Source organism: Megachile rotundata, chromosome 1 (assembly GCF_050947335.1).
Source record: "Megachile rotundata isolate GNS110a chromosome 1, iyMegRotu1, whole genome shotgun sequence".
Lineage (NCBI taxonomy): Eukaryota > Metazoa > Arthropoda > Insecta > Hymenoptera > Megachilidae > Megachile > Megachile rotundata.
The window spans coordinates 9145679-9252982 of NC_134983.1; the positions used below are offsets into that span (position 1 = coordinate 9145679).

Here is a 107304-nt window from a genome sequence, read left to right on the forward strand (position 1 = left end):
ATCACTTAGCGTTCCGACAGTTGATTTCCATAATCGTGGGAACACGATCGTCACCACACTACACCGACGATATGAAAATGTAGTTAATAATCGTGAAAAGGTTCACCGACGAATGGATCATGTCAGTAATTTAACGTAAAGTTCAAGCTGCGGTTTTTAACGCGAGAAGAGTTCTCGGTTCGTTGCTGCTTGAAATACGGAAACCTAACCTTATTGTTACTTACTATTGTAATTGATACAAAATTTTGAAGTTTCGTTCGAAGTGAGAAGATTTGTATATCTGGAGATATGATAAATATAAGAGACATAAGAAATATGAGAATGTAAGCGTATATGGATTTAAGAATATATGGTATGTATGGATCTAAAAATTTAGGGATCTAGGAAGGTAGGTTGATCTATCTCAACATGGAGTTGAGAGACATGAGAATATCTATATTTCTAGAAATATGAGAAATATAAGAGACATAAGAAATATGAGAATGTAAGCGTATATGGATTTAAGAATATATGGAATGTATGGATCTAAGAATTTAGGAATCTAGGAAGATAGGTTGATCTATCTCAACATGGAGTTGAGAGACATGAGAATATCTATATTTCTAGAAATATGAGAAATATAAGAGACATAAGAAATATGAGAATGTAAGAATACATGCATTTAAGAATATATGGAATGTATGGATTTAAGAATGTAGGAATCGAGGAAGATAGAATGATCCACCTCAACATGGAGTTGAAAGACATGCTATCTAAAGGTGTAGGATCTATAGACATGGGAATCTAGGGATACAGTGATCAAGTGGCCTGGTAACCTAGGAATCTAGGAATTTAGAGATATATTGTAGAAGCCTAGGAATTTATGAATCTATGAACCTAGATATCTATAAGTTTAGAAATTACAGGGATGATAGAATTTTGGAATTTTGTTACCTAGGGAAACTCAGAATCTATGATTTTAAGTGTCTAGGTATAGGGGAACCTATGGTACTAGGGATCTAGGGATCTAGGTAATTATGGATCTAGATATCTAAGTATTTAGGAATGTAGGGATCTAGGGATCTAGGGATCTAGGAATCTAGGGATCTAGGTATTTAGGAATCTTGGAATCTGGAATTCTTGGAATCTGGGAATATAGGAATCTAGGAGTCTAGGAACCTAGGAATCTAGGGAACTAGGGATCTAGATATCTGAGTATTTAGGAATCTTGGAATCTGAAAATCTTGGGATCTAGGAATATAGGAATCTAGGAATCTAGGAGTCTAGAAACCTAGGAATCTAGGAAACTAGGGATCTAGCGATCTAGCGACCTAGGGATTTAGAGATCTAGGGATCTAGGGATCTAGGAATTTAGGAATCTAGGAATCTAGGAATCTAGGAATCTAGGAATCTAGGAATCTAGGAATCTAGGAATTTAGGAATTTAGGAATTTAGGAATTTAGGAATTTAGGAATTTAGGAATTTAGGAATTTAGGAATTTAGAAATATAGGAATCTAGGAATTTAAGAATCTAGAAAGCTAGTGATCTAGTGATCTAGTGATCTAGGGATCTAGGAATCTAAGAACTTCGGAATCCATGGACTTTAAAACACAGAAATTCCGAAATATTTTAGAAATACTATTTCGATTTAATCATTCGAAGCTACACGTACTTTCTACCACAATTGAATTCTCACACAATTCTACTACTTTTGTAAACATGTAACAGCGAGTTGTAGTATCATTGAATACAAGTGTAAAAAGGTCGAAATCATGTTTCGCACGACCTTCGACCCACACTCTTGTATTAGATCGATTATTCAAGTGCGATCTAAACGTCTCACTTCGCCTGTATTCGCAGATTCTCTCAAGGCTTTATCGAAAAGAGTCTTTCACGTACAGCGATCGAGCAATAAAGAGAGAAGAAAACGTTCAACGAGCGATTGCTCAAGAGAAACGAGGTGGTCAAATTCAAGTACCTCTTGCAATTAACAATAATAATTCGTTTCTCGCGTTACTTCTACGCTTTGCGTCACTCTTCATAAATGTTACGGACATTTCGAAAGTAGACAGTGCCAATGAAGCCGATTAACATTCGTTAATCAAACATGTGTACAGCGAAATAAAGCTAATAGATATACACTGCTCGACAAAAGAATCGAATCATTTATTTCAAATTTTATTTCACTTTGAATACTTTCGAAACAATTTTGATCAAATTTTGTGGATTAAGACTCTGATACTTGTAATTTGCTGCAAATCTCACTGTACGTACATATACCTATGATGTTCTTCAGGTTGATCAACGTTCTTATCTTTATGAAAATAAGATGGCCATCTTTTTAATACTGCTTGTATCTTTTTGTATTAGCTGAAGAATCCTATTATACTTGACATTGTTCCTCTTATTAAGGCACCCTAAAGTGCAAGCTGCATTTATGATAAAGTACCCCAAAATGTATGCTGTATTTCTAAAGCATCCTAAAATACGAGCTGTACTTTTAACAAGGTATAAAGTGTAAGCTGTATGGTTAATAAGGTACCCCAAAGTGTAAGCTGTATTCTTAATAAGATACCCTAAAAAGTAAACTGTAAGAAACTATAACAAAGTACCCTAAAAGTTATATTTTCAACAAGGTAGTCTGAAAGGTGTCTCACCAAAGAAACCAAAATGATGGAAGGTAGACATTTTTTAATTAATAAGTTCAAAATTAATTTTTTGCTAACTTTTCAGGTATAGTTAATAAATTATATTTGTAGTACTGAGTACTAATTTTTTACTAAATAATATATTATTTTCTGAAGTTATAAATATTTGAAGGATTTGCAGTATAAATAATTTTAAATTCTAAAATCACATCCCCCATTTTGAACATCCCGATTTAAACATGAAATCCACATTATTCAATTTACAGAATTCACCCTAAAACTCTGTGTACCCATGAATTGAATACACGTCGCCTACTAACAAAAACGAGATAAATTCTTGTTCAACTCAATGAAAAGCAAAAAGAAAATCACTTCCGGACATATGCTTCAGCGTACATAAGTGGTCCCGTACTTTTGAACAATGGTGTAGTTAAGCTCAATTAGTCACTGCTACTCGTTTAGTTATTTCACCAGCGAACGTCTTTGTTACGGTAACACGGAATGATGGCATCAATGAACGATGCAGGTGCAAATATGTGAGCACACAGATCGGTGGAGAACAGTGAACTCACGTTTGCGATGATTACGACCGATCATTGTATCGAAGGTTCTTCACCTCGAATGAGAATCTTCGCGAATCTCGATGACGCTGACGTCAGCGATACTTTGCGCAACATTTTACAATTATATTTTTTTTGTTTCAGTATTATTTTTATGTAATAACCTGTTGACCGGAACGAATTGCCTTCTTTTCTTTGGTTCTTAGAAAAAGGAGTGTTTTATTAAACCATTCAAACACTTGATATGAAATGTGATAACTTTTAAGATACATTATTGCATCATGGTCGTTTTGGTTCAATAGTCAATTTAGTTAGTCACTATAATACATTCTTATTATATTGGACAGGTTTGTAGCTGTGGACAATTTTTGAAACTGATAATATATTTGGGTACTTTTGATATTATAGTGGTTTTTATGGATTTAGGTGTTTTATGATGATGGAAAAGAGTTGATAGATGCTACGCGTGGCGATACAATGTGTGGTGATACAATGAGAGAGTACTAAACGCATGAGAATTCAATATGTGACGATACAACGCTTGATTACACAACGCATGGTTATATAATACGTAACGATGTAATACGTTGCAATATAATACGTGGCGAAACTACACGTGGTGAAATTATGCGTGACTATACAATGCGTGGAAATTCAGTACGTAGGCGCCCAACGCGTGCCGATACGATACATGACTATATAACGCGTGGCAATATAACGCGTGGTGATATAACGCGTAGCGATGTAACGCGTAGCAATGTAACGCGTGGAAATTTAACTTGTGACAATACAACGCGTAGAAATTCATCTCGCGACGATGCAACGCGTAGAAATTGAACTCGTGACGATGCAACGCGTGAAAATTCAACGTGTGACAATGCAACGCGTGAAAATTCAACGTGTGGCGATGCAACGCGTGAAAATTCAACGTGTGACAATACAACGCGTGAAAATTCAACGTGTGACGATACAACGCGTGAAAATTCAACGTGTGACGATGCAACGCGTGGAAATTCAACGTGTGACAATGCAACGTGTAGAAATTCAACGTGTGACAATGCAACGCGTGAAAATTCAACGTGTGGCGATGCAACGCGTGGAAATTCAACGTGTGACGATGCAACGCGTGGAAATTCAACATGTGACGATGCAACGCATGAAAATTCAACGTGTGACGATACAACGCGTGAAAATTCAACGTGTGGCGATGCAACGCGTGGAAATTCAACATGTGACGATGCAACGCGTGGAAATTCAACGTGTGACGATGCAACGCGTGAAAATTCAACGTGTGACGATGCAATGCGTGGAAATTCAACGTGTGACAATGCAACGCGTAGAAATTCAACGTGTGACAATACAACGCGTAGAAATTCAACATGTGACAATGCAACGCGTGGAAATTCAACGTGTGACGATGCAACGCGTGGAAATTCAACGTGTGACGATGCAACGCGTGGAAATTCAACGTGTGACGATGCAACGCGTGGAAATTCAACGTGTGACGATGCAACGTGTGGAAATTCAACGTGTGACGATGCAACGCGTGGAAATTCAACCTGTGACGATGCAACGCATGACCATACAACGCATTGCAATATAATGCGAGGAAAAACACTGACTCTGCAGCGTGTGGAAGTCACCGCATAGAGATTCAACATGCAATGATATAACGCGTGACTCCACATCGCCCTGTAATATAACATATGGCAATATATCGCGTGGCGATTACAATATACGGCGTTATAGTGCATGGTGATACAAAACGTATTGATTCAAAGCGTGATTAAAGAATATATTGAGATCCAGCATAGGAATGCAATACGCGACGATACAACGCATAATCATACTAGACGAGCAACTATGCAAATCACTGAGTTAATCTTCTTCCTTCAATTTTGAAATCTTTCCTGATTTCGTGAAACCTTGAACAATCATTGCATAAAATTTAGATAATTTGTCAATTCTAATCACCCCTCGTTCTGAAACCTCAAATAACTGTCATAAGAGTTCTCCGGACATTCATTATCCCAAGGATATTTACATTTTTCTCACGCTATATTACTCGCAATTACAATGCATGTGAAGCATTTAGCAACCTGGTAAAAAGCTTTCACGTTTTAGCCATCAAGCTAATACTACAGTTATTTATGGTCATTTGGACCCCACCATGAATTAAGCCTGTTGCAAGGGATGAAGCAAGGTACCATCGTCTTTGTCGATTTATGACCGGGTAATTACGTCGCTTCTCTTTGCGCAGAAGCAAAATCTTCCAACTTGTTAATAACTTAATTATAGAAAATTGTGGAAATTATTGCGTGATGTAGTATGGGGATCGGTGTCGGTAATTGGGTGACAAATTATTTGGCGAAATGAAGTGCCGATGTGGAGATATGGGGATTTGAGATTTAGGAATTTCGAGATACGATGATGTACGGACTTAGGGATCTGGGGATTTTGGAACTTCATAAATTTTGGGATTTGGGGAGTTTGAGAGTTTAGGAGTTCGGAATTTTGGGATTTTGAGATTTGAGGACTTGCGTATTTGAGCATTTAGAGATTTTGGATTTTGAGATTTTGGCATTTTTGAATTTGGAGTTTGGGATTTTTAGATTTTGTCATTTTTAAGTTTGGGGTTTGAGAATCTTGGGATTCTGAGATGTTCACATTTTTGAATTTGGGGTTTGAGGATTTGGTGATTTAGACATTTTAGAATGCGGAGTTTAGAGTTCTGAGAATTTGGTGACTTGTAGATTTTAACATTTTTGTAGCAAAGGATTTGGAAACTTGATAATATATGATTTTAATAATTTGAGGATTTAGAGATTTCAAGATAAAAACATGAGCTTACAAGGACTTGTGGATTTATACATTTATAAATTTGAGTATTCGAAAGCCTAAAATATTTTTAAATTTGATTATTATAAAACACCTACTGTATTACAATAAAGCTACCATACCGTAAGTAACATACACCAACAAGGTTGAGTTCTTCTATCTTTACCGATCAGTTCTCCAACAGACCCAGCAACCATAAAATCCGAATTTGAATTAATTAAAAAACGCAAGAATTGCTTAAGTTTTCGTATCCATCCATTAGATAATATCTATCGCATATTAGATGAGAGTTTCTTTTAACCATAAGATCTCTCCAATTTTAGCATCAACGTTTCAATCAGTAACCGTTACGTAAGTGATCAGCGAAAGGGTTAAGGACGATCATCCTTAAGTCCTTCGGTATCATTCACGGGTGTCGAAGTTGGACCTTTTCAGACCTCCTACATCGTCTCGTCCTTCTTGCGATCGATCCACTCTCACTTTCTCCTTCTCTGTCTCTTTTTCTCTCCTCCCTCTATCATTTCCCCGTCCATCCTCATCTCTCTCTTTCTCTCACTTTTTCCTCGTCCGTTCTCGAAGAGTTACAGCATCCTCTCGTGGTCGTCGGTTCGCAATAATCGCATGGACCGAACGTTGCTTTTGCCCCCACCAGCGAATCGGGTGAATCCTATAAATGCTCTCCACGTTACCTCGAGACGAAGAAGTCACCTCTCCCGGGACACCAAGCACCCGCGAGAACATGCGTCCGTCTTGATCGTGTCCTGTTATACGGTGACCAGTGTTCGGTTTGAAAACCGGCAAACTAGATCGCGATACGAAACATGGTAAGTAAAGTGCGACCGAGGATCAAGTGTAACGTGTGAACAGCCGTGGGGGTTGCTCGGGGGATCTCGTCAAATTTTGATCACCGTTTGTGCATCAACTGTTTGGAATATCTGTCGTGAAAGTGTCGATGTTGAGGACTGGTGGTGCGAAAGGGTGTCTTCGATATTCGTTGTGCTTCTGCGATTACTACTTTCTGAATCCTTTGCGGATCGTACTTTTCGTGTTCACGAATTATCGTAGAAAGTTCAGTTTCTCTTTCAACCGAGTTTTTGAGGTATATGTAAAATTAGAGGTTTGGAGATGAATATGAAAAGGGAGTATTGAAGATGAATGTAAAAATGGAGTTTTGAAGATGAATGTAGAGGTTGAATTTTTAAGACAAATGTAAATATAGCATTTTGAAGACGAGTGTATAGGTGGAGTTTTAAAAATGCACGTAAAGATAGAGTTTTTAAGACAAGTTTAAAAATAAAATTTTTATGATATTTGTGAGGATGGAATTTTGAAGACAAATTTAAAGATGAAGTTTCGGTGATGAATGTAAAGATACAGTTTTAAATATAAATATAAAAATACAATTTTGAAGATATTCGTACACATAGAGTTTTGAAGATAAATATGAAAATGAAGCTTGAAAATAAAAATAAATGTAGGACTAAAACTTGAAGCTAAATGTAAAACTAGAATATTGAAAATAAATGTAAAAACGAAACTTGAAGATAAAATTAAAGGTAGAGCTAAAATTTGAAGCTAACCGTAAAACTAGAATTTTTGAGATAAATATAAAAATGAAGCTTGAAAATAAAAATAAAGCTGGAACTAAAACTTGTAGCCAAATATGAAGCTAGAATTTTGAAGTTAAATATAGTCACATAGTTTTGAATATAAGTATAAAGACTTTGAAGATAAATATAAAAATGAAGCTTGAAAATAAAAATAAAGCTGAAACTAAAACTTGTAGCCAAACATGAAGCTAGAATTTTGAAGTTAAATATAGTCACATAGTTTTGAATATAAGTATAAAGACTTTGAAGATAAATATAAAAATGAAGCTTGAAAATAAAAATAAAGCTGAAACTAAAACTTGTAGCCAAATATGAAGCTAGAATTTTGAAGTTAAGTATAGTCACATAGTTTTGAATATAAATGTAAAGACTTTGAAGATAAATATAAAAATGAAGCTTGAAAATAAAAATAAAGCTGAAACTAAAACTTGTAGCCAAACATGAAGCTAGAATTTTGAAGCTAAATATAGTCATATAGTTTTGAATATAAATATAAAGACTTTGAAGCTAAATATAAAAATGAAGCTTGAAAATGAAAATAAAGGTAGAGTTAAATTTTGAAGCAAAATATGAAGCTAGAGTTTTGAAAATAAATATAAACATATAGTTTCGAATATTTTGAATCTAAATACGAAAATAGAGTTTCCAAAATAAATGTAAAGGTAGAGTCTGAAGGGTGAATGTGTTTCATAGATGAATGTAAAGGGGTAGTTCTAAAGATAGACATAAAAATCGAGTTTTAAGGTTGGTACATGTGATTTTCGAGTTCGTGTGCCGCAATCACTTTCGTCCCTGCAGAACAACGTTTCTACTGGCGAGCTCAACGCTTGGTATTTACACGTACGAGACGCTGTACTGCCTCGCAGAAATTAATAGCGAGATGCAAGCGTCAGCCAGCTGTTAGCGCGCGAAATATCAAAGGTTATCATTGTTCCTTAACCTGAAATCCGCCTTTCTGGAGCCTCCGTTTTCTGGCCTTTGCTTTCCACCGTTCGACGTTGACGATAACGTCAAGTAGAGAGGAAAATTACCCTCCGATGAAAGTAGCTCACATACAGAGAGAATTCGATCGCCTGTAGAAAAGGTTCGGAGTGAAGTTCTTGAAATAGACGTGTTGTAATCGCAGTATGGCGATGAAAGCATCTGACGATGGAGAGAGAATTGTTGTACTGTTACTTTTTCAATTTGTATTATTTTTGGGGTGTTAAGGAGTTACGAGTTAAGGGGTGGAAAGCTTCAATTTTTAAATCTTAAAGTTCGAGTTTAGAAGTATGAAAGTTTGAAGGTATTTTGAGATTCGGTTTACTGATTTAAGAAATTTAGAAATATGTAAATTTAATAATTTGGAAGGTAGACATTTTTGAATTAGTAAGTTCAAAATTAATTTTTTGCTAACTTTTCAAGTGTAGTTAATAAATTATATTTGTAGTACCGAGTAGTAATTTTTTACTAAGTAATATATAATTTTCTGAAATTATAAATATTTGAAGGACTTGCAGTATAAAAATTTTGAAATTCTAAAATCGCATCCCCCATTTTGAATATCCCGATTTAAACAAGAAATCCACACTATTCAATTTGTAGAATTCACCCTAAAACTCTGTGTACCTATTTTCATCACGTAAATTATGTTTATCATCGTAAAAAGTATTATATTCAACAGCGTCATTATCATAAAAATTTCTGGAATACCCAGAGTGTCACGCCAAACATTCACACCAAGCATAAATTCTAGAAACGCATAATTTGCGACATAGACCTATTCAGCCACATATTTAACAAGGTTCTATTCGATCGATAAACTTCGTCCCCGAGGGTACGATTATCTAAATTGATTTCGATCGTAATCTCTTGTTCGTCGTGCGTTTGGTGAAAAGTACCTTCACGATCACGTAACATAGAAATTTTCGTCCGAAAGGTCAATCTGTCGTAATTGTTTCGTAAAAATCACGAGCCATCGAAATATTCGATTCGTGTATCATTAGATGCCTCTCAACGATGATGTAACTCATCAACCGTGTCAGACAAGTCCACTAAAGAATCATTCTATCGAATAAAAATTCTCGACTAATTCATACACGTAATTAACTAATAACTATAGCAGTTAGTTTACTTTCCTTTTGCTTGCACGTGCGTACAATCTTCTCACGATTAATGTGACGCAATTCGATGTTACTACATTGTGGGAACTACAGATCGTAGCTGCGATACTTAATACGAAATAAAAAAGAAGAACAAAGATGTAGCACGGTTTTCCGATTTCATTGCTGTTGCATCTGTCGGATTCTCAGAGACTTGTACAATTGCCCAACGAATTTGCGTTCCATACAAAATGGTGCATCAATGAATATTGTTAATATCGATAATCCGTTTGGTGTCGAGATTTCGAAAGCGTGTGGTCATGGTGTAGGTAGTTAATTACACCGAGGTAATTGATGCTGTCAATTAATTGAAATTCGCTCGTCTACTGAAACGGTGATTACTACTTGTACTCCCTTGGTGTCATGGTACAACTTAAGAGGATCTTGATCGATTTAATCGGGTGAGAGATTAACGCACGCTTGTTCTTCACACCCGATTATATCGCGAGTTACCTAATTAGCCTATTTGTTGGAAGAAATTTTTCATGTTTTATAATTGGGCTTATTTTTGACTTTATATACTTTGCAAGATCTTGGGTTTTGGAAGTTGATAATTTTAAACTTTCCAAATTTATTAATTTTCATATTTGAAATTGGCAAATTTTAATATTACTAATTCTCACATTGATAAATTTCTACATTTCTAGATTTTATAGATTTTATAAATTTTGTAGATATTATAGATTTCATAGATTTTATAGATTTTATAAATTTTATAGATATTATAGATTTTATAGATTTTATAGATTTTACAGATTTCATAGATTTTATAGATTTCATAGATTTCATAGATTTCATAGATTTCATAGATTTTACAGATTTCATAGATTTCACAGATTTCATAGATTTCATAGATTTTATAGATTTCACAGATTTCATAGATTTTATAGATTCCATGGATTTGATAGATTTGATAGATTTCATAGATTTCATAGATTTCATAGATTTCATAGATTTCATAGATTTCATAGATTTTACAGATTTCATAGATTTCACAGATTTCATAGATTTCATAGATTTTATAGATTTTATAGATTTTATAGATTTTATAGATTTCATAGATTTCATAGATTTCATAGATTTCATAGATTTCACAGATTTCATAGATTTCATAGATTTTACAGATTTCATAGATTTCACAGATTTCATAAATTTCATAGATTTTATAGATTTCACAGATTTCATAGATTTTATAGATTTCATGGATTTGATAGATTTGATAGATTTGATAGATTTGATAGATTTCATAGATTTCATAGATTTCATAGATTTCATAGATTTTATAGCTTTTCAAGGTTTCTAGGGTTCTAGGGTTCTAGGTTTCTAGGTTTCTGAATTAAAAAATTTGTTAATTTCCGCATTCCTAAATTTCTAAATTTCTGAATTTCTGCATTTTCATTTTTTTTAACTTTTCCAAATTTCTTCAGTTTCCCTCATTTGTCAAATTTCCTAAATTTTTCATATCTTCCATATTTTCTAAATTTGTCCAATTTTTTAAATGTACATCCATCAATGCAATATAATACAATGTAAAAATAATATATTTAAAAAATATTTATTGGAATAACTGATAACAATAATATCTTAACAACATATATGTTTGTATATCATTTTATCTGACTCTTAATTTCTCCAAAAATGAATGCACCTTTTCTCTAAATTATTTTACTTAGTCTGAATTAAAAATATGATACAAATCGTCCTCAAAATTGTTCATAAAACGACAAAATTATTCACAAGACTCTAACGAACATATAGGATATAGTTATCCAAAACAAGCAACTTGCAAAAACTGGTATAGAAAGTATTTCCACGATAAACTCTGAAATTTGTATCTTCCCGCCGCGTAATGAGCACGGAAACGTTAATGAGCCATAAAAATAGTAAAATGCATGATGTATCGGAATGCAGTTTTAAACTCTGGATTCTGCTCACGCAACCGGCTCTTCGCAAATTCCTGTTAACGTTCACTTTCGACCGCGACTTTTACGGTTCATCGGTTGTTTCGAAAGAATCGTAGTAAAATCGGCGGAACGTGTTCGACAATCAGCGATTTTTCCGTTGTATATCCAGCCATCGATCCTTCGAAAATCTTTGCATCATTATAAAGACGCAAAAAGCTTCGCGACGTCCGATTACGAAATTTTGAGCCTCTCTCTCCGATCGGTTTCGTCAACGTTTCTTGTCGATCGATCGACGCTGCGATGATGAATTAATCGCGCTACATCGATGGACCGGTAGCGTGAATGATTCAGAAAGCCACTCGTTTATATCTTCGATTTTTCCGACTTTTTATCGCCGGACCAACACGATCGTGTTCTCAGCACGATTTATCGCCGGATAATCTGTCGAAGCTGACATTTATAAGCTATGACGAACAATGTTCGGCTAGCAATCAAGTGATCTTTCGTAGGACTGACATTCTCCCTTGCAGGAATACACTGATTTTAATAGGAGAGCGAATTTTTACTTTTTCTACCCCCTGCACTGTTTAACACTAATAGCCCTTGTTAACCTGGATTATATGAATGCAATACGCCATAAAAGAAACACGGTGCAGAAACCTTTCGGGATAGTCAACGGTGCACGCCCATACGAGCAACACCTTGACATCCAAATTTCGCGAAAATTTCATCAACGTTTTTGCCTGCGAAACGTTTTACGCCGTTGCCTAATTCACGCCTACCTTCTCGGATGAACAATGGATTATGATAAGTAACGTCGAAGTTGTCGCGAATTCCACGGAATTTATGGCGATTAACGTCGGAATAATCGTTAACCCCTTGCACTGTTTTGACGAGTCTGACGCGCTCGTACTTCGTGATCAATTTTACTCGAATTTTGGATACGCAATTTGGAGTTCAAGTCCAGTTATTTGCATAGTCAACGATCGATACCAAATTAACATAATATTTCCACTTTCTTTGTTTTAATATTGCAGCTGTGATTAGTTCCGACCTGACAAATAAATCATAGTGCAAGGGGTTAATAGACATTAACGAAAGGTGGACTCACACTTACCGTTCAGTTCAATACAATTTGTAATAAATATTTTTAACTGGATCTATAGTATTATACGTATGATGTATTCACTCGAAAGGTGACTCATATTCACCATTCAGTTTAATACAACAATTTTAAATAAATATTTTTAACTGAATTTATAGAAGTTTAAAAGAAGTTTAAGCAATTCTCGGTTCAGTCGTCTTCTCGTAACAGATGTCTTTTCAAGAGGGAAGCCAGTTGTACACGGAAATTCGGTTTGCATGTTAATTGTTTCGATTTCTTCTTCTCGACAATAAACATCTGAAGGTTTTGCAAGAGGCCGATCTCAGGACGAGTACTTTTCTTCATTGTTTCGAATCGTTCTTTTCTCAACCTCATTTCAACTGGCAAGAAGAATAATAACCCCAATCTAGTTTTCTTCTGAGATTCACGCTACTTTTCTACAATCAGCATCGATTGTCCAATCATTTCGTGTCGAAAGTATCGTGCAATCGGAATGAGAACTTCTTGCAATTCACTTTGGGGAGCAAAAGTGAACCAATGATATTTGGGCAATTAATAATTAATTAATTGTTATTCACCTTGTTACAAATGACGGATATAGGGATTTGGTGATGTGAGAAACTGCGGATGTAGGAATCTAATGAAAAGGAGCTGTGAGTAGGGATCTGGGGATGCAGCAAAGTAGGGACATAGGAAACTGGGGATATAAGAAAATAGGGGTATAGGAAAGTAGAGGTTGAACGGGTTAATGATGTGAGAACTTAGAGAACTAGGGACCTAGGGAACTAGGGGACATGTGCAATTAGGAATATAGATTAATATGGATGTAAGAATCTAAAGTTTTAGAAATCTAGAAACCGAAAAGTCGAGGAATCTGGAAAACGTAGCACTAAAAATCTAGAAATCTACAGATGTGGATACAGGGATATAAATTAGAAAAATTCCAATGTCCCAAAATTAACAAATTTCAAAGATTTCCCAACCTTCCAAATCTCATTCCCAAAGTTCTAAAACTCCACTATTCAAAAATTTGTTAAATCCAAAAATGCACGTATCCAAACTCCCAAAGTCCCAAAATCGCACTTTGCATTCAAAATCTCACTTCACACAACAATAATAATTTCGCAACGTAGTAATAATTGCGAATTTGCTTATAATGCAAGAGGGTTGCATTTGCCTCCGACTTATAATAATTGCGCAATAACATTCAGATAAATCAATTACTCTATGCTCTACACGAATATATGAATTGGTAATAATTTTCTGTTGGAATCATTTCATCGGTTCAATCTTGTTCATTATTATGGAAAGAAAGATTCAGTCACGTTGGAAGTAGGGAAAAGACAGGACGAAGGTCAATGATAGTTCATCATCGATGGGGCAATTGACATCGACAGCAAACAACTTTCAATATCTTCTAGCTGAAGTTGGCTACTGTCCTCTTCCCTCGTTTATGCTCGACAGCGTCTCTTTGAGGTTTAGTGCCATCGTACACACACCTGTACCACATCTAATGCTGTAACACAGCCTTGATCGGAAAGATGAGTATATGATGCTTGAATTCCGCGCGTACTTTTCATCGAGCATCATCTTAGAGATTTCAATTAGAGGCCTCGCTCGTTTCGCTCGATATAATCGGTGATGGAGAACATTAATTGGCTTATATCATAAATGTACATAGGATAGAGGGTACATAAGATGTATAGATACATAGGATGTAAAGGTAGATTGATGGATAGGATGTGTAGATATACAGGATGTAAAGTTAATCGAATTCATAAGGGGACGTCGGGTAGTTCCGTTCTGCTTCGGTGGGATTCGAATCACGTGACGCGCCTTTCAAAATAAACCTCTACCACCGAAATTTAAAAATGCATTTAAAGGGGATAATAGAGGTTATTATGAGACATACGTAAGTGAGAGGTTATCTCAGATTATAAATGATTGGATAAAAATAAAAAAGGTCTTGTAGAACTTGCATATTTTAAGGAATGTGTAAGCTTTTGATTTCATTCGACTTCATTCACTTCTCAAAAAAGTTCTAATATAGATTATTAGTTTATTTAGATTATTAGTTATTAAATATAGACTTGTCTATATAGTTTGCATATGAACCTATGGTACTTGTTGACTTCTGACGCCAACCTAACCTAACTGACCAATTCTCAGCTGGCACGAATATATCCGAAGTTAACCGATGTACCACTACTACGCTTCACCTCCAATCTGAAAAGTTTCTGTACCTAAAATGGAACCTTATGTCCCACCTCCATAAGTTTACGTACCTCATGACTTCGAAAATCGTATAAAAATGGCAATATAACAGCATTCACTCGTGAGTCAATAAAATGATTTGACAATTATCGATACCCGATGCGCCAGCAATTTTGTAACATACTTTCGATATCTGTGTCTCACTGTTGCACCGCTGGAAGTTAACATTAACCTCGGTTACATCTGAAACCGCCACGTAATCGTCGCATAACAGGGTTTTGCAACGCGAGCGCAAAAGAGGCAACAAAAGCATAAATCAAAATAACATCGCTTTATTACCGCACGTTAGCTCATACTCAATGCACTGATGTTTAATTCGTATTTAATGTTCACGTATCACATTTTAAGCAATTAACCTTTTCTTCGACGATAAATTTTTTCGCTCGTCCTCAAAATATCAGAAAAGCACCGGTGCGTTCAAGTACCCAGAAGTATTTACGTAACGGGTAGCAATAATTTCGTGTCGATGACACAGCAACGGATTCGAACGAAAAGGATCTTCAAGGATCGTCTTCGATCAATTGAACGCCTGACGCTTGTTACGGCGCTTCGATTGCGAAATTGACCATGGCTGAGAAAAATTGACCAATAAATTTCTGGACGATGCCCTTTGGAACATGATAAATACTCGATCCTCTTCTTCTTTCACCTGCCGTTGGAATTTTTCCTTATCGACGCCCGACATCCAGGCCCATCTTGTTACAACGATTACGTAATTGTTATGATACTCTTTCTTACGAGCTTCAACCTTTTCCCAAAAAGGATGCTCACTAATTTGTAACCGAGATGAGACATACATATTCAGATTCATGTTATTGCGTCACGGAATTTTAATTAGAATAATGATTTCGTGAGTTCGGTGATGTATAGCTGTCGAGTACGTAACTCGATGATTTATGTGCGGAGCTGGAGAAAATGAGGTTACTGGGGAAATTGTGACCGTCATGGGAAGAGCAGAATGCTTTAGGACATTAGTCCATAATATTCTTTAGTTTGTAAATGAATTGGTAAATAATTTTAATTTGTTCGAGGTTTAAAAATTCGATACTTTAAGTTATCGAACTTCTGAATTTCTACATTTTCAAATTTGTGAATGTCTGAGTTTTCAGATCTGAATTCTCAAACTTTCCAAATTATTAAATTTTCAAATTACCAAATTTTTCAGATTACTAAAATTGTGATATTTCTAAATCTTCCAAATTCTTAAATCTACAAATTGCCTGCATCTCATACTTCTTACAAGATCAGTCAAATTCTCAACTTTTTCAAATTATTAAAATTCTGATATTTCTAAATCTTCCAAATTCTTAAATCCACAAATTCACTACATCTGATACTTCTCACAAGATCAACAAAATACATTCTATCTAAAATCAGAGTATTCGTCAACTTCACTCTCGTTCGTGTAAATTCTTAACGCGTTTCGAAATATACAGAGACACTTTGATATTTCAAATGAAATTCCGTGAAGATTCTTATCGAATTCTAGAGGGATAAGTATCTCGACGTTTCCTTGATAGTTCAAGCCTCATCAGATCACTGTGATCAGAAACCTCAGAAACTTCTGTTTGTTTACTAATTAATCAAAGAACTTCGCGTCACAGATCGTGACTGATATTTTCTAACACATTCGATGCTTCAACGTTAACATCACAAAACAATGAACAGTCGATTATTCCATAAAAGTAATAAATTTTCATATTTACCATTTTCTGGTACGATAGTGATAATTTTAGGACAACCTTATTTTGCTGAAATAAAAGTTGCAACCTCATAATATTACAACCTTCATGTTAAATCTTAAAATCGTCCTAGAAATTATTCCAAATATCTTTCTACAAGATACTGTAATTTAAAATATTTACAAACGTGACACAATTTTTCGAACGAAGGTTTATAAACCTTCTTTTCAAATTAAATTACAAAACCTTAGATCAACTTTGAATCACATGAAAATATTACTGTCAGTCAAGTCAAAAAATGGATTAAATAAACAGTCCATAAGAGTTTCTCGTAAAACAGTCCAAAGCATTTCTCAATCCGTACAATGGAAGTGTTAAACACTCGATTGCTAACATTTCACAGAAGGTACGTTAGCTAACTGCAAAGTTGACAAAACCTGGCGACGTTTCATGTAGATACTTCATTTTCACAGATTTCCTCGGGTGCACGCTTTCGCTGCAGCACCTGTCGTGGAATGTCATTTGCATTCTCGTAAACGTTAGCCACGGCACAAAGGTTCGATAGTTTTAGCTGCGTTCCGATAGAACAGAATCGATCGTTGTTATGGTAATTAGTAAAGAGTCCTATTGTCGTTGCATTCCGTCTTGGTTTCGAGATGGTTACGCGTTGTTACGTGGGTGACGAGCTCGAGATAATCGCCGTGTACAGTCGGGAGCAAATCTAACTTCCCTGGAGAAAGTGTGGCTACGAAAGACCTTTTTATGAACATTTTTAGGGATTTGGAGAAACTTGAAAAGGGCTGGATTAGTAATTTGGGAATATTGGAATTTGGACCCACTGCAATTTGGATGTTTTGGGATTTGGGGATTTATTGGTATAAGAATTTTGGGATTTGGGAATCCAGGAATTTGAGACGCAGGTGTTTGTCAAACTTGCGATGGGAATTTTGGGATTTGGGAACCTAGCAATTTGGGGACGATGGGATTTGGGGACCTAGAAATTTGGGGAGGATGGGATTTGGAGATTTAGAAATTTGGGACGATGGGATTTGGAGACCTAGTGATTTGGGGACGATGAAATTTGAGGACCTAGCAATTTGAAGTTGATGGGATTTGGGTAGCTAGAAATTTGGGGACGATGGGAATTGGGGACCTAGCAATTTGGGGATGATGGGATTTGGGGACCTAGAAATTTGGGGACGATGGGATTTGGATACCTAGTAATTTGGGGACGATGGGATTTGAGGACCTAGAAATTTGGGGACGACGGAATTTGGGGACTTGGAAATATGAAGACAATGGGATTTCGGAATCTAGCAATTTGGGGACGATGGGATTTGGAGATCTAGAAATTTGGGGACGATGGGATTTGGATACCTAGAAATTTGGGGATGATGGGATTTGGGTAGCTAGAAATTTGGGGACGATGGGAATTGGGGACCTAGCAATTTGGGGACGATGGGATTTGGAGACCTATTGATTTAGGGATGATGGTATTTGAGGACCTTGCAATTTGGGATCGATGGGATTTGGGTAGCTAGAAATTTGGGGATGATGGGAATTGGGGACCTAGTAATTTGGGGACGATGGGATTTGAAGACCTAGAAATTTGGGAAAGATTGGATTTAGAGACTTAAAAATTTGTGGACGATGGGATTTGGGGATCTATGAGTACAGAAATAGAGATTTGGTCCAGGAATTTAGGATCATTTAGGACTTGTCGAACTTAGGATAGGAACTTTGGGATTCAAGAATTCACTAGTATGGGAATTTATGGATTTGGTGATCTAGAAATTTATGGACATAGAAAGTCGAACTAAGAACTTGAGAACCTAAGAATTTGAGAATCTAAGAATTTATTAAAGCTAGAATATGTCATAGATATATGAATCCCCTAGAATTTAAAGACCAGGGTATTTGAAATTCTAGGGATTTGGAGATCTAGCAAATTGTGTATCTAGGGATTTGCTAATTAGTGAATTCATAATCACAAAAATTTGTCGAGATAAAAATTTGTCATTAGTCAATTATTAAATATATTCGATTATAACAACGTAAGGCTACATTGCAGCAGAGTGTACGTTCACAACGCGAAAACTTTCTCCAGCGACGTGCTTCTTTTCCCGCGTCGCGATGTGTCACGGGAGCCTGTTTAATTCATCGACACGAAGCACGAGAAATTTACAATGGCTTCTAAGAGACTCGAGGAAACGGGCACGAGCTTGTTCTATAATATTTCAGTTTTGTTCCACTCGACAGAGGTTAAATATCGGATCGTAACAGATACCTAACAAGGAAACGATCATGGCAGCACGAAGCTGATTTCATAATTTTGTTTCGTCGTGAAACTTTATTTATTAATACTTGTTCTCATATATTTCTTTTCTTTGAAGTTGTTCATAAATTTTGTGAACGATTGCGTGGGTGATAAACGTTATAATGTGGTCTCGTTATATGGTACATTAAGCGAGGTTCTTTTTCGCATATATTACTTGAATATTATTTTAACGTTAAATTAATCAATTAACATACATTAACATACATATTTAAATCTTCAAAGTTCCACATTTTCAAATTCAGACACTTTTATATATTTTAATATTGCTATTCAGAAACTTTTTTAATTTTCAAAATATAGGTATTTAGATATTTTCATATTGATACATTTATTAACTATTGAATTTTTTAATTTACAGATTTTTGAAATGTGGAGGTTTATAAATTTTAAAGTTCCTGAATTGAGAAATTTATACAAAAATTAGCAAGTTAAATCCATGTATACATAGAGTTCATTCTATAAGTTCTTACTACGGCTCGAGGGCCATATAGCGAGACTTTACTGCTTTCTGAGTAATTTCCCGTTACCTTCTCACTTCAACACTTTTGCGTGTTTCTGATAATAAGTGAAGGTTTGAACATTTTGCAAGTAAAAATTGTCACGTTAACCTATATGATCGTAAATAAAAGTCATCGTAATAAATAACAACTTTTTGCTTTAATAACACAGTAGACTCTTATACTTTAAATTCTCCTATTTGTCATACACGACACGCAATTAACATTCTTTGGTACTTTATAATTGCTCGACAACTAGAAGTTGTGTAAAACTAGCTGTAGTAATGTAAATAACAACATTGCACGTTAATTGTGACATTCAGTAGCAGAAAACAGTATGTGTAAATTTCAACATATCTCACAAGTAAACCTACCCAAGTGTCACTCTCCGATTTTGATGAAATTTGGATATGTTATAGTACATTGAAAATTAGGGGACACGTATTTTTTTTTATCTGCGGTAAAACATATTTAGGGTATGAAACAACCCCCCAAAGTGTGAGGGTAAAATGGAAAAATTGTGATATTTTCGAGATCAGTGAAGCAATCTTGATGATTTTTGGTATGAAAGTATCTTTCGATAGAAGACAAAAATTGGCCTAGGTATGTTAGAAGGGGAGTGAAAATTAGGGGGTGAAATACCCTAAAGCGACCAATTTTTTGCAGCAAAAAAATCAGTTTTGATCTGATCGAAATAAAATCTATTAAAACTTGAAGAGGAAAGTTAATTAGGGAACACGTATTTTTTTTCTTTTTTATTACATAAATATTTGGGACGTAAATAACTCCTAAATTACCGCGCTCGTTTGGCACTACGCATGAAACGCCTTGCAAAACTGTATCTCCTAACTGTTCGATCTTTTTAATATATCGGTTTTTTACGTTACTGAATGGAAATCTGAAATCAAAATTCAATATAACGGATCCATTATGGCGGACGAAAACTCGAAAACCTACTTACATGGACTGTATTTGTGACATGCGATTTTCAAAATATAATACAATTTCTGACATTCATTGTTAGGTATGTAAGGTGCATCAAGCGTGTTAAGAACATATTGTAAATATATTGTTTATAACAAAATTGTTTGAACAATGTAGCTTAAAAATGAAATTTTTTAAAATCTGATGACAGCATTCATCGTATGCAAAAAATGTTTATGGAAACATTGATCACATATTTTATTAATTCCTTTGTTCAAACAATTTTGTTATAAACAATATATTTACAATATGTTCTTAACACGCTTGATGCACCTTACATACCTAACAATGAATGTCAGAAATTGTATTATATTTTGAAAATCGCATGTCACAAATACAGTCCATGTAAGTAGGTTTTCGAGTTTTCGTCCGCCATAATGGATCCGTTATATTGAATTTTGATTTCAGATTTCCATTCAGTAACGTAAAAAACCGATATATTAAAAAGATCGAACAGTTAGGAGATACAGTTTTGCAAGGCGTTTCATGCGTAGTGCCAAACGAGCGCGGTAATTTAGGAGTTATTTACGTCCCAAATATTTATGTAATAAAAAAGAAAAAAAATACGTGTTCCCTAATTAACTTTCCTCTTCAAGTTTTAATAGATTTTATTTCGATCAGATCAAAACTGATTTTTTTGCTGCAAAAAATTGGTCGCTTTAGGGTATTTCACCCCCTAATTTTCACTCCCCTTCTAACATACCTAGGCCAATTTTTGTCTTCTATCGAAAGATACTTTCATACCAAAAATCATCAAGATTGCTTCACTGATCTCGAAAATATCACAATTTTTCCATTTTACCCTCACACTTTGGGGGGTTGTTTCATACCCTAAATATGTTTTACCGCAGATAAAAAAAAATACGTGTCCCCTAATTTTCAATGTACTATAACATATCCAAATTTCATCAAAATCGGAGAGTGACACTTGGGTAGGTTTACTTGTCAGTTTTCAATTCGTATTAAGTTCAATATGATTCATTTGGTGTTGAGTTGAGTGAACTTCGAAACTTAGAGATTTTAGAAATTTGGAAGTTTACAAATTTTTGAATTTTGATATTTTAGAATTTTGGAGGTTTGGAATTTGAGAATTTTTGAGTTTTGGAATTTTGGAATTTTGAAATTTGGCATCTTGGAATTTGGTATTTTGGAATTTGGTATTTTGGAATTTGGTATTTTGGAATTTGGTATCTTGGAATTTGGAATATTGGAATTTTGAAATTTCAAGAATTAAAAATTTGGGAATTTGGAAATTTGGAATTTTGGATATCAGAATTTAGGAATTCGAAATTTTGGAATTTTGGAATTTTGGAATTCGGCACTTTGGAATTTGGCATTTTGGAATTTGGTATTTTGGAATTTGGTATTTTGGAATTTGGCATTTTGGAATTTGGAATATTGGAATTCGGAATATTGAAATTCGAAATTTTGAAAATTTGAAATTTCGAGAATTAAAAATTTGGGAATTTGGAATTTTGGATATCAGAATTTAGGAATTCGAAATTTTGGAATTTTGGAATTTTGGAATTTGGCACTTTGGAATTTGGTATTTTGGAATTTGGCATTTTGGAATTTGGAATATTGGAATTCGGAATATTGAAATTCGAAATTTTGAAATTTTGAAATTTCGAGAATTACAAATTTTGGAATTTGGAATATTGGAATTCGAAATTTTGGAATTCGGAATTTCAGAATTCGAAATTTTAAATTATTGCAATTCTGAAATTCCGACCGTCTACCATAATACCTCGACTCTTCGCAAAAAAGAGTAGCTAACCAGCAAAACCTAAATTACACGAAAATTAATCACGACAGAAGCTTCCAAATACGATTCCCGGTATAACCTGATCACCGATATAAATAGAATTATATGTACATACAATTATTAAGGTAAACTATGTACTCTGAGTCAGCGGTACCCCGTCGCGACAGTCAACGCGATAATTGCCAAGTAATATTAAAGAAAACAATGTTGCATCTATCCTTATCGTACAGTCTAGATGATAATCGCGTCTTAATTAAAATTAATTTATATTCTCGCGTTCCACTTGCAAATGTTTCTTTTTTCTCACCTGGGTGAAAATGATTTTCCTTTTACCAGTCTCCTGGTTTTCGTCTCTTTTAACACGCGAGTTGCGACAAACACCCTCTTCTTTCTTCGTTTAATAAGCATTCGCATTAGTGGCATCTCGAGGAGAGATAATTAGAAAGCCGAAGACGTTGCTCGCACTTTATTAGTACCAAACACGCAACCTGCGTCTCTCCATTATGCAAGATATTACTTTTGCGCCTGTCATTGCTGACCTAACCGACGAGCCATTAAACGAGACCCGTCAAAGCGTTTAAAACTGACCCGAGCCGATCGTGCGATGAAAGAAATGCTTCATCGAGAAAACTTCGGAATTCATTTTCTGTCCAACCGGGCAGATAACATCGATCGGTTACGGTGTTGAATGGACGAAAAAAATGTATTTTTACTCGATTCGTTCTGCAATGTTGTCGATGACGAATGCGACACTAGAACCGCTGTTGCGACACAATTTTGCACCTCGAAATCCGCGAATTACTGACCCATTCTAAATTCTCATTACACGGGTTTGCAACTTTCTCTAAGTGTAAATAAACCGTCGATGAGCCTACCAAGATATGCATAATTGTTCGCTCCATTCGCACGAATCCTTGCTAAAACTTCGTTCTAATAAATCCCGAGATTTCTTCTCGGTTGCGATTATTTATTCGTGATGACGAGCTAAATTGCTCAAGGTGCCTAACGAGACTCATCGGCTGAACACGATCTCATCTATTCAATTATGACTGCAACATTTTGAATTCTATTATCGTCGCGTTAAAGCGTGAAAACATTAATGAGATCATCCACGATTCGAACGTTGATACCGTTCGGACTCTTCGTTTCTTATGGTGGAACTGTCTGTCACGGGTGACATGGTAACCTTATGGTAACATAGACACGAGTCGTAACTAGACTCTTCCTATTTGCTGTCCTACTCTTTCGCAAGCTTTCTTCGGTCACGGATACCTGAAGGAGGGGACTGTTTCGTAACTTGAACCACGGCGGCTCTGATCAAACGGGTACTTTTTTGCAAGCTTTGATAAATAGATTTTGTTGAGCTTTGAGATTTAGGAATTTGGCTTCTGTATATAGAAATTTTTTGAAGTTTTGATGAGTTGGGAATTTCGGGATTTGAGATTTTGGGTTTTGGAGATTTGGGAGTTTAGGGATTTGGGAGTTTGAGGAATTTGGGATTTGAAGATTTGAGGATTTAAGGATATTGGGTTTGAAAGATTTGGAGATGTGAGGATTTGGGAATTTGGAAATTTGGGGATTCAGGGATTTCAGGATTTGAAAATTTGAGGATTCAGGGATTTGCAGATATGAAGATTTGGGTATTTGGAAATTTGGGAATTCAGGGATGCAGGAATTTGAGGATTTAAGGATTCAAGGATTTGAAGATTTGAAGATTTGAGGATTTGAGGATTTGAGGATTTGAGGATTTGAGGATTTAAGAATGTAAGGATTTGAGGATTTGAGGATTTGAGGATTTGAGGATTTGAGGATTTGAGCATTTAAGCATTTGAGAATTTGAGGATTTGAGGATTTGAGGATTTGGGGATTTGAGGATGTAAGGATTTGAGGATGTGAGGATTTGAGGACTTGAGAATTTGAGGATGTAAGGATTTTAGGATTTTAGGACGTGAAGATTTGGGAATGTAAGGATTTGAGGGTGTAAGGGTTTACAGACTTAAGGATGTAAGAATTTGAGTGTTTAAGTATTTAGGTATTTGAAGTTGTAAGGATGTGAGTATTTAAGGATTTGTGGTTTGAAAATTTTGGTATTCAGGGATTTGGAGATTTGAAGGTTTAAAGACTTTGAGCCTTGGCAACTTGATGATTTGAAGATTTATGGACTTCAGAGATGTTGAGGATTTGATAATTTGAGAAATACAGGAATTGAAAGAGGTTTGGAGATTTGTGTACTGTAGGCACCATCAAGATTTTAAAATGTTTAAGATTCAAAGAGCTGTCCATTTGGAAACTTGTAAGTCTAAAAGTTTAGTAAAGTAGGAACATGAAAAATTGTTAATATGTAGATGAACATCAGATCGACATTAGATCGACATCGGATCGACATCAGATCGATATGAGGACATTCCTCCCAAACCTATAATACATCTGAATACCTGTCTATTCTATTCATAGAACCAGAACAATTCCATATTACATCACTATTACATCGTCACTATATTTCATATCGCTTTATATTATTATAGCTCCACCCATTATACTCCGCTCTACGCGTCATATCGTCACCCTTTAGCGTTATCGCACATTTCAACGAAAGCGTGAGATCTGGAAAATTCTCAAGAAACTGTAACCTTGTGATCTGTATCGCGTGATCCACGGACTTAACCATCCTGACACCGTCTATATACATCAGTAGCCTTTCACATACTGGCGAAAGACACTGTAGGAGAATAACATCTCTCCCCCGCAGCCTTACGATCCTCCTATATAAATTATACACCTAAAGGTCACTGGACGTTTCTTCGGGCCAGAACCATCATTCGTGGCGCGTTCACGATGTCGCAAACGGATAAGACGGTTTTAATTTCTGGACAACGAGGCCTTCCCCTTCAGCTTCGCTGATTTATGAAGCTCGTCCAGCCTGCGAAAGATAATTGCGTTCGATCGTTGGATTATTACACTCCGTTTAGTGCGAAGTGCCGAGGCTCGATAGAGAAATAACTGCAGCACGCAGGTTGTCGCGATAAATATTCTGCGGTAAATATTCATTGAAGATGAATTTTCTTTGCGAGTTCGATGTCGATTTTCTTCAATGTACACGGTAAATACAGATGTTTTTGTACCATAATCAATTGACGGCAGGAAGAAAAATTATCACGCTCGGATAATTAATATACTTGCAAGATTCGAATCATCTGAGATTGTTTTTTGTTATGGAGTAGTTGAGAATCAATGAGAGTATCATAAGAATGAACTTGCACGATCAGTGATTCATCATACAAGGTGCTTCGTGGTCGGGACAAGTTATGTAAGGTTCTGTTGGAAGAGGCGTGAGATAATCCCACGAAGAGCATCTTTGATTTATTGTAATCGATTATACAACATTTCACGACCTGATATATGTATTTCGAATCAATCGCTCCCAATAAATGAGATCGTTATCTCCGCGTTATGAATAAAATTGACGTACGTGTTATGAACGTACCATGCACAGCATGATGATTTATTTATGATTCAGTATCCGTTAATTAGTGGTACTTTCTGTTACAGCGAATCTTGTGGATTGCCACAATAGTGGCAGTGCTCTCCACATATGCGACAGCATCTAGTGAGAAGAGCAAAAGGGCGATAGCGACAAGCGGAGGCTACAACTATGAACCGCCAAATGTTATATTCACGCTACCGCCGCGGTAAAAAATGAAATTATTTACAAGCATTACTGATGTCAGTAAGTAAATAATATTCTTAAAAATGATGGTTCCTGTAGAACACCGCCGCCGCCAACACCACCACCGATTACTCCAAGACCGGTGACACCAACGTACCCAACGCAAGGTCCACCAACCAGGCCCCCTGGGCCACCAACTAGGCCACCTGGGCCACCACAGCCGACTGGTTATACTTATCCAGCGCCAGTACAGCCTACATTACCACCATATAAGCCACCATCGCCGCAACCACCAGCGCCTCCAACATACAGGCCGCCATCGCCTCAACCACCGGCGCCACCAACCTACAGACCACCATCTCCACAACCACCAGCGCCGCCAACCTACAGACCTCCTCCTCAACCACATACTCCAACCTATAGACCTCCTCAACCGCCTGCGCCACCAACGTATAGGCCTCCTTCTCCTCAACCGCCTGCGCCACCAACGTATAGGCCTCCTTCTCCTCAACCACCTGCGCCACCAACGTATAGACCTCCCTCTCCTCAACCACCTGCGCCGCCAACATACAGACCTCCCCCACCTCAGCCTCCATCACCACCAGGTTATAATTATCCAGTGCCTCCAAAACCATTCCCACCTGTAACTAGACCGCCTCAACCACAACCACCAAGAACACCACCACCGTATACACCTCCTTCTCCTCCTCAACCCCCGCCAACACCAAGACCTCCACAACCTCGTCCTCCAACGCCACCACCATACGTACCACCGTCTCCACCACAACCACCAAGACCTCCAACCCCACCACCGTATGTACCACCTTCTCCACCACAGCCACCAAGACCGCCAACCCCACCACCTTATGTGCCACCTCCACCACAGCCACCAAGACCTCCAACTCCACCACCGTATGTGCCACCCTCTCCACCTCCACGAACTAATCCTCCACAAACACCAAGACCTTACCCCCCGCCATCGACGGGTTATAGTTATCCTGTACCCCCACAACCGACTAGGCCACCTCCACCACCACCACCACGTCCTCCAACACCGTCACCATACGGGCCTCCTCAACCACCACAAACACCACGACCTCCACCACCACGTCCTCCGACACCGCCACCGTACATACCACCTTCTCCACCACAACCGCCAAGACCACCAACCCCACCACCTTATGTGCCACCTCCACCACAGCCACCAAGACCTCCAACCCCACCACCATATGTGCCACCTTCTCCACCGCAACCTCCAAGACCTACTCCTCCTCCACAAACACCGAGACCTTACCCCCCGCCATCGACGGGTTATAGTTATCCTGTACCCCCACAACCGACTAGGCCACCTCCACCACCACCACCACGTCCTCCAACACCGTCACCATACGGGCCGCCTCAACCACCACAAACACCAAGACCTCCACAACCACGTCCTCCGACACCGCCACCGTATGTACCACCCTCTCCACCACAACCTCCAAGACCTCCAACTCCACCACCATATGTGCCACCTTCGCCACCACAACCTCCAAGACCTACTCCTCCTCCGCAAACGCCCAGACCTTATCCCCCGCCATCGCCGGGATACAGTTATCCAGTACCTCCACAGCCAACTAGACCGCCACCACCACCACCGCGACCACCAACACCTCCACCATACGGGCCTCCACAACCACCGCAAACACCCCGACCTCCAATACCATATGGACCTCCTCAACCACCCCAAACACCCAGACCTCCCACCCCACCACCGTATGGACCACCTCCTCAACCACCACAACCTCCACGACCACCCTCTCCACCACAAACTCCTCGTCCTCCTTCACCGCCACGACCGCCTACTCCTACAGCGTACCTACCTCCTTCTCCTCCAAGACCTACTCCGGGACCGTATCAACCCCCACCAGTACCACCGTATACACCTCCAGGTCCTACCAGACCACCATATGGACCTCCACCTCAACCACCTCAAACTCCACGACCACCTTCTCCGCCAAGACCACCTCAACCACCACAGACTCCAAGACCTCCTCCATCGCCAACACAACCTCCTTATGGACCACCAAGTAGACCATACTTACCACCCTCTCCACCCCAACCACCGCAAACTCCGCGACCACCTTCTCCACCAAGACCACCTCAACCACCGCAGACTCCGAGACCTCCAGCACCGCCAACACCTTATGGACCGCCAAGTAGACCATACTTACCGCCGTCTCCTCCACCACCACCTCCAACGCCGCGGCCATATGTTCCACCATCTCCTCCACAACCACCTCCAACGCCGCGGCCATATGTTCCACCATCACCACCGCCTCAACCGCCATCTCCACAAGGACCGTATATACCTCCAAGTCCTCCTACTAGGCCACCGTACGTTCCTCCTCCACCGCCCCCACAGCCAACTCGACCACCTCAACCACCGCAACCTCCTCGACCATACATCCCACCAAAACCAACTCCTCCCCGACCTCCAGTCACACCGCCAAGGCCAACACAGCCTAACACTTATCTACCACCCGATCGGTCAACACCAAGACCTACACCACCACCATTTTCTACACCAAGACCTACTCCTGGATATCCTACACCACCACCATTTTCTACACCAAGACCTACTCCTGGATATCCTACACCACCACCATTCTCTACACCGAGGCCTACTCCTGGATATCACACTCCACCATCAGTCTCCACTCCGAGACCTACTCCTGGATATCCTACACCACCACCATTCTCTACACCGAGACCTACTCCTGGATATCCTACACCACCACCATTCTCTACACCGAGACCTACTCCTGGATATCCTACACCACCACCATTCTCTACACCGAGACCTACTCCTGGATATCCCTCACCACCTCCCAAACCTCCAGTAACGCAGCCCAACACTTATTTGCCACCAGATCGTTCGAAGCCTACCCTCCCTACGTCTCCTACGTATTCCACCCCCGGATATCCGACAAGACCTCATGTAAGCACCCCTTCCGTTGCTACGCAGACTCCGTATCATCCAACAGGCACCGTACCAGGTACTCGACCTCCACCGTACCTACCTCCTTCTACACCCTCTTCGCCGCGTGTTACGGTGACACCACCTCCACCACCCACGCCTATTTACACCATTGTACCAACGTCGACTATTTACACCCCGCCACCAACCGGTCGGCCAGCTCCACCACCCACTTTGCCGCCGACCACGAACAGGCCTACTGGCTACTTCTACCCGGTGCCAGAGAACCCATTTGAACTACCGCCTTTCCTTCGATGAAAAGGAGAACGAGTGATCTTTTCTAGATGAACTGACAGTCGCAAACTGACTTCTCTTCTCCTTTTTTGTAATTTTTATATATATAGTTTAAGAGCTATTTATGTAGTGCTATTAAAGACGACGGTTCTGCTAAATCTTTTCACGAAGGAATTGGCGTAATGTAGGAGATAACGTAACTGGATTCTTGTCAGTTACTTATGCGTGTATATGCAAAGATTGTTGTAATAAATAAAAAAAAAATGTGTTCAGCGAGGCGAAGTATCGACATTTTTCGTGAGATATTAATGTAGGCCTGTTACGGGAATGGCACGTCAACTTGATGTGGAACCTTTGTTGTGAGATTATCACTGTGTTAAATGATGTACAGTTTATACGAGAGGAAACGAACACAGGAATGTACGAAATGTAAAAAGAGTTCTACTTCTTTTGTATATGTTACGCACGCATACATTAGAATAAAAATTTGTATAAAATACTTGTGGTGTTTTATTGAATTTCATTATTTTGAAACGTCGAAGTCTTCAGATTTATGGACCTTCAGTTTTCTGGGGTTTCGAGGTAAATTTCTTAATTTTCAAATTTCCAAATTTTCAAATTCCCACATTCCCGAATTCCCACATTCTCCAATTCCCACATTCTCCAATTTCCACATTTCCCAATTCTCACATTCTCCAATTTCCACATTCCTCAATTCTCACTTTCCCCAAATTCCCACAATCTCCAATTCCCACATTCTCCAATTTCCACATTTCCCAATTACCACATTTCCCAATTCCCACATTCCCCAATTCTCACATTCCCCAATTCTCACATTCCTCAATACCCACATTCCCCAATTCCCACATTCTTCAATTTCCAAATTCTCCAATTCCCACATTTCTCAAGTTCCACGTTCTCCAATTTCCACATTCCCCAATTCCCACATTCTCCAATTTCCACATTCCCCAATTCTCACATTCTCCAATTTCCACATTCCCCAATCCCCACATTTCTCAAATTCCACATTCCCCAATTGCCACATTCTCCAATTTCTACATTCCCCAATTCTCACATTTCCAAAATTCTACATTCCCCGATTTCCACATTCCCCAATTCCCACATCTCCCAATTTCCACATTCCCGAACTCCCACATTCTTCAATTCTCACATTTCCTAATTACCACATTCCCAAATTTTCTAAGTTGGACATCTGAAAATTCGAAATGTGTGTATGATACTTTAGCCCTTCACCTCAGCGTCCTTAATCTCTCTGACACTTGAGGAGCTCACCAACATTTTAGGTCACAATTAAACTGCTTTGTAATGAATAAGACAATTATAAATTACGAAATGAAATGAAATTATATTCATATTAAACTTCCATCTTTCCAAGCCGCTCTTCAAAGAAGTTCGAATGACCGTGAACGAAGACCGAGTAAACACCTGATTTGCCAGAGGGTCTTCGAGAGTCACCTTTCCGCCTACAACACCTCTGCTCATGAATATTAACCATTACGAAATACTCTTTTGTACAATGAATCCCAAATATCGTTGCTTCTGGTCAAACAAAACGCATGGCAAATGTTTCGCTTTCGCAATCGAGGCTCGCAATTATTATCGAATTAACGTTTCTTAGCTTCATCGATCTAACGACTGATTGTAATTACGGTGATGTTCTCGCGCAAAACAATGCAGGGATAATAGTTCATTTATCGAGTCAGATACCGTGACGTAATGACATTGACATTCTCCTGGGATATCGTGCAATAATATTCGACTTGAATGTTATGGCGTAAGTAGCCCATAACCGGCCTCCTACTACCATAACGAGCCTCCCCCACGTACAAAGAAATTTTCTGCGTTCATGTTAGAATCCGAACAGTGAAAACTCCGTAGCGAGAAACCAGTTCTCTTTAGTTGCATATAGAACTTCGAAAGAATATTGTCCCACGATCTTGCGACACGCCTGCTTTATTCATTCATTAAAGATCGAAGACAATTGATCAACGATTTCCTGAGAAACTAATTATCGTGATCGTGTTCAATACTAATCGATACTGTATGAACTATTCAATTTTCTTCTTTTCTCTTTTACCTATTTTTGAGCTATTTTTTTGTATTTTTATCGCGATCGTTTAATGATTACGAAGGAAGTCGTGTCTTACAAGTACTTGTTGCGAGTGATATAAGGGTAAGCTGATCGATAGCACAATGCTGCGCGTCGTTTGTGAATAATTGTAAAGAATACGAGTCGACAGATATCACAAAAGGACATGCTTGAGGCTGGACGAAGGAGTGCGATCAGTACGTCTCAGCTCGGACTTTATTTCGATCGTAGTGACCGATACAACAGAAATCGCAGTAGCTCTATCACCAGGAAATTTGCGATTGGAGTTATGGTAGTGGTCGTGGTGCTATTTGTGAGTATTCGAGTACTTATACAAGTAATTTCATGGTGAAAATCTCCTTATCAAATTTTTATTAAATATTCCATTCATTAAATATTCATGTAGGATTTATTCAATTTTATGCATTCAAAATTTATTTATATTAGAAGGTTTTTCTACGTCATTTGTTCAATATACAGTTCAAATGACGAATTGATGAATTGATGAATTGATGAATTGATGAACTGATGAATTGATGAATTGATGAATTGATGAATTGATGAATGGATGAATCGATGAATCGATGAATCGATGAATCGATGAATCGATGAATCGATGAATTGATGAATTGATGAATTGATGAGTCGATGAATCGATGAATCGATGAATCGCTGAATTGATGAATTGATGAATTGATGAGTCGATGAATCGATGAATCGATGAATTGATGAATTGATGAATTGATGAATTGATGAATTGATGAGTCGATGAGTCGATGAATCGATGAATTGATGAATCGCTGAATTGATGAATTGATGAATTGATGAGTCGATGAATCGATGAATTGATGAGTTGCTGAATTGATGAATTGATGCATTTTCGAAATACTGATGAATTGATGAATTTACGAAATACTGATATATTGATGAATTTTCAAAATATTGCTGAAATGATGAATTTATGAGATAATGATGAATTTATGAATTTGCGTGAAATGATGAATTGATGAGTCGCTGAATTGATGAATTGATGAATTGATGAGTCGATGAATCGATGAATTGATGAGTTGCTGAATTGATGAATTGATGAATTTACGAAATACTGATATATTGATGAATTTTCAAAATATTGCTGAAATGATGAATTTATGAGATATTGATGAATTTATGAATTTATGAGATAATGATGAATTTATGAATTTGCGTGAAATGATGAATTGATGAATCGATGAATTGATGAGTCGCTGAATTGATGAATTGATGGATTGATGAATTGATGAATCGATGAATTGATGAGTCGCTGAATTGATGAATTGATGCATTTTCAAAATACTGATGAATTGATGAATTTACGAAATACTGATATATTGATGAATTTTCAAAATATTGCTGAAATGATGAATTTATGAGATATTGATGAATTTATGAATTTATGTGATATTGATGAATTTATGAATTTGCGTGATATTGATGAATTAATGAAATTGCGAAATATTGACAAATTAATAACTTGATACTTTGAGATCTTATAGATTCCGAAAGATATATTTTCGACTGAAAGGTTCAACTTCATCTTCCCACAATAGAGTCCAAATTGAACATTGCAATAATATTCCGAATTTAATTTTTAACCTCATAAATGCGTAATATACAGCAACCTTATAGAATCCAGAATGCAATTCGTATCCATCACATGCAAATAAAAATTGGCCAAAAATAACTGAATAATTTCGACCAAAATTTCATAATTCATTTAAAATGTCAACGCAGTACGAGAATCTTGAAACGAATAATTTCGATAGCGTTTCGTCAAGAACGTCAGCACCGATGATTAGTGAAATCTTCGAGGGATTAACATTTTAACAAATCATCGGCAGCACGCTGGTTCGTTATGCTAATATTTGCACACCACTTACCTACATAACGCGGTGTCTACTTTAGCGAGGACTAGTTTCTGTTTTTACGCAACCTCGTTACAAATACCGCTCATCTGCCTTCCCGCAGTTTGTCAGGTTCAATGGCACAGCCTGCGTGATCGAGGTTCGTTACGTATCGATCATTAACAATCCGCCAGCCTGCGTTTTATTCGAACATTACGCCGCGGTAACTAATCGTTCGAGGTCGATAAACTTTCGACTCGTGCTATGCGGATGTTGTTACTGGCGCAATGAACAATCGTCTGAAATACGATTCTGCAAGTTCGATCAGATATCTAACTGCTGGAAAGTTGACTTTCATCTTGACGTGGAAATCTCGAAGTTTAATTACAAAGAAATCGAGAATTCAGTTTCATAGTCAACATTTTGTAGTAACATTGTAGTTTTTACTTAATACTCAGGTATTAAGTTTGAGAAAAAAATTCAATTCAAAGATTGATATCAGAGATAAAATATTTTACGACAATTTCGCTGCACTTTCGCCATTTTACTTCACTATTGTTATATCGTTTAATCGCTTAATTATATTATCCCTTATTACCCGTGAGCTTTATTATCCGTTCCACTAGTTATTTTACTACCACAGGAAAAGTTAATCGACGAATCGTTGCGTCATGTCGTCAGCAATGATCCGTTATAAAGTTTTCTCATCTCGACCGGAAGATTTATCAAGCAAAGGTAAACGGTTCGATTAAAACTAAAGCATTTATCGCGTTGTTCTCTAACGAAGGTCTACTGTTGAGAACAATAGGCGCAATTACATCTCGCGAATTTTCTCCCATGATTAATGTAACAAGTACGGTAGCCGCGTTAAAAGTCAGAATTTCACCGTGAATCTCGGTGTATCCCGTTCGCATGCATGGCGAGCCAAGCGTCAAAAGAGATTTCTGGCGTACTTCACATATAGGGCGTTAACTGTGTTTTGACACGAATTAACTCGCGTAGGAACGAGCTCGAATCCACGAAAATGGACAAGTGGCACATCGCGAAGGTTGCAGAGGATCTCGTTTGCATTTCACTCTTTACCATAAATAACACACTTTCTAATGTTTCCTCCAGCTAAAGATTATTCTGTAAAAAGCGAACGTTACTTGTTCAGCGTATTCATTATTTAGATAAACAATTTCGTTTTCGTTTGTCACTCGCATTTTGTGAGATTCATTTTTTATATGATTTGTAGCATTGCATCACTATGAATAGTATTTAATATACCAACTTTTATTAATTATTTCCATATTGTTTTATTATAAAATGTACTTTTATTCATTATTTCAATATTGCAGGAATTAGTCAGTCTTGCCTGACGCAGGTGCTAAAAAAGTTATAGGTTACGTTTCGATTTCTTGTGTTATGATATTGAATCACTGTCATCGTATTGAAATAACATAAATCATTAACTGAATGAGTCATTAATATAATACTGCTGCAAGTTTGTAAATTTATAAAATTGAAGCCTTTCAAATGCAGCATGACAGGAACTCTTTCTATATTTTCAATTATGGAAATTCATAAAATTGCAGCCTTTTAAATGCAACATAATAGGAACTCTTTCTATATTTTCAATTTTGGAAATTTATAAAATTGCAGCCTTTCAAATGCAGCATGACAGAAACACTTTCTATATTTTCAATTTTGTAAGTTTATAAAATTGCAGTCTCTTAAATGCAACATAATAGGAACTCTTTCTATATTCTCAATTTTGTAAGTTTATAAAATTGCAGCCTTTCAAATGCAACATAATAGGAACTCTTTCTATATTTTCAATTTTGGAAATTTATAAAATTGCAGCCTTTCAAATGCAGCATAATAGCAACTCTTTTGATATTTTCAATTTTAATAACATTTGAGTGCCACACAAATTTACTCTTGAGGTAATATGTCTGACAAAATCATTTTATGAAAAACATTTTACGTGTCCATTTGAATATTTACAAGTACACTATAATTAGCTATTTCTTAACTGATTACCATTTGAATCGCTTCGTATAGAATATCGCAATTCATTAGACGTTTCGAGAAAACGTGGGCGTAGAATATTACATCCGTCTGTCACTTCCAACAGAAAGAAGATATTTCGCAAAGAAGCGAAGGTGGAATAACTAGTCGTATTACTGACCTAAACGGTTTTATTCCGTTCCATTTCAGGTTGCGATATTCTTATACGACTTCACATCCGCCACGTCGGTGAACAGCAAGCTGAATCAGGAAACAAAGCACATCTACATCCTGCAGAATGCTCTGAAGAAACCTCCGAACGTGACAAAAAAGTTCTACAGTTCCACCGTTTCGCCCGAAGTGAATAGCACAAACATTCGCATCGAGAGCCGCTCGGACAATGAAAATCCTGGGAATCCTTTCTTGTACGATGAGACTGACGAGTATAAAGCGGCCGATGCTGAGATCAGATCGCAGAACTTGAATAATTTTAAATTGCGTAAAAGAGTGCTGAAATCGGTTGAAAACAACGAGGAAGCGGAGGGTAAACAGTTGTTCGACAATCATGCGCTTGTTTATCGTGTGAGACATAGGTAAGACACAATATGTCTACATGTCTGTCTTCACTTTTGTAACTTTTACATACATGTCTTCATATGTGACTTTTACATATGTATCTTCATATGTAACTTCACATGCCTATCTACAAATGTATTATCTACATATGTACCTTCAAATGTAACTTCTACATATGCATCTTCAAATGTAACTTCACATGTCTACCTACAAATGTATGATCTACATATGTACCTTCAAATGTAACTTCTACATATGCATCTTCAAATGTAACTTCACATGTCTACCTGCAAATGTATGATCTACATACGTATGTATCTTCAAATGTAACTTCACTTGTGTATCTACATATGTATCTTCAAATGTAATTTCTACATATGCACCTTCAAATGTAACTTCACATGTCTACCTACAAATGTATGACCTACATATGTATCTTCAAATGTAACTTCTACATATGCATCTTCAAATGTAACTTCACATGTCTACCTACAAATGTATGATCTACATATGTATCTTCAAATGTAATTTCTACATATGCACCTTCAAATGTAACTTCACATGTCTACCTGCAAATGTATGATCTACATACGTATGTATCTTCAAATGTAACTTCACTTGTGTATCTACATATGTATCTTCAAATGTAACTTCTACTTATGTATCTTCAAATGTAACTTCACATGTCTACCTGCAAATGTATGATCTACATACGTATGTATCTTCAAATGTAACTTCACTTGTGTATCTACATATGTATCTTCAAATGTAATTTCTACATATGCACCTTCAAATGTAACTTCACATGTCTACCTACAAATGTATCTTCTACATATTTATCTCCAAATGTAACTTCTACACATCTCCCTTCACATGTCACCTCTACATATATATCTCCAAATGTCATTACTATATATCTTCCACCACATGTCACCTCTGTCTAAGAGGTGGTCTACATCTGCCTTCATATGTAGCTTGTAACTCATGAACCATCATATCAAACTTGCTAAAGTATTAATAAATTAACCAGGCACAAGCATCCTGATTCGAGCGAAGAAGTCGAAAGTTCAGAAGAGAGTCGACCAGTGCCTTTCCATTGGGAATTGAAAACACCTCAACCAACAGCTTTCAAGAGACCAAGGTACCCTCAGTTGTCTCAGTACAGATATCCTCACGCCTCCAGAAACATTCAAGATATCATTAAATACTTGACGAACGATGCTGAAACACCGAATCGGGGTATCAAGTTCACTGGGGTTTACGTGAACCCGAAGAAATATGACATGATGTCGGATCTTGGGGGAATGATGTCTAACGATAGGTCAGAAGAGGACGATGATTCTTATCCCATGAATGATGATCCGTTTTATCAGTACAAACCGAAACATCCTGCTGACGTGAATCTGTTGGCTACGTCAAACTTCAGGTTTGCAATTTGTTTAGACATTATGATTGTGACTTGAAGTTAAATTAAAAATGACCAACATGAAGTGGTGCATCACATAACTTTTCCATCTTGTCAAACATAAGTGAATAAAGTAAATCACGCAATGAAGGAAACAATAATTTACAGAAAATTTGTTGTGAACAAATAGTAAAAAATTTGTAGTGTAGATTAGAAAAGAATCTCCTAACACTCGAAATGTGAATCATTTCAGAAACATGACAAAAATACGTAAGTGAAGAAATAAAAATAGAATGAATATAAAATCGATTAATTTCTAGGTTCTCGCCAACAGGACTCTATAGATACAACTACGATGCACATGGACGACCACTGAACTACAACAAACAACCAGCACTCGATGTTCAACTGGAAAATTCGGGTTCCTACACGAACAGTTATTCGAAACGAAGAAAACCGAAGCCGTTCAGCGTTATGTTAGATATTTACCCGATTTCAGACATCATGGAGCAAAATAAGAAAATAACGAGGCCGAGACAGGTTCCTATGGAGGACTATGATCTGAGAAGACCGATTCAGTTTAATAGAGGACCGAAATTTTATGCCTCTCCTCCTCAGTCCATGACAGGTTTGTCGAATCAAGCAATGACGGATGAAGAAGAGAGACAGCAAATGATATTTCACTTAAATTTGTATCCAAGGAAGAAGAACAAATTGAGCAGGTAAGATTTAATTAGGAGGTTAGTTATCAATTAGCACTTTCATGACACGTGGACTTGATTGTAATTTTTATACTTTAGAGTATAATGCACACTTCATTCAAAATTAAATATTTAATAGCCGAGTGAATAAATAAAAGGAAACTCGTAAATTAATGTACAAGTTAATTCTTTAAATAAATTGATTTAGTTTATTGATATTAGAATTGCAACTAGTTAATTAATGTTAATTTGCAAAAATTAAAGAATGAAATTAATAAAAATTAATAATTAAATTTGTAAAAATTAGGGAATGAAATTTACAAAAATTAAAGTTTATTAAAATCAAGCAACATTACTAAATTCCCTAGATCCCAAAGGTTCTAGTTACCAAATTCTCTAGTTCCCAAGGTTCCAAAATTCCGTGTTCTTAAATTCCGTAGTTACCAAATTACCAAGCTACCAAATTCCCTAGTTCCCAAGCTCGCAAATTTCCAAGTTCTGAAAATCCCTAGTTCGCATATTCCTAAGGACCCAAATTCCCTATTTTCTAAATTGCCAAACTCCAAGCTTCCAAGTTCCAAATTTCCAAGCGTAAGAATTCCCTAGTTTCCAAATTCCCAAGGACTAAAATTCCTTAGTTTCCAAATTCCCAAGTTTTCAAGTTCCCAAGCGCCAAAATTCCCTAGTTTCCAAATTACTAAACTCCAAATTTCCAAGCGCCAAAATTTCCTAGCTTCCAAATTCCCAAGCGCCAAAACTACCTAGTTTCCAAATTCCCAAGCGCCCAAATTCCCTAGTTTCCAAACTACCAGACTCCAAACTTCCAAGTTCCAAATTTCCAAGCGCAAGAATTCCCCAGTTTCCAAATTCCCAAGCGCTAAAATTCCCTAATTTCCAAATTCCCAAGCGCCAAAATTCCCTAGTTTCGATATTCCCAAGCGCCAAAATTCCCTAGTTTCCAAACTACCAGACTCCAATCTTCCAAGTTCCAAATTTCCAAGCGCAAGAATTCCCCAGTTTCCAAATTCCCAAGCGCTAAAATTCCCTAATTTCCAAATTCCCAAGCGCCAAAATTCCCTAGTTTCGATATTCCCAAGCGCCAAAATTCCCTAGTTTCCAAATTACCAGACTCCAAACTTCCAAGTTCCAAATTTCCAAGCGCAAGAATTCCCCAGTTTCCAAATTCCCAAGCGCTAAAATTCCCTAATTTCCAAATTCCCAAGCGCCAAAATTCCCTAGTTTCGATATTCCCAAGCGCCAAAATTCCCTAGTTTCCAAACTTCCAAGTTCCAAATTTCCAAGCGCAAGAATTCCCCAGTTTCCAAATTCCCAAGCGCTAAAATTCCCTAATTTCCAAATTCCCAAGCGCCAAAATTCCCTAGTTTCGATATTCCCAAGCGCCAAAATTCCCTAGTTTCCAAATTACCAGACTCCAAACTTCCAAGTTCCAAATTTCCAAGCGCAAGAATTCCCCAGTTTCCAAATTCCCAAGCGCTAAAATTCCCTAATTTCCAAATTCCCAAGCGCCAAAATTCCCTAGTTTCGATATTCCCAAGCGCCAAAATTCCCTAGTTTCCAAACTTCCAAGTTCCAAATTTCCAAGCGCAAGAATTCCCCAGTTTCCAAATTCCCAAGCGCTAAAATTCCCTAATTTCCAAATTCCCAAGCGCCAAAATTCCCTAGTTTCGATATTCCCAAGCGCCAAAATTCCCTAGTTTCCAAACTACCAGACTCCAAACTTCCAAGTTCCAAATTTTCAAGCGCAAGAATTCCCCAGTTTCCAAATTCCCAAGCGCTAAAATTCCCTAATTTCCAAATTCCCAAGCGCCAAAATTCCCTAGTTTCGATATTCCCAAGCGCCAAAATTCCCTAGTTTCCAAATTACCAAACTCCAAACTTCCAAGTTCCAAATTTCCAAACGCAAGAAGTTCGCAAATTAACACATTAGTTCTACATACACATAAATTATAAAAATCGGCTCGTGTCTCAAGAAAAGCACTGTAAAAAATTTCGCAATAAGAAAGACTTGTGAATTCTTCATTCCACTATTAAATTACAAATTACAATGTCTATACTTGGAAACAAAATTTCAGTTTCAAAAAATAAGCTTGCAAATCCTAAAAAAACAAAGATACTTCGCATTCGAGAAGTAATAGCATTTCAAGTAAAAAAATATTTCACCCACGCCATGTTTTCATTACGTAAGAAGAAAGATGGTTACATATCGATCGTGGATCGCGGAATCGTTACAATAGCGTTTGTGGCATCGTTCGATGGCTAGATTTATCCGCAAAATCGCCGAGAACGGTTTTAAACCGCCATATACGAGAACTTTCACCGAACGTGAGCGCAGGTGGCGTCGATTTCATAAAAAATCGAACGAGACCGCTCGATGGCTCGTTAAAGATGGCCCCGTGAAATGTCATCGAGCGAATTTGAAACAGAAACGCTTGATCCTCTCGAAAATAACCCGTCGTAAATTCGTTCAAACTTCGGTCATCCTCTGCGTGATAGCATCGGTGAACGTATAACGACTTGCTTTATGGCATGTAACCGTAAAAGTAACAACCACTCTCGTTCAATTTTTACGTGACGTATATGGAGATCGTAATAAACGTAATGTATATGGTGCGGTTAATTGGTCGATGATTGCATAATTTATTAATGAGATGATCGTCGGTGCGGAAATTGACGCTTGTGGTTGAACGTATTTTGTATCTGTCTACTTACTTCATGTGGAGTGATATATTGCAGAAATTTACTTAATGGCGAGATTTAGGGATTTCAAGATTTACAGATCTTAAGTTTACACATTTCTGTAGTTCTCAAATAAGAAATTCTCTGTTCCCGAATTCTTGCAATTTTTTGAACTCTCCAATTTTTAGATGCTTAAATGAAAAAATTGCAGATTTATCAAACTACAAAATTTCCAAATTGTTAAGTCCCCAAATGGTAAAATTACAAAATTCCTAAATTTCCAAGATCTCAAATTTCCAAGTTCTGAAATTCCTAAGCTCCCAAGTTCCCTAGTCCCAAAATTCCCTAGTTACCAAGTTTCCAAGTTCTCAAATTCCCTAGTTACCAAATTCTATAGATCCCAAATTCCCCACTTACCAAATTCCATAGTTCTCAAATTTCCTAATTATCAAATTCCCCAGTTCCCAATCTCCCTAGATTCTGAATTCCCTAGTTCCTATTTCCCTAGTTCCTAAATTCCTTAGATCCCAAATTCCCTAGTTACCAAATTCCCAAGTTCTCAAATTCCCTAGTTACCAAATTTCATAGATCCTAAATTCCCTAGTTACCAAATTTCCAAGTTCTCAAATTCCCTAGTTACCAAATTCTATAGATCCCAAATTCCCTACTTACCAAATTCCATAGTTCTCAAATTTCCTAATTATCAAATTCTCCAGTTCCCAATCTCCCTAGATTCCAAATTCCCTAGTTCCTATCTCCCTAGTTCCTAAATTCCTTAGATCCCAAATTCCCTAGTTACCAAATTCCCAAGTTCTCAAATTCCCTAGTTACCAAATTCCATAGATCCCAAATTCCCTAGTTACCAAATTCCATAGTTCCCAAATTTCTTAATTATCAAATTCCCTAGTTCCCAATCTCCCTAGTTCCCAATCTTCCTAGATTCCAAATTCTCTAGTTCCCAATTCCCTAGTTCCCAAATTCCTTATTTCCTAGATTCCCAAATTACCAAATTCCCTACTTACCAAACACCCTAGTTACCAAAATCTCTGGGTTCCAAATTCTCCATATTACATATTCTTCAATTCCCAAATTTCTCAATTTTGCAATTTCCTACTTTCAAACCTCTAAATTTCAAAATCTCAAATTTCCAATTTCCACATTTTTAAATTCTCAAATTTCTAAACTTTGAGTTCTTGAAATTCTAAAATCCCCAAATTTGCAAATTGTCTTGCATGGCAATATATCGAGAACCATACTACAGTTTCAATTGTAACTTCTCACAATTAAACTCAAAAAACACCAAATTAATCTATTTTAACAAAAAGTTTCAAACTATGTATACAGAATATTCCTTCCAGTATCAAAATTTATTTCTACATTCATCATATCTAATAAACAACAGAATAATAAAAAGGGAGGAATACTAAAGATATAACTTTCACTTTCAGACACGACATAATTCACAGATCCGAGTCCATGGAACCCGCAGAGCAACAACAGTTCGTTAACAAAGTTTGGTCACCGCTAGAAACAATCGCCAAACATATAGCCGTTGAACGATCAAAATTCGTGAACAACGAAATGGAGGACACTTTAGCGTCCAATCGATATCAGGAAACGATTCTCGACGCAGAAAACGAGACAAAAAAGTTTGAGCAGACAAACGACTCTTCTAGTCTAAACGATTCAGTTCCATTTAATCACAAACCCATTCTTGAAGAAGATTACGCTAACACGGACAAGTACGAGTTCGAGGCCCAAAAGATCGTGGCTACAACTACAGAAAACGAGTGCGTAGATTGCGATACTACGGTCGCTTTAGAAGAGACGACTACTAATGACTCGAAGAATGCTGAAGAAATTTCGAAAGATGTCGACACCATTGAGGGATTCAAACGATTTAGCGATAGCATCTCCGGAACGAATTGAGATGAATCTGTCGTTGTAGATAAGATGAATAATGCGTTGATAAGTACATGGATGTTTGTTAATAGATGTAAATAGCTGTCGAATGTTTCGATAAATTAATTTCAATTTTTAAGACCTTGCCCAGGTGGTTTGATGCAAGACTTAATTTTGAAGGTGATATTTTGGAAGCTCTGAAACGTTTAGATGTTATTCGAAACAAATAATTAAATGAGAAATAATAAAGTCTGTTAGTGTGTTTTTCATTTTCTCTTTTTGCTTTATGAAGTACATTCTTGAACAAGGACAGGAATTGTTGAAATTAATTTCAATTTCAACTTCAAAACAGTTGACCCATACATTTTAAGTAAAAAAATGTAAAATTTTTTTCTCGAAATTTATATGGACTTTTATGGAGATAAAAAATTAATATATTCAATTATGTTTTATCGTTTGCTTATCAAGTTTTTATTTTACGTGCGCTGGGCTTCGTGTTGAATGTTCCGCCAGATCGAATTATCTCACGAGCTCCACCTTGCCTTGACATTTTCACCGAGGACGTAGAAATATCTTCCAGCAGTTTCACTCGTACAATCGTAAGATATTCGTTGATCGGCGATTGCTTAATAGGCCACTAACTACTAAATTGATACACGTTAATGTGCACACAGACAGCAGAGAATGTTTGAATACAAAACACGTTTACGTTTCCAAATTGTTGCACCATTTTGCCATGAACGAACATTAGTAGATTCAAGTAAATTAAATTAGCGTGGTACTTAATTAAATTTGTATCGAGCAGGTGCAATGTAAATTTGTCTATGGAGTCAAAACGAGTGGCAGAAAAATAGCAGAAAAAGAAAAGGTTTATTAAATGTTTATGAAAGTTAAGAAATTCGCATTAAATATTCTTCTATAAATTTTCCATCAGCCACAGATTTTTGAAATTTTATTTCTCAGGTGTTAAAATATCAGTGCGTTGAAATCAACGCACGTTGAAATTACGGTGCGCTGAAATTGCAGTGCGTTGAGATTGCCGCGTACTGAAATCTCAGCGTGTTGAAATTACAGTGCGTCGAAGTCAACGCACGTTACAATTACGGTGCGTTGAAATCACCGCACGTTAAAACCACAGTGCATTGAAACTGCAGTGCGTTGAAATTTCGACGCGTTGAAATTGCCGCATATTAAAATCTCAGCACATTGCAATTACAGTGCGTCGAAGTCAACGCACGTTGAAATTGCGACGCGTTGAAATCACTGCACGTTAAAATTACAGTGTACTGAAACTGCGGTGCGTTGAAATTTCGACGCGTTGAAATTGCCGCATATTGAAATATCAGCACGTTGTAATTACAGTGCGTCGAAGTCAACGCACGTTGAAATTGCGACGCGTTGAAATCACTGCACGTTAAAATTACAGTGTACTGAAACTGCGGTGCGTTGAAATTTCGACGCGTTGAAATTGCCGCATATTGAAATATCAGCACGTTGTAATTACAGTGCGTCGAAGTCAACGCACGTTGAAATTACGGTGCGTTATAATCACCGCACGTTAAAATTACAGTGCGTTAAATTACAACATTTCGAAACTATAATACGTCGAAATTAAAATGCATTGAAACTACAATGCGTTATGATTATAAGGTTCATAAAAAAGAATTCTCCCTCATTTTTTATAAACATAACTCAAATGTACAAGTTTATTTCATCCTGAAACTACTACGATATATTACAATATACCTCGCGAATGTCGTACACCAGCGTCGCAAACATTGTAAGTAAAATTCGTGTACGGTTTAAGAAATATACAATTCACGCGAGTTAATTTCTCTTATCCTAAAAAAACGTCGTCGTACTTCACAAGTGTACCGGCGTTTGGCACGAGTTATTCGATCTTACTTTATAGCACCATTTGTCGACTTCATTGCACAATTTTATCCAGTTCCTTCGTGAGCCTGCAATCGATACTTTCAAAGTGCACGTAACTTCGACACACACATAGTCCCTTATCCATCAGATTTCCACGAATTCCTTCATTTTGATTGAAATTCCATTGCCTGATGCGAAGCTACTTAGCCTCGAAAGGAATGAGTAAGTCGCAATTAAAAAATTAGTTGTACTCTATCTTTGATTGACGTTCATAATCCATTTCGTGTATGCTGTTTCAAACAGTTTTGGAATTTTTATATCCCTCGAAGAACATTTCCCTATTGGCACTTGAAACGAATTTAATCTCATATCACATTCAATGCAGGTCAAACAGTCTTCCAATACAAGTGTCACATTGTTCGATTGGTAACAAATAATCTAACTTCCTAATTCAGACCCGAACGTAACAGTTTGCGTTTTAGGTCCTGGATCCGAGGGTACTCGGATGATACAGCGTTGTATCAGCTCCCCATTCGTATGGTCCTTCATGGGGTCCCAGAGAGACCATAGTACCTGGTCCCAGTGTCGTATGCGATGTGGCGCTGACCATTCCTGGACCGGAAGAGACGTAACTCAATGGTGGACGTGGCTGGTCACGCAATCGTGCGTGTTTTACTTGTCGTTTGTACCTGGAAGAAAGAGGAACTCTATAATTCTGCTTTTGAAAATTAATTGACGAAGAAAGAAGTTAACCTCACTTCGTAAAAAACTCTAAAAACTTTTGTAGCCAGGATTCACTTATTGTTCATAAAAGACTATATGATGGAAATAGAGATTAGACACGTACTTAGCATGCATACAACATAGTGTACAACTGGAGACTATAGTAGCAATGCCCACAAGGGCAGCGATAGCCAGCACCCACATCTGCGTCATGGATGCGTCAGCCCTAGCCACCAAGGCCGCGCAGTGTTGCACCTTCTCCACATTGTAAGCTCTGTAAACCCTCTTCAACTCCTCGTTCTTCGGGTCCGTCAGCAGCGCCTTCATCTCGTCCAGGTCGTACGCCTCCTTCCCCACCATTTGGAAGCACGAGCTGGTTGACGAGAAGTCCAGCGAGTTGTCATCCTTGGAATAAAACTGGGTGTCGTAGACATTAACACTGATGGGGAGAGACAGTGCCTGCTGCACGGCTCTCTCAAAGTCTTCTAACGTTTTTCTGACTTCTACCGGCGGCTTAGAGAACACGAACTTCAGCATGTCCCTGTCGCGAAGGAGAAATATCCTCAGGGTGATATTCGTCTCTCTGCCAGGTACTACAGAATTGTTCGCCGAGATGATGATCTCCATGTAACCGTCGGCGTAGGACGACATTGATCCAGTCGTCCTCAGTTCACCAGTTTGTGGATTCAGTGTTAGATGCGAGGGAATCTCCCGCTTGGACATAGACGGGTCGACCAGGGACACGAAGGACGCTTTGCCCATGCTGTAATCTATAGGCAGAGCGTCGGAGTCTGCATCGAAGGCCTCCAACGTGATCAAACTAGTATCGATGGGCACATTCAGTCGGACACCCAAAGTGATGTTCTGCTTCTTGAACATGGGTCTATTATCGTCGATGTCGAGGACCCTGATAAGAACTTGTCGTTCAGAAGGATCTTGCCGGTTGTACGGCTTTGGAACTACGTCGGACTTCTTAGTGGAGTACGGGAAACACTTCACGGTAAGCAAATGACGGTCGGAAGACTCCCGATCCAGGCGACCATTCGACTTAATCACTGCCGAATTATTGCTCAATCTTTCTACCACGAACAGACTGGCCTCGTTACCGTAAACGATCGCATAATCAATCATCCCGTTTTCACCGATGTCCTCATCGATCGCGTCGATCACTCCGACTTTGGTACCCACGGGCTCTTCCTCAATGATGGATAGCTCCACAGGTGGACTGTCGAGATTTCTTTTAAAATGAGGCTTGTGGTCGTCGATGTCGTTCACGACCACTTGAAGCACCCTGGTCGCCTGCTGAGGAGGACTTCCTAGATCTTGAGCTACCAGTATCAACGTATAGCTGTCCTTCGCTTCTCGGTCCAGCAACTTTCTGGTAGTGATCAAACCCGTCTCGCTGTTTATTCTGAACGCGCTGGAGTCCTTGCCGAAATCACCGTCTTCCAGGAACTTGAAGGTGATCTTCCCGTCTGGTAAGTTAGGATCGTCAGGATCGGAAGCGACCACTTGGAACACCGGGCTACCAATCGTGGAATTTTCTGCTATGTGGGCTACTTCTTCGAGGGTGGGTCTGATGAACAGAGGAACGCCGTCGTTGCTCACCACGTCGCCTATGTAAAGTGTCAGTATCACGTCTGAGTATAATTCTGGCTCTCCGCCATCTTGGGCTCTGATTCTCATCATGTACGGCTCCGTCCTGCCTTTGCCTGTCAGCGCTCGGGCGGAATAGATCTCTCCCGTTGTGTGGTTTATTTTAAACAATCCTATAAATTTACATACAATTATAGCTATTTTTACATAAGGTATTACATAAAGCATACATAAGATTTTAATTAGGTTTACATAAAGTTTCGCGTGAACTTTATATGAAGTTTTTTATAAAGTTTATATGAAGTTACATGTTTATACTACACATATGGATGAAGTTGTAGAATAAAGTGTTTACGACTGTAACATAGTAAATGTACCATTAGCTTCGCCTTCGTCAATGATTTCGTAACTGATCACACCACCCTTGCCTTCGTCTGGGTCAGTAGCGGTGATGTTCACCACACTGACACCAGATGCCGCGTTTTCGGGTATCACGGCTGTGTACAATTCTTGATCGAAGACCGGAGCATTATCGTTGACATCTAAAACGTCCACGGTTACCAAAGCTCTGGTGCTCCTCTGCTCTGCTCCACCTTGAGGCATGTCCGAGGCTACGACGTAGAAGCGGAGGACCGATTGTCTTTCTCTGTCAAGCGTTGTGTTGGCAGCGATCTGCAAATTAAAATATTAAGAATTAAAATTCGTGTTGACTGTACAGACACTTTCTGAACCATCAGTGTGAAAATTTATTACAAAATGTAGAATGTTTAAGACGATTTTAACTATTCATTTGATGACTCGTTGAATAGAAGAATTGTAGTACTTGCTTACCTGAATGTTCCCAGTTATAGGATCCACCTCGAACATGTTAGCATTCTCTCCAATCAGAGAGTATCTAACTTCGCCGTACCCTCGTCTGACTTCCTGTTCTGTGTTGGAGCTGTCCATATCCGTGGCTTTAACGTTTAACACAATTTTCGAAGGTTTCGCCGATTCCAAAACAGAGATCTTGTAGTCTTTCTGAGTGAAGACTGGACTATTGTCGTTCGTGTCTTGAACCTCGACGATTATGTTGGCTTCAGACATTTTTCTTGTTATCTCGTAGTCCCTTGCCAGAGCTCGTACTTTGAATCGAATGAACTGCAAGCGATAAACATTTCTGATATAACTTTAACCTATATGTGCATAAATAATTATTTTATAATCTCAGCCTATATTTTTAAAAATATCTTACAATTTTAGTATAAATAATTAAGTTTCATTTTACTAAGACTTCGAGCAAACACCTTTTCACACAAAATATTTATAAACTCTCAAGAATTTTCCTAAAAAGAATACCTTTTGATTAAGAATTTCGTAATCCAATCTCCTGCTCAAAACAACGTTCCCGCTCTGCACTCCCACATTCACGTATCCTTCGTCATCATCTTCCCTCACCAGCTCGAACCTCTGAACAGCATAACCAGTGGTAGGTTCCTTCGCCGACAACATCAGCAAAGTAGTTCCAAGTGGTTGCTCTTCTGGCACAGAAATCCTGATAGTAGGATTATTCGGTGACCATCCAGGGTTCGTGAAGGTCGGATTGTCATCGCTGTACGCTTGAATGTAAACCGTCACTTCAACCTTCGTAACTTGCTTTTCTTTATCAACGACGGCGTTCAAGTCCTCCACTTGAACTGTTAGTCTGATCACAGCAGCCACTTGATAATCCAACATACGGTTCACTGTTATGAGGCCTGTCGTCGAATTTATGCGAAACGCCGATTTATAGTCGTATGATGCGGTGTTCTTCAAGGCAACTCCTGTTTTGTCGACGGCTTTTATTGGTTCTACTAATGAGTATTCTAAGTAGGCGTCGGAATCTGGATCTGTTGCGGTTACTTTGAGAACTGGTTCACCTAAAAGTAAATTGTTATTAATTATTATTTCTTGTTAATATGATTGTTGTGTGGAAATGTACATGTTATATGTAAATTAAAAGAATAATCTCCACGAGTAAAAACAGTGATGATTAGAATAAAGTCAGCGAAAAGGAATTTTGTAGAAAATTTGATACATACCAATGGCTGCTCTTTCCGATACGTAAACGAGGTACGTCGACTCGTTGAACATCGGTGGTTTATTGTTCACGTCTATCATGTTCACTGTGACGGTTGTGGTGGCGGTTTCCCTGACGGGTGTTCCAGAATCGATGGCGTAAACTATCACTTCGTATTTGTCGCCGCCTGATTCCAGATCCAGACGGGCGTCTGGGGAAACTGTGATGACGCCAGAACTAAAAGGATGATGAACTATTAAACTTCAGTTAAAAGTTAAACCATAGTAATTATTGTGAACCTTGAAACTATGATATTGCAACATGAAAGATTAGTCTAAAACTATAAAACGATAGATCATTTTAATAATTTGCTGAACACTCTGCACTATTGGAGAAAGTTTGTTCATGCACTCATTGAGATTAGTTACAGAATTTATCAGCAAATTCAGAATAATTTACGACACAAATGTCTTAAAGTTTAAGAATTACCTGGAGTCTATGACAAAATTATCCTTAGCACCGGAAGCAATATGATACTGCAATAAATTGTCTCTTCCATCGGGGTCGTTCGCGACGACCCTGATGACTTCCGTCCCAGGTGAGGCGTTCTCCAGCAACCTAGCCCGATAGGTGCTAGGTCCGGGCAAGTTGGATTTGTAATTTCCCCGGAAAATGGGTTTCTGGTTCCCCGGAACTCCCACCCTGACCGAAAGTTTTGCGTCGGTATATAACGGAGGTGTTCCAGCGTCTGTAGCTCGAATCACCAGTTCATATATTCCCCTCTCTGTGTCATCGGAACGCACTGGTTTCGCTATAGTCACTTCTCCAGTTTCAGCGTTCATCTACAAACGAAATTACTATTAAACCTAATTGAATTACTACTAATTACTTAAACCTGATAATTACTATTTAACCTGATACAGTTGTAAATAACTGTATCAATGAAATATCTCTAACTTTAAATTGAATATTATATTTGATAGTGGAATACTTTGTACACTGTAGAACTACCTTGTAACTCTATAAGTCACATGTATAACAAAACTTATTCATTTTAATTAGAATAAAATTTATTCATTTACATCACATAGAATGAAACATGTTCTATCTACCTTGAAGACATCATTCGTCATGCTGTTATGTGAACTAATAGAGTACGTCACTTTCCCATTTCCTTGCATCGGGCCATCGACATCGGTCGCCCTGACGAACACCTGTGGATCAAAGCTCGTAGCTCCTTCTCGAATCGTTCTTGAATATTCATTCTGCTCGAAGATGGGTTTATTATCGTTAACATCCTCCAGTTCTATCAAGATGTTCACAGTGGATACTCTTCCGCCGCCATCTATTGCTTCCATCGTCAACGAGTACGACCTCTGGGTCTCGTAGTCCAACGCCTTCGCCACGATAATTCCACCGGTTTTGAAATCAGTGACGAATTTATCCGAACCGAAACCTCGCAGAACGTACGTCAACTCGCCGTAGGATCCACTGTCGTAATCTTTAGCGTAAACGTCGGCGAAACGTGTTCCTATCTCGGCATCTTCCGGTACGGAGAGTTTGTAGATCGATTGAGAGAATTCTGGGCTGTGGTCGTTCGCGTCCATGAGGTTTATGTGAACTCTGCTCGTGGCTACCTAAATACGGCGTACCGTATTAGCATCTCCATTAGCATTCTTATAACATCCTCATTGGCATCCACATAGCACCCTCATTAGCATTCCCACATCACCCATTTATGCCTTACTTTCATAAATTAAAAAGAATTCATACCACTTCATCCGCAACAAGTGCAGCAACTTCAAACTCGAGTTCTCTCTTAGCAGGATCAGGCACGTCGTAGTCCAACACGTTGACATCCTTAGCCTTCACAACCACTGGTACTCGACCCTGAGCATTTTCAGGATTCACTGTGAAGGCTTTGCTAATTCCGGGATATTCGGGTACATCTCTCAAAGTTAGAGTAAACTTTGCGTTATCACCGACGTCTCCGTCGCTCACGATCATGTTTAGACCTGCCGATCAAATATCAATAAATCTGGATGAATCTGTCTGATGTTAGATCTTGATGAATCTATCAAATGATAGATTTGGATCAACTTATCAGGTGTTACATGTGGATCAACCTATCAAATGTTACATGTGGATCAACCTGTCAAATGTTACATCTGGATTAAACTATCGGATGTTATATCTAGATCTACCTATCAAATGTTAGATCTGGATCAACCTATCAGATGTTACATGTGGATCTACCTATCAGATTGTTAGATCTAGATCACTTTGTCTGATGATAGATCTGGATCAACCTATCAGGTGTTACATGTGGATCAACCTATTAGATGTTACATGTGGATCTACCTATCAGATTGTTAGATCTGGATCACTCTGTCTGATGTTATATATGGATCAACCTATCAGATGTTACATGTAGATCAACCTGTCAAATGTTACATCTGGATCAAACTATCGGATTTTATATCTCGGTCTACCTATCAAATGTTAGATCTGGATCAACCTATCAGATGTTACATGTGGATCAACCTATCAGATGTTACATGTAGATCTACCTATCAGATTGTTAGATCTGGATCAATCTATCACATGTTACATGTGAATCACCCTATCAGATGTTAGATCTGGCTTAATCTGTCAAATGTCAGATCAGGATCACCCTATCAGATGTTAGATCTAGATCAATCTATTAAATGTTACAGCTGTATCAACCTATCAGATATTAAATCTGATCACCAAAACCATTCCTAACATCCACTCACCTGGCAAGGGTGTCTCTTTCCCAATATCTTCCGAAATCGATATATTAAAGTAGTTCTCGTTGAAGACAGGCATAAGATCATCCACATCAGTGACGATGATCGTCACAATAGACGTTGCAGTATCAGCCGGTATCTCGTTATTGATCAACTCAGTCGCTTTCACTTGAAACGTATAAATCCCACCGTTCTGCAGTATTCTAGGATCTTCTCTATCGAGGGAGACATTGGTGGTGACAAGTTTGCCAATAGTAACGTCACCTTCTCGCGTCTGCTCCAAATCAAAGTGTCCAGACTCTTCGTCCTCCAACGTCAGCAACAAATTTCTAGGTTCTCCCGTGTCACCGTCGCGTGCTCGGACTGTCAGGATCGTGTGACTAGCTGGCGTGTTCTCTGGAAGCGCTGCGTTGTACGGCGCGTTCAGGAACACGGGTGGCTGATCCTGAAAACGATTTAGTTTACAACTGAATTCATTTTCTGAGGTCTTCGAATGTGCTCCCGAGAATGAAAGTACGAGCAATGATAACTGTGCTTTATCGTTTTCCATTTATTTGATGGCAGTGTAGAGCTCTGTGAAATCGATGAGTGAGTGCGCAGTCAAGGATAAATGTCATTTTCATAGGTATTATATAAGGTCGTTTTCATTTGACTGATAAGTGGGAAATGGCTACGCAGTTGTCGATTTTTTATGAACTTTTTGATATTTAGAAATTTTTAGATGGGTTAGGTATGGACCTTATGGAAGGAAGTGACCATTGGAGACATGAAAGGAGGTGATTCATGGATGTAGGGTTTAGGGATTTGGGGACCTAGCAATTTGGAGACGATGGGAATTGGGGATCCAGATATATGAGGACCTAGCAATTTGGGAACGTTGGAATTTGGAGATTTAGAAATTTGGGGACGATGGGATTTGGGGACCTTGCAATTCGGGAACGATGGAATTTGGGGACCTAGCAATTTGGGGGCGCTGGAATTTGGAGATTTAAAAATTTGGGGATCTTAGGATTTGGGGACCTAGAAATTTGGGGCGCTAGAATTTCGGGACCTAGAAATTTGGGAACGTTGGGATTTGGGGACCTAGCAATTTGGGGGCGCTGGAATTTGGAGATTTAAAAATTTGGGGACCTTGGGATTTGGGGACCTAGAAATTTGGGGGCGCTAGAATTTGGGGACCTAGAAATTTGGGAACGTTGGGATTTGGGGACCTAGAAATTTGGGGGCGCTAGAATTTGGGGACCTAGAAATTTGGGAACGTTGGGATTTGGGAACCTAGAAATTTGGGGACGATGGGATTTGGGGACCTAGCAATTTGGGGGCGCTGGAATTTGGAGATTTAAAAATTTCGAGACCTTGGGATTTGGGAACCTAGAAATTTGCGGACGCTAAAATTTTGGGACCTGGAAATTTGGAAACGTTGGGATTTGGGAACTTAGAAATTTGCGGACGCTAAAATTTTGGGACCTGGAAATTTGGAAACGTTGGGATTTGGGAACTTAGAAATTTGGGGGCGCTAGAATTTGGGGACCTAGAAATTTGGAAAGGTTGGGATTTAGGAATCTAGAAATTTGGGGGCGCTAGAATTTAGGGACCTAGAAATTTGGGAACTTAGAAATTTGGAGACGATGAAATTTTGCGACCTTGAAATTTCTTCACCATTGAGATTTGGGGATTTAGTGTCACAGGAATCTAGGACCAGTGGAATATGGTAACATAGGGTCAGAAATTCAATAACTCAGGAATTCGACAATCTTGAAATTCCCAAATATAAAAACTTGAAAACTTATCTCTATAAAAATCCAGAAATTCCCTAACTTTAGAATTTATGAATTTTTTACATCAAAAATTTTGAAACTCCGGAATTGTCAAATTTACATACTAATCTATATCCTACATCCCTAATCTCAGTACATTATTGCTCACATCCTCCTTTCTAATTACTCTGCTCAAATGTTCCATCCAATCAACTATTTTGCGTTTCACTTGAAAGAAATAACTACCAAGTGGTTCAGCTAATTATGCCTTAACATTACATTAACGTCAATTTGATAGAATATACTTAATTTAGTGAAAGTTATCTCGTAAATCAATTACAGGTATATCTACATAATTTCGAAACCGAGTCAGTAGGTAACCGTCTTCCTGGTTTTGAAACGATTTTGTTCATCAATGCAGGATGTTCAGACTGGATGTACAGTTATACCGCGGTTACGGTCGGGACCCACTTACCTGGACATCGAGAACGTCGACGGCTACTGTTGCTCTAGCTTGTAATCTCTTCGACGCGTTACTAGCACCGTCCACGGCTAAGAGATTGATCAGGTATGAATTTCTCCTTTCGTAGTCCAAAGGTTTCATCAGAACGATTTGCACGGAGTAGTTGCCCTCTGCTAACTGGACAAACGATAGACACACGTGAAACACATGTGAGGTAATGAGTTGCATTGACCGGATCGAGGTACATGAAGAAATCGTAGAATTTCTACGGTTGGAAAACGATAAACGTGGAACTGCAATGGGAAATGAATGGACGGAGAGAGCGTTTCAGTCGAAGGAATTTGATATTGAAAAGATGATATGTAGAAACATATGTGTATGCAGTGACTGCTCGAATTATCCGCTGGTTGATAGTGGAACAACAATGCAACTGATATACTTTGCAGATAAAGAATCTTTCATTAAAGGTTCGTTACATGTGTTGCAATGAGTTCATTGTACTGTTGGAAAAGTTCATTCAAGATTGAATGTTTTTATGATAATGTTGCTTATGATTATATTTATAAGGCGTGATATAAACATCTTAGGGTATTTTCATGAAATACTGAGTTATTCAGAGTATTTAACATTGTATGTGTCTAAATATGTATGTGTGTGTCTAACAGTCTGTGTCTAAATATGTTATATATGTATCTAACTTACTATGTGTCTAGATATGTTATGTATGCATCTAACATTCTATGTGTCTAAATATGTTATGTGTGCATCTAACATCCTATGTGTCTACATTCCACATATGTCTGTATCTAACACTAGATGCATGCATGTAACGCTCTATGTATAAATACATTAAAAACTAACCAAATTCCCATTTTCCACTACACATTTTACTAATTAAACTTATAATTGGAATATATAAATTAGAATACATAATATATGATTCCTTCAATCTTTCAGAATAATTTGACCACTTCCCACACTTGACGTATAAGCTTACTCTAAAGAAAATATTACAAAGCTCAAAGAAAATAATCTGCCTTAAACTCAAACTATACCATAATAAATTTGCAGGTAAAATGATTACACTGAATATTTCTTGAAACCAGATGATGAGGATACCTTTTCCGTAGAAATATTGAAAACTTCACAGACATCGTCGTCTCGGGATGCAGGAACGCATTCCACATGAACATCCGCGTTTACGCCGCCATCACGATCCGTGATCGTGATCGTACCAGGAGGAATCAGTAGACCACCCACGAGTGCACTTTCAGGGACCCTAGCCGCGTATGGTCTGCCATGATACACTGGCGGATTATCGTTCTCATCCAGCACTGCTACCTCCCGTCGAAGGGACACCGTGTTAGGCTCCGATCCTGCGACTCCTTCGTCTGCAAAATCATTCATGTATTCATATATCCTTCTGTTCTAATCATTCATGTATTCGTATATCTTTCTATTCAAATCATTTATACATTAGTATGTCTTCCGCTATTCATAAATTCATGTCCTCTTCGTCTATGAAATTATTCATAATTTTCTGTCTTTTGTCTACAAAATTATTCGTACATAGCTCAGAAAAATTCACTTTGCAAGTTTTATACATAATAAAAATTCGTGAATTATTATGTAAGTTTGTGGATTGTTATACAAGTTCGGGAATTGTTATACACGTTTATAAATTAGTATAAGAACTTATACTGGCATCATAAATAAACTTTAAGTATATCAAAGCTTGAGAACTTGAATTTGTGTATTACTCAATTGACACCATGACAAATGTCTCTAACAGATATCTTTTAAAGATGACTAATGAAGATGTCCAACTTTAATTTATTAACAGGTCCAAATTAACCTAACCATTTATAAAGTACTAAGAATTTGTCAAAGATGTATATGAAATAAAACGGTAATAATACACGTAAGAAACTCGATCAGAATGATAATGACATAACTGACTCGTCACAATTCCATAGACGTATCATGTCACTAGTGACCTACATATCGTTGAATATTCATCGATATTCCATGGTGGTAGCGTAACGGGATACCAATAAAAGCTGTTAGTATACTTAGTTACCCGTTATGCTGATGATCACTTCGATCAAGTCCTGTGTCTCCCTGTCTAGCGCCTTTCTCAGCACCACGACACCAGTGTCTCGGTTCACGGTGAAGTATTCTCCGCTGATGGAATAATGCAATTTAGATCCTTCAGGATCCTCTCCTTGGAGAGTATAGACAGGTGCTCCCGGTGGCGTGCCTTCTGACACGGCCAATCTGGCCATATCGCCACCTTGCACGAAATGCGGTGCTCGGTTGATCACTTGACCCCATGACGAAGACCACGTGGAGAGTGCGAGCAGCAAAATCGTCCACATCGTCACCTGTCATTTATGGAGACGATAAATACGTTTTATGAAGGGTATATGCTGAAGTGAGATTTTTAGTGATAGTAAGTAATTGATAGTAGTTACATTTGTAGATGTAGGGTTAGGTACAGTAAGGGTAACATTGATTAGGTCCAAGATCCCCAATTGTTCAGGTTCCAAATTATAAAACTTCCAAAATTCCTAAATTCTCAAAATTTCTAAAATTCCTAAATTCACAAAATTCCAAAAATTCTCAAAATTCCTAAATTCTCAAAATTCCAAAAATTCCCAAAATTTCTAAATTCTCAAAACTCCCAAAATTCCCAAAATTCCCAAATTCCCAATACTACTAAAAATTATTATAATTATACTACAAGAAATACTACTAAATACTACTACGTTATTATAACCGTGTTCAACATTATTTTCTTATCGAATTATAAATGTAATTAATACAATAATTAATTGAACAGTCTAAAGTTGTCCTTAATTTTACAAGCAATGAAAGATAAAAGTAATGAATAGTTTCAGTATGAAATATGCACAGAAACTTTCATTTGAGTAAACAGCGATAAAAACACTTAAGAAAAGGTTTTACGGATAAAAACGACGATCTCTGTTGCGTGACCAGAAAACACTTCCTATATCATAGCTCGTCACGATTCCATTCACTTCCGGCCATAAAAAGACTGTAACTTTTAACAAAGAATCATTTAACAATTTTACTGATATTTGGGGTCTCCAAATCTGAATTTAACAATTTTTTAATTCTCAAATTTTAGGTTTTCAAATTTTTGAAATTAAGAGTTTCCAAATTTGCAGAATTTCAAAATTATGATTTTGTAAATTCTCACATTTTCTCAAGTTCCCAAGCTCCCAAATACCCTAGTTCCAAAATTCCCAAAATTTTTAATTCCCTAGCTTCTGAATTACCAAATTCCCAAATTTCCAAGTTTCGAGCTTCCAAGCAATTCCCTAGTTTCCAAATTTCCAAGATCCTAAATTCCCCAGTTGCCAAATTATCAAATCCCCAAATTTTCTAGTTCCAAATTCCCAAGCTCCCAAATTCCCAAGCTCCCAAATTCCCAAGCTACGAAATTCTTAAGCTCCCAAATTCCCAAGCTCTTAAATTCCCAAGCTCCCAAATTCCTAAGCTCCGAAATTCTCAAGCTCCCAAATTCCCAAGCTTCCAAATTTCCAAGCTCCGAAATTCTCAAGCTCCCAAATTCTCAAGCTCCCAAATTCCCAAGCTTCCAAATTCTCAAGCTCCGAAACTCTCAAGCTCCCAAATTCCCAAGATCCCAAATTCTCAAGCTCTCAAATTCCCAACCTCCGAAATTCTCAAGCTCCCAAATTCTCAAGCTCCCAAATTCCCAAGCTTCCAAATTTCCAAGCTCCGAAATTCTCAAGCTCCCAAATTCTCAAGCTCCCAAATTCCCAAACTTCCAAATTCCCAAGCTCCCAAATTCCTAAGCTCCCAAATTCCCAAGCTCCCAAATTTCCAAAATTCCAAATTCCCTAGTTTCCAAAGTATCAAATCCCCAAATTCCAAAGCTCCCAAATTCTCTCCAATTCCCAAATTCCCAAATTTCCAAATCTCCAAATCTCCAACTTCGAAAACTTGCCACCCTCCAACCCCAAATTCTAAAATTCCCAAACCTCGGTATCGCAAAATTCCTAAACCGTAAAACTAGAAGTCTGCAAACATGTCTTCAGCTACCATTGCCCACGTGCCCACCGTTGCCCCCAAGCTCCGCGCCGGGCGACTTATTTGACCAGCGGCGGTCATCGGCGATCAAGTAAGCAAAAAAGGAAAGTGAACGATAGGCGAGTCGAAGAGGCGTTTAAAACGAGCGTTCAAGAGGCACGTCGAGGAATGGAGGTTCGCTAACGGCGAAAAAACGCGACGAACGCAGACCGCAGACGAGTGGGCACGTAGGAAATAGCTAAACCGTGCGGAGGATGCAACGATCCTTGGAAGCCACCGGTTTCCACCCATATAAAACAACTCTCTACCGAGTCCGCGTTCTTTCTCGATACCGAAGAAAAATACCTCGAGGGGAACCAACAGCCACCGTGTACGGTGTCTGAATGACTTCTAGCGGGTAAGTGTGGTCAGTGAAAAGCCGTTAGAAATCAGATTCCATTTCAGGAGTACGCGGAACTCTAGACCCGTGATCTGTCAATTGAATTGTTCTGTTACTTGTCTACTGTTTATTGTAGTTTCTTTTAAACCACCCTTGGACGCATAGTCAAACTCTGCGATTGAAAGTCTGTTAGATTAGGTTTGACTTAGTACAACAATTTTAATTGCGGCATATGTCACTTGATTTTATATGAGATTATGTATGACAACGTGAAAATGATTTGTAGCAATGAGAAAATAATTTGTAACAATAAATACACAAGGGATGAAATATAAAATAATTGACTATACATAGAAGTCAATATCCGACTTTCAAGAAGTCTGACACAAACTGATGACATAAAAGTACCTAAGAGCAGTAGTCAACATGAAGCACAACTGAAAATAAATTTAATGTAAAATAAACTTTATTGACACGTCCCATAAAAATTGATAACTCGTTAAAAAACCCTCATTCCTATAAAGTAATTTATAAACCCTTATTCCTGTAAATAAACGTAGCCACAAATCTCGACGTGGAGTTAGTAATGTGATAAATTAACAGGAACAGAAACATATCGAAAGATCAGCATGCGTGATAGGAATTTCTATTTAGAACGCGTACTTCGAGTAAGTGAAAAATTAGAGCATATCCAGGTACTGGAACACGCGATACGCGATAAAATCTTGAAACCGTAAACCAGTTTTTCTTCCTAGTAGAGATAAAAAAGAAAATAGAAAATTTCTGAATAATTTCAAGATCAAGCTGTAGAAGTTTCACGGGCCACCGAGTCACGAATGTTGGTGTTACACAAATCTGTTACGATGTTAGGTGGTAACTTTCTAGTAGAGCCTCCAGACAGATTCCGAACAAAAGTCTTGCACAACATCATCGGCTGAAATAAACGTGCCACGAGTTTCACGCTATTCTCTTTACCTCGTAACTCTCCCTCGAGCTTTATGCAGAATCAAAGGTACTCGATCTACAGGGTGTCTCACAATTAGTGCAGGTCCCTGAAATGGGGGCTGACGTGATTCTGAATAAGATTTCCTTTTGCAAAAATGGGATTTGAAGCTTCGTTTTTGAATTATTAAGGAAAAACGCGGACCAATCAGAACGCGAGGATTACGCGCGCTCAGCCGATAGGCTCGAAGCTGCCGCTCTCGCGTCTGCCCACGTGTAATCCTCGCGCTCTGATTGGTACAGGACTCTCACTGGTACTGATTGGTACCTCTACACTAACTGTGAGACACCCTCTATATTAACCATTGCCGTCTGCGCACGCGTAATCCTCGCGCTCTGATTGGTGCAAGACTCTCATTGGTACTGATTGGTACCTACACTGTCTGTGAGGCACCCTGTATATTAACCATTGCCGTCTGCTCATGCGTAATCCTCGTGCTCAAATTGGTCCGCGTTTTTCCTCAATAATTCAAAAACGAGGCTCCCATTTTTGCAAAGGGAAATCTTATTTAGGGTCTTACACTAGTTATAAGACGCCCTGTATAATGGAAGATACTAAATTGATATACAAACATAGGGGTTGTTAAATATTTATTAACATCCTCATCGGTTATAAAATATTTATTAACAATACATGAAGTGTACCAAGTAATTGTTCAACACTGAACTGTCAGTTATATGATCAATTAATTTGAAAGAATAATTACAAAAGAATTAACTAATGTAACTTGTGCAACGTCCGTACAATGTACGGAAACTTCATACATCGATAAATGAAACAAATAAAAATAAAAACTACAGATTTCGCGAACTGCACGAAATAGAACTCGCAATAACATAGAGTGGTTCGTGATTTCTATTGCATGGTGTGCAACGCGGAAAAGCATGAAGCGTTAAAATCCGTGACGAACAGTGTACTTCCACAGTGCGAATGCTCACACGTATATAAAAGAAGCTAGCAGTATGATTAAACGGCAGATTTTACCATCATCAGGAAGAAATTCATAGATTATACGTCGATGACGCACCGCGAATAATCCATTGTATACCACAGCGTGCATAACGAAGAACAACGTACCAGTTGGCAAATCGAGGAGCTTAAAAATTCTCAACATAATTGAGTGTAAAATAATCTATTCAAGTATAATTATAAAAAATTATGAAGAAGTTATGCCTCTAATTCTCTACATCCATATATTCCTGGATTTCCAAGTCCCTAAATCCCTCCATCCTCACATCCTCATCAATAATAGTATAGTACAAACTACCAACTTAGTATACCAAATATGGAAGTATTGTTATAACCACGTCTCACGATTTTTATGAGCTATTGACCAGTAACTACACTAAATGCAATTTGCTGTTTAAATCTGATCCGGTTATATTTTAGTATATGGGACATGGTAAAGTTCCATTCATTCTTTAGACAAAAGTGGTCGTTACTTTCAATCAATTCGAAACGACAAAATTGATCTCTCTGTTGGAGGTGCAAGAGAAGCACTGTATTCATTTCTAAACATCCTTGAACGACATCGAAAATTTTGTTGCATGAATCCTAAGCAACTTGTATCTTGATTTCATATAAGTGGACCACCGGTTGACAAGCTATTAAAATGCAATTAATACGATTAGAGTATCCAGGTCGATGTTATTTCGCTATAGATACCGAAATAACGGGTCAACGTTACTTTCAACGTTCTTATCTTTAAATAGAAGTGGTAGTTACTATCAATCAGGCACGAAACGATGCTATCAAATTGAATGATGGCTCAAATCCTTACACGAGAAAGCTGCAGTTGCATTATACCTTTGGTTGCGTGAAGAGTGTGGGGATGGAGTAAGGACTTTCTGGAATAATTTTAATCACATTTTCAGAGGTTCTAGGAAAATTGTACAGATATGCAAGGACAGTGTAGGAAGACTTTCGAGGAAAAGTTAGTAGGTTTCAGGAAGATTTTAGGGACATCAAAAAAGGGTTTGAGGATTGTAGAGAAATTCTTAGTAGATTCTAAGATTTTAGGGACGTCAACAGAGGATTTTAGGATTCTAGAGAAATTCTTAGTAGGTTCTCAGAATTTATGGACATCGGCAGAGGATTTTAGGATTCTAAAGCAATTAATTAATGATTACCATTTATCAAGAAATTATTATTACAAAAGACGACAAAAATATATCATTAGGTTCTATGAGGATCCTGCAGACATTGCATGGGCGTTCAAGGATTCTCAGGAGATGGTTACAAGATTCTAGGAAGCTTCTGAGGAGATCAGAACGTTCTACGAAAATTCTGGAGGTAGTAAAGATATTCTACGAAGATTCAGGGAAATTGAAAGGACGTTCTAAAGACTCTGGAGATCGTTAGAAAGTTCCAAAAAGACTGTAGAGAGATTGTAACAAGAGATTGTAGGAAGTACGAAATCACGTACAAGTATCATTTCAAAACCTTCAGAAGTGACCTTGATACAGAAACATCATTGAACCACACCTTCACTTCATCAAATATCACAAAATATCTCAGCTACCATCAATAACATTCTATTCAATCCGAAAAGGAGCAAGTTACAAAAGTTCCATACAAAGTACTCCAACAATATAGGCACCATGTATGAACTGATAACTCAATATCATAATATGAACAATGCAACTCGTGTACACATCAGTGGCTATTATTTATAATTGAGCTATAATTAGTATACAGATTATGGAGTTATAATTAGCATGTGGAGTATAGAGTCAATATACTATTACAATTAATTATAATTAAAAGTTACAGCATTGTTCATATTCACCTACCTGAAGCAACTGCAAAAGGAACTAATCACTAAATCAGCATTGGTTAATCCCATGTCCCACGTGTCTTAGGGAGACCCCATATACGAAGCGGTCAGTCGGTTCTCAAAACCCGTCGATTTCGAAACTCTTCATGATATTTCGCACTGCAACGTCAGTCCACAGTCGTTTAACCTCTCAAGTACGTACTCAAATACGTACTATACAAGCAGACAGAAGACAACTGTACCGTTTCGTACCATGACTCTAGAGAAGTCCAACGTTTTTACCAAATTGCTGAATCTCAACTTTGCGACAACTCGAGTCATCGCACGGAAGACTACATGCAACGATTATAATCATCCAACGAGAAGACTAAGAATTCGAGAACCGAGCCCGCATCCGTTGATTTTCTGTTGGAGCACGCGAAAAGCGAACGAGTACGCGCGGTTAACTGTTCCGCGTTGATCGTACGATCAACAGCCTCGACGTCCTAGACTCGTTAATCGGCGAGAAAGGCGGCGGAACGAGGAGAGAGGCTAGAAAACCACCGACGAGGACGAGGTGTGGGGAAGAAAAAAAAACCGTTACGGAGCCCCTTCCACCGGTACCACCATTACGTTACGCGCCTGGAATCCTGACACTGTGTGACCAGGTGATGCCAGGATGAATGACTAAGAAAAGTAGCATCCTGTCACGAGCTGTGTTCGTCACTTTTATTCTGAAATTTGTTCATTTTTGTTCCGGGATTCGCTAGTCATGTCTGTTAGCGTCAACGTATTTTGGAGGGTCGTCGAGGGTAATTAGCCTGTGCTATTTTGCCTTTGAACGATTTATGATAGGGATAGGCTGCGTGAGGTCCAAGCAAAATATTGTTTATGAGAGTCCAAGTGAGGCGACAGACGATGGCTATTGACTTGGAGTCGCGTGGTCGTCGGATGTCGCAGGGCTGCTAGTTTTGTTAATTTGTGCGACTGTAGAAAAAGGCAGGCAGTTTGTTATTGCATTGCTTAGTCGAATAGGGACGTTGTTCCTTAAGGATCTGACCACAGAGTATAGAGGCAAGGATGTCTTTGGTAAGAGGACTGAGTTGAACCTCTCGGCACTTACCCCAGCATCTTAATTGGGAACAATTCGCTTTTTCAAAAATATCTAACATGTTCATCCCGAGATTTGTTCATTTTTGTTTCGAGATTCGCGAACAGGAACCTCTGTCAGTTCATATATCACGTGCTCGTATGAAATTTTTATTAACATTTGACAATCGTTTGGTTAAACGCATGATAACGCCTGGTGATATAACACGTGATTCTGATGCATGAAAATATAACGCGTGGTGATATGTAACGTGTGGCAATATATCATATGGTGGTATGACGTGTGGCAATATATCATATGGTGGTATGACGTGTGGCAATATATCATATGGTGGTATGACGTGTGGCGATTCTAACGCGTGGTGATATAACGCATAGCGATGCTAACGTGTACCAATTCTAACGCGTGGCAATATAGCGCATGGTGATATAACGCGTAACAATTCTAATGCGTGACAACATAACGCGTGGCGATTCTAACGCGTGGCGATTCTAACGCATGGTGATGCAACGCGTGACAATTCTAACATGTGGCAATATAGCGCGTGGTGATATAACGCGTAACAATTCTAATGCGTGACGACATAACGCGTGGCGATTCTAACGCGTGGTGATTTTAGCGCGTGACAATTCTAACGCGTGGCGATGTAACGCGTGGCGATGCAACGCGTGACAGTTCTAACACGTGGCAATATAGCGCGTGGTGATATAACGCGTAACAATTCTAATGCGTAACAACATAACGCGTGGCGATTCTAACGCGTGGCGATTCTAATGCATGGTGATGCAACGCGTGACAATTCTAACATGTGGCAATATAGCGCGTGGTGATATAACGCGTAACAATTCTAATGCGTGACGACATAACGCGTGGCGATTCTAACGCGTGGTGATTTTAGCGCGTGACAATTCTAACGCGTGGCGATGTAACGCGTGGCGATGCAACGCGTGACAATTCTAACACGTGGCAATATAGCGCGTGGTGATATAACGCGTAACAATTCTAATGCGTGACAACATAACGCGTGGCAATTCTAACGCGTGGTGATTCTAACGCGTGGCGATTCTAACACGTAGTGATTCTAACGCGTGGTGATATAACACGCGACAATATAACGAGTGGTAGTATAGTACACGGTGACTCTAATGCATTATAATATAACGCGTGGCAATTCTAATACGTTGCAATATAATGCATGGAGATTGTAACGCGCGGCGATATAACGCGTGGTAATAAAATATATAACCATACGTTTCAGATACTTGCCAAAGTTTGTCTTCCTCATACAACCAAAGGAAGAAACCAGACTTAGAAAACGATGTAAGAAATTTTATCGGAAAAAGTATCCGTCTTTTTTCGACTTATTAAGGAAAGTTCCATCGCGAAAGTTGAATGTTTAGAGACCTCTTTGCATGGAAATTAACCGACTAATCACCGTAGTCGTTACAAATGTTAGCTCAAGCTTTTCCTGTATCACGAACTTGACACCGGTTCCTTGAAATCGAGACTTCGATTAACGCATACTCCGGTCAGACTGGTTTCCCTCGAACTGGCAAAACGGACGATCGAAGTTCGGCAAGGTCCGCGTATTTTAACATACTGTCTCAATCCCGTTATGAATTATTTATCGACAATTTGTATCGTAGAAAAATTTCAGCGTTTTTCACCGAATACCGGCTCGTAACTTTTGAAAATCATCAATGTAGATTAACGCAAGTATCCTTTTAAATATAGCTAGGAATAAAGGTCAAGGAAATGCTAGCGAGATCCAGTCTCGTATAGAATTTCTTTACGCAATTGGCTTCTACTTCATGCTACACATTTAGATTCATAATGAACACCGTAGTCAACGAGATTGAGTCTACACGAATTTAAGATTCATCGTGACACGTGCTTTGGAATGAAAACACAGGAAATTGATAGTTGAATGCCAATGAAACGATACGTCAAATGAAGGAAACGAAGAATTCTTTTTAACGCCGCAGTGAAAACGAATGTGATGTCACGATTTAATTGTAATTATTTCATTCTGTAATTTGGACTTTGCTGTTTTATTTTATTGCTACTAGTTAGAATTCTAGTTTTATTTTCTTCGGTCTATGGTAGATGTTATCTTGTTTGTGCTATTGATATGAAAGGTTCAGAGGATTATCCTACAATAGGAAGTACATGGGTGAATTATGGCAGGTTTTTCTAATTCTTCTTCAGGTCCTCTTTCGCTCCATAATTTTTCAGATATATTTTGCAATAAATAGCATGCTTATTTTGCAATTATTTATTGCCACTATTATTTCACTGTGTACATCGCATGTCAACACTATCAGTTAATGAATATCTGTATAGATATTCATTATCAGATTATCGTGCTAAAAGTGTGAGTCATCTCTCAAGGGTTAATAGATTCGATGTTATACCAGACTTACAATGACCAGCTACCTTTAAGTTGAAACCAAAGAAAACTACCTCGACAGAAATTAACGTACAAAATCTTAATTTCTATAATTCAAAACAACTTAAAATTCGTCACTTTTACGAGTAAACAACATCCAGTTCCAAGTTCAAACTAAACAATAAAACATAAATTAGCATACTCTTTACTCATTCCATTAAAAACCATCATCGCCAAAAACATCTGAGCAAAAATCTTGAAAAATGCCAAACGAACCGGTTTTGTCACACAAGATAATCCCTCGAGAAAGTTAAAAACTTTTCAAACGAAATACCCTGCTGGTGAATTTACTACGGAAGGGTCTCTAAGAACTCACCTCATAAAGTCGGTCCAGTATCCTTCGCGATCACGGTTTCAACTCATCGTCACACCACGTGTATACAATTTCTTTCGATCAGCCGGTTCAAAGAACGTTCACGTATCCACTGAACCTCATGACGCACGTACACGAGCCGCAGCAACTTTCCGACTTTATCCTCTCGGTTTCATGAGTCGCCGTTTCGAAAAAGAGCCGATGTCTGCCAGCCAATGGACAGGTCTACACTGCATCCTAAGGAGGTATGCGGCCTCTGCTATGGGAGTGGAAGGAACGGAGCCAGATAGAGAGAGAAAGAGAAACACGGCTCGCTGAAGGAGAGGCTACAGTCCGTGCCCGGTAACTGCCGAGCGAAAGGGGGGCGAACCTTTTTGATTCTTTTGTACCTCGACGTGCCAGGTGAGTCTCTTTCGTGGTTCCATCATGGCTGAGATCATGCGTTGAGGTTGCGCCATGGTTCATCGGAATTTTATCGGCGACGTATTCGCTTATGCTCGTCAAAATTATTGCTCTATTTTCGGTTATGGTCACGGGCATATTCCTCAATCTATGTTGGATCAACTTCGTGTGAGTCGGTGGATATGGAATTATATTGGAATTTTCATCGACAATATAATATCTGACCACACTGGTCAAAATTATTGGTCCATTTCAGCTGAGATTATAGGCAATCCCGATTTTCGTTGGAGGTGAATTAACTTCGTGTAAATCGTACATTTATCACTGAGTCAGCAAGAATTACATTGTGTTGGGTCTTGATTTATTTATGATATATGTGTATATGCTTTGTATGTAGAATTAAACACCTACGTCTTATAAATATAAACAATGTAGCATAAATTTAATGTAACACCAAATATAATAAATGTCGTGTACAATATAGCTTGTTGTATATCCTGGAACATTTCATTTGTATTGCACATTAATTTCATAAAAATTTGTAAGGAAACAGCAGGTTCCTATATGAAATATCATTGGTACAGTAAATGGGTGCAGTAGAATCCTGCTGGAATTTGAAGGCAGTTTTTTTTGAGTACTTATAGCAGTATAATATTGTATTAATATAGTAGTATGATAGCATGACAGTATGATAGTATGATAGCATGATAGTGTGCTAGTATGATAATGCGACAGTGTGTGATAGTATGATGGTGTGACAGTGTGTGATAGTATGATAGTATGATAGCCTTGTAGCATGGCAATATAACAGTATGACAGTATAATTGTACTGCAGTATGATGTTACAATAATATGGTAGTATCATAGTACAATAACAGTACAGTAACATATTGATACAGTATAATAATAACATATGTAATTAGTAAAATCGCACAGTAGTAAAATAATAAAATTGTAAGGTAGTAGAATAATACAATAGTAATATATTAAACTAGTAACATATTAGAACAAGCAAATCAGATTTTGTCCCCAATTTTCGAGCAATCCATTTACATACAAAAATTGTCTGTAAGATAATCACATGTAAAAATCATATCCCTGTTTTTCTCATAAAATTTACCTTTAAATACAATCTCAACCTTCATGTAAACTTACATATCTATCAGTCTACGGAAATAAAATGTCCACAGAAACTTCTTCATAACAGCTGCACCCGATTAGAAAGTTCACGCTACAGAAAGAAGAAACGCGCTTTAGCAATCGTTACACCGTAATCGTCTCAGACGTATTTCAACAAGATTTGCTCTTAATGCTATCGCAGATCCGTTCCCATCGGCCGGTACGTTTGCCGTCGAAAGAAGAACACCAGAAGGCAAATGAGCACGTATCATTCGGAATTACAGTCCACTATCCATACTCCGTGTTCCGCGAGCACTTGCGTGTCGTTTTGCGTCTAATTTGTGCGTAATTTATCGTCGAGACCCGTTTTGCGGAACAAGTTTGCCGAGTAGCACGGCATGCAGTTTGAAAACACCGAGACATCCTGCCGGAAGTGGCGAACGACGCGACTTACGGAAGCCTGGCAACGTGTGCACGCCAACAGCTTCCTTGCATCTTCCTTCGGACAAACGACGATACTGTCGTTGTTTGGCGAATGGCGAGGAGGTTGTTTTTCGATGCACTTCGGTGATAACGGTGGAATGGTATTCTTGGAAACGGAGCTAATGGCTCTTTTGTGAACGCGTCTTTCGCGGTGATAAGTAAACTGCGAATACACGAAGCATTCATCTTTTAGTTTCGGAAGATTTATCGTTTACACTTGCGAAACTGGCATTCTCCCTTTCTTCTCTCAATTTTTCAAATTATTCTTAATACAATGTAATATAATGCAACTGAATTTTTATGTAATTAATGATCGATGCAATCAAACGTGTCTAACATATCAACTTTCTTTATTTGTCTCAACATTGCAGTAATAATTAATCGAGAGTGACGCAACTGTCTAGGAAATTATGGGTTAAAGGGTTAAACAGAACTGACGTTGAGTCACTTTTCACACCGAAGGCTGGTCTTTCAAGTGCAGTAAAATACAGACATGCGAGTCAATGTATATTGTATATGTTTGCTGGCGCAATTCTTTTTTAATAAAAAAAATGTCAAATATTATTTGAGAGTATTCATCTTGTTATTGTTACAGATATTTATTTTGGTAGCTGTTTCAGGTTCTTGAATTATAGAAAGACAAGTCAAATCGAAGGAAGCTAAATACTTGTTGAATAAACTGAAAAGAACAAAATTATAAAATCTTATTAAATATAGCAAAATTATAAACCTACATAAGAACCTAAAAGAACTTCATAAAAAGGACAAAGTAATAAAACTTCATAAGACAAAAAAAAAATAATAAGACTTCATAAAACCAAAAAGAAGAAAATTTTATAAAATTGAAAGGAACGAAAAATTCCACAAAACAAAAGTAAAAAGATTACAAAATATACAAGTCAAAATGCGATATAAAATTCCAAAGTTACAAAGATTAATTTTATAGTTACAGCAACAATAATCAACGAGTGCAATGGATGTTCGTGAACCTCCCACGCTTTCTACGAATTCAAAACGCGTTTACTTACGCTCCTATCTGGTTGTTTACATCATTGTTGCGTTAGAAAACAAGGAACTAAAGGTGTAATACCGAGCGTACACGTGCGAGCACATCAAGCGTGACTGCGAGCTGCTTCGAGCATGTTCACGGCAAGTACCTCGCGGATTTCTTGTCCGTGCGAAAGGTTTCGTCCTGAATGCGAGACGAACACGCAATGTACCGGCCTGCGATGGTCAAATGTCGCTGGGTCATACATTTTTTAACTACTTCTGTATCGTAGGGGAAATCAAAATCAATGGAGGACATCTTTTTTAATAAATTGATTTGACAAGATCAATGCAGGACAATTTAGGTACCGAAAATAATTTGTGCAATAAGGTTAGAGGCTAGTTTGTTTGTAGACAAGTTGTGACAAATTGTACTTGTAATTTGGTAAGATTGGGAATTAAATTAAGTGAATTTGGGATACTGCAAGTTTGGAAGTTTGGAGATTTGCAAATTTGTAAATTGGGGTATCTATAAATTTGGGATCTGCAAATTTGCAATGCAGAAGGTATCTATGCATGTAGGAATCTGTAAATTTGTGGATTTGGGAATTTAGGTATTTGGAAATTTGGGAATTAGGGTTTTTGAAACTTTGAAAATTTGGAAATTTGGAACCTTGGGAATTTGCAACCTTAGGGTATTTGAAACCTTGGAAATTTGGAACCTTGGAGTATTTGGAACATTGAAAATTTGGAACCTTGGAAATTTGGAACCTTGGAAATTTGGAACCTTGGAAATTTGAAACCTTGGAAATTTGAAACCTTGGAAATTTGAAACCTTGGAAATTTAGAACCTTGGGAATTTGGAACCTTGAAAATTTGAAACCTTGGGGTATTTGCAACCTTGGAAATTTGGAACCTTGGAGTATTTAGAACATTGAAAATTTGGAACCTTGGAAATTTGGAACCTTGGAAATTTGGAACCTTGGAAATTTGGAACCTTGGAAATTTGAAACCTTGGGAATTTGGAACCTTGAAAATTTGAAACCTTGGGGTATTTGCAACCTTGGAAATTTGGAACCTTGGAGTATTTAGAATATTGAAAATTTGGAACCTTGGAAATATGGAACCTTGGAAATTTGAAACCTTCGAAATTTGGAACCTTGGAACCCTATAAACCTGTAAATTTGCAAATTGTTAAATATATAAATTTGTAAATCATAAAACCCTGAAAATTAAAAATTTCAAAATTTGAAACCCTATAAATTCCCAAAGTCCTAAACTCAAAAATTCAACTCGGAAATATTTAAAGCCCAAAAATTCCAAAATCTATTAACTTCAACCCTACTCCAAAATCCTCTTCCCTCCAACCACACGGAAACGCAACCATTATCCGGAGTACTTCCGCAATTTATTCATCTGTCATTAAAAAGCGAAGTGAAAGTAAGAAAGATCACCCACGCTATAACAACGGGAAACGACCATCCAAATTATATCTCGAATGTAATAATACAAGAACTGGTACGTAACATCGACACACGAAGACAGCTTTCCACCTTGATCCTTGTAGTTGCACGATCCTTCGCACACGTCAATGATCGTACAATGGGGAACACAAGGATCCGCGACTGGTGGAAAGGTCGTGTAAGTAGGATATCGGAGAAGGAGGACGTTGAATGAGGGAAAAGGAGAACGAAATGATCGGAGAAGGACGTTGTTGGAAAGACGAGAAGGGGACGTGTACAGTTACCAATGGCCGAAGCAAAGCAACTCCACCTTCAGACGTTGTCTTAGCCGACTCTGAAAACTCGAACATTGGTTTCCCCTTTACTAGGACGATTCTGTTTGCATTTGACGGACAGGAATGTTGTTTCACTGCGATCGATAACGCAGTTAATACCGGAAATTAATATTTTGGAGTGTGAAATTTTTTTATTTGGAGATTTGTGGATTTGAAATTTTCTTGATTGGGAAGTTGGAAGTCTTTGAAGGTGAAATTGGGATTTTGGGAGTTTTAGGAATTGTTGATTTGAAAGGTCTAAATTTTAGAATCTGAAGAGCTGTGAGCTTGATGGATCTGAATTTTAGAATTTAATCAGCTGCGGGTTTGGTGTTTATAAATTTTAGAATTTGACAAACTGTGAATTTATAATTTTTTAATTTTAGACTGAAAATTTGGGAATTTTTAAAGTTATGCATTCCTAAAAAAATTGGAATTTGACAATTTGATGATTTGGTAATTTGGTAAGTTGATAACTTGGTAATTTGGTAAGTTGGTAATTCAATAATTTTGTAATTCGATAAGTTGGTAATTTGATCATTTGAAAATCTTAGGATTTAAAATTTGTAAATCTTGCAGTTCCTACGCTCTCCCATTTCTACATTTCTAAACTCCTTAATTTTGTAACTTCTCAATTCGAAAATTTGATAATTTCTAAATTTCTAAATTCCTATATTTAAAAATTTACAAACTTGGAATTTCTTTGAATTCTACAAAGAATACTTAACAATACAAACCCACCCCTACGCGTAAAATTGCATATGAAGAATAGTGCACTCATCAAACCCTATAAAAGAACGCTTATCATCAAACCCTATATGCCGAGACTGCACAGTACCTTTCTCCAAGTTCATCAAAATCGACTCTAACCACGATCATCACAATTTTTCCTGGAAAGTGCAGAATGCATCGTTACCGTTGGCAGGAGTTCGAAGTGATCCTCGATTAGCGAACGTCTGGCATCAGCATCGAAGGTCAGAACATTCTCAGCAAGTTACTTTTACCAACAATGTTTTTTACGTCCGTAAATGTCAGTTTAGAGCTTTTGAAGAAATGTGGGTGGAGTGAAACGACTATCAATGTAGCGATTGTAGATTGATTACAATAGATATTGTTGTGGATACTTGTTTTATTAAAGTTTTGCAAGTCTATTGCAATCTATTGATTTTTTATTTTTATTCCTGATCAGTATTATTACGTTTATGTCTTTAAGGTTTAGCAACGTTTGTGAAGGTAATTTGTGGACAAAATATGCATGTGTTAGTTGTAGACAAAATTTGAACGCACATGTGAGTTGTAGAAAAAATATGTATGTACATATGATTCCTCATGTACCTATGTATGTACAAATTTTTTATTTTTGAGTTAAGCTATATTTCATATTGAATGTCTTTGTACAGTACAATTAAGTGTCTGTTGTTGTTCCTGACTTTCTGTCAAAATCCTACGTGATCAATTTTATTGTAATTATACTACATTTATGGTTTAAATCTGAATATTCATCATCTATCACAAAATTTTCCCTGTGAAATATTCTTTATTATAGATGTACAAATTTTTATTTTTCAAGCAAAGCTGTATTTCACGTTGAACATTTTCATATAGTCTTTCCATATAGCACAATAAAATATCTTTTGTACCTTAAGAACATATGTGATGTTTGTATCCCAAAATCTTTTTCTTGACAAAATATGTAGGTACATATATGAAGGTACATATAAATATGAAGGTTCCTTATGAATATAGTAAATTCTCATTTCTTGAATTAATCTTTGACATTGAACATTTTCAATGTAAAATAAATTCATAAAATAAAACAAAATATATTTAGTAAAATAAATGCAATTTTTATAAATATTTCAGTTAAATATCTTCTGTCATTCACATTAAATAAACATTCCATCAGCACTTTATTGCAGCTTACACGCCAATGCACCAGAAGACACCTTCTAACGTTACTTTATCCTCGTCCTGTGTCTGTCGTAATGGCATACGGTGTCACGTGCAGTACAATGACATCCAATTGTACGCTGATAGAGGTTCGCGTGGTTACGGAGCAAGAAAAAGAAAGTCGTGGGATAAAACGTCCGTTGCACAAAGATCAACCTCTCTTTTCTGCTTCTAGCGTGGTTTTGCACGATGCTTGTTACGGGAGGTCTGGGAAAACTCTCGTGAACTATATGAAAACACCACTAGCTGCCAGTTAGTTAACCCACTTCTCACGACGCGCACCTTTTGCAGGCGAAACCTTTTATGGCGATCAGTTACATTGCTGCGATGCCATACCAAGCCTACACTGGCTAATGTAAACTTAACTCTAGACTTTTTTCGAATATAGTCAACATTGCCATTTGAAGAGAAACTCTCTACGGTCGTGGTTACTCAAGTGAATACTTTATTGATTGGAAATTATTTTCCACCGAAATTTAGAGGGATTACTTTTTATTTAAAGTCGGTTATATTATTTTGTAATTTAAATTGGGTTTTTTTGCTTTGAAGTTGAGCTATGTTATCGTGTATTCAAGTTAAGCTATTTTATTTGATATTCAAGTTAAGCTATTTTATTTGATATTCAAGTTAAGCTACTTTATTTCATATTCAAGTTAACCTACATTAGTTTCAATCTAAGCTTAGATACACTATCTTATATTAAAATTAAATTACATTACTTTTTATTGATGTTAAGTTACATTATTATGCATTGAAATAGAACAACATTATGTTGCTTTGAAGTTGAGCTATGTTATCGTGTATTCAAGTTAAGCTATTTTATTTGATATTCAAGTTAAGATTTCATATTCAAGTTAACCTACATTAGTTTCAATTTAAGCTTAAATGCACTATCTTATATTAAAATTAAGTTACATTACTTTTTATCGATGTTAAGTTACATTATTATGCATTGAAATAGAACAACATTATGTTGCATTGAAGTTGCGATATATAATCTTAAATTGAGATTAAGTTACATTACTCCATATTGAAATTGAGTTACATTATCTTGTGTTGAGGTTAAGTTACATTATTTAATAGTGAAGCTGAGTTACATTTTTTTAAATTGATATTAAGATACATTATTTTGCATTGAATATTAAAAAACCATTATTTTACATTGACGTTGAGTTACATAATCTTGAATTGAGGTTAAGTTACATTACTCCATATTGAAATTGAGTTACATCATCTTGTGTTGAGGTTAAGTTGCATTATTTAATAGTGAAGCTGAGTTACATTTTTTTTAATTGATATTAAGTTACATTATTTTGCATTGAATATTAAAAAACATTATTTTACTTTGATGTTGAGTTACATAATCTTGAATTGAGGTTAAGTTACATTACTCCATATTGAAATTGAGATACATTATCTTGTATTGAGGTTAAGTTACATTATTTAATAGTGAAGCTGAGTTACATTTTTTTAAATTGATATTAAGTTACATTATTTTGCATTGAATATTAAAAAACATTATTTTACATTGATGTTGAGTTACATTATCTTGTATTGAAATTAAGTTACATTATTCTTAATTGAAATTAAGTTACATTATTTTGAGCTACTTCTATTAAAATTCATTGGAAAAATTCATCTAAAAATTCATTGTTACAAATGCATCTATCGTACAAAATTAATCAGTATCCAATAAAATTCTCCAATTTATACATCCTCGGAAACCGTTCAAAAAGCGAGAATAAAATTAAACGACCCGAACGATCCGTAACAGGGTGAACGTACGGGTAACAGGAGAAACATTATTTATTGACACGACCGATAAATTATCCAATTAGAGCGAATCGCTGCGGAGGCCTCGTTCGAACCCTTTCTTGCATTCGATAGCGTCGAGCACCGCGTGCCAGCACGCCCCTTTTTTCTTTTTATTTGATTTTCAATTCTGCACGCACCGGGTAGCAAATCTCTCGTGTAATTCCCAATATTTCCGCGGCCTGATCGAACATGTGTCTGAAACGGTGTCGATTTCACGGCGTCCTTTTATCGACGAAACGACAGCAATTTTCAGAGTGTGAAAAGGGTTGGATCTTGCTGCTTTTTTTTGGGAGGGTAACCACTTCGGAACACGCAACGTGTGTAAAAAATCAAATTGTGCCGTGAACGTCGAATTATATTAATCTACAAAATCGACTGTTATTTCGTGAATGAGGTTATTTTTTATGGATGATCAGGGTTTTTAGGATATGTAATTAAGATTTGTGCAATTTAACTGTCAGGTAGTTAATAGTAAGTAGTTACGGATACGTTATGATAATTAATTACAACTGAGGTTGCAATTATGCAGTGTATGCAAGGGCATAGTTGGCTCTTTAAGTCAACTACCGCTCACGGTTACTGACCGCGCTCAGTTACGACGACCGTACGCATAAATCGCAAAAAGGAAAAGCAACCAAAAATTATTTTCTTATGTCTCTCACTAATCGCGTACTCCATTTCTACATATTTATTAATCCTTTACACTCGATAAGTAAAATATTTTTAAGATGACAAAGCAACACAAGATTACATCTAATAAAATATTAACTAATCAACCGTATCGAAAATTCTTTACATGTCGAGTAGTTAACCAGTTAATGGGTTAATTGTGCTTGTGCTCAATAAATACATTCTGAAGAATGTCAAATGCGAAAGCATTCCATGACGCGACAGAAGGTCACAAGAAATTTTCTCGAAGGAATGTAATCGCGAATGGCTAGAAATCTAAATATTCGACATAAATAATGTTTTCCACTCGATCATTGAATAGAAAGTATCGAAAAGAAGTCGCACGGTATTTAAAAGTCCCTGATGCAATAAAAAGGAGAACGTTATATCGGAATTCTCGAAACGCGTAGCTAAAATGGGAATTTCATGGTTAGCCTGTTTTTCCCGGTATAAACTGCACCGTGAATGTTTATTGAAATCTAACTTTCGCGTGTCTGCGTTCTTTCCGATCGATCTATCGAGAGATTCTCGTGGCTTTCTCAGGCGTAAAAGTTTTACACGAATCGTTGAACAAGCAAATTCGATACATTTCTGACGGAATAATGCTGTAAATTCTGAGATTTAATTATTATTTACATGCGATTGAAGATGATGTAAATAGAAGTAAAAAACAATTTTAACTGCAACAATTTAAAAAGCAAATTTAATAAATAAATGAGAGTACGGTACCTAATCCTATTTAATAAAGAAATTAATAAATAGTAAACGGAACAGTAAACTAGATTTAAATAATAGTTACATTTATTTTATGAAACGATTATCTTTTTACTCAATACAAATTCTGTCTATTTAGAAGATAATTAAGTTACATTACTTTTCATTGATGTTAAGTTATATTGTTATGCATTGAAGTAGAACAACATTATGTTGCATTGAAGTTGAGATATATAATCTTGAATTGAGGTTATGTTACATTACTCCATATTGAAATTAATTAATTATTAATTATTAATTATTAATTAATTATTAATTAATTAATTAATTACCTTGTATTAAGGTTAAGTTACATTATTTAATAATGAAGCTGAGTTACATTTTTTTAAATTAATATTAAGTTACATTATTTTGCATTCAATATTAAAAAACATTATTTTACATTGATGTTGAATTATATAATCTTGAATTGAGGTTAAGTTACATTACTCCATATTGAAATTGAGTTACATTATCTTGTGTTGAAGCTGAGTTATATTATTTAATAGTGAAGCTGAGTTACATTCTTTTAATTGATATTAAGTTACATTATTTTGCATTGAATATTAAAAAATATTATTTTACATTGATGTTGAGTTACATATATATAGTTATATAAACTATCTATTTAGAAGATTACGATATGAAGATTCTTTGAGCAGTTTAATAGCTCAACCTCTGTTTGTGAGAAGCATGTGTCTTTTTCACAGGCAATCAGACCTTGAGCTTCGATTATGGCTACTGTGTTCAATCACGAACCGATAACTCTGGATTTCATATTCTAAAAGTAACAACGACTGTTCGCAGTTTCCCACGCAATATCAATATGCAAAGGAATCACTCGTGTGATAAGAGCAATAATCAGTGACATCTACTGATATTAACGTGCATCGATTACTTTTACAATTATTTAACTGGTTGACTGAGAAGGTTGGAAATTGTATTATTTTTGAACAAATCTTATCAAATATATTTAGAATATTCTGTTCTATGTACTATTCACAGATTTAAATAGTTGATACGAATTTGTGGTTGGAACAAGTAATGTTCAATGTGTGGGCAAATTATTAATACTTAATTATTATTAAGTGTCATAATGTGTGACATGTTAAAGTACTCCTCAGTTAAATTAATCGATCGACTTATTTTACTTGAATCGTTACTACTTTCATTCCACTTGAATGTATTGCGTTTTATAAAAATTGATTGCACTTATAATGTGCTGTTTGCAAAGGGTGAGAAAAGAAATGAAAGCAATCGTTCCAGGTTGATCGAATTCGAGTACAAATCATCAATGATGCTACCTGATTTGCATATCACGGTCTACGATTTGATCGACTCTATCGAATCGACTCCAAACGAAGGCTCTGTGTAATATTGCCTTCTATGAATCTCATTTGCATCGATATCGTTCATCATTATACAGTTCGATGTCTTTCAAACATGAAACCCACTCCATAAATTTTACACTCGATGATTTTTTTGTCTGTTAATTTATACTTTTGTGGAGACTTTAATTCGTACCTTTTAATCATTTTTATTTTTACTTTGCTTTTTCCTTCAGTTTATACTTCAGTGAGGATTTTAATTTGTACCTTCGAATAATTTTATTATACAAATTTATTTTGTATCTGGAGATTTCAATTTGTATTTTTGAGTAAATTTCAATTTATACTTCTGTATAAATTTATACTTTTTGTATAAATTGTGTAGTGATAGACTTTCACTGAATATTTTCACACAAGCTTAAACATAATTGCGATACAATTATAAAGTAAAAATATTTATTTCTAGAAATATGAAATGTAGATACTGAATAACATAGGTATTCTAATTGTCAACGTTTAGAAATATGAAAGAAGAAAAGGGGTCAGCAATCGATTAATTGTAATACCTTCCAAACTGATCTTCCTATTGGTTTCTATAGCAATGTCCGAGTATTATCAGCTGATTAGCTAATGTAACAGATGGTCGTGGTTTTATTAGATTATCGTCCACCTATTTTCTACCACACAATCCGTGACACTGTTGAGCGACGATTCGAGACTGAAAATTTCTACAAAAGTGAAAAGAGTGATTCTTTAGAAATCTTCAACACCTTCGGTGTGATGAGTGAGGTAAGAAACAATTGTTTCAATATTTAATTAATAAAAACGTATGTATAATATATTCTTCCATACATACATATATTAATATATATCTGCAAAAAGTTGTTATATTTCTTCATTCTTAACTTATAAAAATTTATTGTATTTGTCTTTTCAATATGAGAAATTACGATACATAAAATATTAAATATAATATAAAATAGGAAGGATAATAGTGTATTTGGGGAAGTAACAAAAGTGAAGGGGCAGACTGTAGAATGATATCCCGCACGACACTGCTGTGAACATGGTTGTCGTCACAAGGCGTAGGATGCGTTCAAGTGCATAACTAGGACTTTTATTTGGAATAGGAAAAATATTTGGGAAATTAGAAATTTGGGATTTAGAAATTTAGAGAAAAGCTTAATGAATTCGAAATTTAGAAGTTTGGGTTTTGAGAATTTGGAAACTTAAAGATTTGGGGTTTTAGGAAAATGGAGTTTGTGGAATTTAGGAACATATGAATTTCGGGATACAGTAATTTAGAAAGTTAACATTTTTGAAATTTAAGAATTGTAGAACTTAGAATGTTAGAAAGTTTTGAAATTCAAGAGTTTAAAAATTTGTGATGAAGACTAGGAAATTTAAAAATTCAGAATTTCGTCGATACAAAATTTTGGTGAATTAAGAACTCAAAGATCCATAACTTTCAGTCTTGAAGACATAAATATTCAAAAATTAAAAAACTTCATTAAAAATTATCTAATTATCTACCCCTAAAATATCATCCCGAAAACCGAAATATCACTAATTACAAAATTCAGTAAAACCATTTCCTCCATCATCAATTTAATACTACCCCATAACAGCAAAAACACCCTTCATTAACACTAATCCACAATTCTACATCCACACCACATAATCCCACCGAATACACTCTATCGCTCAAAAAGTATAAAAATTAATTAGCAACGTACCGAGACACCCTAACAACGAGAATTTTAATAACACACCGCAAAATATCCTGTTCGTTTTCCTGTACGAGCTCCATAAAGAGGTGTAATCGCCCTAAAAACCTCTAATCTGCTAAACTAGACGACTACATCGCCACGGCACGCGTTTCTAGTGCATACACAGAGAATGGTGGGGAGAAGTTTAGGTGCCCCTGTGTGTCGTGATTATGGGGTGAACTGTTGGTACGGTGCCCCATAGAAGGCGGCCCGCCCTTATGGAGGGGGCAAAATACCCCCGGGACGGTATATATTCTCTAAGAGCCCCATGCCACTTTCGCAGTACCAAATTGTACCCCGTCGTCGAATGGTCGTCGTTTCTTATTTCGTTTTTATTCGCTGCCGATCGGCCATTCCGTTATGTCGTGACACGATTTTTCGATAATCGAAGTCATAATTCGAGTGAAGTGTTTCAACGAGGATTAATTTCTTTTTCAATTGAATCAGTCATTAGGTAAGATTTTGTTGAAGATTTCTGGTTGAGAAGATCGAGAAGTTCAAAGCTTCAACTTTGTTAAATTTTGGAAAAAATATTGGGGGAGGTATTTGCACTTCTGTGATGCTTTCGATCATTTTTTTAATATAACGCAAACGAAGGATCTTCCGCATTTAGTGGTTTCAGTTTTCACATTTCACGGTTTCAGTTTTATATTTGTATAAAAATTTGATGTTAGAATTCGGGTACTCCAACTGTATTTAGAGTGGAGGGTTGTCCTTCATGGAATTGAGAAATGGATAGAGTTAGTATATGGGATGATTCAGTTATTTGGGATTTATAACCTTAGTCTTGCGTTTCTTTTCAGGAAGTGTTCAGCATGTCCTCGGAATATTCTTTCTGCGGCGAAGGGGGTTTCGACGAGCTCTCGAGCTCTTCCGATTCCGGTTTCGACGTCAGTTTCGAGTCACCTAAACACGAAATCCCATCGGATAATCTATTTCCACCGATGAAAGAAGAGAAACGCAAGAAACCTCGAAATACGAGGTGCAAAAGTCCTACACAGGTAACTTAAACACTCCGATTCCATCACAAAGTTCACTAAAATCCACCATACAAGACAACTTCACTACATCTCAAAATCCATAATATAAAACACTTTATCTATGCCTAAAAATCCACGATATAAAATTACTCAGAGGAACAATCTGTGAAACACGACAGAAATCAAAATCGTTTCTTCAGCAAGACATAAGCATTTTTTTATTTTAATATGTCTGAACAAGTTCGCATTTTAGGGGATGATTTTTCGGAGTTAGAAAGAAATCGTCTCATGTAATATTTTAATTACTTTAAACTTGTAGTTATTAAATACATTTAAAAATTCTTAATAACGTATGTAAAATTTATACGTGGACATTGGTGGTTGAATTAAAAAAAATTGAACTTGTCCATATACGTGTCTGTATCTTGAACGAGTCTTTTTTGTCTGTATCTTGTGTTTAAACAGAACCGATTGATTTTGTTTGAAAGAAATAGTATAATATGAATTCACATTTCTGTACAATTATTTCAGATTATAATACAGTCCATTATCTTCATAACAAAAATAATATTATTTTATTGTTAAATTGTTCACAAATACCATGATGTTAAAATTGTTCAAAGATATACAGATATTGTTATAATCCTTAAAGGATACGTAGATGTTGTAAAAACTGTTAAAGATATGGGGTGTTGACAGTACCGCACCCTAGTTGAATTGTTCATAAAAAGAAATCATTTTAAAAATTTATTCTAGTACAACACGACATTAAATATATTTTGAAATATGTTTTTCAATGAGTAGAAATTGTCAAAATTATTCAAGAATACATATTGTCATAATTATTAAAAGACATAGATCTACAATCTGTTAGAGATACATCACCCCATATCAAACCCCCAAATTGAATTCTCCATAAAATAAAATCATTCTCAGAATAAAAAATAAAATTCACTCCAACACAACCACCCCATCTAATACACTTCAAAAGCACTACCAAACCATTAAATAATTACTCGATCCAAAAAATAGACGCTATATCTTTTGAAGGAAGCGTGATTCTCCCTCTTCGTGTCTCGTTTCTCCCATAAAAAAAGAAAATAAAAAAAATAAGAAAGCTTGAAATCCAGACTCGATTGATCCGCAGGTGCTGAGGCTGAAAAGGACCCGTCGAATAAAGGCGAACGATCGCGAGCGACACAGGATGCATACACTGAACGACGCGCTGGAACGTCTTCGGATGGCATTGCCCACATTTCCGGAGGACACGAAGCTGACGAAAATCGAGACCCTCCGTTTCGCCCACAACTACATCTGGGCGTTGTCTCAGACTCTGGGAAACTCCGAAGCGGGCGAGATCACGGTGAACGTGGGCAACGTGACGGTGAGCATCAGCGAGAACGGAAATATGATCACCTCTTCGACCGGAAGTTGTGCGGTGGCCGCACAGAAACGACTAGGACCGTCGCACGCGAACTTTCCCTATCCCCAAGAACGATTCGTACCCGAATGGCAGGAGTACGATTGCTATAGCGATCAAAGTGTCAGCCCACCGATGCAGTATCAACCGTGTTTCGATCAGAGGATGTATCACGCGCAGCATCAGATCCCGCCGCATCATATGGGACCCAATAACATGTACCAGTGTCTTTAGAAAGAGGACGTGAATTGTGGACACTGTGATGGGTGAATTTTCTAAGGTTTTCGGATGTGGTCGTAGGTGGAGCTGTAGATATTTTAGTGAGATGGTATATGACGGTACATGGCATTTTTAAGGGATGATTGCAGATTTTCGATTTTTTAGATGTTCGAATAGTCAGTTTAGAGTTCGGAAGTAGGTTTTCTGTTTTGGGTAGTTGGTTTAAGAAGATGGGGATTTTTAGAGTTGGATAGTTTTAGGTTTTGGAAGTTTGGAATTTTGAGATTTGGAAATTATTAAACTTGAGAATTCCTAAATTCATGAATTTCCAAATTTTCAAGTTTCCAAGGTTCTAAATTACCGAGGTTCCAAATTTCCAAGGTTCCAAATTCCCAAGGTTCCAAATTCCCAAGGTTCCAAATTCTCAAGGTTTCAAATTTCCATGGTTTCAAATTCCCAAGATTCCAAATTTCCAAAGTTCCAAATTTCCATGGTTTCAAATTCCCAAGATTCCAAATTTCCAAAGTTCCAAATTTCCCAGTTTCCAAATTCGCAAGGTTCCAAATTCTCGAGGTTCCAAATTTCCAAGGTTCCAAATTTCCAAAGTTCCAAATTTCCCAGTTTCCAAATTCCCAACGTTCCAAATTCCCAAGGTTCCAAATTCTCAAGGTTCCAAATTTCCAAGGTTCCAAATGCCCCAAGGTTCCAAATACCCGAACGTTCCAAATTTCCAAGGTTCCAAATTTCCAATGGTCCAAATTCTCAAGGTTCCAAATACCCTATTTTCAAATTTCCAAATATCCTAATTCCCAAATCCCAAGATTTCAAAATTCCAAAATTCTCAAGTTCCCAATTTTCCAAACCCCCAAACCCCAAATCCCCAAATCCTAAATTTTCTAAATCCTAACTTGTAAACCGAATATCTTAAAAAATGAGAATATCTAAAAACTTGAAAATCTGAATAAGTTTGCACCAAGTCTGCAAATATGTCTAAACCTGCGACCACTACCTGAACATAACAATAATACAATAACGAAGAGCGAGAAGACAGTACAAACTTCGGTAAGAATGAAGCACGAGAATAACAGAAGGGATGTGTACTATAAAAGAATTTTGTGGATAGATTTGCAGATTTCGAAGTTTCGTGAGGGATCAAAATTCTCGTGAAATATGTATAGTAACACAGTGCGCTATGAGTCATCGCCGCCATTGTATCGTTCTAACGAGGCACGGTATTCTGGACTTGTCGAAAAACAGCGATGATCTTGATATGATCGCGTGTGGGAATATTGATACACGCATAAATAATTAAACAGTGATATAGGATATGATCTCTATAACTTAAGATAATTACATATATTTTTCCCGAGAAGTATTTTAGAGAATCAATCATTCTTAACTGCAGGTGGTATACCGAAACTTCGAATTCCATAGTTATCATAACTTATACACCAGTGATCAGAAGCCAAAGAATTTACCTGTTATTTTACCACTTTAGACTGTGGATGTTGGATGTGTAAACTATACTTAACATATAAGATATATAGAAAATATTTAGAACGACACAATTTATTCTTAATATTGTAAAATCTGTAAATTGCGATACTATAAAAGATGAAAAGGAAAGAAATTGAGAAATTAACCAGAAAAGAATTATTTTATGAAAATATGTATTTGCATAAACATCCACTGTCTATCGCATAATCGAGTCCACAGTATATTGATCTTTCTCCAACGCACCCTTGACATGTCAAACAAACGTACTATTTGCTAGGAGTTATATGTAAATTGTGTCTGGATCACAAAATCTCGTACGAAAATGAAGAATCGAAATGTATCGGTTCGTGTGTAATTCGCATAATTGTACAAAGAGTTAGGGTAACATACGAAATGATCGTTATTTACTTTGTAAGAGAGCATTCTATTTGCAACGAATTACTAGGATTAAGGTTAACGTTAGATCGGCTAGGGTTTTCATTTGAATTTTCACGGTCTCTTTTCTTTACAAGTCAGATTTGCCGAGGAGTCACGATTTTATACAATTAAAGAAAGTCGCGTTCCTTTTTTTTCTAGTCATCGATAAGTTGATCTCGAACGCTTGATCTCACCCTTTGTTTCTAGAATATTTTATTATTTAAGCTTACCTCTCCGTCAGTGCTCTTAACGGATCGTGGAATCACCGATTCAGGGATTTATATATTGTACAGAATTTATACCTTATCAATAAAGCATATTTTACCTAATTACATGCCTGTTATTTATCTTTATTTACATACGTTTTAACCCTTAATATATGATTTGTGGATTATCAATATTTTCTGTGTCATAAATTTTTCGGTATTTAAGGTTTTTTGGGGGAAAATTATTGAACTTGCAAATGTATAAAATTTTCAAATTTTTTAATCTTCAAATCTTCAAATCTTGAAAATCTTCAAATTTTCAAAATCTTCAAATCTTGAAAATCCTCAAATCTTGAAAATCTTCAAATCTTCAAAATCTTCAAAATCTTCAAATCTTCAAAATCCTCAAACCTTGAAAATCCTCAAATCTTCAAAATCCTTAAAATCCTCAAATCTTCAAGTCATGAAATATAAAAACCTTGATCTACCAAATCCAGTGCGATGAAAACTCGAAAAATTGAATTTCGACCACGAAATCCAATAAAAAAATCATGCAATTTTCGTGTAACGAGTAAAGGATAAAGTATACAACAGGAAAGACGTATATTTCAACAACAGGATTGGCAGGAAAATATTATTTTTCGATTCTGAATTCAAAGCTCTGATATTTTGATAGCTTCCGCCCCGTTCGCTCTTTCGATTGATCGAACGGTACGGTTCACCTATTTATTTTTCTAACACTTACCTACAGTGTCACTTGAATGGAACACCCACTTGTTCTTGTTATGGAAATTGTAGTGTATAGTGCTACTTGATGATCGATCGATCATGAAATTTTCATCGACTGCGAATAATAATTGAAAATGCATTTGATTGTTAGGTTATGTGTAGGTTAAGCATATTTTTTAATTTATATATTACTTATTACTTTTCCATATTTGAAATTTTCGAGGAAAATTTAAATATTTAAAATTTAGAAATTTTTAAGAATTAAATATTTGAAATTTTGGAATTTTGAAAATTCAAAGACTCACAATTTTGCAATCTTGAAAACTTGAATTTTTGAAATTTAAAAAATTGGTAAACAAAAATTTTTAAATGTGGAGATGTGGAAACTTGTGAAGTCCAATTTTATGTTCACACATGTCCTTTTATGTAAAGAAAATCTGGATTTTAGAATCGATTTACAGTTCCAGAGTCACGTTCCTTGCGTAATCCTTCGGATTAGGTGGGTAGGCGTAATTTCAACGCGATTTACCGATACATCTGCCCCGCGGTGATTTCTACAAAGGACACGTGTCCTGGCACGTGTTCGTTCATTCTTGAACAGGACTCCATTCCTGCAAAGTGGCTCAAGCATGCTCGTTTGTGAAATAGTAACTGTCTGATCGTTGGACAACGTGTTTGCGTATTCGTTTACCCTCTTTCGACGACTTTGTTACCGATCGGAAACGTGGCTTATCTATGATCGTCCGGGTAGCTTGTCAAGATTCTATTAGCATTCTTACAAATTGTGATGAAATTAGTCGATGTAGGTAGCAAATAGATAGGTAGTTTATTTCACTACTTTATGAAGGAGAATAATAAACGAGTGTTTGCACTACGTGGTTGTACATAATTTATTAAATATTGCATGTTTTTGAGCAGATGCACGTTTCATGGGTTTTGACAAATTATGTTATGTTGAAAATTAGGCCGAGAAAATTTATGAGCAAGTTATACATTTTTTTTAATAGAAAGATTGATAAGCACTAAAATTATTGAAACGGTAATTTAACTGGTTCACAAGTTTCTCATTTTAAATTACAAAAGCTAAGATATTTTTATACTTGAAATCTATGTTAACAAGACCGTTAGTGTATACATATATACACTGTTACACATGTGTATTATACATTATTGTATAAATTATATTGTATTAATTATATTATTATAATTAATATTATACAATCGACGTCTCCATCAATTAATGTCTCAATCAATTATTTGAAGAAATACCGAATACAAATTTTTTGGAAATATGTAGATACAATTCCCAGTTCGCAACATAGTAAATAAGATGTTCTTGCTGCAACAAGACCTTCAACCGGTTGATCAATAATTTCGTATACAAGGCCTATTTGCAAACAAGCTGCAAGCTGCGACGAATCCGTTAGCACGCTCGATCGTTTCCCCAAATCTCGCCAATAATGGTAATGCTTCAATAGAACCATTATGTCGGCGATATATAACTGTGTGCACAGTAACGACAGACGGCCAGTATCCGTAAAGGTGTTGGATTTTGGGGGGATTCAATCAGTTTTTGCAGTAACTGCTTTAGGGCTGCGAAAACAAGAAATTGGAAAATTCGCTTGATTTATTTTCCTCAGATGTTTACTAATACGCTTCAAACTTTATGCTCAATTATAATTTGTATACTCAAGCATTTTATGCTTAATTTGCGTACTTAAGCATAGTCTACTTCTTTATTTGTTTTAATATTGCAAATAGTCAACTCTGACTGATTCGATAAATCACATTTATGTTTAAAATATTTAATTTCATACTCCTTTTTATTTTTCACATCATTATTATGTTGCATACTATTTTATTTTTTTACCTGTTAAATTGTTACCTTTCATTGTCAGTAACAATTATTAACAACCACACTTTCCAGAATACAATATTTAATTAAATCTTGCAGCAAATCTCTCTGTACCCACATCTCAAAATTCTATATACATCACACATCAAATTTTTACTTCAAATCAAACTATTCGCCCAAATAGAATCTACTAAGCTCAAAAAAATAATCGTTAACGAAAGTAAAAAAATATAAGACTGCAAAGAAAATGGCGTTCCGAACAATAAATCGAGGAACAATGCCAGAAAACCAGACACGTCTCGATTTAAACAATGATCGAACAAGGAATTTTTTACAGGCCATAAACATCGAGCTGCATTTCGAAGCGCAGTGATTTCGCTTTGATCGACCTTTCGTTGGGTCGTTTCCGTCGAGTGCACATATCGATCGCGTTCACGGCCCTCATTGTACCGGGGCGCTGGTCTGTATGGTGACATACTGGTGGCTGACAGAGGTGCTCCCCCGTGGAGAGCACGGGTGAAACCATTGCCGAGGGTAACGTCGACGAAAAAGGGGGAGACGAGTTTTCCTAATTCATGAAAATTCGTGAAATTACCTTGACCGATCGGTGAACGCTTAATCGAAGATTAATGGCGGTGATTCTCTGCGACGCGGAAACTACCCTCCTGATGGAATAATTGCTCGACCGGTCTTGCAACAAAAAATCTTCGAACGTAATTCAATAAAACCCTCAAGAGTAAACAGTCAACGTAAAAAGTGAACAATCGATTTCTGAAACTGCGGATGTGCAATCTGGGGATGTAGGAATCTTGAGGATACCGGGGTTAAATAATTCTTCTATCCTCTGCATAATCTTTCAACATAACTACAGAAAAATTGAAGGCGTATTCATTTACCAGTACCTGACATGAAATAAAAATACCTAATAAAAACAAATTCATAAAATAATGATTTTAAGTGGAGCAGCAATCTAGCTCCAAGTTCTACTGATTTTTGAGGTATAAGATAGCAGAACCGTTTGATAGGAAATTAGAATTACGAAGGAACAAAGGTGACCTCGATTAAAGAGGACTACCCCTGTTTACCCGAAAAGACCTTCGACAGAGGGTGCAAAAAGAAGATTCAGACAAGCATCTTTCGGCATCGTATTTCGGCATCTGTTTAGACGCGACGCGTGGGGTAGCACGGGCTTTTCATTGCAACTTGGCATTTGCAGGCCTTTGTGGTAAACCACGAACAATACCGGTTAGACCGCTACGTCATGGGACACACCCCGCGAACACCATAGATGTCTATTCCTCTATACACGATGCCTCGCTAAATTATGGAAAGCCTTGTTTGAGCTTGCGGTCCCTTCGTAAAACAAATTGAATTAACGAGACTCGGATGTTGATTACTTCTGCAAAGATAGCCTTCACTGAATTATGCCACTGAATCTTAAAAAAGAATTATGAAGAAAAAATAATGGAGAATTGAATACAGTCTTGTTCACTTTGAAAATCTTGTTCGCTTTGAATATGTAAAATATTTGTGATAAAACGTATAGTATTTTATCCGTGGTGTAACATGATATTTTATAAATAACTTAAATAAATAATTCTTTGTTTTTAATGTACCAATTATCAGCTGCTGTTTGACCATTTATTAATTTAACAATATTCCTACATTAACATAACCTCACATTCAGAGGAGTCAGAATTTATTTCGAGGTAAAAGTACAAATGTATAACTTTTATCTATAAAATTACAAGTCGTCATGTATTTAATAAAGCACATGGTTATCGTGATTATTGATGAGTATTTTTTGGCAATGAAAAGTCTGACGAAATTCGAAGTCGTTAATAAGAACTTGACAACTGCCGAGAATCTGCACACCATGGTTTGACTCTCGCGATCGAAGTATAGGGGACAGATGTCTACGGGGGGCAGGTGTACCCCAATGTACGCGTGCCAACCAACCCCCCACTGTGCTGCCATTCAAGACTATAATTTACTTGAAGAATGCCCGAGCCAGCCAGGCATTCATCCCGGAATGACGTGGATTACTGGTCCAGCGAGCAACGAGTCCTCGAAAGTCGATCGGGAATCATCGAATCCCCGACGATCAACGATAATGTTAACGATCCCGAGTTTTATCGCTGGAGAAACTTTATTTTCACCCTGTTGATCGACGCAATGTACGATTGTATGTCGAATGCAATATTTTAGTCATTTGTTAACCCTTTGCTGTTTGCAAACAGCAACTTTAAAATATTAATTAAAATGTTAAATGACTTCTTTTGAAGTTATTATTTCTCTACTAATAATTTCCACTATCGTCTATTTCACTATTTATACATCACATAAGCGCTATTATAGAATTAATTAAATAAGGCTTCTTTTAAATTATTGTATTAAATTATTGTATTAACTCTCGAGTGCAAAGGGTTAATATTCTTTGATACACTTACAAATTTTTCATACTATAAACGTTTTGTGTATTATTTGACACTTTGTTGAACCGTCTTTACAATTAAGTTTAAAGAAATGAATGTTGATAACATTGTTGGTAATTATTTTATTTTCAAGAAGTTGAATATGAATAAATATCATTGAGTAGAATAAATGACGTTGAACTGACAACATATGTTATTTTATATTTTAATAATTTGTGTAGGTTGAATATGTAAGCCCAAGTACACTTGTTATCAGTTAATAGTAATAATTATAATTAACTGTAAAAAGTGTAAACAAATTGATAATGAATATTTTAGGAACATCAGACTGGTAAAATAAAAACGTAATATTTTATAAATATTTTTCTTCTACAGTTTCACAACTTGAAGTAAATAATTTGTGAAATTTTTATAATTGTCAATTTGAAATACGAACTATTAATCTTTTATGTTTATGTAGTCTCAAGAAGTATAGCATAAAGGAAGCGATTACTCAAATTTTTCATGGTATTTGATGCACTCTGAATTCGCATTATTCATTAATAATATCAATCGATCTTAAGCCACTCTTTAATCACATGTAAAACCGGGATTAAATCCGGAAGACTCGTTGGACAAATCATTGATTTAACGTCATTGTGAAGCATTCGTATCGACGCACGTTTTATTTGGGCTTGTAGGGTGAGCTTAGGCAGGATTACATGCGCGCTGAAAACATATTTGATCTACAGATCTTACAGTTGTGTGCGCTTTATTCGAATTCGAGGCACTTCTCATACGAGCCGATTCAAATGCTTTCGAAAAATTGCATGTATTAACAAAACAGAACTATTTATTTTTTGATATTAATTGCAAATGTCTTTGAATAATCTGCAAGCAAGTGAAACTGTCATAAAATTCAATTTACAGAATTTTAAATTTCAATTGTCAAATTGTTGAGTCTTCGAATTTTAACATTTCTGAATTTTATATTTTGTTTCAATTAATCAGGAAGTGTTTTAATATTCATGTATATTATATTGTTAATATATATTATGTTTATGTGTCGATATTAGATATTATATTGTATATTTATACATTTATATATTCGTATATTTAAGTATTTGTATTATACATTACATTGCATTATTATAATATTTATACATATGTATAATCATATATTTACATGTTTGTATTGTACATATATCATATTATATATTTATATGTATACACATATATTTCTTCAAATATTAGTCTTTATATTATACATGTATTTATATAATTATACATGAATCATCCCTAAAAGAAATTCTCTTTCGAACACACACACAACGTAACAAACATTTCTCCTTTCAAAAACATCAAAATTTGTAAGGCAATTACCGATGCACTTTGTGCAACAGTAAAAGTAACGGTGGTGGATATAGAATTTCATATTTCGCGGTCGAATTGGTCGATTTCATGAATTCGTCGGATAAACGGTTTTCCCTAATTCTCTAAATCGTCTGCAAATAGTAACTCAATATCGCAATTGGAGCACCCTTCGGATCGCCGACAAATAGTAACTTAATATGATGAATGACGGTTTCTCAAGGTGTTTCAATAGGAGAACAGGCTAATTTCACGGAAGCGTTGCTTTCGTGAATGCTCAGGTGTCCGACGTGGTCGTAGGTCAGCGGTCAACCAGGGTCGAGAAACCCTTGACGACCCCTCCAAGTCTTCACCCACGTTCCTTGAATAATACAGTAATAAACATTCACCTCATGTGTCAAATAAACTGTATAACCTCAATAAAATTGTATTGTACTTTATGCAAGTTGCAATCGTTTATTTTTGGTGCAGTAGGAAGAAGTTTGTACAGTTTAAATGAAATTAATAAACAATAATAAAGATACATACATAATGTTTCTTACAAGACTTATTCATAAATTTTTATACAAAATTTTGCTCAACTTAAATCACGTCGATGATTTGCTCAACAAAAACATTAATCAACACATCTATTAAATGAAGCTGTAAAAGAAGCTGCATAAAAATTTGAAGTGCATGAATTATTTTTGTAATGTAAAAAGAAAAATTGTTGAGAAAGATTTGTAAAATTTTGTTGCCTTTACAATGACATTCTCTAAACACCAGCCGAAGTCCATTTAAACGTATGCAATGTTATTTCTACACTTTACACGGTGCCGGTCCCATAAACAGTCAAGTGATGCCGTAGCTCGTGCCCCATAGATTTCGCCGTCCTGCTCGCACCCCGAAAAATCCCTACGCCATACTCCCTTCCTACGTACCCCACTCATTCGTTGCCCCCCTTCAGTCACTGGCTGGCAGCTCATTAAACACCCACAGCACCCTTTGGCCACCCCTCATCCTGATTTAACTATTGTTTAGCTCGCGTGTGTGCGTCATCACCCACAAGGGGAACGATCTAGACTCGTGTGTACGACGTTTCACCAATGTACAGGGTGGAAATGCAAGTTTCGCCATTTTTCACTGTCACGGTATGGCGTAAAACAGGTACACAAAATTTGGAAAATTTGTAGGTATACTAGTAATAATCGTAAGTTTGGGAATTGCAAAATTATTATGTGGAATTTTCTGCAATTTATTTTTCTTGAAATTATCGTTCAAGGTATAGGATTATATCTTGGGTTACTGGTGACTTTTTATTATGCTCAACTTGTTAATTATTTAAGGATTTGTGATCGACTCATTTAAGGCTTTCGTGAATGACTGGTTATTCAAGGTTTTATGATTAACTACTTATTTGAGATTTTGTGATCGACTCGTTACTTAAAACTTTATGACTGAATATTTAAGATTTTGTGGTTAGGTTAGGTCGTGGTCTTCTCCGTATTTAAGATGTGATTGACAGGTTCTGTAAAGGTCTATCACCGAGTGAATCATTTAACACTTTGCCACCGAACTACATTAAACACATTAAATATCAGCTATGCCCAAGTAAGTTGCAGACCTGATACTTGTAAAGTCACGAAACAAAAAATTTCATAAAAATTGAATCCTATAATAATAGTTATTTACTATGCAAATAAGTAACGAAAAACTTGAAAGTGATGGAATGGTGTGACGTTTTCTCATTTTGCACCCGTAATTCGCAGCGGTTATAGACTCCTGTTACACCCTGTACGTTTACGCGATAGGTGGCACAACCACTAGCATAAGTACGTTCACCGACGTGTTCACCATCACCAGAAAGATCCAACGAGCCATCTGTCTCGACAAACGAATCGCAGTGGTTCTTACTTTGATGCACTCGAAGCGGGAGTTCATATCGCTGCATATTGAAGAGTGATGGGATTCGAACCCGTTCAATGTTAAAACAATACATCGTTGTTATACAACAATTTCTACATCGTTTTTATGAATAATTCTTTGGGAACAACTTGTAAAAGTGTTTTAAATACGGTATTGATAGATAATGTTAGGTCTATCGTGACTTGATCTGAACGTTGATGGTTCGAGTCTTTCACTACCGAGAGAAGGGTAAGAAAACGAGATTTCGCGTATCAAACGATGTCCTCGAGCGATCCCTTTAGAGATGCGATAACGAGGCTGAGTGGTGTCGAACGATCGAGGGAATTTCTTGCGTCAATTATTGTTTCCTATTGAAATTATTTGATCCTGACTCGTTAAACCTCCCAGAAGTTACAAACATCATGTCACAAGATAAAATAGGGTACATCTCAATTAACATAACTTTTTATATCTCTATGTTACTTATCTGTTATTTGTAGGAATATGTAGAAAATTCTATATTTGTACTAGTATGTGGAAAGTTCTTATTTTTGCATCAAATATGCAATTTTCATACTTGTACAAATTTTTACAATTTCTTTCACATTTTCGAATAACTTTTGTATTTATTCAAACGTGATAAAAGTGTATTATACTTGAGTATAATAAGTGTATTATACTATGACAGTGTGTAACAGTAGTCATATAGTATCGATAAGATTATGAGACTATATTAATAATTTGGTTATAAATTACATTACGTTGTGTCGGAGTATAGTTTATACCAGAGTTACCATTATTTAAAATTATTATAAGCAACAAAGCAGTAAATGATTGCAAAAAGGTTTAAGGTTAAAACTATATGATTAATACCATTTTTGCTACTTAACAAACGGACATTGAGCACCACCGGAAACGCAGAAGTGACGTGTCCCACCAGCAAGTACACCGGCTTCTGCTTTGATTGTGAACTTACCGACCCCACCACACTCACCCCTTTTTCCTTTAGCCACCCTGCCCCGACTACGGCCCTGTACTACATTACTATTTCATAACAATCGCATCGTAGGCCGATAAATGTTACGTCCCACACGTCACGGTTCGTCGCAGAAACCGCTGGCTCGAGTTAAATCGCGATTTGACTTCGACTTTACACATTTTTTGCACTTTGCAATATTTCAAAAATCTGATACAAAATTATTTACCAGTACTTTTTATATAATTCACTATATTTACTATTCTTTTTACAAGAATTTCTTAGTATTATTTTAGAGAGAGATACTATCAAAATATATGATCAGTGAATATAAAATGGAGAAATAAAATAAGAGTATACACATGTGTTAATGTCCTTACAGTTCATATAAACTTTTAAACAATGAATCAGTATTTTGAGTAATTGCAATGTCGTTTTGTATGACTGATATACTTCATCATAAGTGTTTGAATTTTATCTGATTTACCGCAATTGAAGCCTAACATAATTTTCAAAAAGCAGACTGTGAGAAAATTCGTATCTTCTCAACGTATCGCGTTTCATAAATAATTGCAATTTACAGCCGCTTACGTGTATCGTCACCCTTCGAAAACCGAGAAACAGGTAAAGGTGTCAGATTTTATCCAACCCTTTTCCCGCTAACGAGAACGTAACGGTAGTCCTATAAATCTCGACGGCTACTTCCTGTTTCCCTTGTATTCCCCATTGAATCGAGGCTCCGTTATCCGGATGCAAGCGTGGAACTCGTTAAAGAAATAATTCATTGTGAAACTAGGAAGTTCATCCTCGAAAAATCTCACGCTCAGTATGAATCTGTCGATGGATAGAATATTCTGTGTTGATCAAAGGTCGGTTAAAATTTCGCCGATTTTGTTGGAAAAACGACGAGTGAAAATATCGGTCGGAGTAACATTCTCTTGAAGGGTCAAAAGCGCGAAAATCCTTCGTTCGCGGTTTCCCTCTGATCTTTGCCGCGAAGTGGTGAATTTCAAAGGGGCCGACCGGGTTTCTCGTAGCAAGAAACGACCGTGAAATGGGCGCACGCTTCACCAGGATTGCAGGGTGGCCCGCCGGTACGGGGGTGGTCCTGGAAAATTTTCGTAAAAGCGTATTAAACGGTCAGAAGCGGCACGTGAGAAATTCGAGGCTCGTGTGAAAACCGTGATAAGAATATTAAGGTTCATTTTGAACGCATTACTTCTTGTATCGATCTCGAATTTAACTGGTGCATATTAACCCCGTAAGGACACATTTATTCAAACTCAAAATTTGAGGTAGTTAAAATTAATAATATCTTAAAATACAACATTTTTCATTTTTACATACAGTAATATATTTTCTATTTTTTTATTTTTGTAATTTAAAATTGTAATAATGGATGTTAGTGCATTTTTATATTATAAGATAGGTACACTTTTAATAATACGTTCTTGATGACTTAAGGTACAATTTGTGAATTAATAGTTCTGACAGATTAACACCTATTATCAAATTATCACTATTGAAATAATTATGCGATAAAATTATAAAGGTACATAAAATCTGTACAAGTATTGTTACAATTATTTGTTAATAATCATTTGATCATGTTAACCCATTACAATTATAAGTTTATAAATATTCAATTCTTTCTAACATTACATAATCATCATGACATTACATAAATTATTATAATCATCTGACTGTATAAAAGTTGTCATAATTTCAAGTTAAAATTAAGAACATAAATACGCGCATATCCGGATTTTGAAAGAAGGAAGTGCAAGGTAAAAAATGAGAGCACCTGGCAGTTTTTGCTGATCCGGAAACGACGCATTTAATAAGTCGTGAGACTTTTTTGAAAGTCTACTTCCGTCTGTTAAGAAAGAAATCACGCATAAAACAACTTTCTAATCGATGGCGTTACCGGCGATCGATTTTCGAGAAGCATTAAGGAGCGAGGGAAAAATCAAACAGCGTGGCTAGTCGCGAATACCATGACGAATCGATTTTAATGCATCGTAGAACGTGACTTCGGGGGTGCGTGCTACCTTTGTGGACCACCGGTTGTGTAATTTCAAGGTATTTAGACCTTCTAACGAGGCAAGCACCCCCGATTTTCCTTTCGTGGATCGTCACATCGATCGTGGATTATTGGCGCGAGTGTGAACTAAATATAGGTCGATGAAGAAGTTAACAACCCCCGAACTAAGACAGATCAATCGTCATTCAGAATTATGAAATGTTCAATGTATTATAATTTATAAGCGTACAAGATATTGTAGTTTATGAGTGTACAGTGTATCGTAGTTTATAAGTGTACAATACATTGTAGTTTATTAATTCATCGATTATTGATTATTTTTGTTAAACATGAAGAATAAGTCTTTATTCTATCCCTGATTACAATGACTTTGAAATATGTTGTTAAGATACGTGTGAACAAATTTTTTACAATTTCTAGGTCGTCAAAGTTGAAGATGAACTCTTCATTTTACATGAGTATAGTGGTTTTAAATATATCAGAAAAATGTCTAAATAGTTCGAATAAAGTTAAGATAATTTTTAAGGAGAGTACATATGAAGATATGTATACGTATGAAAACATACACGTGTACTATTAACGATAAGAGAAATAGATCTGAAATTCTGTCATGAAGAAAACCACACAAATTATCTAGGTATTAATATATACCTACAACACTATTTTTAGTGTAATGTGCACAATTTAGTGTATTATGAACAATATGGTCAAACATTGATCTCTACATTTGATATTACTCTTCTGACTCTAAAAATGAAAAAAATGTTCCTTCTTCTAAGAAGAACTCTTCTAAAAGAGTTCCTTCTTCTAAAAATGAAATTATACAAATGATTAAATGATATCTAATACCCACGCACAAAATTACAAGTTCATTCGATGAAACCAACAATAAAATTATCACATGTGATTTCAACCCCAACGATCCTTTCCAGCCAATCAACCTTATTCACACTTTTAGCGTTTCGAGGTATCGCCACGTGTGCGCCACGCGACCTAACTGCATCCCTAATCGCCACGTGCGTGTTTCGCATGTTCAGGTTGCTGTTAGTTCAAGTAGGTATTACTCACAGATAACGCCTCGCTAAAAGAAGCCAAAGAATAACAAGAACAGGATCGACGAGTCTGTCGTTTGCGGGTAAAGTGTCGCGTGCCACCGAGTGCTTCTTGAAAGACTTAAAAAAGCGTGGCTGTGAACCAGTTGCTACAGAACTGTTTAGTTTTTGTGCAATTTCTACTTTGAGGGATAATGTAGCCTCCAAAGGAGAATGTAACATCTGCCAACGCTTATTTGTATTTAAAATTCTATTATAGTATTATGTGAAGATTCTTCTGGGTGCATTATCTTCATTTTCGTTTGTTTAGTTATGAAGGTAGTTTGATAGTTTGATAATTGGTTTTTTAAAAATTTGTTCTTAAAATAAATTTTTTTTTTTGTTAAAATTATGTGGTAATTTTATGAAATAATTTTTAATACATAAGTGTTCGAGATTTGAAATGTACAATGGCAGCACCCCGATACAGTATCTAAAATAGTAGTACAAAAATAGTAGTTATCGATCTCGATTTTTTTCACATTTATTCAAAAAAATTTCAATATTGTTTTCAAAGAAATAAATGTACTGAAATAGTTTTAAATAGTGTTCGAAATTTGAAATATACAACGCACCCCTGTGATCTCAGCAACGTATGTACATTGACACAATGTTTGCTCGTTTCATTGACGGTCGAATAATTTTATTCCATGAATGTACGCGTCTTAATTGAAAATACTCTGCAAACCGCCAACGGCACGCCACATGGTTGAAACGTTTACCGACGTGCAAGCCAGGTTAAATATCCTCAGGCGGCTCTTTTACTCTCCTTTCATACTCTACGCTCCTGTTCTCGGTAATGTCATCGTAGTGCTCATCATCATTGCTCACAGGGCCAATGAAACGCACTGAGCAACTATGGTGTAAGGGTGCTCCATGTTGGGGGTCGTCGACAATAGGGGCACTGAAAATGAACGGTAAAAATAATGTTGTTAAATATTGAATAAGAACAATGTTACTAATATTGATTAAAAATAATGTTACATAATATTGAATAAAAGCAATGTTACTAAATACTGAATAAAAGTAATGTTACTAAACATTGATTAAAAATAATGTTACATAATATTGTATATAAATGACGTTACAAAATATTGAATAAAAATGATGATACAAAATATTGAATAAAAGTAATGTTACTAAACATTGATTAAAAATAATGTTACATAATATTGTATATAAATGACGTTACAAAATATTGAATAAAAATGATGATACAAAATATTGAATAAAAGTAATGTTACTAAACATTGATTAAAAATAATGTTACATAATATTGCATATAAATGACGTTACAAAATATTGAATAAAAATAATGATACAAAATATTGAATGAACATGATGACAAAAAATACTGAATAAAAGTAATGATACAGAATATTGAAAAAAGATATTGTTACAAAATATTCAATAAAAATGATGTTACATAGTGTTCATTAAAACTGATGATATAAAATATTGATTAAAAATAATGTTACACAAAAATGTTTCTCTAAATAAAAAAATATCGACATACATTAAAATTGTTAATAATCGTACCTTTCTAATGACTAATATTATTATGATAATTTTGTATAAATCCTATATGATGTATTACACAGCAAAGTTTGATGTATCGAACGGATTTGCAAATCGTTGCGGTGTAACACATATGATAGGAAGTTTCGCACGCGTAAAAGACACGTGTCGTAGCAGGGTGCAAACATTCGAATTAGCCAGGAATCTTTGCTCGACCGAAAACCGCCTTTTATATCTCAATTACGCTTATTTTTCACGCAGTTCCAGTGACACGTGCCGTCACCCAATGGTTACCATCGATTTGTCAGCGCACGATTTAACATTCAGGAACGTGATCTTTTTTTTGTACAAATCGTAACGTTCGTTGATGTTAAATTATATTTATTTATGCTCTGTTTTAATGAACGCTGCAAAAATAAAATAATCGTTGTAAAAATTGATATGTATAATATAATGTAAATATGTAGAAATTGATGGGTATATTATACATATGCGAGATATGCATGAATTAACATATGTTAATATGTGGATACATATTATGTGCGTCACACTTCGCTGCAAAAATAATATATTCCTTGCAAAAATTAAAATATGTGTAAACATATGAATTAACATGTATGGATTATAAACACCATGTCCGTCACATATCACTGCAAAAATTAATATATACATAATATGTGTATAATATGTGTTAATGTATAATATGTGTAAACATGTATCTATTAATATGTGTTAAAATATTAATACTGTGTGCATCAGACGAGTATCCACAAAAATTTACAATAAATAAATAATGCAAAATTTAATAAAAAATAAAAAGCGATTCGTATGAAAAACAAATCCTTTGAAACACGCTGTAGATAATCGAAAGCGAGCGTTAATAGGATACCGCCACTAATCCTATCAAATCGGTCGGTTTTCTCTTGTCAGTGGGAAACCAGCTATGATATCTCAATTACACTCACTTTTACACGCTGGTGGGTGGACACGTGCACCTCGGTGTGAAGTTTCTAGCTATCAATTTCTCAAAGCGGACTATCCAGTGATAAAGACACGTGGCGCAGGCGTTTAGTCGCGCCTCGGTCTTCCTGTACACGTGCTGGGTTAAAACCAACACGTGGCGGTCATTACACACCGTTCTAATTCGCACTCTTCCGGATCGAGGGAGAACTGATTATAAATGCTCAACGGATTACTCGATATCATATATTAATATAGGTTTCCAAGGAAATTTGGAAAGTTAGGTACTTAGAAAATGTGGAACTCGATAAATGTAAAAATTGAGAAATGTGGAATTTTGAAAATTGAGATATTTGAAATTTGACATTTTGGAAGTAAAGAATGTAGAAATGCAAACATTTAGAAATTTGGAAATATTAAAGCATAAAAATTTACAACTTAAAATATCAGAAAATCTGATCATGTTACAACTTACAAATTCAAATTCACCACTATAGCCCATGTGCCAAATCGCACTTAAATGCAATCGAGATAACGGATCTGTCGCATGTTCTCACAAACGAAATCGTACCCTTCGACCGACAATAAACCGTATTATCTTGGATCCAGTCCACTCGGTGCACCCTAGCAACATCAAAAGAAAGAACGCGATCAAGGGTGGCGATCGATAACGCAATATCCCCAGATACTCTACTTTATGTGTAATTCTACACTCATCTAAGAACATTTATGCGTTATTTCTTTCTTTGATGTGGTTTATTTCGTTCTTTGATGATACGTGCTTAGACTTCCATATTCCTGTAAACCTTACCTTTTTAGAGGTTACAAATTTTCTCTATGTGCTGAGGTTTCTTATTTCTTCAAAAAGAAAGTCACAGACTTTGAAAAACATTGATATTTACAATTTTAATTATTTTACTGTCTTGCTATTTTAAATCAAACTAAAATAAAATACAAATAATTGCAGAATAGCTATGAATAATACAAAAATAAATTCATTAATGAATTAACACGTGTAGTAATAGCACGGTTTGTCATTTTATGTGAAATTAAAATAAATTTTAAAATAAAATAATTATGACTGACACATAGATTATCCATTTCATAAGTATATTTATTGTAATATAAGTATTTCATAAATATTTTCAGTGAATATTCATAAAGAAAGCTTTCGCAGAATATAATCCTAGTTATACATATAATGATGTATATAAAATATAAAATTATACATATAATTATACACATGAAATTCTATAATGAAACATATAAAATCCTCTAACAAAAATAACATCCTAATTATACGTATAAAATTAGGAATAAAAAGAAAGCCATGAGCCCTTCAATAAAAAAATCAGTTAACCGCCATTCGAAGGATCGAAAGGGTGCGTCGAAGTGGATCGAAAGAGAAACAAAAAGGGTACATTAGAAACTGCTTCGAATCTCGTCCTGTCCGAATAATCAGATACCTTTCTGGGTAGTACCAGGTGAGCTTATTCGAGCGAGTAACGCTTTTTGACGTTAACGCCATGCCTCTTGTGTGTTTCGAGCAGCATAAAACGCAGTCGACTTACAATGGCAGATCTTAATCTCCCATCCGTGTTCCTGGTTACCCTGGCCCATTACCATTATGTTTGCACTCCAACTATCACTCTATTGTCTCAGTTATCTAATGGAACATCGGCCTGATTGCTTCGTGGCAACGGATTTGTCAACCCTGAGTTCAATACACTTGAAACATGCGTTGAGCGCCATTGTGTCCCTTCGTTGCTACCAGGAAGCTTACGAATCATTTATAATCATAATATGATCATCATTTATAATACATTCGTATGATATATCATAAATTTCAGTTATGAGTTCTTCATGTTTAACAAGGCCATATTATTGAAAAGAAATTTCTGGACTTAAGTGGAAGATTTGGGAACTTAAACAATTCTGAGTTTGAACATTGAATGATTTCTAAATTTCTGAGTTTCAAAATTTCTTTCCAATGTTCTTGAGAGGTTAGAGTTCTAAATTTCTTGAGAGGCACTTCTGTTTGTAGTTCGAAGAATTAGAAAATTTCTAAATTCCTCAACCTGAGAACTTTTGTTTATTGGAAAAATTATTAACTCAGAGCAAACTAAAAATTAATTTATCATATCTCAATACATATACAGGTTTCTCTACATAACCTTGCTTCACAATTTATTTATTACTACAATTACTATTGTCCAATTAATCTATCATTATCACATACGTTCTAAACAACTACAATTCAAAAACTTCCCAAACGAAAAAGTAAAATAATAAAAAGAGCGTAAGTATTTTTCGACTCGAAAACTTGTAATGTTTGAATGAAAGGATTGTGAATCGCAGCTACATAATTCCACGTAGAACGGTCGATACGCGAAGATGTTCGCAGATGTCTGGCTAGCAATGTTGCCCACTTAAAAACGAAGTGGACCGGCTCGCCCGGTGGCTGAACGAAAGTACAGTTGCCATTCGTGGTAAAATAATATCGAGGAGAGTAAAAAAGGCTGCACGCGCCATTGACCTTCTATGAACGTTACATCAAAACGAGGCACGACTGAAGTAGAGGGTGGCAAGCCTGTCGGGACTAAGTACACAAATAAACAGACAGACATTATTTTTGGGGGGAGATGATTCGTTAAAAGAGTTGCTGCCATTTGTTTGTTCATGTATAAATTTATGCAAGTGTATGTGCAAGGATAATTTTGATGTTACAGGTTATGGTGTTAATGTATGATATGTAAATTTTTGATCAAAATTAGTGATCTTAATTGCTTGTCAAAATGAATGATTTTTATAATTGATCAAAATTAGTGATTTTTTATTGTTCGTCAAAATGAATGATTTTTATTGTTCGTCAAAGTTAGCGATGTCATGTATGCTTTAAAATCGATCATTGTTGAAATCATCAATCAGCCATTTTGTACTAAAATCATAAACGAAATCATGCAATAATTTCCTACGTAAAATTTGAAGCGACAAGTTCATATGTCATGGACGCCATTTTAACATAACTTCACGTGATCAAACTTTTATTTCAAGTCTGACATTTTCTTTACGAGAATAATTATCTGGTATATAATGAGCTGAAGTTATTAATAAATGATGTGTTATTAATAGATGATGTATACCGAATATTACCGAACTTTCCAAACAATCCAGTGATCCTTTTTCCATTAATAAAAGCGATAAGGATAGATTATTTGGCGAGCTTCAGAACGCGGGGTTTCTAAAGAGATAATGATCGTTCCTAGGAGGGAAAGCTAGAATATAATACGCGAAGATTCCCCTGGGACAAAGAACGTATCCTTGCCAACTACGCGAACAAAAGGATTTCTCAGCAGGGTATTCCCTAGAAACGGGCGACTTGCCGATCTGATCGATAGAAATGCGTTTCTGATGTAACGGATCAGTAAAAATAATTTTTATAGTCATCAGGATAAAATAATACATAAAAACCGGAGAACTCAAAACTTTACAGTTTATTTATGTTCGAAGCATCATTACTAGAAATTGTAAAATGTTTTACCAAGTCCATAGTGTCATACGTACGATGTAAGAACATGATGAAATAGTCAACAGTGACAATAAATAAAAAAGAAATAATAACTTCTCTTTATTCAAGCATTTGCGAATTTGAGAAATAGCCTATTTGCCCCTATTAGAAATCTGTCAATTAGCGAATTTAGAAATTAGAAAATATAAATATTAAAAAATAGCACAATTCACACATTTTCAACTTGCAAATTTACACAATTATCTAAAAATGTATTAATACTACTGCAATAAAATATTGCATGAAACGTACCATGCACAAAACCAGTCTTCCAGAAATTCACCCCAATGCCCACTTTTTCATTTCCCAAAAAACAGTATCCCCATATTGTCCCGAGAACTCCCTTGTGTATATATTTTCACACCTAACAGCTCCTCCCTGAAAATCTCTCTTTTGTTACAGATTTTCCCCCAGAAACCCCGTTGTATCGCCTAAGATGTTGCGCACGAGGTCGAACGAAACGTTTTTTAAGTTCGTGTTGGGGATCGAGTATGGAATTAAAACTATTAGAAGCTGATTAGCATTTCTCGTTTCGCTAGTTCATGATCCTCGGAAGGGGATAAACTGACGTTCGCATGATCACGTGCGAGCGATTTTCATTTTGCCTAAGCGTTCATCCGGAAAGATGATTTTAGGGTGACAAACGCAGGGGTTACAGGTACCGGTGCGTATTCGAGCCTCTATGTTGTCACTCGCGTGATTCATTTTTTTTTTTCATACTAGATTTACGAAACTGGTAAAAATTTCAGAATTTGGGAACGAGGGAAATTGGGGAAATTTTGGGGGGTTTGGAAATTTGATAGTTACAAACTTTGAGAAATTGAGAAATTGGGAATTTGGGGATGTGGACATTTGGTGATGTGGGAATTTGGGGATGTGAGAATTTGGGGATTTCGGAATAATAAAAATTCTCAAATTTCCAATTTCTCATGTTCCCAAATTATCACTTCGCAAATTCCTAAATTCCTCAATTCCCAAATTTATAAATTCTCACATCCCCAAATTCCAACAACCCTAAATTCTCAAATTCCCAAATTCCAACAACCCTAAATTCTCAAATTCCCAAATTTGCTAACCATCAAATTTCCAAATCCCCCAAAATTCCCCCAATTTCTCTCATTCCCCAATCCTCAAACCCCCAAATTCTCTGAAATTCCTAATTTCTCCAAATCCCCATCTTCTCCTAACCTTCCCATCCTCTCCAAATCCCCATCTTCTTCATCTACCTATTTCATTTTCCCAACTTCCAAATACGCAAAAATTCAAAATCACTCACTTACGCATCGGATATCTAAACCCGAGATAACGTCTCATCCGGTCTCCATGAAAAACAAACTGGCCACCCATCGTCGATCGGTGCTCCATTATCTTCGGCCTGTCACGGCTTTAGAGGATTACACGTCGATTACGAGGCTCAATTTTAAACTGTCCGTATCCCTCTCGCCTTGCTTCAGCAACCCTTTGCGGGTTACTCCATGGTTTTACAATCAGTCACCCGTGCTGTGACACGACCGACGTCCAGAAGGGGTTGCCTCTTTTAACAAAAGCGGATTACATTTCCCATTCTGCATTCTTTCTCTTTTCTTTCGCGCTTCTCGTCGCAGCGAATCGACGTTCCAGAATTGTTGCTGATCGATAGCTTTCGACCTGAAACGACTCATCGATCGCCATTGCATACGGGACAAAATTAGGACTCTCTTGTGTCGAGTATAGGGGATGAAAGACATACTTTATTTTTAACGAATTGCTATAACTTTTATATGCATATAGATTTTTTGTATGTGGTCTAATTGTATTCTGATTATTTAAGGGGATGAAATAGGTTGTAACTAGATGAAAATTAGGTTTAAAAGTGGAAGAAAAAGCTTCACAAACTCAGGTAAACTCTGCTTAATTCTTTGACTTATATTTGCACAGTGTATTTGCACTGTGATTGAATTTAAAGTTCAGTATGCAAACTCCTCAAACAAAATATACTCAACATTTCTACGTGTCTTATTTGTGTTAACATTGCAGCAATTAAATAGCCCTGACACGATTGCAGAGACAATTATAAGTTAAGGGATTAAACAGACCTAAAAAAATAAATGTATCAACGATTAATATTATGTTTTAACATTAGAATTGTATGTTAGTTTTATGAATATTCGGCCAGTTACTTTTAAATTTAAAAAAAGTATGAGAATGAGTCAATGAGGGATGAAAAAATGAATAAATCAATTTATACACTTACTCATATTTTTTCTACCATAAAAGTTACCACACATTTCAACGTGCATCTTAATTGCATTTCTGAGAAGTCTAAAATGCATCAGTTTGACGCACCCTCCAAAAAATCCTATTTAAGATTTTGCAAAATTATTACATTATTTTTTTTATTTTTTTTCTTCACGGTTCGTTTTTAGGATCAATAAACTGCAGAATGGTTACACGCTTTTTCCGGCTCTTCATTTTTTTCCAACCCTCAACGACAGTTTCGCGCGTCACTGTTTACTGCGGCTCAACCCCTTTCGGCGTTCCAGGGCGTGGTGATTTTTTCAAAGGGTGTCAGCCGGTTTTCCGAAATCAAATGACCACAGTTTTACGGTTTTATTTCGAATGTTTCTTTCTTTTGTCCTGAGAGATTTATGTCCTTGTTCTTTGTATACGGAAGACTAGATTTATGTGATGGGGTTGAAGGCTCTGTTTACATTTTGGTAGAATTTTAAAGTCAACTTTAAACAATTAAAATGCATCAATTTGGTAGATCAGAACGTAGGAACTGGGATGAGCAAAATATGTAAACTTAGAGGATTAAAATACAGTTAAAATACATCTCATGTATGAACATATATTAACTTAGAAGATTGAAGTACATCAACTTAACAAATTAAAATACGTCAACTTGGAAGATCAGAATACATCAACTTACATGATCGAAATATGTAAGCTTAGAGGATTAAAATGCAGTATTTTGGACGGTTAAAATACATCTTATATATGAAAATATATTAACTTAGAAGACTGAAGTACATCGACTTGAGAAAATTAAAATGCATTAACTTGAAAGATCAAATCATAACAACTTGGATGATCAAAATATGTCAACATGAGGATTAAAATACAGCATGTGAGACGATTAAAATACACCTTAGAGATTAAAATATATTAACTTAGAAGGCTAAAATACATCAAGTTAGAAGATTAAAATATATCAACTTGACTACTGAATGAACTGACTAGATGAAATATGTGACTACTAGTGAATACTACATTAGCATACATCAAAAAATTAAAAAACGTCAACTCAAATTAAAATTGCATCTACATAAGGGTAGTATTAATCCTTTGCACTCGAAAATAATTCGACTGTTTGTAAACAGCAACTTCAAAACTTAAATGAATTTTCATGAGGTTATTATTTCTCTAATAATTTCCACTATTGTCTGTTTCACTATGTTTATACATCACACGTGTCATATTATAGAATGAGTTTAAAAATGCTTATTTCAAATTATTGTATTAAATAAAATAGTGACTGAGAGTCACCTCTCGAGCGCAAAGGTTTAAATCTATAAATCTACTATTAAATTGTATCAATGACAGAAAATAAATAAACCTTTGCCATTTTAAACAAATTAATTATATTTGTACCTAATCAAATTTTTATGCAAATACTTGTTGCGATCGAAGGTGCAACGTCCGAAGAAGAGGAAGGAAAAATTCAGGGCAGCATTAGAAAGTACTTGATGCGTACTCGGTACTTTGAAATTTCGAAGGCCCCTCCAGCGTAGACTGCCATATAGGTGCCCCCAGGTTTTTTTTTTTAGTATGAATGATGATGTATGGATGTTGGCTGGGCGCTAGGGGCTGGGTAAAGGGTTCCATTGTTGCACACCCCCCTCGACAACGAACCCTCTCTCTCTTCGTGCCAGAGACCATCGTGAAATATTGCCGGCTAGCAACAAACTGCATTCTGCAAGCTGTATACTGTTAATTTTATGCCGGATTTTTTTCGACACTCTATCACCCCTTGCACTGTTTGCTCTTGGTGCAAACGTTACTGTTGGAATCTTTTTTCTTTAATCATTTTTGTATGGTGATCTATAGTGATTTTGTTTAAAATCAATTGTTAACAAATTAGAATCATTTGTTGATGAAGTATCAATATTCTTTAAGTATAGATTATTTTTTAAGTCTAGATTTTTATTTTTTAGTTGCGTTAAGGGGTTGACATTTGTAGAAATATTATTGAAAAATTTCTTCAAAATAAATTGTTAATAAAATAAAATTGTTTCTTGTTGAAATATGTTCCCAGAGTTTTAATGTTTTTTATTTGTGTTTAAATGTTTAAATGTTTAAATTAAATGTTTAAAAGTTAAATTATAACCAGACTTCATGTATTAGATACACAATGAAACTAAATTTTAGAATGGTCACTTTTTTCATAAGTTTCATACATTTATACTTTCAGTTGAATTTATGAAGAATGTAGAGAAATTGTAATATATGCAAAATGTATATCTATAGTTTAAAATAATACAATTAGAATAATAGTTTGTTGAAATTTGCGAATACAGAAGAAGTTTTGAATACGGTGAACGGGAATTATGTTGTATCAGGCATGTGCCACATTCACCCCATTGTTCTTTTATGTATAAAAAGCTTTCCGCAACATCCTTTGATTCTTCCGCTTTTCACATGAATATGCATCCGTCTAATGCAGCTGGGGTTACACTTTCGTGAATAACATATTGAAGTCTCGTATACTGTTACACGCGAACATGTTTACAATTCTTTAAATAATATTTTCTTCTTACTTAATGATCGATCAACATGTGTCTGACGATTGATGAGGTGGTTTTGCTTTAATAATTATTACACAGAGGAAAATATTAAATTTGTCCTAATTATTGTTGTTTATTTTATGAGCATTGTCGATTATTTTATGAGTATGTTCGCGCACGTCAATTTACATAAAGTTTTTTTAAATTAATTCTTCAGAAATGTTGTCCGCCCCTGACGACGTTTAACCGCATTAAAGTATTAAGAGAAATCTATACATCAGCAACCATTATTGACTGTTTATCTTATTACCCATAACTTCACAAGTTTATTATTCATTAATTTATTCAACGTGAAAATTGTCAAACTTCTAAATTCATAAAAATGACACAAAAACCCATAAATGTGAAACTAAATCAATAATTGCAATAAGAATGAAAACGAACAATACTACTAGATAAAATCTCAAATTACTTAAAAGAGTACTTGACAACTTGACATTTCGTGATATAGTCGTTTA

The 107304-nt window shown here is 36.4% G+C and overlaps 4 protein-coding genes across 8 annotated transcripts; 3 read left to right on the forward strand and 1 right to left on the reverse strand.

Annotated features, from left to right (window-relative positions):
* Positions 1 to 6709: 6709 nt before the first annotated feature.
* Positions 6710 to 29745, forward strand: LOC105661776 (uncharacterized). Its single transcript, XM_012279229.2, has 3 exons — positions 6710 to 6850; positions 25876 to 26015; positions 26093 to 29745. Exons 1-3 carry the CDS (start codon positions 6848 to 6850, stop codon positions 29268 to 29270), a joined length of 3321 nt encoding a protein of 1106 aa, XP_012134619.2. The 5' UTR covers positions 6710 to 6847; the 3' UTR covers positions 29271 to 29745.
* Positions 29746 to 31144: 1399 nt separating this feature from the next.
* LOC100879805 (uncharacterized) lies at positions 31145 to 42778 on the forward strand. 2 transcript variants are annotated; one of them, XM_076538524.1, is made up of 6 exons: positions 31145 to 31440; positions 31508 to 31669; positions 35439 to 35821; positions 36835 to 37230; positions 37530 to 37931; positions 42056 to 42778. In XM_076538524.1, exons 2-6 carry the CDS (start codon positions 31523 to 31525, stop codon positions 42534 to 42536), a joined length of 1809 nt encoding a protein of 602 aa, XP_076394639.1. In that variant the 5' UTR covers positions 31145 to 31440; positions 31508 to 31522; the 3' UTR covers positions 42537 to 42778. The 2 variants fall into 2 exon arrangements, with proteins under 2 accessions (XP_076394639.1, XP_076394646.1); XM_076538531.1 differs by having other exon boundaries at positions 31520 to 31669.
* A 1406-nt stretch (positions 42779 to 44184) lies between these two features.
* On the reverse strand, positions 44185 to 66081 carry Cad74A (cadherin 74A). 4 transcript variants are annotated; one of them, XM_076538506.1, is made up of 15 exons: positions 62220 to 62429; positions 61984 to 62126; positions 55813 to 56116; positions 54852 to 55123; positions 53745 to 53909; positions 51519 to 51957; positions 50515 to 50756; positions 49854 to 50378; positions 49231 to 49583; positions 48764 to 48978; positions 48042 to 48601; positions 47535 to 47843; positions 47081 to 47375; positions 45232 to 46876; positions 44185 to 45073 (listed from the first exon to the last, which is right to left on the reverse strand). In XM_076538506.1, exons 3-15 carry the CDS (start codon positions 56108 to 56110, stop codon positions 44863 to 44865), a joined length of 5529 nt encoding a protein of 1842 aa, XP_076394621.1. In that variant the 5' UTR covers positions 56111 to 56116; positions 61984 to 62126; positions 62220 to 62429; the 3' UTR covers positions 44185 to 44862. The 4 variants fall into 4 exon arrangements, with proteins under 4 accessions (XP_076394621.1, XP_076394614.1, XP_003700747.2 ...); XM_076538499.1 differs by having other exon boundaries at positions 62210 to 62429; XM_003700699.3 differs by lacking the exons at positions 61984 to 62126; positions 62220 to 62429 and adding an exon at positions 65823 to 66081.
* A 13083-nt stretch (positions 66082 to 79164) lies between these two features.
* tap (basic helix-loop-helix neural transcription factor TAP) lies at positions 79165 to 83710 on the forward strand. Its single transcript, XM_003700688.3, has 3 exons — positions 79165 to 79325; positions 79675 to 79872; positions 80999 to 83710. Exons 2-3 carry the CDS (start codon positions 79687 to 79689, stop codon positions 81503 to 81505), a joined length of 693 nt encoding a protein of 230 aa, XP_003700736.2. The 5' UTR covers positions 79165 to 79325; positions 79675 to 79686; the 3' UTR covers positions 81506 to 83710.
* The last annotated feature ends 23594 nt before the right edge of the window (positions 83711 to 107304 follow it).

What these genes read in the sequence shown, in the direction of transcription:
- LOC105661776 (XM_012279229.2), top strand. An exon ending in ATATTCACGCTACCGCCGCG is followed by an intron (nt 26,016 to 26,092) that starts GTAAAAAATGAA and finishes TGGTTCCTGTAG; the next exon opens with AACACCGCCGCCGCCAACAC.
- LOC100879805 (XM_076538524.1), top strand. Translation starts at nt 31,523, where the DNA reads ATGCTTGAGGCTGGACGAAGGAGTGCGATCAGTACGTCTCAGCTCGGA. An exon ending in TAGTGGTCGTGGTGCTATTT is followed by an intron (nt 31,670 to 35,438) that starts GTGAGTATTCGA and finishes GTTCCATTTCAG; the next exon opens with GTTGCGATATTCTTATACGA. An exon ending in AAGAAGAACAAATTGAGCAG is followed by an intron (nt 37,932 to 42,055) that starts GTAAGATTTAAT and finishes TTTCACTTTCAG; the next exon opens with ACACGACATAATTCACAGAT.
- tap (XM_003700688.3), top strand. Translation starts at nt 79,687, where the DNA reads ATGTCCTCGGAATATTCTTTCTGCGGCGAAGGGGGTTTCGACGAGCTC. An exon ending in GGTGCAAAAGTCCTACACAG is followed by an intron (nt 79,873 to 80,998) that starts GTAACTTAAACA and finishes ATTGATCCGCAG; the next exon opens with GTGCTGAGGCTGAAAAGGAC.
- Cad74A (XM_003700699.3), bottom strand. Translation starts at nt 56,110, where the DNA reads ATGTGGACGATTTTGCTGCTCGCACTCTCCACGTGGTCTTCGTCATGG. An exon ending in GAAAGAGACACCCTTGCCAG is followed by an intron (nt 50,757 to 51,518) that starts GTGAGTGGATGT and finishes TTTGATCGGCAG; the next exon opens with GTCTAAACATGATCGTGAGC. An exon ending in TGACGAATGATGTCTTCAAG is followed by an intron (nt 49,584 to 49,853) that starts GTAGATAGAACA and finishes TTTCGTTTGTAG; the next exon opens with ATGAACGCTGAAACTGGAGA.